The sequence below is a fragment of the Canis lupus genome, chromosome 19, assembly GCF_003254725.2.
Source record: "Canis lupus dingo isolate Sandy chromosome 19, ASM325472v2, whole genome shotgun sequence".
Lineage (NCBI taxonomy): Eukaryota > Metazoa > Chordata > Mammalia > Carnivora > Canidae > Canis > Canis lupus.
The window spans coordinates 7,530,434-7,674,612 of NC_064261.1; the positions used below are offsets into that span (position 1 = coordinate 7,530,434).

General features: G+C 33.9%; 1 long non-coding RNA gene across 4 annotated transcripts; it reads right to left on the reverse strand.

Annotated features, from left to right (window-relative positions):
* Window positions 1–9,121: 9,121 nt before the first annotated feature.
* LOC112642803 (uncharacterized) lies at window positions 9,122–98,386 on the reverse strand. Of its 4 annotated transcripts, XR_007403968.1 has the most exons (9): window positions 98,307–98,386; window positions 97,429–97,601; window positions 95,194–95,256; window positions 90,873–91,008; window positions 75,937–76,026; window positions 42,131–42,164; window positions 38,535–38,775; window positions 20,466–20,631; window positions 9,122–10,921 (listed from the first exon to the last, which is right to left on the reverse strand). It is a non-coding gene; the product is annotated as an uncharacterized LOC112642803 (long non-coding RNA). The 4 variants fall into 4 exon arrangements; XR_007403969.1 differs by lacking the exons at window positions 90,873–91,008; window positions 98,307–98,386 and having other exon boundaries at window positions 97,429–98,264; XR_003125464.3 differs by lacking the exons at window positions 75,937–76,026; window positions 90,873–91,008; window positions 98,307–98,386 and having other exon boundaries at window positions 97,429–98,262.
* Between the last annotated feature and the right edge of the window lie 45,793 nt (window positions 98,387–144,179).

Here is a 144,179-nt window from a genome sequence, read left to right on the forward strand (position 1 = left end):
CTCCTTTTATTACAGTGACCCATTAACACACTTTGTAGACCACACTTGAGATAACACGAAAATAGAGGACCATCTTATGTGAAGCAGTGAACACACAGCAATCAATACTTGCAATTTTATACCTGTTTTTCCAGCCTTCACAGTCAAAATTCTCTATCTGGAAACAAGGTCTGTCATCAAGCAGGGTACATGAAAATTATTTGTATTACTGTTCTCATCATTACATTTACATTCCATATAGACTTCTCCTGGCTTCAACAAATTAATGTAAGCTAACATAGCTATCCCTAAATTTCTTCACCCTCCATAGTAGACGCCATTAGTATCCTTCCATAGCCTCTTGACAATGGGAATTTCCCTAAGGGCTGCCCAAATTCCAACTGCCAGCCCCTTTTCACCTGTGGGCCTTTCATGTCCTCCAAGGCACTCTCTGCCCGCAAATGCTGACAGAAGTACAGGCTGCAAGTGTGGGGGGATCAGTTTCCTTCGGGAACTGCCTTCAACTAACTACAGACACAAGTTGGTAGAAAATCCTTATTCTATTCCTCATTTTGAGAAGCCTTGGACCTGCTTTAAATTGTTTCTGGAATTCCCCAGCAGCCTTGAGCTCCATTTGTTCACAGTGATATCTGCTGGCACCCTTTATTAAGGCTCTTCCCTTTCCTCTTTCATTTCCCCAGGCTCCCACCAGACCTCAGGAAGCACCTCTCAAATAATCCATTTACACTGTATTATTTCTCTCAATGTCTTCTGGGAGAACTAATATTATGATACCCACCCATTCACAAAAAAAAACCACTGAGTTAATTCTATCAGTGAGTCATTTAAGCTGTTTTCTTTCTTTTTTCCCCTCTAGTTGAAAAACTTAATTTTCATGGTTCTTCACAATCTTGTTTTATGTACTGGATTTATAATCTAGTTCAGTTCATTTGTCAGGAAACAAATGACAGTTCCACATTGGATTTAGATTATTTTATTTTATTATTATTTTTAAAAGATTTTATTGAGAGAGAATGGGAGAGTGCAAGTGGGGGGCGGGTGAGGACAGAGGTAGACTCCCTGCTAGGCAGGAAGCCCCATGTGGGGGCTCGATCCCAGGACCCCAGGATTATGAACTGAGCTGAAGGCAGAGGCTTAACCAACTGAGCCACCCAGGCCCCCAGTTAGTTGTATTTTAGACACTCAGAAGGTAGGGTCACTAGACAGGTCTGAAAAAAGAGACTTCATAGACTTCATAGACAGGACTTGAGCAGGTTTTGAGGATCTATGGACACATATGCATAGGCATGCATTTGGGAGCTATTAGACAATTTGGAGTGCAGTGGGAAGAATGGCTGGTAGATTGGAAAAGCATGGAAAACACATTGCAAGAGCTGTAAACAACAGATCTAGGAATAAAGGAACCTTTATGCAATAGAGCATCACTGATGCATCTAACAATAAAGGAATCACATATTTTAGGTGTTGCTTCAGTCTCAGTACATAACTGTAGTAGCGAGAGATGGCATTGGCATGAGTAAGAAAAGAAGTTGGACTAAAAGGTTATTTCTTGGGATGCCTGGTGGCTCAGTGGTTGAGCATTTGGCTCAGGGTGTGATCCCACGTTTGGGTATCGAGTCCCACATCGGGCTCCTCTGGGGAGCTTGCTTCTCCCTCTACGTATGTCTTTGCCTCTCTCTGTGTGTCTCTTTTGAGTAAATAAATAAATATTTAAAAAATAAAATAAAAGGTTATTTCTTGTTAAAACCGTAGATGCAGAATCATCTTTCTATGTTTTTGGAACTTCTGTGCATCATGTCCTTTGGCTGGGGTACATAGTAGAAGGAATTCACTGCATTGGAAAAAAGAGATTAGGGAGACTGGAAAGATAAGCAAAATTGTCTTCAGGCATCACAGCGTTAAGTTCGGCACCAACCAGAGAGCCGAGCGTATAGTCATCACTTATCATCACCTATGAACAGAGTCCATGGAAGCCCCTGCAAGTTGTTTTCACCCAGGTTTAAAAACAAGGTGTAAGGTTTCAGCTGTGAAGACGGTTTGGTATCTCAGGTTGGAATTAGCAAAACAGAGCATAATTCCAGGAGATCAGATATGTGAGAAAGGTAACCACCCAGGAACTCAGGCAGAGGAAAGCTGACATGAACTAGAAGCAGAGACATAAAGTGGTAGTAAGGGGTCAATTATAGAAGGGCAAGATATTTACTTACTCACTTTAACCAAAAGAAAAAAAAACAGAGCCACAAAGGAAACTTAGACATGAAGTCCAGGATGGAAGTCCAGGATGAAATTATAATTTAGATCGATATACATGTGATTTTAAAGAGAATATGTATATGCAGCTAAATATTTTATTTATTCAATAGAAAGATCTATACAGCTGTATACCCACTTCAGGGAGAGTATTAGGGTTTAAAGGTGAGATAAATATAAAAATATATCATTGCATTATTATGATTAGTACATAGTTAAGTGGTAGTAGGAAAGTGATATGATGTGTTGGGTGATTTAAAGCTCATGCAAGAGAGAGACTGCTTGGATTTAAATATTAGCTTTGCCAGTAGAGAAAGTTACTTCAGTTCTCTAAGCCTCACATATATATTCCATAGCTACAGCTATTAATAGCACATGCCAAATGGAGTTTGGGGGATTTAAATAAAACAATATATGCACAGTCTTAGCGCAAAGCCTAATATCAATGCCCACCAGCCAATGATGACATGGAATCACCTATAGTGAAAGAAAATTAGATTTATTAGCTTACTGTAGCAGGAGAGAAGGCACACCATGGAGACCCAGGAGGCATCTCAGGAGGGAGGATTTAGAAGACATCATTAGAGAGTTTTGGTCTAGAAGACTAAACAAGTGAGGATTTGTCCTGGATTTTTGCTCTCAGGGATAGGGTCAATTTCATTTTTGTGCATCTTAACAAATTTTAGGGTGCAAGAGGAACAAAGCACACCTAGGTTTAGCATGGGTAACCCTATGCTTAGGTAAAGAAATACTGGTGATACATGTTAGTCAAGACAGGGGCATGACTGGTTATTTTTCTGATTGTATTATACCCTTCTCTTTGTGTTCAGACATGATTCCTGAGTCGTTTTGCTTTTGTCTTATCCCACCATAGCCACAGAATGATTCTACCCATTATTCTGAATTTTTTGTCAAAATTCTTTATGTTCAGAATCATAGGAAGTAGGGTTTTTATTTTTATTTTTTAGATTTTATTTATTTATTCAGGAGAGAGAGAGAGAGAGAGGCAGAAGCAGGCTCCTCACAGAGGAGGGAGCCCAATGCAGAACTGGATCCCAGGACCCCGGGTTCATGACCCAAGCTGAAGGCAGAAGCTCAACTGACTGAGCCACCCAGGCGTCATATAAGGGGGGTTTAAAAATGGTTGCCAATGTTCCATCTCTCCTGGTATTTGTCCCCTTGGGTAATTCCCTTCCCTTGACATGAGCTGGACCCTTAACATGCTTCAAATGAACATAACATGGTAAAAATGATAGGATACCACTTTTCAGGTTAGGTTATAAAGCTTATAATTTCCATGTTGCTAGCACCCTTTCTCTTGCTGGCATTCTCTTGCTCTTTCTCTTGACTTTGGGCTTTTTCACTTTATGGAAGCAAGGTACAATGTTGGAGAGGCTCACATGGCAAGGAACTGAGGGATGCCCCTGGCCAAGAGCCAGTCAGGAATTGAAGATCTCAGTCCAGGAGCCCACAGTGAAAAGAATCTTCCCCACAACCACATGAGTGAGCATGGAAGTATGTCCTTCTGCAGTAGACCCTGAGATGACTACATCTTTGGCCAACACTTTGCCTCCTATAAGAGACTCTGAATCAGAGGATCAGATAATCTGCCCTTGGATTCCTGGTCCACTACAACCATGAGGTAAAAAAAAAGGTGTTTCTAAGTTTTTTTTTTTTTTAAATTTTTGTTTATTTATGATAGTCACAGAGAGAGAGAGGCAGAGACACAGGCAGAGGGAGAAAGCAGGCTCCATGCACCAGGAGCCTGATGTGGGATTCGATCCCTGGGTCTCCAGGATCACGCGCTGGGCCAAAGGCAGGCGCCAAACCGCTGCGCCACCCAGGGATCCCTGTTTCTAAGTTTTGAAGTATGTTAGTTATTATGTCAGGAAGAGTTAATTTAGCAGTCCTGGACAGCTTAAACTTGTCACATTGTCAAGAAAGTCCTATCTATCTTTTGGACTGGCCCTTGGCCAGCACCTGAGACATTAACTCTGGGATATTCTTACCTAATCCATGTTTCTGTATGCCTGAGGCAGTAAGCCACATGGTACCAGTTGATCATATAGTTTATATTAACACAATGATTTTTTAAAAAATATTTTATTTATTTTTTTTCATGCAAGACACAGAGAGAGGCAGAGACATAGGCAGAGGGAGAAGCAGGCTCCCTAATGGATCCTCATGTGGGATTCCATGGGTCATCTGGGATTCCATCCGGGATTCCATCCCAGACCCTGAGATCATGCCCTGAGCCAAAGGTGCTCAAGTGCTGAGCCACCCACGAGTCCATACTGACACCATGATTTAGAGTGAACATCCAGTTTTGCTCTTGTGGGTCTGGAGTCTAGGTAGCTAGCTCCTAGCTACTTGGAGGTCATTCATACAAATGCTGCATGTTTTTGCTGATTTTAATCTGTATTCTTTTATCATACTCGTATTACAACTTTTCTGAGTCCTGGCAGACATAGCGATTCATTGAGTCAGATTGTAATCTTGGACCCTCAACACAGTTCCAGAGCAAGTCTAGCTGTCTGCTACCAAAAAAAAAAAAAAAAAAAAAAAAAAAAGAGAGAGAGAGAGAGAGAGAAGGACAAGGAGAAAAGAAAGAAAACAAAGGAAAAACAAGAGTATGTAGTAAATGCATGGTTAATCTTAGCTTAGTAATTTTTGGCAGGCCCAGAAAAATAATCTACCTTAAGATCCTGAACCAGAACCTCCCCTTCCTGTCTGTGGCTAAGATAGGCTTAAATGACCTTCTTTTCCTAGCTTTTCTTTCTTCTTTTTATGAGTGAGATATAAATACTGATTTTCAAGCATGGGTACTACTGTTTTCGTTACTTTAGTACTTTTTAATAATTATAGAATATTTTAATACCTGTATCATTTTCACCCTGCCAATGAAATTTCTGACTACAAAGTAAATCATTACGGCAAAGTCTGTTTATTAATCCAGCTCTTTACAGTAATGTCTTTATTCTCAAAATAATTTGCTGCTTGCCAATTAAATTCTATTTTTTTATTAATGAGAATATCATAGTGACATAGATATGTTACAAAACCACTCTTTTTTTCTTCTTGAATATGTATTTACAAAATAAATCTGAAATTGAAGTTTTGAGCTTGCCTTTTGAAAGCATATTTGATCATTGTTGTATGTGTTCGTTTGAATTGATAAATAATTGCATTTTAAAGATGTATTCATATATATTTCACTATCCCTGCTCCATTATTAAATAAGGTCATCTTAGGACTTGATTTTACCAGTACTATCCTGGCATATGGACTGAAAGACTTTAAAATATTATATACTAAAAATAACAGATGTTCCAAGTGTTTTCTTTAGTGGGTTTAAAGTACTTAAAAACCTCTTTAACACACTCTCTTTTACTGAATCTGTTGAAACATCTATTTAATTTTCATATGATAACTATTAAAATTCATTCTGCATTATCAGCATAAGTGAACAAACATTATGTTTGTGAAGACAATTATCTCTTTTGAAAATAATGTTAAATTTTAAAGAATTGTACATTTTTCACGGAAAGAGACATAAGACATAACTAGTATTAAAATATTTTTGAAACTTAGACTATACCAAGCAAGAAACTAAATTGAGATTATTTTCTCTTGTACATGATGTTAATTTGGCTTTCTTTTGCTTTTAAAGATTTTACTCTAAAATTTTAATTTAATTTCATGTGCTCTGCTGTCATTCTCTTTTCCTGATTCTTAAAAATTTATGTGAAATTTATACCAATATATGGCAATTTTCTTTTCTTTTTTTAAGATTTTGTTTATTTGAGAGAGAAAAAGAGACAGGGAGAGCACAAGCAAGAGGGGTGGAGCAGAGGGTGAGGGAGAAGCAGACTACTTGCTGAGTCTAATGTGGGGCTCGATCCCAGGGATCATGACCTGAGCAGAAGGCACACACTTAACCAGAAGCCCCTATGGCAGTTTTATTTTCTGAAATATTCCAAACTCAAAAACATTGTTTGAAGCACAGTGCAGTTAACATGGACATTACTACATATGATATTTAAAATAATTAAATAATTAATAAAATGCATTGGAGATTGCAGTAAATGATAAACATGACAATATAATTATACAAGGAAACTATGTCTCTAATTCTGAACTTTATAGTATTGATATATTTATATTTTAACTGGAAGGAAAAATGCAATAGCATAGTGTATCCAAATATTAATGGTCAATAAAAAGTCATCAGCAAGGGTACTATTTACTTTCATGGTAAACAAAATAAAAAATTACATTTCAGAAAGAGAAATGCACACACAAACTATAGAAATGATCCCTGAAAGTATATGTATGTTGGCAAATTGAAATCCAATTTAAAAAAATAAAATTAAATTAAAACAAAACAAAAACAAAAACCAAGAAATGCACACACACACATGCACATTTGTGGACACAAATCTATTCCATATATAAATAAATATAGAGACAATAAATATGCATATAAATAAATATATTTATTTAAAGATTAGACATAGGGCAGCCTGGGTGGCTCAGTGTTTTAGCACTGCCTTTGGCCCAGGGCATGATCCTGGAGTCCCAGGATCGAGTCCCATGTTGGGCTCCCTGTGTGGAGCCTGCTTCTCCCTCTGCCTGTGTCTGTGTCTCTGCCTCTCTCTCTTTCTCTCTCTCTCTTTCTCTCTGTGTCTTGTGGATAAATAAATAAAATATTAAAAAAAAGATTAGAGATATATAAAAATGAATATTAAAATTCTTGAGTCTGCCACATGGGATATAGAGGTCATATGATAGATTTATTAGGTCAGCTCCCTTTCCACCTAACTGCGTAGCTTCTTCAGTAGTAAATCTAGTTCTAAGAGGAAGGCACTGTTTTTCTTTCCATTTTGCAGTTCTGGTGGTCAATAAGACTTGTTACATCAGTACTGAAGAGAAGGCAGGCAACCTACTAATTTCATAAATGTAATTATACATTTGCCCAAACCAGATTAGCCAGACAGTAATGTGATAGCAAGATTCACTTCTACATGGATTATTTATGAACCTTGTTCAAGATTATATGGTCATGGATAGAACTTTGCATTACTGGAAGAGACGGTGTAGTTACCATAGTGACTAAAGTGCTCAGGTGTGGGTTATAAGATATAACAACTACAGGTAATCTGGTATCTCAGAGATGCAGGGGAGTGTGGAACTTAAAATATATTGGGTGCAAATGAAATATATAGTCTTCCTGACAGCTCCTATAATTGAAGTCTGAAATCCCCAATGTATAATATAGCTATTTTTTCTTTTCAATTTAAGTATGCCTAGTTTTTAAAAAATATATAAAATATACTTATTAATAAGCTACGTTCAGGTTGAAATAGCCTTTAATAATTCCTTCCTGTCTCTGAGAGATATGCACTCTAATATCTTTAAAAAGAAGTTAAAGTTTAAATAATTTATTTTATCACATATTTAGTTTCAAGCTGCCATGGAAACTGCCTGAAGATTTTCTAAATAAACTATATAACATATAGCCTATATATTTGACCTTCATCTCCATTTGTCCCTTACACACTTAAAAAACAAACAAATGAGATATCGTATTAAATAAAAGGGAATGATTACTACCAAAAAATCCTTATGAAAAAACAGATTAATACTATCAAAGATGAAGGATTTCTAGAAGCCAGGTCCATTTCAGCTATTTTATACAGATATGAATGATGTACTAGTTAAGTAAATTTTCTCAACCCTTGGCATAGCTGGTCTTATAAAATGTCAGAAATAATCAAAGAGGTATGATCTTGAGTTCACTTGTTAAAGAATCAAAATCTGAATATGAAGGAGGAAAACTTTGGCAACATATTTGAAAGTCAAACTCTCTTTTGTGTTCCTAACTGAAAATAATTTCAGGCACCTATTATCCTAAGACACATGTAGCCATTTTATTTTATTTTTTTTATTTTATTTTTTTACATGTAGCCATTTTAGATAAGATTTAATTTTCTTTCCAAATTATTTTTATTTTTCATTAATAAAATTTAATGAGTATGGGAAAATGTTGGTTGCTATGATTATATTACCTAAACTGTATAGTTCATAAATCATTTCTCTACAGCATTGTATAAGTGATAACATAGCATAAGTGCTAAACATAATGTGTTTCTATGTCTAAAATATACTCATATATATTAAATTTTTAAAATGTCATAATGCTAATATTTTGACTCCTAAAGTATTATTTGAATAACATAATTTTGTTTTATGAATATAATCTGTCCTCTTTAAGTAATATCCTTTGGAAATATCATTTTATATCACCATCAGAAGAGAATGTTAATTTTTTTCTTTTAAACCTGATACTTTTTATACCAGAACCAAAAAAAAAAAAAAAAAAAAAATCTGTTCTGTGCTTCTGCAAATTAAAGTCTCCTGCAATGCAAACAATGTTTTATTAATAATCTTCTCTTAATCCAGTACAAATATTATTTCATAGTACTATTTTATGAAATATGACTATTTTAATTTTGTGAACTGAGTTTTATAAATAAGGCAATTAAACACAATTCACTAGCAATATTTCATTATTGTTAATGATAGTGGAAGGTCTAGAACAATTCTGCTTATGTCAGGCACTGTGTTAGGTGCTCCATGGTAGAGAAATGAGCAAAGCAAAGTCTCTGCCCTCAGAGAACTTTCTATGGTCATTATTAGAAGAAGTCTTAAAGTTAAAAGTAACAATTTTAGTAATATTGTTAATAGATGTCCTCTTATTTAATGTCTATTCAGGAGGACACACCAAGCTAAGTATTTAAGGAAATATTTAATACGGCAGCCTCACTGGGTAGTTATTTTAGACACAGTGTATGAAATATGGAGCATTAGGGTAAAACCAGATATTGAGATAGTATATTATTCATTGATGATGAAAAGCCAAACTTATTTATTTCAAGGTTTTACTCTTCTGCTCATAGCTTGTATATCATCGGGCAAGTTGTATCATTACCACTACTTTTGAATAACAAATGATACATTATTTTTACCTCAATAATAAACATATGACTATGTTTACATTTTATCCAGTTTATTTAAAATATTTGACATGTCTTGTCTTATGATGTTACTGATATATCAGTCTATTTTACTCAGGAAACAGAAGTCATTCTATGTAATACTATAATCCAAGTTATTATAGGATTTAGGGGCTTACACCAGAAAGGGCAAGAAAAGCCAAAGAAGTACTCACAAAAGAACAAACCAAAACCAAAATAAACAAACAAAAACAAAACAAAAGAGGGAGGACCTCATGCTGAAGCTCCAAAGAGCCCATGAGGAAGCATCTGTGCATATCAGGTCCACTCAAACATCGAGCAACATCACCTGCAGAGAATCCTAACTTCTCTTCTCCATTGAAATCCAGGGTGAGGCTGCCATTTTACAAACCAATAACTAAATGGAAAAGGAGATTAGGGCAAATAGAATTTTTGGCATCTGTGAGCTAATGCAAAGGAGGTTTTGAATGTGGTGGCAGTGACACTGCAAGTTAACAAGTTAACAACAATTAAGACACCTACATCCCCAGTGCTCCGCCATGGGACTGGTATTCCTTTGTTACACGAGTAGAAGCTGAGACCCAAAGACATTACATGACTTGCCTAAGAATGCCAGATATTAAGTAGCAGAGTAGGATTTGAGGTCAGGGCTCCCTGACTGTAACACTTGTGTTTTATTTTAGCTGCTAGGCATACAATTTCATGGAGGTCCTGTATCTAAGATATAGCATGAAAAAAAAAAAAAGAATATTAAAAAAGACCTTCAACTGTTTTTTCACTTAAATTTCAAGAAGTCACCAAATTGGTATTGAACACATGAAATAATCATTGTACATTAAATTTTTTTTTTTTTTTTTTTTTTTTAATGGTGGGCAATTGAAAGTTAAGAGTGCTCCAAATTTCAGGTAATTCGAGTTTGTACCAAAGGACGGTTGTCACTAGAAAAGAAAATTTAACACTCTATAGTTTAAAACTGAGTTTGTCCAGCTATATTAACGTCTGAAGAAAGAACTCAAGGTGTCAATGTAATACTTACAATTTAAATGACAGTGAGAGGTGAGTGACCTTTAATAATTACATATAACCTACTCTAGTTCATTCACGGAAATAATACGCTTCAGATGCACGTAGACATTGGGAGTAAAATTCTTAGAACCCCCTGAAACGGTCTTTAGATTTTTCAAAATCACAAAAGGAAAAGGTACCCGGTTGTTTTATTCTGTTATGTTCCATCTTCAAGATGTATAGCCACTTTGTATGCAGAAAACCTTTTCAGGAGGAAGTTGTTGGAGAGGTAGTCAGTATGTAAATTCACTAATTAGATTACTGCAAATACCAATAACACATCCTGCTGTCGCTTCTTTAAGAAGACAGAGTAGTTTCCACAATGTATTCACTATAATGTAAACTAAATATTTGCCTGACTGCAGAACAGAATCACTATTATGGCAATCGGTAATAATGCGGATCCTGACGGTGCAGGCCTTCTGCATCGCCACTTATCTTCTAAATGAGTCAGGAACTCAGGGATGCCCTCAACTTGTCCATACGTAGGAGACGCGGTGCTTGGGTGGAAGAACCGAGATTTGAACAGAGCAAAGACTTCTTTAAAATGCCAGTTTGGGCTGAAATATCTGCAACAAAAATTTTAAAAAGAGCCATTGCAATTGCTTTTCTGCATTCAGAACCCCCTTAGGAGACATTCACATGCCTAAGATCTGAATCATGCAAAAGTTTTTTAAATCCCTGCATAGTCCATCTATTAGCGGGCAAAATAAAAGGATTTTCTCTCACTTTAGCTTTTACTAGCAGGTTTCTAGAACACAGCTTTCACTTAATTAGCATTTTTAAATGACATATCTGTAAAATATTATTACTGAGATAAAAAGAACATTCTATTAGGAAGAATAAAGGATATTAATAGTGGACATTATTTTGGGGTATTTGGGGGTAAGTCACAAAACTTTCTGAGCCTCAGATTTCTCATTTCTATGATAAGGAGGATGGGATGCTTTCTAATGGCCATACAATTCTATTTTCCCTTGATAGATAGTATAGATCTTATAGTTCTTGCCATTTTAGCAAACCATCATTGACTATCACATGCAAAGTGAGCTCCTAGTTTTACCTCTGCTCAAAAAAGGATTTCCTTTCAGGTTTAGGCTCTTAAATTGTTGACAGTTATATTTACCTCAGCATTTCTGGCAAAATCCTCACGCTCCATTTTTTTCCTTTCCCTTTGGCAATACCCCAGACCTTTCGAATCTTCAAATGCTAGATGTGTTTAGGATTTTTTTAATTTAATAAATTTATTTTTTATTGGTGTTCAATTTGTCAACATACAGAATAACACCCAGTGCTCATCCCGCCAAGTGCCCCCCCTCAGTGTCCGCCACCCAGTCACCCCCACCCCCCGCCCACCTCCCCTTCCACCACCCCTAGTTCGTTTCCCAGAGTTAGGAGTCTTTCATGTTTTGGCAAACATTATATGGTCTCATTCATTTGGGGAATATAAAAAGTAGTGAAAGGGAATAAAGGGGAAAGGAGAAAAAATAAGTGGGAAATATCAGAAAGGGAGACAGAACATGTGTTCAGGATTTGAAAGATCATTTAGCTCCATGTTTTTGTTTTGTTTTGTTTTGTTTTTCAGAAACGCTGTTGGCATCTGATGGGGATCATTCTTTAAGCACACTTGTGCCCTCCTCACTATGGTGCATTTAGTGTCCCCAGGGCCCTGGTTCTAGATTCCAGTGGTACACGTCCCTGCCCCATCATTCCATCTCCACTATTTCTCACCTTGGAACAATTCAGTTAGCCTATATTAATTGTCACATGAGAATATGATGTCATAGGAGCTTGGGTTTTCTACCTAAATCAAAGACAAGTGTGACTAGATTCTTGAACCTGAAGCAAGGGTATTTTTTTTTTCTTTTTGAAATCACAAATCAGAATCTTTTCCAAAAATAACATTTCTTTGTAGCTGTAGTTTAATCTTTTATTTTTTCTTCCTAAAATTATAATTGGGACAAATATTTTATCTTAGTTTTTTTTTATTTTTATTTTTCAAACTTTTATTTAAATTCCAATTAGTTAACAACATAATACTAGTTTTAGGTGTAGAATTGGGTAATTCAACATTTCCATACAATACATCTTGGGTTCTTTCAAAAGCAAGGATTGTTTTTGCTTTCTTCTTCCTTACCCATTTCTTTCGATGACTCTCCAGGATTGGAGATTTATATTTACTTTAACTACCATTTTATTTAAAAGTCCATTAATATTTCATGGAAACTTGAGTTTATTCTATTTTCTTCAGTAACTTTACTCTCCGATGCATCTGTGTCTATTTTGAGGTTATGTATCTTGCTTTTGTCTTCTTTGCCAACTTCTTCAATATGTTCTCTTGGAAGGCTTTTTAAGATATTCTTTTCTTGCACTAGTGTGTGTGGGGTTTTTTTTTTTTTGTTTGTTTGTTTGTTTAATTATCTGTATTCTCCACCAAGGCACACCTTGGATGTCTATGTAAACAGAGCATGAAGGCTTGCTCTACTTGTTTTTGTCCTTTGCAATTCTATTCTTGAAATACAGACACCTTAAGCTATAAAATAATACTCCATTCAACCAAAGTTTCCTAATTGGAGTGATAGGCCAATATATAACAAAAATATATTTTTCTGGAATCACCTTCTATGTCCTTTGGCCAAACACAGGAATCTCTTAATTTGTATGTAACTATGATTTGGAATAATTTTTGTTGTAGACATTATTGTCATGTTTTTATCTTACCTTTCCACATTTTTCCTCAACAAAATGATGTCATGAAAATTATTTCCCCCAATTAGAGTGTTGGAAGTAGTCTCGAAGTCTGTGTGGGTGTACAACCCCAGGCAAATCAGAGGTGCTCTGGCTCTTCCTGCCACTGTCAGTTAGCAGCTGTGTAATTTAAATGAATCCCCAGCCAAAAAAAAAAAAAAAAAAACAACAACAACAACAACAACAAAAAAAAACAAAAAAACAAAACAAAACAAAAAACAGAAAAAAAGTTTATGGAACCACCAAACTAGTGTAAGACAAACAAGTGGTAATTGCCTTAAAATGTCTCAAAGGAGAATTCCATAGGAAGTATTGGAAGCCCCCTGAGTGCTCTAGTATTATCTTAAAAGTGAATTATAACAATGTTTAAGCTTCTCTGCGACTTGATTTCTGTACCTGAAAAGCTCACATTTACTTGCCTAGTTTCCTTTGTTTCATCAGGTAATTGATTTGAGTACATTTTAGAAATAAGGATTAACATTTGGGGTGCCTGAGTGCTCAGTCAGTTAAGTATCCTACTCCTGATTTCTGCTCAGTTCATGATCTCAAGGTTCTGAGATCAAGCCCCTCACAGGGCTCCATGCTCAATGGAGAGGGGTGGGGGGTGAGGGGTGGGAGGGACCTACTTGAGATTCTCTCTCTTCCTCTCTTTCCCCTCCCTCCTCACACTCTATCACTCTCTGTCTCTGTCTCTTTCAAATAAATAAATCTTAAAAAAAAAAAAAAAGACTTAACATCTGAGACATTTTATAGGTAAGTTTCTCAGAATTTGGTTTTATGGGCTTTTGACTTGTCTTTTTGAAAGATTATAACAAGTCATCCTGGCAAGAGAGATTAACCACAGTAGAACGGGACATTGTGTTTCTTGTTATATGCACTTATCTATCATTTCCCTGTTTGAGTATATTTACATAAGTATTGGATTTATATGTGACAGATAGTTTTAACTTCTTGTGTCATTTTGATGAAAAATATTTTGGAGGAATCAGGCTCCTTATGTGTTTTGTAATTTTCAAGGATTGCAAAATCTACATAAATAGCATAGAATTTTTAAAGAGTAGAATAAAAATTCATTACAATTATATTGGTTCATCTAGCAGTCACTGGAACTAAACACTATAGCAGATGTAGAGCTATGTAAAGCAGTATTTGCCTTCAAACATCAATGACTATTGGGATGAAAAGGATAAAAAAAAATGTCAAGAAAACCTACAATTGACCCTTGAACCACACAGGCTTGAACTGCATGGGTCTACTTATATGTAGATTTTTTTTTTAAGATTTTTTTTTATTTATTCATGAGAGACACACAGAGAAAGAGACAGAGACATAGCCAAAGAGAGAAGCAGGCTCCATGCAGGGAGCCCGATGTGGGACTTGATCCCCAGACTCCAGGATCACGCCCTGGGCTGAAGGCGGGCATTAAACCGCTGAGCCATCCAGGGATCCCCTATATGCAGATTTTTAAAAAATGAATACAGTACTGTATTGTAAGTGTATATTCTCCTCTTTTTGATTTTAATCAACTTTCCCTTTTTTAGCCTACTTGATTATAAGAATGCAGTATATATTTAACTTACAAAATACGTGTTAATTGACTATGTTTTTGGTAAGGCTTCCAGTCTATAGTTGGATATTAGTAGTTACATTTTTAGGGAGTCAAAGTTATTCGTGAATTTTCAACTTGGCAGAAGGAAGGAGTAGTGGCCCTAACTTCCATGTTGTTCAAGGATCAACTATACGATAACTGCTATGAGGATTCAAAAGAGCATTCACACAATGTGAAAAATCAGAAAATGCCCATGTAGAATAATGAATTTGGAGTTCTTGTTAACCATGAAGATAATCTGTTATTTCATAGACAAATGTTTCTAAGTAATTTAACATGGTTGCTGCTATGCCAAAGTCAGGTGATTTTTCGCATATTAAGTACTGAATTTTCACATATTTTGCTATGTGGCACACTTCCTTATTTTGAGATTATCAAAAATGTCTTTTTTCATAAGTTTCTTAAAAGTATTTTTTCATCTTGCTTTGAGATAATAAATGCCACTACAAATAGAGATGTTATCTGCATACTGTAACATTAATCAGCTTCACAGCTGGAGACAGTGAATTTCCCTAAATATAATTTGTCTGTGTAGTACAACATGCTTTATACTGTGAGGTCAGAGAGTGAGTTCAATCAATTACAAAACAGATTAGAACCATTGTGTGTGTTTGTGTGGGAAAAACGGAGAAAGAAATAGGGGAGGATCTAGAAATTAACTAAATAGTAGCACAATCATAATTGATTTTATTTTTCCTCGACTCCCTTTGAATCTTACATGGACATTCAAATTAAATAATGCTAACAGAAAACTACTATAGACCCATCCACAACCTTTTTCTATTTTTAAAAATTATACTTGAAGGCCCTGAAACAGATTTTTTAAAGCAATTCCCTTATTCTTTCATAAAAGTGCTTAAAAGTTCACTCTTTTCAATATTTAAGTTTAGTCTTAAATTTGACTGCTTATGCAAATCTTATCTGTTTCCCAAAGAGACTAGAGTGGTTGCTTTCTCTTCGAATTTTGTACATTCTCATTTCTATCACTCATCACACTTTATGGTTGATCATTGTTACTCATTTACTTTTTTCCCTGAGACAAAAGGGCTTTTTTTTTTCTTTTTAATTTTGCTCACTTTTGAATTTCTCTTGCCTCACACAGTGTTGGAAACTACAGAAGCATAATAATGTATTAAATGGATGAGTGAATTCTAATTCGTTGAACTCAATTGGTTTATCTTTGAACAACTTGCAAATTACTCCTCTGGTTATATTTTAAACCTCCCATGTTAACCTAATTTCCCCTACCTCCTGTCTCTCTCTCTCTTTCTCTCTCTCTCTCCTCCTCCTCTCTTATTCTTTCTCAGTTTCTCTGTATCTTGTTTCATGTGGATACTTAATCATCTATTAAACAAATAAACAAATATATATTAATGTCTACAGTATGTTGGGTCATGTGATATAGCAGTAGCAAAAAAAAAAAATGCTTCCTATTCTGATTCAGAATAGAATCTATCACATTTCAAGATAAAAGAATTTTACATTTTTGGTTTTTTTGTTTAGTTGTGGTGACAAAATATCAACCCAGTTATTAGGTATTTTTTCTGTATTTTACATTGTTTTGAAATCAATATATCATTGGGGAATCATGCAAGAAAATAAAAACTAGTATAGCATAACAAACCTGGTGGTTTTCCACCAGCCAACCTAGTCAGCAGACCCATTCTTTTTCTTTTTTTTTTTAATAGTTTTATTTAAATTCAATTTGCCAACATACAGTATAACACCCAGTGCTCATCCCATCAAGTGCCCTGCTCAGTGCCCGTCACCGGTCACTCCATCCCCCCACCCACCTCCCCTTCTGCAACCCTTTGTTTCCCAGTTAGGAGTCTCTCATGGTTTGTCTTCCTCTCTAATTTTTCCCCACTCAGTTTCCCTCCTTTCCCTTATAGTCCCTTTCACTATATCTTATTTTCCATATGGGAGTGAAACTATATGATGATTGTCTTTCTCCAATTGACTTATTTCACTCAGCATAATAAATACTCTCCAGTTCCATCCATGCCCAAGCAAATGGTGGGTATTCATCCTTTCTGATGGCTGAGTAATAGTCCTTTGTGTATATAGACTACATCTTCTTTATTGATTAATTTGTTGAAGCACATTGAGGCTCCTTCCACAGTTCAGCTATCGTGGACATTGCTGCTATGAACATTGGGGGTGTAGGTGTCCCATCATTTCACTACATCTATATCTTTGGGGTAAATCCCCAGTAGTGCAATTGCTGGGTTGTAGGGTAGCACTATTTTTAACTTCTTGAGGACCCTCCACACAGTTTTCCAGAGTGGCTCCACCAGTTCACATTCCCACCAACAGTGCAGGAGGGTTCCCCTTTCTCCACATCCTCTCCAACATTTATTGTTTCCTGTCTTGTTAATTTTAGCTATTCTCACTGGTGTGAGGTGGTATCTCATTGTGGTTTTGATTTGTATTTCCCTGATGGCAGTGATGCGGAACATTTTCTCATGTGCTTGTTGGCCATGTCTATGTCTTCTTTGGAGAAATGTCTGTTCATGTCTTCTGCCCATTTCATGACTGGATTTTTGTTTCTTGGGTATTGACTTTAATAAGTTCTTTAAAGATCTTGGATACTAGCCCTTTATCTGATATGTCATTTGCAAATATCTTCTCCCATTCTGTAGACTGTCTTTTAGTTTTGTTGACCATTTCCTTCACTGTGCAGAAGCTTTTTATCTTGATGAAGTCCCAATAGTTCATTTTTGCTTTTGTTTCCTTTGCCTTCATAGTATCTTGCAAGAAGTTGCTGTGGCCAAGTTCAAAAAGGGTATTGCTTGTGTTCTCCTCTAGGATTTTGATGGATTCTTGTCTCATATATAGATCTTTCAACTATTTTGAGTTTATTTTTGTGTGTGGTGTAAGAGAATGGTATAGTCTCATTATTCTACATGTGGCTGAACAATTTTCTCAACACCATTTGTTGAAGAGACTTTCTTCATATTCATTGGATATTCTTTCCAACTTTGTCAAAGATTAGTTGTCCATAGAGTTGAAGGCCCATTTCTGGGTTCTCTCTTCTGTCCCCTTAATCTATGTGTCAGTTTTTTTTGCCAGTACCATACTGTCTTGATGATTAGAACTTTGTGATATAGCTTGAAGTCTGGCATTGTGGTGGTTTTCTTTGGTTTCCTTTTTCAACATTCCTCTGGCTATTCAGGGTCTTTTCTGGTTCCATACATATCTTAAGATTATTTGTTCCAACCCTGTGAAGATAGCCCATGGTATTTTGATAGGGATTGCATTGAATATGTAAATTGTCCTGGGCAGCATAGACATTTTCACAATATTTACTCTTCCAATCCATGAACATTGAAAAACATTCAATACTTTACGTCTTCCTCAATTTCTTTCATAAGTGTTCTATCTTATGGTTATGGGTGCAATTGTAAAGGAGATTGATTCCTTAATTTCTCTTTCTTCAGTGTCATTGTTAGTGTATAGAAATGGCATTGATTTTTGTGCATTGATTTTGTATCCTGCCACATTGCTGAATTGCTGTATGAGTTCTACCAACCTTGGAGTGGAGTCTTTCGGGTTTTCTATGAAAAGTATCATGTCATCTGTGAAGAGGGAGGGTTTGACTTCCTCTTTGCCAATTTGAATGCCTTTTATTTATTTTTGTTGTCTGATTGCTGAGGCTAGGACTTCTCGTACTATGTTGAATAGCAGTGGTGAGAGTGGACATCCCTGTCGTGTTCCTGATATTAGGGGAAAGGCTCTCAGTATTTCCCCATTGAGAATGGTATTTGCTGTGGGCTTTTCATAGATGACTTTTAGATATTGAGAAATGTTCCCTCTATCCCTACACTCTGAATACTTTTGATCAGGAATGAATGCTGTATTTTGTCACATGCTTTCCCTGCATTTATTGAGAGGACCATACGGTTCTTGTCTTTTATTGATGTGATCTATCACGTTGATTGTTTTACAAATATCAAACCAGCCTTGCATCCTGGGGATAAATCCCTAGGTGGTGAATAATTATCTTAATGTACTATTGGATCCTATTGTTTAGTATCTTGGTGAGAATTTTTGCATCCATGTTCATTAGGGTTATTGGTTTGTAATTCTCCTTTTTGGTGGAGTCTTTGTCTGGTTTTGGGATCAAGGTAACAGCAGACCCATTCTATATATCCTTGGACACACTTTGTGACCTCTAAAAGGATTGCTTTTGCCATGTAGAAATCCACATAATATGTAATAATGGTGTAATGAGGTAACTTACATAAAATATTTAGTACTGGCTTCCACATCCTAACTGGTCAATCTTTTTTTAAAGATTTTATTTATTTATTCATGAGAGACACAGAGAGAGGCAGAGACATAGGCAGGGGGAGAAGCAGGCTCCATGTAGAGATCCCGATGTGGGACTGGATCTGGGGTCCCCAAGGATCATGCCCTGGACTGAAAGCAGATGCTCAACCACTGAGCCACCCAGGCATCCCATAACTGGCCAATCTTTACAAAGTTTTGCTACTGTAAAAACTGTTATCACACAGAAAACTGCATCTATTCAACTGAGATCTATTTTTTCATTGGTCTGGAATTATGTTTTCTAAGATCATCTATTTGGATTACACAATCTTTAAAGACATTTCCTCAATTTTATTAAAATATTAGAAATATATTTATCATATCTAAAGTACCTTTATGAATTTTTAGGTCGTTTTATTTGTTTATGTAACTTGAATAAGGCTACACATACAAAAACTAATATACCCTGTTTATGTTTGTGCCAAATGACTATAAATAGACTCAAACTTGCCTATATGTATATTCTATATATTTGAGTATTTGAGTTACTTGAATCTATGAATGAACAGGCTAAGATACTCAATGTTATGGAACATCATTAATATAGTCTCAAAAGATTTCACGTTGCTTTTCTTGTTTACTACAAGGTGAATCATTCTGTGCATTCTTATTATACAGCCTATATTTTCAAAGTTGAATATATTGACATATTGTGATTATTAATATTTTAATTTTAATCTCTCATTTGCTCCAGTAATAGCTCTCAAGAACCATTGAAAATCTGCAAAACACAGGAGGTAAGGTAAATGCTCTTGGATTTTTTCTTTTTTTGGAGGGACATTGAGGATACGGGGTCATTCATTTATTGAATTGCACATGTGACCCTAAAAACAGCCAGAAAGGATCAGTATACACAAAAAAGCATGGTTTCACATAAAAACATTAACATAAGTAGAAACTGATAATTCAGTTTTTAGAACTAAACAACTACAAGAGTTATTTTATCATGCATAAGAAAATAAAGACTACAAATATTGCACACATCTCTTCGAAGTTTTTATAGAAAATTTCCTATAAGATTTAAATTCTAGCAAGGACTTTGGCATCTGTTTTGGGTCCCTGTTATTTCCAGTTACTTTAAATGATTCTGAAACAAAACGAAAAAACTAAATTTTCAAAATGCATGGCCTTAGATGATATTTACTTGGCCTTTAGCAGTGAGATATCAGCCTAATGAGGTAGCAGCAAATGTTTGGCATGTGTAGAACCAATCTGTTTCTCAAACATTGTTAGTCTTGTCTGTTTCAATAAATGCCCATGTGAATGGAAATATTTTACTTCCACTATAGGTACAGAGGTAGGTAATTGTTGCTCAACATGGCCATTATTTAGTATGAATGAAAGTCACTTGTTTCCCAAATGAGAGAATCAAGATGAAAATAGGATTACAGATAATGCCCTGGCACCCTAATATTTTGACTTACCTTGTTCCTAGGCTATTTTTGTCCAATTCCAGGCTGAAACAGGAAGTCACAACATAGTCACCTTCTTAAATATCCACTTAGTATGTATCAACAACTGGGGCACATTGTGTATCTGTTAGACTCTGGCATGAAGGAAGGTGCCTTGTTATAGAGTGTTCTCAATTTCCTGCATAACCGTAGAAAAGAACAGGTCATAATAAATCTACTGTAGTTGTCTAATCTGTTAACTAGATTGGAAGGGACATAGCAATGTCAATGTTCTTATACTGCCCATGAATAACAATAATAAAAATTACAAAACAAGATATTATACTTCCTAGTTATTTATATGAGTACATTTTTCTAGATTCAGCCTTCATATTTAATACTCTGGTTTTTTAGGTCTTTTCATCACTATTTTTATGTCATTATAATAGAAGCTGATATAATGCCTACAAATTTATGAAGATTTAAAATGAACTGCTATCGTAGCCACAAAACAGACATATCTGCTCTCACAAGAGTATACTTTTGGCATATATTAAATTTATTACAAAGTTTTCAAACCATTTCTCCCTGCATATAATAAATTTTAAAAAGCAATTTAGAAATTACTCATAGAAAAGTGAATTGCCTAGCAATCCCATGAGTTAAAATTATGTCCTTGAGAAATCATTTAAAATAAAACAGACTTCATTAAATGAGGAAAATAAATCCCTCTATTAACATAGCACCCAAACTCTAACAATACAAGTAATAAACCGCTAGAGGCCTCGAATCATAAGATTCTAACCAAGGTTAATTTATTTAATATTTTGAACACTGAGAGATTGTAGTCTAGAAGAAAGAATACATTAAGTCACTATGTTATCAAAATATCATGGGAAAAATAACAACTTTAAGTTTTTAGTATCCTTCTGCTAAAGCCCCCTTGAGTTGGCAATAGATGACTAAGTTGAAAAGAATATTTGATCTAGAAGTTTGGAAATCTTTGGGGGTGTAATGATTAAATCTCTATAGCCTTCTTCTTAAATATAGAGAGTAGCCATTCACCCAAAGGTTTTAGAAAAATAAATAAATAAATAAGAAATTTAAAAAAGCAAAAAATATTTTTCCCAGCAAAGTAATTCCCCTATTGCTCTTTGAAAAGCATATAATGAACACTAAATAATTTATTTCCAAATGCAAAAATATCTTCAGAAAAATTCATATTAATCTAACTTTCATTCACTTCAAGTCAACAAATGTTTATGGGATGATATTTATAATATGCAAAATTCTATGCTTTACATTCCTACGGGATTTATAAAGATAAGCTAGATATATTCTTGTTTTGAGGCAGTAAATATAGGAAGGAAATTGAATTACAAGGGAGTGAGATACATCTTTGCAGAGCCTTGAAGAGTCATGATGACATGAGCAAGCAAAAATAAATGGGAGATATTTCAGATAGAAGGTAGCACTAGAAATAAGAAAAGATGGAGGTTACTGAATATGTAAAACTGATATAAACTTAAAACCTGTTAACTTCTCATAGAAGATGACTACTTCCTCATGTATAGACATACTGTCTTTAAAGCAATGCAAATATTTAACAGACTAGGTGTCAGGCACTTGGGTGTGTGTGTTGCACATAAGAAAATAGTGCCCCTTCCCTTTTATTAATAAAATAAGTAACAAAATTAGAAATAAATTCTGTCCTTTGGTGACTAGAATAGTTCTCTTCTCACTGCACTACATGATCCTTTATATTACTTTTGGATCATATTCAATGAGCCCTTCTCCTTAAGCAAAATACAAGCTTAAGAAGCTAAACATTGTGGAATTAGAAGAAACTCCAGACCTCAATTAACTGATGTGAGACTACTCAGTTAACAAATAGCTAAAACACTACTGCCCAGTTAGGTTTCAGCTATATCTAGTCATATTAAATAAACATGGAATAAAGGAAAAGGCAAACAGAAGTCAAAGTACAAGGTCCTGAGAGAAAATCATTAACAATGATGAGGAAGACTTTTAGCATGTGGGTTCACACTAAGTCATAAGCCTTAAATGTGGTAAGGAAACTGTAATTTGGATTTTCAAATACATATCCTATTAAATTATTTTTGTGACATGGTCTGAAAAGACCCTCAGTTAACATAAATTAGAAGAAACAAAATAAATTATCAATTAAATTTATTTTGTAAATTGTTTCAGTAATTTGATTCAACAAGTTTCACCACTCAAGAATATTTATTGATGATACACAAAACTAGAAAATTAGCAAACAATTCAATAAGAGTAGATCTCAATGAGCCAAAATATCACCAAAAAAAAAAAAAAAAAAGAATTTTTTGGAAGTAAACTTTAAATGTTTTTTCATTATTAGTCTATATTTCAAAATTTACTCCCTTTTGCTATTCATATTTTTATGTACATCTCCAGTTGATAAATAATCCCTTCCTAAATATCTCTTTTTCTTAGAGGAAACTTTTATTTTTGCTTTTGTATTTTGTCAGGTTTTTAGTAATTTAAGAATTCAGCAAATAGTAACATTTTAGCTCTTCTTTCACATTAGCAAGTAAGGAGTTTGACAAAGAGAACCAGTACCTTAGATAGTCTGTTCAATTTTTTGTCTATATGGGTCTGATTTTGCAGGTACCCAATACCAACCTCTGGTCAGTGATTTGCTAAAACAAACTCACAAAACTCAGAAAAAACATTGTATCATGGCTGCAGTGTGTTGCAGTGACAGCATGTAGGCAATATATCAGAGGGTCCAGGAGAGAGACACCAGGTGTAAGCTTCCAGGTGTCCTCTCCTAGTGGATGGTATAGACAGGCAGGGCTTATTTCTCTCAGCCACCGTGTATGACAACATACATAGAGTATTGCCAACCAATGAGTTAGATGTGGTTTTTATGGAGGTTCCGTGATCTATAGCTGGCTGTGTGGCTTGCCTTTATTCTCCAGCCGTAACAGAGAGCAAGCTGATAGTCATGGCCCATGCTTGTCACAAGTCACATTATTATCAAGAACTATCCTTTTTTTGCCCAAATCTCTGTGGCAAACAAGGATGCTCTTGCTGGACAGGATAGTCTAGGGACTTAGATGTCACCTCTTTAGAATCAGGCAAAGGATAAACCTTTATTTTTAATTTTTTAAAATTATTTATTTACTCATGAGAGGCACAGAGAGGGAGGTGGAGACACAGGCAGAGGGAGAAGCAGGTTCCCTGCTGGGAGCCCAATGTGGGACTCGATTCGGGATCCTGGGATCATGCCCTGAACCAAAGGCAAATGCTCAACCGCTGAGCCACACAGGCATTCCAGAATAAACCTTTAATGTACAGAGTGGGCATACTTAGACTTGCTGAGTTAATCATTTCCTACACAATGGGATTAACTTTTTGTTTAAAAAAATTAAAACACTCCTCCTTTAGATATTGGAAACACCAAAAGTTGGGGGCAGATAAAAAGATAGTGAAAACAGAAAAGATATTGTTGATAGCAAAGCCAGCTTAGTTTTAGACAGTGTTCTACACCAAATGTCATTATTTTGTACCTCTCATTGATTCCTCAGAACACAGTCATCCGGCTTCTCTTTTCACCACACTCAAGAAATCTCCCTCATCACCCGTAAGGACATATACAACAACTCAGGATCAAAAGTCCATTTAATTTTTCAGTCTTTGACTTTAATGAACTGAGGATCACAAATCATGCTATATTTTATTTGCATTTTTGACTGTTTAAAAATATGTGCACAAAGATCCACAGTATTTACAAGTGTACAATGAGAAATACTACTCCTGAGAATATTTTCAAACTTACAAAATAATCGCTGTTTGCAGATCCTGTATGTCCATCCAGAAATTGTCTACATACACACGTGCACACACACACAACTCCGTTTGTCTCCATTATTTATTCCAAGTGAAAAATAAAATATATGAACCAATCTGTTCCTTTTACTTAGCATCTAACTGTGAGATATTTGCAATGAAATATAAAGATAAAACTTCTGGATTTGTACAACTTCAGAGACTATTGATATATGACTATGGTATATTTTAGGATATTTAGGTTGTCGTAGTTTTGTTCTTTTAATATTTCTCAAGCTACTATGATAAAAAAAGACTCGTTTTTTTCTTCATAGTCTTTGAATTTGCATGTATTTATTTATGTTTATCAACCATCCACTTTTCTTGTTTTTATATTCTTATTGTAGCAGAATCATTAGAACTGTAGTCTGTCACATTTGCTGTAATCATGTATTTCCTTTGTTTTGTTTTTATTTTTACTGCTTTTTTGGTATAGTTTCTCTACCAAAAAAATTCCATAGTGAAATTTTGTCTTTTCTTTTATAGTTTTTGGGTTTTGATAGCAGTTTAGAAAGAATTTCCAAACAAGATTATGAATAGTATCTTTTTGCATTTTTCATGCATATTTTAGTCCGTACCATTTCTTTTTTTTTTTTTTTTTAGGATTTTATTTATTTATTCATGAGAGACACAGAGAGAGGCAGAGACACAGGCAGAGGGAGAAGCAGGCTTCCTGTGCAGAGCCTGATGAGGAACTCGATCCCAGGACCCCAGGATCAGGACCTGAGGCAAAGGCAGGCGCTCAAACCGTTGAGCCACCCAGGTGCCCCTGGTCTGTAGCACTTCTATGTTTTGCAATCTATATTAACATTCACTTTCTGGCTTAATATATTTTGAATTTTTATAACTTTTTCATATCACTTGAGAATATAATGTAGTCTCTGTTTTCAGGGGCCAGAATTTAATAGTAGCTATTTACCCCAACTTATTTAGGTCCTCAGACTATGACCTAATTTCCCGTTGTTTACTTGCTTTGTATATTTTTAGAAATAAGTTAAAATTCTAACATCATTATGAGTTTCTGTTAATTTCTCCAATATAACTTCTGTAGGGTTTGATAAATTTTGATTTTATTATGTACTGCAAGTTTTTCTTTTAAAAATAATTTCAATATGAAATTCTCTCTTTCATTTTGTTTAAAATTTTGCCTTGGTTTCAAACTTCTTTATTTTTATTTGCATTGTTTGGTATGCCATCTTTTTCTAAGACTACGCATATCACTTTCAACCATATTAATAATATGCTTTAATTTAGCTCTTATTCTATGCTTTGGATGTTTCTTTAATTTTTATCTTTTACTATAGCTTCCACTACTGTCGTGAATGTGTGAATGAACATGTATTTGTGGGGTTTTTCTTGCTGAATATTTAAAATTTTGACATTTTTATTTTGACAGATGTTAACATCTACACTTTTAAGTAATATTATTACACTTCTGTTAGTGAATTTATCAGCATTAAAGAGCAGCACAATGTTGATTTTTCTCATTCTAATCATTGATTGCTAATCCTGAAAGAATATGAAATCAGCATACCTAATTTATCACTTTGCCTCTCACTATTCTAATTTTCTTTTCTGTAATATCATTTTTTATAACTCCTTTTTAAAATTCCATAACCATAATTGGCATAACTGTTTAGAGAAAGACTTGAGGGTGCTATGTATACTGATTTCTCTCATTCTGCAGATAAACCTTTAGGCTTGTCTAGATTGTCTTAATCCTTGTTTTCCTTTTTTGAGTATTCTTAAGACATATTTTCACAATCTCCTCACTCTAGTTGGACATCTAAGATCAGCTTTATTCTCCCTAGGCAGTAAAGAATTAACTTGGAAAGTCAGAGTTGTCCACAACCCATACATTCCAAAGAAAAATTGGTCCTTGTCTGGGAAGTAACCTCTAAAAGTCCTTGGAATATCCTGTCTGAGTGTTTGTTTCTCTGAGGGCCTTGGGCCAGGATGCACACACTAGGCTAAGAATGTGGTTTATAATGGGGGCCTCAGGCCATGCAGCATCAGCTTGACTTCTACAGGGATAGGAGTCTGAAAGTCAGCCATGCTAATATGAGTGACCTCCCAACAAAAGACCTGGACACCAAGGCCCATGTGATCTTTGCTTGTTGGCCATACTCCATATGTGTTGCCGTATGTCCGTATATATGAACTATTACTGGGTAAAGTAACTTTTGTCTGCAAAACTTCACTGGGAGGAGGAAACTGGAAGTTTTGCTTGGTATCTCCTAGACTCTGACCTAGGAGTTTCTTTCCTTAGCTGATTGTATTTTTTTATTTCTGTTTTTTTTTTTTTTTTTAAGATTTTATTTATTTATTCATGAGAGACCCAGAGAAGGCAGAGACACAGGCAGAGGGAGGAGACTCCTCACAGGGAGCCTGATGTGGGACTTGATCCCCCATCCTGGGATCACGCCCTGAGCCAACTCACCTTCTGAGCCACCCAGGTGTTCCTCCTTTGCTGAATTTAACTTGTATTATTTCATTGTAATAAAACATAACTGTAAGTAAAACAGCTTTTATAGATCCCTGAGTCCTACTAGTGAGCCATTGAATCCAAGGGTCCTAGGACCCACCCCCAACAGTACCCCTGTTACACTTACCTTGACCTTTTTTGGCTTTTGGGGCATGAAGAGCAAGAGGGGTGTTTTTTTCATTTCAGGAAATTGTTAATTTCATTATTTGCTTTCAAATGTGATTCTGTTTCAACTTTTCTCTTTTTCTTTGAAGAATGCAAATTGTGGTTGTATTGGCTTTGAGTTATCTGTCACCGATATATATTTTCTCTAGTAATTTGTAACTTTTGATTTAATTTTTTCCTCCCCTTGTTTTTTATGCCTAGCTTCCATGTCCTTGACTGTTTAAAGCTGGTGCCTATTTTCCTTTTCTGCTGCACCTACATGAGGATCATTTCTATGATTATTTTATTTTTGCTTCCATTATTTTCTGAACTCTTCTACCATCCTTTTCATACTACCTTTGTATATTTTCTTTGCATGTTTATTTTAAACAAATAATATTTTATTTAATTTGATTGATTTCTTATAGCATTTACCCACAAATCTGTGAGATGGCTTTTCTAATATGTAATTTTTTGGTGTATATCTTATATCCTCCTACCCCCTTTCCCTCTGAATGTTTCTTTTTCCTCTTGTCTTTTAATATCTTTTCAAAGATCCTATACTGGTTCCTTTGTGATTTTTTTTTGTTCACTTTTGAAATGTAGGGTTACTTTTTTGAGCTGGCTGTTTGCTGAAGGGTGGTTTAAGTGCGGGACCAGACTAAAGACCTGGGTCAGTAGGCCACATGGACTTCGGCCCATTTTCTCTGAAATCTTCCTCATGAATACTCTCTCTCAGAATAATTCTCTGCTCTGGTGTAGAAGGAAATAAGTAGAAAATGCCCTAAAGCCTTGAATGTTCCTGTCCCCTGCAGTGATTTAACATTTACTTCTGGTGATCTGACCAAGACTATCCTTAGCAGTGAATTCCGTTTCTTTTTCTTTCTCCCTTGTCCTGTTGAAAAGTTAGCTACATATTACAGAGAAGCAAATCTATATGTTTTCTTTCTTAGCCTTCTCTCCCATCTTATACTTTTTAAATTGTCTGAAAGTAATTGTTTAAATCAGTTGAAACTAAGAGTGGACTGAAGCGATTGTGCTTTGCTTGTTTTTAACTAGAGTTTAGAAGTCATTTTTCAATATACCTCCCATTTCTTTTCTAGTCACCTTGCCACAGCGTCAGATACTATTCTGGGATGATCTGTAAGCTCTCTCAGGCTCAGCAATAAATTTGGGATTTGTCTCTCAAGATGTATGTTGCTCACTGACCAAAGTCCTTTTAGTAGTGTTCATCTCCTACATTCTTTCTGAGAGTTTCCAAAGATGTTTGATGTAAATGAGAGTTAACTAGCCCACAAATTCACTACCATGTTAAAATAAAATATAAGCAGATCTCAGAATGAACATTGTCTCATGCATAAAAAGCCAACAAACATTTATTAGACAATAATAGAAACATTTTTGGAATAGAAAGCATCTCATTTGAAATATTCTAGGAGTTTGGCAAAACCCAACTTGACAACTTCATATGAAAAGTCCAGATAAGCAGAGAATAGTATTCTGGAGGCAAGACTCTGTTATCCTTAAGATTACCATCAGGGAAATAGAAATTCTTCAAAATCAATTTCTGGAGAGAAGTATGTGTAGGGATCAAGCTTCTGGCTTGCCTAGATTCTTAAGGAAATGGTGAGTATTCAAAAAAAAAAAAATTCAACTTTTCCAAGCTTAGTGAATTTAAAATTGAGAACCTGTTTCTAATGCATCATGTTATTTAACAAATCAGTGCTTTCACTAATAAAAACTCATTTGTACTTCAAATTCTCTAACGAGGAAATACTCAACCATTGATCTAGTTGTACGAAGTAGGAACAGCCGGTACTACCTTGAATAATAGCCTTTCTGAAATGATAACAGCTAATCACTCCTGTAGGATGTTTTTCTGATTGCCCCTACATAGATTTGAAGCTTAAAATAACTGGTATATACTTACTAACATACTGTCTATGTTACTATGCTGAAATCTTGAAATCTTTAAAAATAGATTACAGACAAGAAAAAAAAAAAGTCCAATTTACTTTGGGAGAAACTGGCTCATTTCCCAAGATCAGCTTTCCAGCACACAAAGTACCATATTGTCATTACTTGTGGTAGTTCTTTTTTTTTTTCATACATTATATATTTAAATGATCATTAACTGTATCGTGGAAAAAAATTTGGGATTTGAATTCTTAATTTTAACATATTCAGGCAGATTTCCCATCAACCCCTCATTCTTCAATCAAGTATTCATATATTCATTTTTGTGAGTTTTGCTTCCTTTTATCCCTTTCAGTGATTTTCCTCCCCTGCTCAATTTTTTTCATTCGTTTTAATTATTTTTTTTTAGTTTGTTATCATTTCAGGAGTTATAGAAAATATGCAAGAATAATTACCCAACCCAAAAGCAAGTGTTCAGTTCCTCAGACTTTTTTTTTTATCTTGCATGAATCCCAAATTCTGTCAGTGTCAGAACACATGGCTATTAATTTGTAAAATGCCCCTCACTTGAGCTTGGCTGGTGTTTCCTGGTGACTAAGTACAGGTTAGACCATTTGGCAGGAACATTACAGGATATATTTTACATCTTTCAATGTGCATCATATCAGGGGACACGTAATGTTCATTTTTCCTTTGATCTGTCATCTATAAGCTGGAGACTCAGGAAAGCCAGTGGTGTAGTTTTGGTCTGAGTCTTAGAGCCTGAAACCCAGGAGAAGTTGCAGTTTCAATTCTAGTCCAAGTTCAGGAGCCTGAGAACCAGGAAGCCAGTGGTGTGAGTTCCAGACCCAGGACAAAAGTAGACTGATGTCCCAGCTCTAAGCAATCAGGCAAAGAACATGAATTTTCTCTAACCCTGCCTTTTGTTCTACTCATACCCTCAATGGATTAGATCAGACCCAATAGCACTGGAGAACACAATCTGTGATACACAGTCTACTGATTCAAATGCTAATCTCATCTCAAACATCCCCACAAAAACATAGAGAATTAATGTTTAGCCAAATATCTGGGCATCTCATGGTCCAGCCAAGCGGACACATAAAATTAACTGTTACAAATACTATTCATCACTTGCAAGCCCAGAAAGCTGGGATATTTACTGGATTACTCTTCAGTACTCACCTACTTCCCTCTACTCCCTTCACACTAAAAATTCACTGAGAGATATAATTAGTACTTCTCTTATGACTCTCAAATATAGCTTCTCTTTCTCATTATTTCATCAACAGTCTTAGGTACAAACCTGGTAATTTTACAATACAGTACTGTAGAGATTTTCTAACTGATCTTTAGGGCCCTGTCCTTTTTCAATCGCTCACATGTAGCTCCAGTGTCAGGATCCCATAATATAAGATCTGTGACAGCAACGGCCTCTTTTATACACCATGGTTCTAAAACAGCTTTTAGTACATAGGATGTCTTCTATAAATATCAAGTGAAGAAAATAATAGAGTGAAATTTGAAAATGTAATTTCCAATCCCAAATTATCCCAAGACTTCTAAAAGACTTACAAACGTTCTTCAAGCACGTTAGCCTAGCAAACAAAACACACATCATTTCAAATTCATCATCTATGACCATTTAATGTCCTCTATTGCTCTGGTGATACAAAATGATTGTTTTTCCCTTAACCTGTCAATCTATTTTATAACAACACTGTTTCATAAATGCTGTTAATTTGATTCTTTTTTGAACTAACTATAAACTTACTTATATTTCAAAAATGCAGATCAATTCTTGCTTGATTGCAATGCACCCTCTGTTGTCACGTAGATTTTTTGGCTTGTGTGTCTGTGTGTGTGTGTGTGTGTGTGTGTGTGTGTGTGTGAGTGCGTGTGTGCTCCAGTAACAGACTTCATCGCAGCACTTAGTTCACTGAACTGTAATTATTGTCCTATTTTTCTGCCTTTTTTTTGGATATGGACCATTTATTATTTATATTTCCATCTCCTGTTTATAACTGAGTACCTGTTACAGGTAGACAATCAATATATATTTGTTGAAAAAGTGAATGCCAAACCTTAATGTCAAATCTTTCATCCTTTATTTACTTTCTTTAGTATTGTAGTTCTACTCACAAATTCTTAAAAACTCAGTTTTCTTCTCCTCCAGGAGGAAAGGTCTATTTTCCTTCTTGGAATTAAATAATCACTCTTTGCTCATATTCTTCTTAATGTTTGTCAGTATTAGAACACTTAAATCAATCTGGTTTGTCATATAAATGACTATTTGTTTTTTTTTTTGTCTCCCCAAGTGAACTATAAATCTAATAATAACAAAATCCACCCGTTAGTTCTCTCTCATTAGATACACTAAATAATTATATTAACAATAGTTCTTTAAGGAAAAAGCAGTATTACATTGAGCAATAGTCAGGTTTTATTGCAGAAACAAACCATTAGAGCCAATCAAAGAACTAAGCTCTATAGGGGAAAGATCTTTATGAAGAATAAAAATAACATTATATTGTGTACCAAGGTATAGATTTGGCTGCTTTGTACAGAATGCTATGTAGACATATCTTGATTGAACATAATCTTTTTGATCAGACCATAAAGACATCTCTTATTTCTTTTACATATACTTTTCTTTTTTGAGAATTTTTAGTTAAGTACAAATTATGAAAGATTGTTATTATTGCTTATAAAATTTCTTCTCACATTTTAATAGTGATTCACACTTTATAAATCATGTTTGCATACATTATCTTATGTTAATATTTAATATTCTTCTGTAAAGTAGGAATTATCATCTCTAAATTATAGGAAAGGAAATTGAGATTCAGGAAATTCAAGCACTTTTCTAAGCTCTGTTATATCTTCATTACCACAGAAATGTGTAATTGTATAATCATGGTAATATAGACCGGGGGGGGAGTAATGATTTGGGATCTAAGTTATTATTATATTTTTTAATTTTTAGGGCAGCTATTAGGGAAGCTTATCCTGGTGCATAAGCTAACTATAGGTGCTGTGAGTCTGAAGCATGTCTAAAAAATATCTAATAGAAGTAAAGTAATACAAATTTCAAACATCAAAAGAGTTTCTATTTATCATCAATGAAAATAATATAAAAAAAATAGAAAGATGACATGGGGCTGGTTATTTAAGCCATACTTAGCAAAGGGAAAAAAAAAAGAGTAGAGAGGAGGCAAATCAAGAAATAGATTCTTAACTATAGAGAACAAACTAATGGTTACTGGAGGGGAAGCAGATGGGGGATATGTTAAATAGGTGATGGGGAGGGACACCTGGGTGGCTCAGTAGTTGAGCATTTGCCTTTGGCTCAGGGCGTGATCCTGGATTCCCGGGATAAAGTACCACATTGGGCTCCTTGCATGGACCTGCTTTTCCTCCCTCTGCTTGAGTCTTTCTCTCTCTCTCTCTGTGTCTCTCATGAATGAATAAATAAAATCATTAAATAAATAAATAAATACATAGGTGATGGGGATTAAGGAGTGAATTTGTGATGAGCACTGGGTATGTATGGAAGTGTTGAATCACCATACTGTACACCTGAAACTAATATTGCACTGTATGTTAACTACCTGGAATTTAAATAAAAGCCCTTTAAAAAGAGAGAGATGTCAAGTGGATGAAGTATAAAATGCATATTCCTGAGATTTCCATTATGGTATTTGGTTCTGTAATTTAGAGCATTAAGCAAAAATCAGCAGATTCCCATGCTTTGTGTGTGCCCAGGGTTAGAAGATGGTAAGTTCTAAAACCAAAGCAGTTCTCCCATCCCTGGACCCAAATTAAGATATGGTCAGTTGACATAACAGTGTTCTCAGAGCAGGAGTCAGGACAAGAAATTTAGGTGACAATGTTAACTTATTGCCTCATGTGAGAGTTTCTCCAGTATAATTTGGAAAAAAGGCTAGTGTTAGTAAGCCTGGCAATGAAAAATATCATGTTCTCATGACCCCCCTACATATCCATTTTCTCATTCGGCCAGATTTGAGTCCGTAACCTCTTCTATTAGATAAATGATACAGTATTTCAGTTCATTAGCTATATTTAATAAGGCATTCTATTTGTGCACACTATCTCTCAAGTTCTTCATTCAATAACATATCACAAATTATATATAAAACTCTTCATTCTCATTGAATGAAGTTCAAGGCTCTCATTGTTATATGACTGATTAATGACAGTGATATTCTACATCTTATTCCTATTTCTAAACCAACAGATATGCTAAAGGTCTTATTTTTTATCAGACTTTCTATAGCACTATCATGAAAGAAAGAAAGAAAGAAAGAAAGAAAGAAAGAAAGAAAGAAAGAAAGAAAGAAAAAGAGAAAAAGGGAGGGAGAAAGAGAATGAGGAAGGAAATCAAGTTGAGAACTCATCTTAACCCACATTTTTTTATCCTCATTTTCAAGTCCTCACTCTGATGCCATTGGAAGGAATATAAGCACTACAACAAAGAAAAAGCAGTGATTTTTCCATTTATTCCATCCACCCACATAAACATGTTGCAAAAACACATATACATAATTCAGGTAGATTCATAACTCCTACTCTGTCTCTTCCTCACCAGCCAATCTGTATTTAATAATGGATTACTAATTATTTTATATAAATTGTAATGTGAAAATAATTGTATGAAAATCAAGGTACACTGGTGATAAAATGGTTTATCTTAGGATATGCTCAAAATGATGGTTATAAATGTTCAAAAATACTGTTATGTAGTGTTGAAGGGATTAGTCAAGTTTCCTACCGAAATGTTTCCTATAGACATCCTGACTAAAAGTTTCGTTCAGTTCTTAAGCCAATAAAAAGTCTCTTGAGAACAACATATGCTTAAAACATTATATAGATAGGGTATCTTCTGTGACTGAATTATGCATATGCATAAATTGGTTTAGAATATATAAAAATCTTGGGATGGGACTCTAACCATAGCAAAGACCTTAGTTATATCAGTTTTAATTTTTGTATTGTTAATTTCTAAATTTCTAAGCATTTCTGCAAAAGTTCTAAACATGAGTCACATTTCTAAAAATATATTTTCAGGTTTGCTGTCATTTTCTTCCAGTAACTAAAATAAAGTTTGGACTCTTTGGATAATTTAGAAAATATAATGAAACAGTAATCTAATGACCAGTAAAGTTCAGTAAATGTTCTGATGCATCTCTTTACTACCAGTAAAAAACAAATAGTAAGCTAATTTCATTACAGTTAATTTTTGGTATGAATAAAATATTAATTTAATGATAAGCTGTAATATAATAATACATAAAAGGAAAATACAGTTGAATTTATTTGTTTCTTTCTGCATAAGGAATGCTTCTCAGTTGCCCCAAAGCTTAAAATATTTTTTGATTGCAGAGGTTATTTTTTAAAATGATCTAAAAAGTTTCAAAACAAGGGGCGCCTGGGTGGCTCAGTCCATTAAGGATCTGACTCTTGATTTCAGTGAAGATCATGATCTCAGAGTCCTGGGATCAAGCCCCATGGAGGGCCCCTCCCTTAAAGTCTGCTGGAGATCCTCTCTGTCTCTGCCCCTCCCCACCCCATGCTCTCACTCTCTCTAAAATAAATGAATAAATCTTTTTAAAAAATAAAAAATAGAAAGTTTCAAAATCAAATTTTGAGGAGTAAAATATGATCTAAGTAAAAATTAGTAAAACAAATAGTTGAAAATATTATATAGAATCCTAAAAGTATATTAAGATTAGTTCCATTAGTTAATATGAAGTTTCTATATTGATTAATATGACACTGTTTTTTCAAAATATATTTAATTAAATCGAAGTGACATATTTTTCTTAAAAAAACTGTATCCTTCATATTGCCATTCTTAAGTCATTCATACGTTTACCTCTCCAGTTGAATGCTTTTTAAAAATATGCAGCTCATTATATGAAGGAAGTTGACTTCATAATCACTTTCATAATAAAAACAGCAACACTTCCAAACACCAATCTGTCACTACAGTTCTGTTCAGTGTCTTTTGAGTATTCTGAGAGGAAATGAGAGCTCAAGGATCTAAAAACTTCCAACAGAATCCCTGAACATAACATCATGATATTCTTCCAACATCATCATGATATTCTTGTCTTTTTTTTTTTTAAAGATTTTATTTATGTACTCATGAGAGACACAGAGAGAGAAGAAGAGACAGTCAGAGGGAGAAGCAGGAGCCCGATGCCAGACAGGATCCCAGGACCCTGGGATCATGACCTGAGCCACAGGCAGACACTCAACTATTGAGCCACCCAAATGAAATAGTTGGCAAAAGTACATGACAAATACAAAATATAGTTACTTAATGCCTTGTGAGGTACAGGGTCCTAATATATGGTCAATAGGCTAGTTTAATTGGAAAGTATTTGGAGAAAAAAAATAATGTTTTGAAGGTAAACTGGATATCAGTTGATTCATGGGAGACACAACAGCATTTCCATGAGGACACTTAAATATGGGGTAATAAATATACGAACATTCTAAAATATTAATATTAAGCTGAATAAATAAGTAGCCCCCACTGACTTACCCTGACTCCTACCTAAGTATATACCTGAGCTGAGCCTTCCCAGCTGAGTTATTATCTGAATATTCCAGACATTCTGAGGGCACCTCAGATCATATAGAAAAAGTGGTCATTATTTGAGTTTGTTTCTTTCAGATCACTCTCAAGATTGGAGAGCCCTTAATATCGGCTTCTGGAAATAGAGCATGGAAAGAAGTTTGAGGTACCAACAGCTAATCCCCTTGCTATTTTATCTTCTCCAAAATATTGCCATCTGTCAGTTGCCTAGTGAAAAGCAAACTAATTTACACCTCTCTCAAATTTCTTCAATATCAACAAGTTCCCTTTCCACACAACTGCTGGGACTGTGCCTTAGTTATAGAAACACTGAGTCTCTGAAAAGCAATCAGAAGAATTCAGTTACTTTTAGTGTCTGTAGAAATTAGAGACCAGAAAAATGAGAAGAGTACAAAGGAAATAAAAATAATATGATGTATTTTCCCTTGTATTGTGTCTGCTCATGAAAGTGGTTTAAATTACTCGAATGTGTCACCAGTTAAACATAACTCATAAGAATATCTATTGATAGTAATATTAGAAATCTACAGAAGTTATTTCATTCACAATGAAGCAAAGCCACTTGATTATATTTTATTTCATTATGGTGGGTTGATGCTAGCTTTGCGTGCAAGACTTGTTGTACGTGAACCTATTTTAGCAAAAGAACTTCTAAAACCAGTCAACATGTTACTGTTTAATAAACATCATTGTTTAATAAGTTCAGGAGTGCATTTTTACGTAAAAAATACATATATTGAGTTAATGTTTTACCTGATATGTCATAGATTTACTGCAAACATAGCTAAAGAACTTTTAATACCATCAAAATGAAAAATAAATTTTGTATATTAATTTGAAATAGGCCAATATAATTTGTGATGGATAAATATTAAAAGTTTACAGTATCAAAAATTAAGTAAAGTTGTTTAATAAATATATTTCCCCATTTTATTCATTCATTGAAAGAAATAAAATGACATGTTGCTAGTTAGTAATAAACATGGAAGTAAAATCATTGTTCCTATACTTTACTACCCAAGAACTCATTAACTCACTTATAAGGCTTATTATTTCTGAATTTGTTTACCAGATAGGTTGATTGACTTGCTCAAGGTTTGATGATTCTTTCATTTTATTGGTAGGAGATGACTGAACCTCACTCACCTGGTATAAAGTATTTTACCAAAGTATTAGAAAACTCAGTAGAGGAATTAAAAATCAGTTAGTGGCAGCTGCATATGTCAATTGGCATTCATGGTTGTGCAGACTGATATGTAACTTTTGGTAGGCATTAAGTTTCTTTAAGGATACTTAATTTTGTGGAAATCTCCAAATTACACAATAACTTTTGCTAATGTTCAATGAACCATAGGTATGTACATAAATATACATAAATAATATTTAGACATATTATATGAGCATGTATTTATAGACAAAAATCATATGCAGTGTCAAAAATTATACAGACATGGGAAGACTCCTGATTTTTGAATCTACCAGACATAGTTGTGATGTTATGTCGCTCTTGAGCAGAAAATAATGAAAAATATATAATGCCAACAGTATTAAAGTAACTTTCTCCGCATGAAGATTTGTAGAGGTCTGTGCTTGCAAAACACCAGCAGAGATATCCAGTCAGACCATAGAAAGCTTTGCCTTGCTCCTTCTTTAATCTTAGGAGAGGTGAAACCAACTAGATTTATAAAGATAAGTCATACCAACTGGAAGAATGATCCTCTTTCTCTTCCTGATGGTTTACTTTCATAAGAAAGTCAAAATAGTAAGTGGAAAATTTCTGTTTATAATTGACCAAATCCATGACCTTTTCCCTGTTTGAAAAACTCTTTTCTTAGAAATTCTAAACCCACTCAGCATAAGGGATCAGAGATAAGAAGTAAAAATTCTTCAAATGGATTTTTAGATATAATAGTGCTAGGGGAGAGCCCCACTTCCTATCTTTTGATCCTATGTCTGTGAATTCAGTACACAGGGAGGACAATAGCATTTACTGGCCATGGTTTTAACAATATGCCAAATCTTGCAGAAAAAAAAAAAGCCTAAATCTCAAAGGTATGTCCTCCAAGCAGGTATAATAACTCACCTGTTAGCTGGCCATCTTCTCATATAATCAAATCAGTTACTTCCCAATGATGGGACTCATGGCAAAGATAGTAAATTCTTTGTGTGGGAACCAATTATTACAATTCCTTTGCTATAAAATATATCCTGTTTGAAAGTTGAGAAATCTAACCTAAGTTGAAGATGCTTGTAAAATTAATTTGTATAGTAAATTATTCAAGAGGATAAAGGGCAGGCAGGGTAAGGGGCAAGTAAGCCAAGCAGTGTTGTCTCAGCTGAAACATAGCTTCAGGTTGATCACACTGAGAGGATTTGAAGTAAAAACATAAGCACAGAGGTTGTTTTGTCTTGAGACAAGGAAATAGTCCATTATACCCCATATCAATCTAACACTGGTTGCTGAGTTCAATGCTGCAGAGAAAGGTATAGCTCTAAGTTATTTGCAACCAATATTAATATCTGTAGGGTATGTGTGCATGTCTTAGTAAAGCCTTGTCTCATTGGGCATGGAAATAGCAGCACACCATAGTCAATGTCGTGTGGGACAGTGTAGCACTGGATATAGAACAGTGAAGTCCAATCATGTTAACCCCGAATGGCATTATGGGCAATCCACATCTGAAATATTTACTTTCCCTATGAGGATAAAGGGCTGAGCCTCCATGATGAAAAAAATGTAATGTAATTAGCCAGTCACCATTATCTCTGACTGGAAACCCAGGAATTTCTACTATGTCACAGAGTCATTATGTCAGTAATAACACCCAGATCATGGTGAAAAGAAGACCATACTGTTTTGTCTCCTGGCACAGAGACTTTGTTCAACAGCCAACTATTGAAAGCTTCTTCTACTATAGAAACCTTCTGATTTGACATTTCATGTGATACACAGATGTGTTCACTCTCTTCCAAGAACTATCCCTACATTTCTTTAGATTTCCTTGGACCAATTTGCCAGTATTAGTCTATGTAAAACTTTCCAAATTTTGCCCACCTGTTAGCCACTGTCCAAGAGTCCATGCAGATCCATATATTAGACCATTTTTTTCTTTTTATGAGAAATGGACAACCAAACTTGTCTCATCTTCTGACCTTTGGAAAGTGAGTTTTTATAAAGTAGAAGATCCTCGTGACTGGAGATTATTCAGGTCTATCCATAAACAGAATTGCAACTTACACTCTTTAAGGAGTTTGTCAGAAGGAGGTTACCATCAATCTTGGGTTTAGGAAGAGGCCTAACAAGAGAAGATACCATAGGATTGTGAATCATAAGCTTGAATAATTTACTTCTGTCTTCTCATCATGCTCAGGACTAGTCTGTATAAACCTCTTCTATTTAATATTACTACTAGATATATCAATTTTATGGGAAATTGGGGCAGCCTGGGTGGCTCAGTGGTTTAGTGCCGCCTTCAGCCCAGACCCTGATCTTGGAGTTCCAGGATCGAGTCCCATGTCAGGCTCCCTTCATGGAGCCTGCTTCTCCCTCTCCCTGTGTCTCTGCCTCTCTCCCTGTCTGTGCCTCTCATGAATAAATAAATAAAATCTTTAAAAAATTGGAAATTGGCTTAATCAAGGAAGAGACAGGATTGTGAAACAGTAATATACAACAAGCTTTGTTGGGTAACACTTAAGCAAGGTTGCATGAGAGAGGAAGTCCCTCCCAGCAAGATATTTTCCATGAAGTTGCATGAGGCTCTTTCCTACAAGAGAAATAGAAGCTATTGTGGGGAGAAACAAAATCAGAGAAGGGGCTAATTTGCTTAGCAGCAAGGTAGGAATTCTCTGGGTTATACAGTTCCATTAAAGCAGCAGAATTTTGAAGTCTTTTATAGCTATAGGGTTTGGCTTATTTATGGTTAGCAAATGTTGGATGCAGTTTACAGGGTATGAAAAGTAGTTCCAATCTAAATGACTAAATAGATGTCTAACTGCAATATACTTAAATAAATTAACTGTAAAGAATCTGAGTTTGGTGTTGGTAGGTTTGGGGCAATATGACTAAATACTTAGGATTGGGATTATTAGATCATAAGTGTCTAACTTTTAGGAAATGGTTAAAGTGCTTTCCAAAGTGGTATCATTTTACATTTCCACTAGCAGTGTGTGAGAGTTCCACTTCCTCCACATCCTCACCAACACTGGATATTAATATTACTAGGGGTTTTAATCTTAGCCATTTAAAAAGATTTGATTTATGAATATTTTCCCTTAGTGACTTTTCTTTTCATTCCTGTATAGTTCTTTTTGAGAATGAATGGTTTGAAATTTTCTTAAGTCTAATTCATCATTTTAAAAATTGAGTTGATTTTTGGGCACCTGGGTGGCTTAGTCAGTTAAGTGTCTAACTCTTGAATTTGGCCCAGGTCATTGTCTTGGGGTCATGAGATAGAGCCCCATGTCAGCTCCATGCTCAGCTCAGTCTGCTTGTCCCTATCTTTCCCCTATCATGACTTTTTTGGGCATTCTCTCTCTCTCTCTCTCTCTCTCTCTCTCTCCCTCTCCCTCTCCCTCTCTCCCTCTCTTTCTCTCTTTTAAAATAAATAAATTAAAAATCTTCAAAATTGAGCTGATATTGCTTTTGATATCATAGCTAAGAAATATTTGTTTATGTTTAATCATGTTTTCTTCTAAGTTTAAAGTGGCTTTATAATTAGGTCTATGATTCATTTTAGTTACTTTTTATATATGTCATGAGGTATGGCTATAAATATTTTAAAATTACTTGTGGTAGCAAATAATTATATTTTGTGAATATAATAAAAATTAGTCTTTTGTTTTCATTTGTAATTTTTTATCATTCTTTAAATAGTTCTATATACCTATAGTAAACATAAGTATTTATTCAGCCAAATATCTTTCTCTAGAGGATAAAATGTTAAGTGGGAGGCAACATCAAATATTTAATTATACATTATGATTGAAGATGGAAAAGAAAAGTCCATGCAATCATGGATAGGGAAAGCAGCAGGATCTGAACTGATGGGGAGTGATGGCTGTTGTGTGTGCAAGCCATGATATCTTTCATCTTTGAAAAGAGGTCTGAAAGTTAAGGAGGACTTCTCCCCACTTACCTCTGCATCTGCTTGTGTGTGTGTGTGCATGTGTGTGTGTGTGTGTGTGTGTGTTGTAGGGCACCATTTATCAGGAAGTACAACATTCATTTCCACCATATTGAAAATCCCTAGAGTGGGAGAAAACAGGGAAAGTTAAATGTACTCAGAAAAACTTGCTGGAATGTGGAATGCCCCAATGCCATGAAAGATTAGCATTGCAATGTGGGATTTTTATTATTTGGAGCCCTTTATGTGAACTACCAAAGGTTTTCAAGCAACCTTTCGAGAGAGAAATTTTTATGTTATATTGTAAATGATTACCTTAGATGCGATGTGAACAGAGTATGGAGGGAACAGTAGAGCATGTAAGGAAATAAATTAGTACACTAATAAATGCAGGATATTAAAATTGCATGGATATTTATGATGTGCGTTAGGCAGAACTTGGTAAGAAATTGGAAGAGTTAAGGAAAAGGGAAACATCAAAGATGATTTAGTGTTTTCTAGCTTACAAAATTGTAATTTATTTAAGTAAATAATGGTAGAAGTAGCTTAGCAAAGTTTGTCTTTTAAAACATAATTTTGTAAAAACATTGATTTTGTTGTGTTTATGTGATAGCACATAAATTATGTGTTCATTGTGCCTGAGTGGCCCTGTCGGTTAAGCATCCAACTGATTCTGGCTCAGGTCATGATCTCAGGGTGCTAAGCTCAAGCCCTACATCTGGCTCTGTGCCAGCTTGAGATGCCCTCTTCTCCCTCTGCCCCACCCCTCGGGTGTGTTCTCTCTGTCTCTCCCAAATAAACTTAAAAATCTTTAAAAAAGAAAAAAAATCCTGGTAACAGTGCCTAAATTTTACTAAAGCATACATCACATAAACTCTCTGGAAATGTGTAATTTTAAGCATCCATTTCCACGATAGAGAGAGAGAGAGAATTTAAATAGAATTAATTAGTTCTATTCCTCTTTGTTTTACTTAGGGTTAAATAAAATAAAATCAGAAGGTTGCTAATTCAGGTTATTTCTGAAAAAGAAAGAATGAACACTTACCATTTAAGATTTACTAAAAAGTCATGCTCATTTTAAGGTTGTTGATTTTAATATTTAAAAGTTTGGAATAAGTATAATGATTTTTATATTTAATCTATTAGAAATTATGTCACCCATTATGTCAGTAACACTGCCCACCAGTTTTGGGGAACAGTCCTTAAGTAATAGATCTACAATGAAAAGCAACTTGAGAGGACATACCAAGACAGCAAGATTAATTGGTGTTGCATTTTTAAATTTTAAATTTTTAAGAACTTTATTTTTTTAGTATATATGCATTTATTATATATATTATATATTTTATATATATGCATTTATTTATGTATTTGAGAGAGAGAGAGTGAAAGCAGAGGTAGGGACAGATGGAGAGCAAGAGAGAATCAAGCAGGCTCCCTGCTGAGCCTGGACCCCCCCCTACATGGGACCTTGATCTCAGGACCCTGAGATCATGTCCTGAGCCAAAACCAAAAGCTGGATACTTACCCGACTGAGCCACTCAGGCACCCCTGTTACTGCACTAAAAAAAAAAATAAAGTAATAGTTAATAGACATGTTTAGAAGATTCATACAGGAGAAATTTTCTACTGAATAACTGATATTCATAATGCCTTTTTTATTTTTACTGGATTGTATTAGAGATAGGTCTCTAAAGTTAAATGTTTATGGCTATTCAACCTGTGTAAAGAAATTTCTTATTTTTTTTGTCTAAAGAAATTTCTAATAGAAATTTAACTTACACTCTTCATTTAAATTGCATTTGTACAAGATGATCCAATAAAATGTCACATTGTACTTGGTGACACTGATTTCATTTCAAGGATATCCTTTTGCTGGTTATGAATATAATGCATCTTTACAGGATAAATTTTTAACTTTCAGAGAAGAAAATAAGTAGCACTCATATGTCTACAGAGATTGCTACAGCACTAAGTTTGGGACAATTTTAAAACTTGTAGGAATGACTCTTGAAAGTTGCTTTCAGTTTGGTTTACTATTAAACTAGTCAATAAGTTGTGAAAAGGAATTAGTTAAGATCCCAGATAAAAGAAGGTGGCCTTAGCTCCCAATGTTTCTGATTTTTCAACTTCACGAATATGGGACTAAAATGCAGTAGATTTAGCAATACATTTAGAGTGAATCTACCAGGCAGAGATACCGAAATCCTCAGCTTCAGTGCCTTGAATTTAATTTTAGTCTTAGAAGAAAGTCAAGCCAAAATCAGTTAAAGGATATTAATTTATGTTATAATTATGTGGTTTTCTGGGGCACCTGGTTGGCTCACATGGTTAAGCACCTGACTCTTGATTTTGGCTCAGATCATGATTTCAGGGCCCTGGGATCCAGTTTCACACCATGTTATGTGCTCAGTGGGGAGTCTGCTTCAGGGTTCTCTCTCTCCCTCTTCCTCCCCCACTTTTTCTCAATCTCTCTCTCAAATAAATAAATAAATCTTTAAAAAAAAACCCACAGTTACATGGATTTTCCATTCTGTTTCTTACTATATTATCAGGTTCATTAGGTGTTTTGGTATATATTATCATTTATAATAAGAAACATAAATTTAGTTTCCTCTCATTCCTGGAACAGTGCTTCTAAAACTTTGGAATTTCCAGGAATGAGAGCTAGAGAAATTAGGTATCTTTTGTTATGTTAACTAAAACTTTTAGAAAGTTTCTGAGGAGTAAGGTGATTGCCAGTGGAACCAACCTTAGGATTAGAGGGTTGAAATTCTCAGTTCCAACTCCTGACTTCTAGAGAGGGGAGGAAAGTGCTGGAGATTGAATCAATCACCAATGGCAAATTATTTAATCAATCATGCCTATGCCATGAAGTATCCACAAAAAAACAAAAGGAATGTGTTTAGAGAGCTTCCAGGTTGGTGAAACAGAATGCTTCCACATGCCAGTACGCCAGGTCCAAACTCACAGGGACAGAAGCTCCTTGGTTCAAGACCTTGCTGTACATATCTTTCATCTAACTTTTGGTTTGTATCCTTTGAACCTCCTTTGTAAAAAAAAAACAAAAAACAAAAAAACAACCATCTAATGAGTAAACCTGTTTCCTCGGTCATGTGAGCCTTCCAGCAAATTAAAATAACCCAAGAACTGCCTTATGGAAACCTCTGATTTATACCCAGTCTATGAGAAGCACAGATAACAACCTGGGCTTGTGCCTGGCATCCGAAGAGTGGGGCAGTGTTGTGGGACTGAACACTTAACCTGTGGAGTCTACTAGTATTTCTGGGTAGATAGTACCAGAACTAAATTAAATTGTAGGACACACAACGGCTATCAGAGAATTGCTTTGTGTTGAGACAAACTCCACATGTTGGAATTGGTTGCTGAATCATATGTAATAAGCTTGTCTACAGCCTGCCACACTCAGAAGGGTCTATCATTTATGGATTTTCCAATATTTATACATGGTGTAGTGTATAATACATATTACTTATCTTTATGCAAAAATACATAATAATAAATATTCAATTGTATTCAATATTATGATATATATAACAATATATATTCAATCATATATATGCATCTGTATCAATATGTTTTATCTATATATCTATCATCATTAAAGTCTTTCTCTACACTTTGTTTGGGTTATACAGCCCAAATAACTCATCTACTATAGAATCAGAAAGGAAAGGCTGCAAATACTTGGAAACACTTCCAATTCATTAGTGTAAGTATAAGGGAAAAGAGTCATAGTTATAAAAGTGGCATTTAGGTGAGCTACCTCAATCCTAGACAAAAGAGAGAGAGAATGGAGCAAAGAGAGGGAAAGAGAAAGGAAAAGTGTGAGAGAGAATGGAAATCATCTAGTGGGACAAAACTCAAGCTACATGAAGAGTAAGTGCCATCTGCAAACTATGAGAAGCTAAATGTGAGCCCCGCTCTCTTACTTTTGCTGCTTGGCAAAGACCAACAGCTGGCAGGAGCTAACGTGGTTCCTGTCAGGCAGGACACACCTATGCCTTCAGACTATTAGTTTCCTTCTGAACCTCATAACACTCTTAGTATAACAGGTCGCTGTGTCCTTGGAACGATGTTACTATCATGATGCAAAAGCTCCCTCATCTAAAGATGAGATGGAGAAACAGCACCAAATATCTTACTATTTTTTAAAACTATACTATCAGTCCTGTTTATATAATGGTATTTTTATCTCTATTTCCACATATTTTAATTTGATTGAAGTTTCCCTACATCCAGATTTATTTTTCTTTTTCCATGGGATACTGTACTGGAACGTGTTTCTGCCTTGATTATTCTTTGAATACTTCAGTTTCACTGCTGGCATAGCAGAGTACAAGGTGGGAGCCCTTCTCCTGTGTCTCCCTGGCCCACCTCCCCATCAAGCCACAGACACCATGTTGTACTGGAAACAAAAAAAAAAGCCTTTGTGGCCTAAAGTCATCCTACTTCTGCTTACTCTGTTATTTTCACTTAACTTGTTTCCAGTTTTGTTGTTATTATAAATTAGGATGCAATTAACATGCTTTACTTTCATCTTCATGCAAAGATCTCATTATTTGAGGGATATATTTATAGATGTAAATTTATTGGGTAAAAAGCACTTTTTAAAATTATTAATAAATATCCCTATGTTATAAAAATGTTTCTTGTATTCATCCTTTCACAACACATGTACTTATGATACCTGCAACCTATTTTTTAGTTAAAAATTGGTATGAGGGCACCTGGGGGCTCAATCAGTTGAGCATCTGACTCAGTTTTGGCTCAGGTTATGATTTCAGGGTCATAATATTAAACCCTGAGTCAGACTCCAAACTCAGCACAAAATCGGTTTCAGATTCTCTCTTTTCTTCTGTCTCTTCCCCCCAATCTCACTGTCTCTCTAAAAGAGAAAATATTAAAAAAAAATTGCGTGCCCCATATATTGTCCATTAGTAAGATTTGACATATACCCATGAACTTTTTTCACTTTGTCTTCTGGAGAATCATTTCTTTGCAAGTGTTCTGTAGTTGTGATGTGGGTTTTTAGAACTTTGTAAATTTAAAATTTCTGCTTCAGTTTGGCATTTACTTTAAATTTTATGTGCATCAATTTAAAATATTACCTCGTCAAATTGCTAACTTTTTTATGTTATATAATGTCATGTCAATATAATTAAAGTACACATCTACCTTGTCAATATAATTAAAATACACATCTACCTTGATTTTTAAATTTAAATTTTATTTTTCCTCTCAAATTCTTTAGCTCATTTAGAAGGGACTTTGCTTTATTATTTGTGCTAGATATGTCTCCCAATATTATTTATTTAATAAGCTACCCCTTTCTCATTAATTCAAATCAATTTTATCTTTTAATAAACCTTTATATACATTGAATTTCTTATATTTTTATTCTACATAATCTGTTTTGTCAGTCATGACAGTGACTATGTCACTAATATAAGCTAAATGGTAGTTTTATGTAGTGCAAAGTCTCTCAACTATTCAAATAATTCACCTTCATATTACTTTTTAATTTTAAAATTCATATGTGTGTATATGAATGTATATATTTATTTTACCATTTATATTCATATATTATATACACATAAATTTACATAGAGTATAAATTTAGAATGGCTACATCAAAATCTTTTTCCAAAATTATAGATTGTAAAACACATTGCATTAATATTTCAAAATGATTTGAGAATTTGGTATTTTGCCATATTAAGTCTTGCCTATAAAAATTACTGATGTTAAAAAAAAAATTACTGATGTTTTTCCATGGATAGATATCTTGACTTGAAAGCTTTAAGTTCCAAACTCTATCCCCACACAGAGTTGTGTATATTTCTTCTTATGTTCTTTACAGGATAGCACATTACCTGGGGAGATTCAGAGAGCACTACTCCATAAAGCAAATAAATATTAACCCTAAAATCCTTGCAATTAAAACAAACAAATCAATAATAGAAGGACAGTGTCATTATAGGAACTTCCGCGATTAAAGTGTTATGGTTAGTAGTCAAAGGCAGTATCTAATGAAAAAGGAAGTTAAACCCCTACAGGACTTAAGCATCAACTAAAGGCACAACTTGGTAGCTAAAAAATAAGTATGCAGAATCTGAGACTAGTCCTTAATTTTTAAAATTATGTCTCATCCCATTTAGTTCTTCAAAATTTTTTTTGCCATCCTGTATATTTCTTATTCAAATAAAATATTTGAGCCAATTTATACACACAAAATCAAAGTGGATAATACAAAATTAATTTAAGTAAAAGAAGTATCTAATAGACCAAAAGAGTAAAAAAAAAAGTGAAATATACTAGGAAGTGAATATTAAACAAATATGTGCAGTGATTTCACCAAATGTATTATAGAAATGTTTTTGCAAAACTTCAGATGTGGTATCATATTTTTTATTTCAATTTTGATCAAATTAAATTGCTTTAAATTTAAAATCCTGACATACATGGTCAAAGATATAGTACTTTTAGGAAATCTAAATCAAGTTCAAATGCTTAACACATCAAGGGGAAAACTCTGCTATATCTCATTTAGGAATTGTCTATATAAACATAACATCTAAAAACCGCAATATCTCATACTGTAACTCAGCATGTATGATTTTAATAAATGGTTTTGTTATTAAATGCAACACTTTTTTTGAAAAAATATATTTTATTTCTATTATTAAATATCCATATGGTCTTCTTTACAATTGCAATCTACTGCTGAAAATTGTGCCCACAAATTTTCACAAAAGCCAAATTATTAGACTTGTTTTTAAAATTAAAGTTTTAAGAAAAAGAAAGGGACATGAAAAGACATAGTTATGTGAAAAAAAGATTCTTTAATGATGGAAGAAATTATTTCATAGCTCTACATGTTCCTCTGTATTTCATTTCTTTCTTTAGATTTTTGTATCACTATGTTTGCTAAATAGCGATACTAAATTACTAAATTACACCTCATCTGCTTAGAGATAGATATTTGTAAATCTTGATACAGATTTCTTCCTTTCCTCCCCAATTCCACTTTATCCCACAAAATCATTAAACTTTTCGTTGTTATCTATACTGATAAATGGGGCAAACTACCATGAGACAATTGCAATTGAAAATGTGTCTCTGAGAAAAGACAGATACAGGGCACTTACCTATTTTTTCCTTAGACGATTCTTACACTCTTGTTTATTTTTAAATTATTTATTAATTGATAACATTGCCATGGGTCATCTGTAATATTAACTTACAATACCAGTATTGTAGCATGCATATATGTGTAAATATGTGTATAATGAGTGAAAAAAGAAGCCATTGTACCAAAATAGAGAAAACACAAAGACTCCCTTGCTTAACAAATGATACAAAAGCACTTTTCTTCAAGTTAGCTCCACAGTGGAAATGAACAACTCAATCAGAGTCAAAGTGTTAAAAGAATTGTAGTGTAATGCTCAAATCTCATATATAATTACAAGCGAACAAAAATTAATAATTAACCAAAAATTAATGTAAGAATGATCAACCAAAATCTGTTTCAATTTCTATAAAATTATCAGGTACCAAATTCATTAAATTGCTTATGCTCCTGTTTCATTCACCATTGAACATTAGCCTTATTCAAACTTCTGAAAACCTCCTAATTACATATCAAAGAGGTAGGTGAATATGAAGATTCAAAGAGGTAGGTGAATATGAAGATTCTTAAAAGCATTTGTGATGTTTTGGTGACATCAAAATATAAATATTATTGCAAATAGCTTTTCCTCTCCAGAGACATAGAACACTCTTTAGGTGGTGTTTTTTTTTTTGTTTGTTTGTTTGTTTTTTTAGATTTTGTTCATTTATTTGAGAGCATGAGAGAAGGAAAGATCTCAAGCAGGGGGGAGAGGTAAAGAGAGAAGCCGACTCCCTGTTGAGCATGCAGCCTGATGTGGGACTTTATCCCACAATCCTGGGATCATGACCAGAGCCTTAGACAGATGCTTAACCTACTGAGCCACCCAGGTACCCCATCAGTTTATTTTTAAAGTTTTTATTTAAATTCTAGTTAGTTAACATATAGTGTAATATTGGTTTTAGGAGTAGAATTTAGTGATTCATCACTCACATATAACACCTAGTGCTCATCCCAATAAGTGCCCTCCTTAATACTCATCACCCACTTACCCTATCTACTGCCCACTGCCCTCCAGCAACCCTCAATTTGTTTTCTAGAATTTAGCATTTCGTATTGTTTGCCTTCCTCTCTATTTTCATCTTATTTTTTCTTCCCTTCTCCTATGTTCATCTGTTGTGTTTCTTAAATTTCACATATGAGTGAAATCATATGGTGTCTGTTTTTATCTAACTGCCTTTATTTTGCTTAGCACAACACTCTCATCATTGAGAGTGGCACATCCAATGTGGAACACATCCACATCATTGAGAATGGCAAGATTTCATTCTTTTTAATGGTTGAGTAATATTCTATTGCATACATATACCACTTCTTCTTTATCCATTTATCAATTTATGCACATTTGAGCTCTTTCCATAATTTGGCTATTGTTGATAATGCTGCTATAAACACTGGGGTGCATGTGTACCTTAGAATCTATATTTTCGTATCCTTCAGGTGAATACCTAGTTATGCAATTATTCAGTTTTTGTTATGATACGTTTACCCAATCTAGTCCTTCACCAGTGTACAGAGTAATTAACACATTTGTCATTAAAAGATGTTTCATTGGGCAGCTCAGAAGGAGCCATTGGGTGGCTCAGAGGTTTAGTGCCACCTTCAACCCAGGGCCTGATCCTGGAGACCTGGGATCTAGTCCCACGTCAGGCTGCCTGCATGGAGCCTGCTTCTCTCTCTGCCTGTGTCTCTGCCTCTCTCTCTCTCTCTGTCTCTCATGAATAAATAACTAAAATCATAAATAATAAATAAATAAATACATAAATAAATAAATAAAATGTTTCATTGAAATATTGAGTAGATGTGTTATTTTCATAAAATTTGTGGGCATCTATGCTAGTGCTAGCTAAGTTTTCCAAGTGTATATTAATTACAAGGCACAAAAGAAATAAAATTGCAAAATTTTGTAAAGCTGAGCAAGAAAGGCAAAAATCAAGGAATTATATAAAAGATGAGTTGGTAAGGATAATATTTGTAAACTCAATGCTTTGGGGAAAGTAGACATTAAGTTACTTGCTCATTAAATTGAATAAGTTTCCACTACAGATGTCTTTTTTTCTTACATTTTTTCCATAAACTGTTCAGATTATGCAAGATAAAAAATTTCAGTGAAGAAATTTGTTGTTTCCTTTTTAAGATTTTATTAGTATTCAAATACTTTTCCAATTTGTTAAGAATAAGAATATTCTTATCCATAGGAAGATGTGTGCTGAGACCTTATTGTCAAAAAAATTAAATCAGCTACTCTAACTTCTGATAAACAACATAACTAAATGAAGCAGAATATAATAATGCTAAAAAGAACAAGAACAAAAAGAGAAGCATGTTGACACAATAGGTTGAAATTTGTTTTCTTCCTTAAATCTATATATTTGAGTAGCCATTATATTGATTTTATTATGTGTGAATTCCAATTTTAGTGATGCCTAGGCAAAGAATACACCAATTAATAAAACAAAGAACACACCAATAAAAGAAAAAGTCAATTTCCACTGTGAGTTTTATACTCACTGAACAATTATCCCAATAGTCTGCCAACTTTGTTGTAAAATGGATAAGTTATTTCTTCTTGCCCTTGTCCCTCCTGGGCAGCTCTGTCCTATATAGATACACCCATCTGTGCAAAACCCACATCCTTCTGATTAATGTGCTGCTACACTTTTAAGATTGGGAACTGTATATTTAGTTCTTGCTCTTGGAAGTTGTTGGAAAGTGTCACGTTTATAGAAGAAAATGATAGTTTAAGTTCTCAGAACTTCCTTTCTCCAAAAAATACCTTTTCCTCAGAAAGAGGAATTTTATCTGTTATTTATGTGAAGGACAACTATTGATAGGATCTTGTGTGTGTTGACTATATGTTTTCAATGAATGAATATTCATCACAAAGATATGCATTTTAAACTCATAAATTAGTTTACGTTAATATGGATCGTGTTTAAACTTTATGAGAGTAGAGATTCCATATATTTTCCATAGTCTTTTCTGGTTTCCATTGTATCCTGTATTAAAATATCTTTCCTAAATAATTTACTGACTCAATTGTTCCTAAGGCCTATTTTTGTCATTTGTTTTACACTTAGTCCTGAGCTAGATGTTGCAAAACACATGACAAATATGCCATTTTCTAGCTTCAAGGAATTTATTCCACTAGAATAGTCAACATAATTATTCATTGGAATCGATTAAACATTTTCCTTGTTTTTTTTTTCCTTTGAACTAATTATGAGTCAACAAAAATGTATTAACTCCTACAGAATACTAGAAACTCTGCTAGTTGGCAAAGATTGAAGACATAAGATATTTTCCTCCTTGCAAGCAAAATTTTTTCTTTGCTAAGTTTTAAAATCATACATTTTTATTATATACTAAAAAATTAGAGATAACTAATTTGAAGCATTTATATATACTTAAAAGGCAGTTTCATACATTAGTATTCTTTTATTCAGTGATAAATATGAGTATACATGAAATAAATATAAATGCAAAATAAACACAGGAAAATTTATCAACACATTTCTCTTCCCTTCAGTTATTTTATGTTTTCTATATCTTAATGGGTCCTATATTTTTTTATGTGAAGGTGAAATGTAAATATAAGATTGTATTAATAAAATAGTCATATTTACATTATGGATATGCTTATATGTATTTCTATTAACACTTGAGATGCTAATTTTCTTTGGTAAATGCACTGATAAGAAAGATAATTGTGAAAATAAGTACCAGGCAGCTCTGTAGATGAGAGAGGTTGTTTATGGGTTAAAATAAATAATTCTACCTATTAAATATGACTTGTGCAGTTTGCTGCTTGATCTCATCCCTAATTGAAGTAACAAATTAGTGTTTTCCATATCCATATGGAGAGATAACAAAAATTTTAATTCATTACTTCTTAATATGCAAGTTTGTTTCAATATTTTCCTGTCTTCTAATTTACAAAATAATAGTGATAGTAATATTAGCCTGAAAGAAATGTATCCACATAAAATTCAAAGAACTTGGGGGGTAACTGAAGATAAGTTATTAGCTGCAGAATTACTGACATCTTGTTTTTATTACTTTAAAACATGTATCTTTATTCATCTCTTACAAACAGACATAAGAGCATGCATTATTTTTTCTCCAGTCTTTATTGATATTATAGATGAAACACAGTATAATAAACTAACCAGGAAACAAGTTGTCTATTTTACTGAAACTTTGCAAATGATATGTTTTCTTTTGTTGTTTGATAAAAAAATTAATGATGATCTATTTTTATGAATTATGTAGCTTTAGTTTCATCACAAGCAAGTTCTTCAACCTTATATCAAATCAGCTAAAATTTAATGGTAGACTTTGAGTAGGAATTGTTATATATCTGTAACAGTTAAAATGATGATGTATATATTATCTGATTTTTGGACTCTTAAGCAACTTCTTGGGCAACTCTCTTTCACTCATATTTGGAATAAGAGTTAATATTTAAAAAGATAATATAACAGAATTCAGGAAGGAAAGGTAATTTTAATAGAAGGTGTAACATTTACTGTTCTAAGTAAAGATTACAAATGTCAAACATGACAGTGTCATATCACAAAGAAAAATATAACAAACACACAAAAGATAATTTGCATGTTAAAATTCAGAATTTAATGTATCAATAACTTTGTAAAGGGAAGAGAGAAGGCAAACTATGTTAATTCTTAGAGAGGACAGAAAGAAAACAATGCAATTAAAATAGTCTTACATCTGAATTTAATAAACAATTCAAAAATATAGTTCTAAGTTCTTGCTTAATTTTGACATTATATGAATCAATTAAATGTACCTTAAAAATTATATTTACAGAGCACCTGGATGGCTCATTTGGTTAAGCATCTGCCTTCATCTCAGGTCATAATTCCAGGGTCCTGGGATCAAGTCCTGCACCAGGCTCCCCACAGAGCAGGGAGCCTGACTCTCCTTTTGCAGCTCTCTCTCTCATGAATAAATAAAATCTTTAAAATATTATATTTACATAATTTATATAGTAATAGAAAGAAATTAAGAAATACCAAAATTCCTTTGCATATGATATACCCTTACAAAAATGAAGTTGCATTTATATATGTGTGTATAAATATATATATACTTATGAACATACATTTATATAATCAAAAATTTTTACAAGTTTTCTTTTTAGCTCAGATTTATTGAGGAATAATTTACATACTACAAAACTCATCCTTTTTAGTAAGTATTTCTATTTCTTTTTAAGGGAATCTTAAGTCTAACAATCTCCAACTGAGCCATTTTGGCTGATTTTTATTTTTTGATAAAGCCATATAATGTGTAATCAGGACCACAGTCAAGATCTAGAACAATTCTATTGTCCCACCAAATTTTTCATGCCTTTAGTAATCAATCCTTACAATCCATCCACTCCAGCTACGGAGGAACACTGATCTCTTTATGTTCTTTTGTTTTTACAAGATTTTCTTTCATGCTGACTTTATTATGAATTTTTGAGGTGTGTAACAATATTCCATATTAAATCAAAGTATTAAAATGCTCTTTAACAATATAAAAGTGGGATCCCTGGGTGGCGCAGCGGTTTGGCGCCTGCCTTTGACCCGGGGCGCGATCCTGGAGACCCGGAATCGAATCCCACGTCAGGCTTCCTGCATGGAGCCTGCTCCTCCCTCTACCTGTGTTTCTGCCTCTCTGTCTCTCTCTGTATGACTATCATGAATAAATAAATAAAATCTTAAAAAAAAAAATAAAAGTAATTTTTGCCTCAGATTCTTGTTTTACACTCACAGAGTATATGCGTGTATTTCCTATGGCCAATTAGAGTAGTAAACTGATATGTATCTAAAAATAACATTTTAGCAATTCCTTCTGTAATTCATGATCAAAAGCTTGAAAGTTCTCTCTTTTACAGATTAGAGATTTGCCTTTTCATGTTAACCATTTAAATATTATTTGCTCATAAATTTTCATTATTATTCTAAAAATAGCTTTCTTATTTTACTGTAGTTCTTCTTCTGTCACTGAATTCCCTGAGAATTTCCCAGTGCATTTTTATCTTATAATTTAATCGTAATTATTTTTGAAATATTATATATAATAATATTACTAATTTTCTGTTTGTTTCCTGAAAGATATCCTTTCATAGTTTGAAGTTACAATAGTATTTTATTTCAATATCAATAAAGTTGAAATATAGAATTAAACTGTTCAACAGTGTAGAAAATCAGATGCCTTCCAAATCTGATGGTTATGAAGTTGAAAATCTTCAATTTAAAAATGATAAAACAGAGGCCCAGAGAAGATGTTATTCTTGGAGAGCATAGATATAATTAACAAAGCATGTATGGTGGATTCATAATTTACATTTCTACATAAATTTACATAGATTGGAGACATAAGTAGAGTTTGTGTTAGGACACCCATGATCTAATACTTGCTTTACCACTAACTATGTGAACTTCTTTCCAGACCCTTTGTGTGTTTTTTTTTCCCCCATATACAACAAATGGGTATCCCAATGGTCCCTCCTATTGCTAAAATATTTACTTTTTAAAAATCCCTTAAAATTTATTATATTAAAAAAGTCACAAATGTTCTACAAAATTATCTGTATTTCTGATGCAGAAAACTAAATATTAACAGAATAAACTAAATATGCAGTTCACTTAGTCTAATTTACATATCCTTAATTTATTCATTAAAAACTCAGTAATATAAACAATACAATAATTATTCAACAAATATATAATAGTCATTCTCTTTAGGTTTCAAATGAGATTCCACTGGACACCCTAATTATGAATTTAATCCCCATGATACAATGCTTCTTGTTAGCCATTACTGTAATATTCATTACAGTTGATTTTATGATAGATTTTTGTTAATAATTTAGTTTGTCCTGCTTCAAAGATATTTCTCATGCTGGAAATTCCAGTGAACAATTATTTTAAGTAACATTTTTAAATATTGATGACAGACACTTATAAACAACTTCTATCTATTTACTTATTTAATGACATACACAGTAAACTTCACACACACATAAAAAAGTCAATGTAGCTTACAACGTATAAAAATCACAGTGAAAATATTAATTATGACATGTAAAATCCACTTCAAAACACTGCTATTGTTATTCTCCTTATGAAAAGTATAAAAATATGTTTTCCTATTAAATGAAAGATCATGAGAATTTAATATGCACAGAGGAGGATTAATAGGAAATTTTGGAAGAGAATTTTGATTAGTTATTAATTAGACTGTAACTAAGGCTAAATTATATAAATACCCAATTTGATTTATTCATTGAATAAAACAAATTGTTTCTTAGAACTTGTATATATATTTTATTTAAAAAGAGACTGTATGAGTGGATGTTAAGGATAGTCAATCAACAATATACTAGAAGAATAAAACCACTTTTAAAAAAGAAATATTTCAAGCTATAATAGGACTGACTTGTCTAAGTATGTGTTGGTCTGTGTGAAAATAAAAGGGAGGTTAAATTCAGATCTAGAGGATCAACTTTCCATTTTGTAAGAAGCCTGTGGAATTCATCTGATCATGTATCCGCCTGGGATGTCAAAGAAATATGAGAAATGGCATTTTAGCTCTATTCTTAGATAAAACACAAAAATTCAAAGAAGTAGAAATATACATTTTGATAGTGTTACAGAAACTGCATTTCCCAAAAGTATTGTTTGGCATCATTTTGAACACACAAAAAACTCTGATTTGGTCTGTTTACCACAATGAATCCTTAAGTTTTTCCTTTAGTTACTCTTATTTTTGGAAAAATAACAATGTCTGCATTTAAATTTGTGCAACACATCTCATAAGGCTATATTAAATGGGGTTATATATAATCACTTTTCACAATAACATGAATTCACAAATAAATTCATTTTAATTACAGTTGAGTAAATTAAATTTTGATTCTTAAAATACAAAACCTGATATTTTTGCTATTTTTAATAATACATTTTTGAAAATAGCTTTTATATAAAACTTGAGGGAAAATGTTGATATATCTGAACTTGTACACCAGAAAAATTATATATGACTAATATCTATATGTTTCATTAATTCCTAGGTGTCCCTTCTGATTTTCCAGAATATAGACATTCCTTCAAAGGAAAATAGTTTATAGGCAATTTCCAAATTACCGGTGGTTGTTTTAAAACTATCATATAATTTTTAAAAAATTATTTATTTGACAGAGAAAGAGAGAGAGCACAAGCAGGGAGAGTGGTAGGCCGAAGGAGAGGGAGCAGCAGACTCCTGACTGAGCAGAGAGCCCTATGCAGGTCTAGATCCCAAGACTCTGAGATCCCACTGAGCCACCGGGGTGCTCCTTAAACTATCATTTTAAAATCAGTTACTATTGATGACAATTGACATCTCCATGAAAACAATCAATGTCTTAAATTTTAGGTTTTTTGAAGTACGATTGCTTCTATGCCCAGGCAGTTGAATGTATCGAAAGTAACACAGTAAAATGCTAGGAGGTTCCCCTTAAGTTCCTGCTTACTAGCCTCAAGCAAGTCATTAATGCCTCACTGCAATTCTCCTACACTTCCTTTGTCCAAATCTCCCAAATGACTGTTGCACATTCCACTCTCTCCTCCAACTGACAATCCATTCTCACCTCCAGCTGACAAAGTCATCTAAGGATTTCCATAGATTTCCACTATCATAACATCCAACTGCCAAGATCATTTGCATTGGGCACATTCATAAGCCACAATTCATTTTTTTTTTAAATGTGAATGCTATTTAGTAGAACAAAACACCAGCAGAAAATGCTGTTAAAGATATACCCTGGAGTTACAAAATTGGCAGTCTTGCCTATCAATTTATGTGCCCAGAGACTCTAATCATTACTCATAATATATTAATCTTGCTCTTCCCTAAATCCAATCCCATCACTTCTTACATATAAATAAATAAATAAATAAATAAATAAATAAATAAATAAATAAATAAATAAATGAAATTTCCTTTCTCTCTCCTATGTCACAAGTTTTTATGCTCTGCCAAGATTTGTCCAAGTCTTCCGTGGAAAAAGAGCCACAGTTTTCCATGATCATCCTCTCCCCTGTCATGTACAACTCCATTTCTCAAATCTTTTTTTTTTTTAGAAAATTCCTAAAAAGATCCTTTCTACATGTTGTGTCTAATTTTATCAACCTTTTCAGTAGAATTCACCCTCTACCCCTCAACTCAAAACCATTTCTATCAACCTACACACTGCCAAATAAAATGGTAACTTGCCAGTCTTTATCTTACCTTACCTATGACAGAATTTAACAGAAATAAATAATTTCTCCTTCTTGAAATATATTACTTGGATCCAGGTCACCACTTCTTACCAGTTTGCCTACCACTCATTGAGTATTCCTTCTAGGTCTCCTTTCCTGATTTTTTCACTGCTCTTTCGTTTTTCCATGTTGAATGGCTGTAGAGTGTGGTTCTTGAAACTCTCCTCATTTATACCCACATTCTTTCATTTTATGATGTTATACAAATTATTGCCTTTAAATGCCATCTATAAATATGTACCTGAGTACCACATTTGTGTCTTCAGCCCAGAGTCCTACACTGTATTTCGAAGTACATACACAACTCCATACTTAAGAGAATTATGGTCCAACATTTTGTATTTTGTTTCCAAACAAGAGCAAAAAAATCTATACTCCTAATTTTATCACTCATAAAAATACAAATATTCCTTATTAAAAAAACTCTGAAAGACATGTCAAATATATTCTGAATTTGTAAAGATTATTTCAAATTTATAGCTATTATCATGTTTAACATATGTATTTCTACTATGAGACATCTCAAATTTAAAATGTCATGAACTCATGCTCTGAATTCTGCTATCTCTGCAGTCTATCATCCCAGGCAAGTCTATCCTTCTAGATGCCGAGGACAGTATCTTTGGCAAGATGCCTAATTCATCTATTTTCTCAAGACACTATAAATTCTGTTAGTTTTACCTTCAAAATACATACAGAAACTAATTACTTTTCACTATTTCTACTCAATTATATTTATTTTGACCTCTTTAAGAAGCTAATATCTCTCTCTAGAAGTATTGCATCAGCACCCTAACTTGTCACCCTGAATCCACACTGTCTCTTTCTCAAGCCTACAACCACAGTGATCATGTCACTCCTCTGCCTTAAAGTCCTTTATTTATTTTTTATATGACATAGAGTGAATGGTCAAAGTCCTTAAAATAGCAGAGGTATACAAGAACTGACTTTTAGTTAGAAAATGGCATGTATACAGTGTCATTCAATATATTTTAAAATGTAAACATAAATCTTTTTTTTAAGATTTTATTTATTTATTCATGAGAGACAGAGAGAGAGAGAGAGAGAGTGAGAAAGAGAGAGGTAGAGACAGAGGCAGAGGGAGAAGCAAGCTCCATGCAGGAGCCCAATGTGAGTCTCAACCCCGGGACTCTAGGATCATACCTTAGGCCAAAGGCAGACGCTCAACCACTGAGCCACCCGGGTTCCCTAAACATAAATCTTAACATAGGACAAAAGTGTAAAACAAACAAAATCTAATAATAAGAGTATAAGTACAAAATACAATATAAAGCAATATCATTTACAGCCTTAAACTAAAATTCCTTATTATAGACACTTAAAATGAGTAGTAATATGGTTTAGCTGATAGTTCCAGTGATCAAGTTCCCAGGATGTAGCTCAGCTTTTACGAAAAATTCTCTATTCTCTCAGGCTGCCTTACAACTGGGTTTTCATACATTACATTTCAATAACTCAAAGAAACCAACAAAACTGGTGCCATTTAACAAATGAAGTGCTAACACAAAAATTTTAAATTATATTCAAAGAAAATATATCATAACCAAAAAAAAGCGTTGTCTCATTAATGCAAGTATGTTTGTAGGTGACATAATATGGCCTCAAGCCAAATATCTAAGTAGATGTAACAAAGACTTTTTTGTTGTTGTTGTTTTTGTAACAAATACTTTTTAAAAATAAAAATTATACATTCCCCCATAATACTGAAAAGATTAAAAGGAATCTTTAACAAAGTTAAAAATTATTTCAAACCAATAGCCATTATTGCATTTTACAGAAGCAGTTAAAAATGGTAAGTTGACTTAAAAACATTCATAATGTGTAAAAAACCATGGAATGATGCTTATCTATAATGATGTAAATATGATAAAAATTCAATGGACTCACAGAGTATAAACATAAGTTAAAACTATAACAGCATATTCATTAAAAGGAACGAATGAATGAATAAACTAGAAAGAAGTGTACCACATGGTTATCTGCTGTTAGCATTTGATGATGGGAAAAGGGTAATTTTTATAACAATTTTTTATTACTTTCAGTCTATTCACTGGGATTATACTTTCTTTATATTTATAATATTAATAATAAGGAAATACTCAAAAATAATGGATAACAAAACTATGCATGTCCTCAAAGATAGTTTTGCCCAAACATTCTGTGATCTTATTCTTTGTCATGTACAATGAGTTTCTTCTTCCTGGATATACACAGCTAAAGAGATGTAAAATCTTACTTGAAACATACTTTATTGTTTTTAGACATAAGAAAGTGATTCATAACTCAAATTTTTTTTATTTTTTATTTTTTTAAAAGATTTTATTTATGTGTGAGAGAGAGAGAGGGTGAGAGTGAGAGCAAGCATGAACAGAGGGGAGGGGCAGAGGGAGAAGCAGAAGCAGACTCCCATTGAGCAGGGAGCCCGTTGTGGGACTCGATTCCAGGACCCTGGGATCTTGACCTGAACTGAAGGCAGGTGCTTCACCCGCTGAGCCACCCAGGCGCCCCACAACTCAAATTTTTTTAAATAATACTATGAAATATAAAACTAATGGATCTTTAGGATAAAAGAAATCTAATGGATAAAACCAATGCCAATTTTACTAAAGAACACAGTGGGAATACAATAGACATTAAACAAATTTAAATTAAACTATATTATTCAACTGTACTATGGAGATTCCATTGCTTTGTGTATTTTTATATATTATGGGACTAAATAATGAAAAATTATTCAAAATGAAATCAGACTGAGTTACAACACAGGAGCAATGAATTCTATCCAGAAAACCATTATATGTAATTTATTATTATATTTTACAAGGATTTAGAAGAATACCTTAAAACAGATATTTAGGTTTTTAAATATAGGTTTCTATAAACAAGACTTTGGAATATATATTTCAAAGTTTTACATATAGAAAATACTTCTATGCTAAGAAAAAAGTTTTTTTTTTTTTTTTTTTTTTTTTTTTTTTTTTAAGAAAAAACCTTTTAAAACTTCTTATGCTTACAGGCAATTTACTGATTGCATCAGGCTCTGTCCCTAGAGTAGAGAATAATTAACTCATCCTTACACTTTTTTCTCTAATTTTTTAAAATTAATAACATTTAGAGTAATTTTATCTTGTATAAAATGTACTTTAAATATACCTTTTGAAAATGGTTTTGAAGTTTTTTTTTTTTTTTTCCTTAAAAGTTTAAACTTTATTTAACAGAGACACAATCTGCCTCAAAGGCTCATAGGTCCATAATGCCATAGTTTTGTATGGATTCAATACTTTGTTTTCACCTTGGAAAAACTCCCTGGGTGGATGTATATCTAGGATTCAAAGTCCTGATAACCTTCAATAGTGTGAATGATGTCTCAAGGTTCACAAGTTGTAAAATGTGGAAATAGAATCAACAGTGAAATAACATAGATAAAAATTCATTAGAAGAGACTTTTGAAGGTAGTTTAAAGTATATAGAAATGATAACTCAGATAAAGAACAGAAATAAGATAAATAGACTCAGAACAACCAGATTTATTTTTATAGGTACAATTTTCTAAAAATATAAAATGATATTTGAGTTATCATCTACATGTCCACTACATGGCAAATTGCTATTCATCATGCAAAGGTGTTTTTTTTTTTTTTCCATTTGTTCGGTTTTGTTTTTTTTTTTTTTTTTAGTGATTGTGGCTGAAGTCTTTAACCCCATTGCAGTTTATTATATATGTAAACTTCCATGTTTGCTTCTGATAAATGGGAATATAGGTTTACTGTTACCTCCTGGAATAACTCTCTTCTTGCCTTAAAATAAATAAACTGTCATTTACCAAGTATTTTTTGGAAAACCTACCTTCATCACACTATTACCTGTGTGTAAATGCAGAGCATAAAAAGATATAATTACTAGAAGATTAAATCACCATCCATTTACATTTTTGTTCTCTGTTCCTCTCCTCATATCCAGTGCCACCTCCATAATCTCTTACACAGAATACAGAAATATTTGTTCAATTCTTCAACTTGACTTAAAACGTATTTCCCTTTGAATCATTCTCTTTTTTAAAAAGTCAAGTAATAATCTTTCATTCTTTTAAACACTTCAACATTATCTTAATGCATAATGCACCCTTCAGGTCATGGAGTAGTGTGCTGGGAAAAGTTTAACTACTGGCACTCTGTGAGGAAAAAAAAGTTCTGGTGTATAGCATTTCTTAACTTTCAGTATTAAAATAATCCCAAAATATCTGATTTCAGGCAGCCAACAGTGACATAAGTGAACTTGGGCTAGTAAAGAGATGTTACCCAAGAACACATGAAGCCAAACTCAGGCCACTACTGAATCCAATATTCTATTTTACGTCTGTTTGGTTCTTCTATCCCACCCCTTATTCACTGCCACCTAAAATCTACAGAATCCATGACACTTAGAAGGCTTCTAATGTAATAAGGCTTGCTCTGCCTTTGTTTCTTTTCTCATAAAACTCCCCATGCCAACAACGGCTCCTCCCAATAATTTTCTCTCTCTCTCTCTCTCTCTCTCTCTCTCTCTCTCACACACACACACACACACACACACACACACGTATATCCACTTTGGTGCACACACCATTCATTAAACATTAAATAAATACCTATTGAATCTCTCCTAAAAAAAAGTTTTTGCTATTTTGTATTAGATGTAGATAAGTCTACCAAAATTCCACATTGTGAAAACGAAAAATACCATGAGATTCTTAAAAAGTGGTCTATAAGACAGGGAGGATTTCATCAAATCGAGAAGTCAAATGAATCATGAGGAGCAATTCTGTTACTTATCCAACCACTATTAGTACTATAAATTATATAAACTAAATGCATACTGATTAAATTGGGCTCTTAAAATTTTGATAATTACATGTCACAATTTTAAATTTGTAAGTTTTTTTTTTTTAGTGCTACTAAAGATGTGTTGACTATTTTACATCTAAGGTAATTTAGCTATAGTTGGTTGATGTATTTAGTAATAGTTAATACATTTTTTTTAATTTTTATTTATTTATGATAGTCACAGAGAGAGAGAGAGAGAGGCAGAGACATAGGCAGAGGGAGAAGCAGGCTCCATGCACCGGGAGCCTGATGTGGGATTCGATCCCAGGTCTCCAGGATCGCGCCCTGGGCCAAAGGCAGGCGCCAAACCGCTGCGCCACCCAGGGATCCCCTAGTTAATACATTTTTAAAAATGTGTATGTATAGTGCAATTATAGATCAATATCCAGAAAGCATAGAGATGTAGGTATTTTTTCCGGACACTGTGATTGACTGCTTGATATTAGAAACACATTATTTTCTCCATCTGTAAAATGGAAATACTATCCTTTGTCTTTTGAAACAAACACATGGAGGGATAAAATAATAAATAAAAAAAACCAAAAGATACTATTAGATTTAGGTTCAATAATGGCACCCAAACAATGTTGATAACTCTGTAGTTTAAATAAATGTGATTTTTAAAAAAATCTGATAACTGTTTGACAATACTGGTTAGTGCAATGTAGAGGTATAATTGATAATCTACTTTTGCATTAGATATTGTCATTTGTTATAATCAGTGAAACTTAATAAAAGTATAGGAGATCTCATTATTTTGGTTGACATACAGTATATTTGCTGAATTTCTTTCAGACAATATTTGCAGAAGTTGATGATGTTCTTGAAGTCATTTTGTGATAGTTGATGCTTTGCATTGCAGGACTGCAAAATTAAGTGTGCTATTATTTTCCCCCCCTCAGACATAAACCTACTGAGGTAATTCAATCTTTTCTATGATACATTGAAAGTTTGGCATGGGAGTTAGCCCCCCATATCAGATGACACTGCTGGGGGTTTTACCACTTGACCTTCATGTCATGTTTCTATGGTCTCTATGAGAAGATTTAGAAATGAGATATTTTATTAATTATTACATTTTCAAATAAAGCCCCAAGATCACAATAATATAATCTAAACCTTTGCTTAACGGAGTGTTGCTAACTATTCTGATATAGATTTTCAGAGATAAACAGAAAATGGTTGATATTTTTCTCTATCTCATGTCTAGTAACTACAGAATTAAGGAGGTTAGAAGATAAATTTGGTCCTGGTTCTGCAAGTGCTACCTGTATAATTGCAATAATGATAGTGATCACCATCATCATCATAATCAAGATCTAAAGGTACAATTAAGTTATCTGGAAAATAAGATTATAAATAAAAACATTCATTCCCTGTCCTCATATTTTAACATAAAAAGTAAATACTCGGGAAACCCTGGGTGGCTCAGCGGTTTAGCATCTGCCTGCATGGAGTCTGCTTTTCCCTCTGCCTATGTCTCTGCCTCTCCCCCTCTCTCTCTCTCTCTGTCTCTCATGAATAAATATATAAAATATTTAAAAGGCAAATACTCAATGGTCATTAATAAATATTCAACATTTTATTTTCTTTTTAATTTATTTTTATTGGTGTTCAATTTGCCAACATATAGAATAATACCCAGTGCTCATCCCATCAAGTGCCCCCCTCAGAGCCCGTCACCCAATCACCCCCACCCCCTGCCCACCTCCCCTTCCACCACCCCTTGTTCGTTTCCCAGAGTTAGGAGTCTCTCATGTTCTGTCTCCCTTTCTGATATTTCCCACTCATTTCTTTCTCCTTTCCCCTTTATTCCCTGTCACTATTTTTATATGCCCCAAATGAATGAGACCATATAATGTTTGTCCTTCTCTAATTGACTTATTTCACTCAGCATAATACCCTCCAGTTCCATCCACGTTGAAGCAAATGGTGGGTATTTGTCATTTCTAATGGCTGAGTAATATTCCATTGTATACATAGACCACATCTTCTTTATCCATTCATCTTTCGATAGACACCGAGGCTCCTTCCACAGTTTGGCTATTGTGGACATAGCTGCTATAAACATCGGGTGCAGGTGTCCCGGCATCTCAGTGCATCTGTATCTTTGGGGTAAATCCCCAGCAGTGCAATTGCTGGGTCGTAGGGCAGGTCTATTTTTAACTCTTTGAGGAACCTCCACACAGTTTTCCAGAGTGGCTGCACCAGTTCCCATTCCCACCAACAGGGCAAGAGGGTTCCCCTTGCTCCACATCCTCTCCAACATTTGTTGTTTCCTGCCTTGTTAATTCCCCATTCTCACTGGTGTGGGTTGGTATCTCATTGTGGTTTTGACTTAAGATTTGTGTGGAATCAGAAAAGACCCCGAATAGCCAGGGGAATTTTAAAAAAGAAAACCATAGCTGGAGGCATCACAATGCCAGATTTCAGGTTGTACTACAAAGCTGTGGTCATCAAGACAGTGTGGTACTGGCACAAACACAGACACATAGACCTATGGAACAGAATAGAGGATTCAGAAGTGGGCCCTCAACTCTATGGTCAACTAATATTTGACAAAGGAGGAAAGACTATCCACTGGAAAAAAGACAGTCTCTTCAATAAATGGTGCTGGGAAAATTGGACATCCACATGCAGAAGAATGAAACTAGACCATTCTCTTACACCAGACACAAGATAAACTCAAAATGGATGAAAGATCTTAATGTGAGACAAGATTCCATCAAAATCCTAGAGAAGAACACAGGCAACACCCTTTTTGAGCTTGACCACAGTAACTTCTTGCAAGATACATCCATGAAGGCAAGAGAAACAAAATCAAAAATGAACTATTGGGACTTCATCAAGATAAGAAGCTTTTGCACAGCAAAGGATACAGTCAACAAAACTCAAAGACTACCTACAGAATGGGAGAAGATATTTGCTAATGACGTATCAGATAAAGGGCTAGTTTCCAAGATCTATAAAGAACTTCTTAAACTCAACGTCAAAGAAACAAACAATCCAATCATGAAATGGGCAAAAGACATGAACAGAAATCTCACAGAGGAAGACATAGACATGGCCAACATGCATATGAGAAAATGCTCTGCATCACTTGCCATCAGGGAAATATTCAACATTTTAAAGTAAGCAAATCCAATAATTAAGAAACACAGTGTTTTGATGATCAGATTGTAAATGCATATATATTCATATGTTAGTTGTAATAAGTTTCACAAAATATACGAGACAGTTATGTATGTTTGTTAATATTTCTGAAAACAATACCATACAAAAGTTTTAGAAATTATATATATTTAGCCAAATAGTGCTCTCGTTGAATGTATTTAAAGGTAATAATTATAGATATACATAGACATATAATAGCAAGATTTATTCAATGCAGTTCTATACAAATATTGAAGAACAATAAATCACTTAAATGTCAAAGATGAGAAATTAGATGAACAAATTAGTCTTTGATTCATTCATCAGATCTACAAATATTCCATATTTTCCCCCATGAAGAAAGAAATACTGTGTATTCTTCTGGGATATAGGAATAAAGAAGATAGACATCAGTCATCCCCTGTCTTCTTCGTGTTTTCAAGTTATCTTGGGAGAATACATTATACCAAAATTACAGTAAAGAAAGGGTCCACTCTAAGGGAAATAAAAAAATGTATAGACATAGAACAGGGGAATTCAATCTATTTTATGAATCAGTAAATGTTTCACTGAATTAGTACAGCACAGGTCCTAGAGATTTTAGTCTGATGATGGAGGAGGAATAGGGAAGAGCAAGCTGAACATAAGAAAGAGCAAGTTTGAAGGCAATAGGCAAGATGATCACTTTGGTGGGAAAGACATAAAAATAAGCATGGCTCAAAAGAATTTCTCAAAAAATTTATTAAACAGTTCTATTTCTAGATAAGAGACAAGGGAAATAAAATACACACTGGAAAAAAACATTATAAGGAACCTGAGGGAAATGTGCTCATGGATTTATTCCTGCATATTCTATATATTTATAACATTTCTTGATATTTATTGCAGTCTTGTGAATAAGCTCACTAATGCTTGGGGTCAAATATTCAACACAATGTAATATTAGCCATTTTCCATGAATTTAAACTGTTAAGGAATTGAAGTCACTCAGCTATTTTATAAACCCCCTAATTTTTTTTGCGTATAAAACATGTACTGATAATTGTGAGGATTAAATGAGTCATATAAAAAATACTTGAACCAGTGTTTGGCACATTGTAAGGACTGTACACAATTAGCTTGTTAAAAAGCTATGACTGAATGGCATACAGCAATAAGCTTTCCATTTAACACAGAAATCGTGAATATTTGGAACTATAATATGGTGGAATTACAGACTTTTTTTGGAATAGTATCATATGAAAAAATGCTTTTTGCTCTTATTTTGTGTGGTTTCAAGATAGCCCTATCTTCATTCATGATTGTAGATTTTGTCTGAAAACAAACGTGGGAATTGTGACATCCCATATCCATGGGATTTTTTTAAATAAGAATCAAATTATATTTTCCCTCATGTAAATTTTTGCTTGATTATACTTTTATAATAAAAAGAAATATTTGAGAGTTTTTTTTTTAATTCTCATGTTCAAAGTCTACAGAAAATAATGCAGATAGCAACTTGGGAAATGTGAAAACTGGTAACAGAAAGGAAATAGTGAAAATAGTGAAAAGACAAAATAAGAATCTGTGCTTTGGGGGTGGGGGTGGGGGAGAGGGCATGGATGGGCAGAGGGAAAGGGAGATGGGGAATCTTAAGTGGGTTCCTCCCCAGGGCAGAGCCTGAGTGGGGTTTGATCTCACAACTAAGATCATGACCTGAGCAGAAATCCAAGTCAGGCACTTAGCTGACTGAGACTCTCAGGTGCCCCGGTGTAATATTTTTATCCAAAATCATTCAATTTTCTATAAATTTCTATAACTGCATAATCTAAATATTACAAGGAAGCTTCTATTGAGACTTAGGAGGAGCAGTGTAGGAGGAAGAGTGTTTCATATGGAGAAAGTTCCTACTCAGAACCAACCTCTACTAGCAGTGATCACTGTCTGTTGAGAACCTTAGATCTTATACTCAAACTCTTTTTGTGGTGGGAAAAACTCCCGCCATCCATTTGAACAAGGAGCATTCTTGTCACAGTGACAGTGAACTTCCTGAGGCCCTGCAGCTTGTTTATGCTGCACAGCTCTAGATGTGTTATGGTAAAATGCTGTGCTATGCTTTGAGTTCTAAATATTATCTGAGTTGTAGAGCATTGTCAACAATTAGTATAGATAGGTTGCTATTTTTTTAAGAGACCTCATGTAATAGTCATCATGAGTGTTACTGGTAAAATTGTGTCCCCCAGTCCCCTCCCTACAAAAAATATGTTGGAATTCTAAACCAAAGTACCTCAGAATGTGACCTTATTTGGAAATAGGGCCATTCTGATGTACGTCAACTAAGTCAACTAAGTCAGGATGTGCTCATTTGGAATAGAGTGTACCCTTAATCCAAAGAATGGTGTCTTTATAAAAAAGATGGTCAAAACACAGATATTTAAACACACACACACAGACATACAGGGAGCATTCTATGTGATGACAAAACAAAACAGAGTATTCAGCTGTAAGCCAAGAAATGCCAAAGATTGAGAGCCACCACCAGATGGAAGAGGCAAAGGATGATTGCCTTTGCAAGGCAAAAGGTTTCAGAGGAAGTGTGGCCTGACCAACACCTCATTTCAGTCCTTGAGCTTTCAGAACTAAGACAATAAATCCTGTTGCTTTAAACAGTTTGTTGTATGTGTTACAGCAGGCTGAGGAAACTAATATCACAATCTAAAGAATTTTTCAGCTAGGGTCATTGAGCTAAAGATACATCAGTATCTCTGTATATGCAAACATTCCTTTATGTGTGGCACAATTATTTATCCATTCTATTTCTCCTTTCCTAAATATCAATGTATTCTGTTGGGAACCACTTCATAGTCTGATATTAAGTTACTTTAGCTTGATTCTGTTATAAATTTGACCTTAATTAGCCTTCTTAAAATGCATTGGATTTCAAGGATAGCTTCCTTGAAAATGATGCTATAGTGCTAGTCAAGTGATAAAGTAATATCACTTCATAAAGCTATTTATAGAAATGATCTTTGAATAGTAAAAGCTTCCAATCACTTAGAACTTACATAAACATTATAATAAAAATGTCATTTATCTTGACTTATAAAAAAGACATTCTTAAAGATAGAATAGCCTTTTGAATAGTGTTCATAGATAATATTATGATAAAGACACAATGCAAAAAATAACTTAAAGTGACGTTTAAAAAAATCAAAGGAGCTTAATTTCATCATATTCTAAATACATTTTTTTAAAATGGATAGAGTATCCCTACCATAAGTCTTGCTGATGCCACAAACAAATTTAGAATATATGTAGACATATTTATTTTATATTTATATGAATTTTTCAGTACCGATTTTCTGTGTGTTGAAAATTTGACACACTATAATTCAGAAGGTCCCAATTTTAAAAGAATCTTTTATTAAAAAGTCATCTAAGGCACTACTTAGAAGAATAATTGAAAGTGCTTGAGATTAAATTGTTCTGTTTGCCCACAGTCGACAAGGTACAGGTTGCAGAGCTAATAATGGGTTTTTATTGAACAAATATATGTCAACTTTCTGTTGGAAGGGTCATCCTATAAAGCTGTAATTACTACTCATATTTTTTAAGTAGAGCTAGAGTTAGGAAACGGGTTTAAATAAATGGAGGTACATATAACAAATATAAATCTTACTCAGTATATGAATATTTGGCTGCTGTTTTACTTAGTGTAATTTAAATCAAAATGAGAATAGCTTGACTCAGCAATTGCACTACTAGGTTTTTACCTGAAGGACAAAAAATACTGATTTAAAAGGGCACATGCACTCTGATATTTATAGCAGCATCATCAACAATAGTCAAATTATGGAAAGAGCCCAAATATCCATTGACTGATGAATGGATAAAGAAGAGGTAGGAAGTATATACAATGGAATATTACTCAACCATAAAAAATACTGAAATCTTGCATTTGCAATGACGTGAATGGAGCTAGAGAGTATTATGCTAAGTGATTTCACTCCTACGCAGAATTTAAGAAACAAAACAGATAAGCATAAGGGAAGGGAGAAAAAGCAGAGAGGGAAGCACACAGTAAGACATTCTTAGTCGTAGAAAATAAACTGAAGGTTGCTATAAGGGAGGTGGTTTGAGGATGGGCTAAAATGGTGATGGGTATAAAGAAGGACACTTAAAAAAAAAAGAAGAAGGACACTTATTGCATTACATAGTGGGTGTTATACATAGTGATAAATCACTAAATTTTATTCCTGAAATCAATATTACACTATACTTTAACTAACTAGAATTTAAATAAAAATTTGAAAAAAATGATTTAATTTGATAGAGTATAATAGATCTTGCTATCAAATGCAAATATCTTTTGGTTTAATATCATACAATTTTATGGGCAAAAAATAATGAAACACTAAAAATAAAAACTTTGATATTGAACATTTGCAAAATGATTTTTTTTTGCAAAATGATTTCTTAAGACACAGACATACGTATTTGCTTCTTGCAAAGATCAAAGTAACACTACGTATGCTGACCACTGAAAAATTGACAAATAGATATCTTTTAAAAGTTGAATTACCCATAAATTCAACTCACAGAGATAAGACTGTTAAGCTAATTACAGTATTTCTTGACAAGGTCCTATGTTATTAAATATTTTTCAACTAAATATTCATGACTCGTTGTATAGGTGACCCAAAATTTAGACTCAAGAATTATATCTATTTTAGATGCTTACTTTGTTGTCAATGTCTTATTGCCACAAATAATTCCACTATGAACACAGATGTTCAAAGTCTTTGGGTGCCCCAGGGTTAATTTCTAAAAGTGAAATTAAAGGTCAAAGAACAGAAAAATATTGCCAAATAACCTTTAAGAAAATAATGATCTGAATTTCTATTCAATAATATCCTATTAAAAGTAAAAGTGCATGTTAGAAAAAGAAACAGAAAAAATTAAGTAATCATTCATGTTTTTACTACCTTAAGATATCTGGTTTATCTTGTATTTCTGAATGCAAATTTTAATATAAACTTTATATGCAGTTAAAATATAGTTTATAAACAATTGTGAATCCTATATTTTTTATATTTTACTTTTTGTTGATGTGTATGCAATTTGCCGTGTTGCCAAAAAGTCTTCACATTTATTATGAGTACTTAATAGTCCATAAAGCAGGTATGTCTTTTCTCTAAAGAAAGAACGAAGTCATTTCCGATTTTCCATTATTATAATCTTTCTCCTTTGTATGTATACATTTTTAAAAATACATTTCCTGATATTAAATTCCACTGAATGAGATACTGCCTAATGAAGGAACAATTTAAATGATTTTCAGTGGGGGTGGTGGTTGTCGTGGAAATGCCAAAGTGTCATTCAAATTTCAGTACCAATAAGACTAAATTCTTGTTTCAGTTTTTAAATAGTCTCCCATTAGTTCCAGAATTTATTTAGCATAGGATTTTAAGTATCCAAGACCTTGGAGTGGATTGTCTAGTTTAAATACCAGCTCCTTCCATTTTATAGCTGCTTAATATTAGAAAAATCCCTCAACTTTTGGGTTCTTTCTCTAAAATGTCTAATACTCTTCATTTCAAAGTGGTTTTGGTGTTAACTGAAGTAATGTATTTAAAGTAGTTACTACAATTGAAGTTTGCACATAGAGATAAAATACACCCTATTACTGGTAAGTGCTGTTATTATATTTTTCTAAGTATAAATTGGTGACAATTTATGCTTTTAATGGCCATTAAGAGAATCAAAATGATTTTATTAATTCTCAATTCCATATACCCAGCCAGATGGAGAGCAAAATTCAGAGATGGCCTTGCCAGAGTGGAGGAGAAAGTAAAGCTTGCTCTTTATAGTAGCACACTCTTTTCCACTATCCTATATCTGTCCTGGAGTGCCCTTTATGCAGTTCCCTGGTTGTCTTCTGCTTTACCCCTTCTAAAATTTCCTTTCCTGTACTTCAACCCTGCTGGGGTCAATTCTGGTATGTTCCTTAGATTATACCAGTTACTAGATTTCTTTCCATAGAGGATGTAGAATGTATTAATTATTGAGTTGGACTGATGTGCCTTTGTTGAGTATAACAAAATGAAATGCCATCATAGCATCCTAGACTGGAAGGGATGATTTCTGTATCAATATGTCTTAAAAAATTCATTTCAGTTTACTATAAATGCATATCCACTGTAAAATGCAAATAATGCATTAAAATAAAAAAAGGAAAACTTTCTTGTCCTGGCCCTATTTACATTTCCATTCCAGAATACTGATATATACCTACAGTTAGAATATTGAATCTGCATGTGTTGGTTCCTGTGAGATCTGATTACTTCACTCCCTGGATACAGAAACATTGCTCTTGAACAACACAGTAACCTTAGAAATATCGTATTAGCAATATACTTGACCTCTGATACACTTAAGTATATTAGGCTGATGTTAATGACAATTTCTTGTTTTAAAATTCTTGCTAAAATGCAAACATCACTGAGTGAATTATATTTTTGAAGTGATTGTCAATTATAATCAATGTCATATTAATATGATGTTGGACACTATGTGATTAAAAACCATAGAGGCTTTCCCAATCTAATTAGATGCCTGACATACCTCTAAATAAAGCCAGGCCATAAAGTTAGAGCTCTTGAAGAGTGGCACAAATAAGTTGAAAGGCAGACAAACAGATACATAGATAAGATTTGGGTAGAGGGATCCCTGGGTGGAGCAGCGGTTTGGCGCCTGCCTTTGGCCCAGGGCGCGATCCTGGAGACCCGGGATCGAATCCCACGTCGGGCTCCCGGTGCATGGAGCCTGCTTCTCCCCCTGCCTGTGTCTCTGCCTCATTCTCTCTCTCTCTCTGTGACTATCACAAATAAATAAAAATTAAAAAAAAAAAGATTTGGGTAGAAAAATTAAGGGATCAATGTTGATGTTTTAATGATAATCACTTTTTCTCCTTTAAATCATCTTATTTTAGCAGAGCCTTTGACATATCGCACCTGTAGTTTATAGTAATTTATTGTTCTGTGTTTACAACTAAGAGACAAGTTACTTTTAAATCCTCTGATTTTACTTTCTCTTGACTCTTCAGAAAGGTATGATAAGCAACTTCTAACTATACTAAGAAAAAATTCCTAATACAAAAACCATACTTAATCGCATATATAAGAAGATGAAAAAAATAGTAGTTACTACTGCATGAAGGTGGGCTTGCCCTAGAAATTCAAGACAAAGTCATGTATCGGTTAGTTATGCATGAATGATGCTCCTCAGGAGAAAGCATCACTTCAAATGGCTTAGTTGTAGTTGTATGTAAAATAGAGCAGAAGCAAAATATGTTTATAATATAAATTTCTGTGAGTTCTGTCTTTCTGATAAATGGTGTGCTGATACTATCACAGGCCATGAGCATTAGAAGGCACAGAATTTACAAGACTATCTCTTCCAATTTTCAAAAGTAGATACAGGGACTTAGAAAAACTTTTTAGTGTATTGCAATTTTACCTGTAGTATCAAGTTGCCCGTTGTCAGAATATAGAATTCTAAAACTAATATTGGATTAATTTGATTTTTCTAGATTACTAGTAACCCTATCATTTTCTGAGTAATTGTAATTTAATCAAAGGAACTTAAAATATGCATTTACATTTGATTATAGCATAATTTCAAATCAATATTATGTGGCCCAGAATTGAACCATGCTTTCCAGAAAGAGTAATTAATGCTTTCTTTACTCCCTAAGTAATGTCTTCCTTGCATTTCTTCCTGGGAGAAGACAGAGTCAGCATAGTGTGTCTGATGTTAGGTTATTGTTTATATCTTCATTTTAGTAAAATATTCCTGAAAATGATAAATTTGGAGGCTGTAAATATAGTGGTTCACTTATCCTTTCAAGATACATAATTTTTACAGTTTCTTATTTAATATTTTTTTTCACTTACATAGGATGCTTTCTCTTTAAAAGAAATAAATGGCAGGATCAAGGCCTCACTTGTTTGCTTTATGATAGCATTTAACAATGTTTAACAAGACAACATCCTTGTAAGTAGAATATGAAACATTGTTTATAGAATTATTCAATATTGAAACAAAACAAATACATATTAGAAAATGTGGAGTGATTTTATTTCATAGTAATATCAAAAATAAGCTTTATTTCATATACCACTTTTGTAACTACCTTTGAAAATATGAATGAGGACAATCGGCTCTCTTGGCTTTATGTTTGTCAAATGTTATTAATAGCATGTACTTTAATTTCAATTGCTAAATATTGAAGACTTTATAATCTAATATTTTTGCATAAATAATAGCTTGTTATTTGTTGGATGTAGAACAATGAAAAAACTGTAATTCAATATAAAGCATTTTACTATTACATGTCATGCACATGATAAAAAGGCTCAGATATTGGCACAGGGAGAGTTAAGTATTAGTAAAACACAATCTCTTCTTACATATAAAAATATTAATCAAATAATAAACAAATACTGGTATACTTAGACCCTGAAAAATATGAATGCCCTAACAGAGGAGTGTTTCTGGCTAGGAGAAATCTGGAAAGTCTCCTTGGAAGTCATGATATTTGAGCTAAATGACTGATTTTTTGTTACTTTACTTTTATCCAGGGGGTACTCTAAGAATTATAATTTTTTTAATATTCATGTAACTGAGGTTAGTTTTCATGATAATATAGGTAGAGATCAAACACCAGCACACATACTGATAGCCCTTGGAACATAACATTATATTAAATGTTTTAAGCAACCTGAAGGACGGATGTAGCCTTGAAACCAGTGACTCTTACCAGAACCGTAAAATTTCCTTTTCCATAATTTTTCTACACCATTTTCCTGACTTATTGGTAGGCTAACCTCATCTAATCTTCTATTAGGACCCTTTCTAATATCTTCACATTAGAAACTTGCTTTCTGACCATTAGAAAGAACTCATCATTGGATTTAATAGTTGTCTTCAGCAATACAGCTTCTCTACCATAAACAAATAAAACAAACAAAAAAACCCATACATCTCACATTCTGCTTTTTTTTTTTTTTTCTAAACCCTGGCATCCTTTCAGTTCCTCTCTGAGAACTTTTATTGTTAACTATGTCTCTTGCCACAGTTGTTTGTGCACCTTGCTTCTGTATATAATTAAGTCTTATGCTCCAACTGTAGATAAATCTGAAAATTTGATTTTCATTGTATTAATTGAACACGTGTAAATAAAATTCAACTTATTTTGGTAATTCAAATTGGTAAGTTATGCCAATAGTTAACTGTTGTTTATTAAGTAATTATAACCTATGAAAGTTAATCTTATTTTATACAAATGCAGTGCATTTAAATATGTCCAGGAATTCTATGGATATGTAAAAGGTTATAAAGTACCCGAAGAGAAAAACGGAATCATCTTAAGGTATGTTACGTTACTTTCAGATACTACTTAACTCACATATAAAAAGTACTGACAAGAAAAAAAAGCATTTTACATGCCCTATTTCACATATGTACTTAATTCAAAAGAGCAGGTGTCTGTGTGCGTGTGACATTATATAGGATAAGTTACTTATTGAAATGCATTATATGAAAAAGATAAAAGTTCATTATCATATACACCTCAGGTTGTTGCTATTGTGACATTTAAGCATATGGCTAAATATACTAAGTTATAATATTTTACATTTTTAAAAATTTTAAAAGATTTTATATATTTATTCATGAGAGACACAGAGAGAGGCAGAGACACAGGCAGAGGGAGAAGCAGGCTCTGACGCGGAACTTGATCCCAAGACTCCGGGATCATGACCTGAGCCAAAGGCAGGTGCTCAACTGCTCAGCCACTCATGTATCCCTAATATTTTACATTTTTAAATAAACCATTTGGAAACATGCACAATTTGTATTTTATTCTATTAATCAGGATACAACATTTTAAAGGCACATCTTACTAAAAGATATTTACAAATATACTGCTTCATTTCTTAACTCCAATACTTGCATTGGTTATGTAGGTATGCTTTCTTACTTGAGCTAAAATTCAAAAGTAAAATGGAGGGCCCTGAAAAAAGCTAAAAATAGAACTACCCTGCAACCCAGCAATTCCACTACTGGATAAACCCAAAGAGTACAACAACACTCATTCAAAAGGGATACATGCACCATGATGTTTATAGCAGCATTATTTACAATAGCCAAGATATGGAGGAAGTCCATATGTCCATTGATTGGTGAATGCTAAAGATATATATATATATATATATATATATATATATATATAGGAATATAAATCAGCCATAAAAAAAGAATGAAATCACATTTTTAAGTAGGCCAACTAAATATTAATTCACATCTTGTGCCTTTTTCCTACAGCCTAATTTTTAAAAAAATATTTTATATATTCATGACACACACACACACACACATACACACACAGGCAGAGGGAGAAGTAGGCCCCATGCAGGGAGCCCAATGTAGGACTCAATCCCGGGATTCCAGGATCATGCCCTGGGGTGAAGGCAGGTGTTAAACTGCTGAGCCACCTAGGGATCCTCCAGCCTATTTTTTTATAGTCACTAGCAATAAGAGAATCTTGAATTAGTCCTTAATGCTCCAAAATTTCTCCATATTCTTTAACTGCTCACTTTACACTACACTGAGAAAATAAAAGGCATCAAAATGGAACCCCTTCGATCCACAGATCCACCTACATCCACACATTTTCATATCCACCCTTATTATTTTTTAATTATTTTTATTCTTTATTAAATTTAATCAGATTATTAAAAAATTATTTTACCTTTTTATGCCATTATATCCTCTTAGATTTCTTCTTACCTATCCCCAAGCAATATTTGATTATCAGTGCCTATTTAACACTGTAGACATCCTATAAAACATGAATTAAAAACACAAAAAAGTAAAATAAACCAATGACAAGTAAGTATTCTGAGAATTTCTGAATCTAATTTTACAGTCCATTTTCAACACAGTCAGAAAAATAGGCAAATATTTTTATTAAACTATTAATACATCCTGAAAACTTTCTATATGTTGATTAAAAACAAAAGGGATAACACAACAGGCCCCAAATGGATTCCCTTATGCTAAGCCCCACATCACCAAACTGACACATAATTTACAGTTTCATTTTCCCAAGAAATTGAATCTTAAGCCACCCAGTCAAGAATCTCCTGATCAGTATTAATTTAGTTAAGTAATCTACTTGATAGACCCTTGTCAATACCTAAAAGAAAATAGCTTTGTAATAACCCACTTTTTGTCAATATAACTTCCTTGTTTCTACTTTCTTCTACTTATTAAAGTTGTTCATTTTGTACAGCTCTTTGGAGTTCCTTTTTATCTGCTAGATTGGATGCTGTTCTGATTCAAAATTATTTTTGCTCAAAATAGCCCTATATTCTATAATTCTTATGCCTCAGTTTATCTTTTAGCAGTATCTGGTTAATTTTTGGATATGATCCCAAAAGTAACCTCACAGCAAAATATAGACTAGATTCAACCAAACAACTGATCACCATAGTCCATTCAAGTTGGCACATCAAATTAGTCATCACAGCCATTGACAGATTTCCTCTTCCATCCTTTATGTATCTCTTTTTTGTTGGTTTTATTGCTATTTTTTCTCTTTAATTATTATCAATTTGTTCCTACTACTTCATCTCTTTACTCTAATAGTTATCTCCAGAAAAATCTTCTACTTACAATATTTCAAGTATTACCATGCATACGGCTCATACATTTGTTTTTCCAAATATAATTAATCCTTTAAATTCCATATGAACATATATATATATAACCAAATATTGAAAATGTATATGTAGATGTTCCACAAATCCTCATGTGATAGTTATGAATTATGTAAAATCGTATTATTTTGGGGGCATCTGGGTGGCTCTGTCAGTTTAGTGTCTGACTCTTGATTTTGGCATAGGTCATGCTCTCAGGATCATGGAATTGAACCCTGAATTGGGCTCCCTGCTCAGCATGGAGTCTGCTTGAGATTTTCCATCTCCAATTCCCTCGGTCTCTCTTACTGATTATGTGCCCACTCTCTCTCTCTCTCTGTTTCTCTCTCTTTTTTTTTTTTTTTCTGTTTCTCTCAATAAATGAAATCTTTTAAAAAAAAAAAAACCCTATTGTTTTTAAGCAATGTCCTGTTTTTACCGGTTCTAGTAACTGAAAAGATAAATTTGAAAATGTTATTATTTTCATAAAATCTTTCAATTATTTTCTAGTATCTATAGGGTAATAATCAATTAGTGATTAGACACTCTTTACTTCTTGTCCTCTATTTTCAGTTACATCTCTAGAGCTTTCTATAAGGAGCTTCAACCTCATAATTTGCTATGTGATTCCCATGCTACTTGCTGTGTTACTTATTCAAAAATATTATTGAACAGATACCAAGTACTAGTCATTTTGTGGTTCCCCTACCATCCTATTAATGGGTTTAGTCACAAATATAATACACAACCTGTGCTAAAAAAAGAAACAAAGACCAACTAAGGATCAGTGAATTCTAAAATCTATAATATTTAGAAATCTTTAGAAACATATTTATGTTAGATAACATGTAGTGCTTAACAGTGAAGAAATTGGGGATCCCTGGATGGCCCAGTGGTTTATTGCCTGACCTCAGCAATAGGAGGAAGGATCCTGGAGTCCCAGGATCAAGTCTCACATCGGGCTTCCTGCATGGAGCTTGCTTCTCCCTCTGCCTGTGTCTCTGCTTCTTTCTCTCTATCTCTCATGAATAAATAAATAAAATCTTAAAAGAAAAAACAGTGAAGAAACCATGACTAAAGTCTGTTTTTTGTTTGTTTATTTGTTTGTTTGGTATGGAATATTGGTCTGAGAAATGCCAGTCAGAGATTTAGTGAGGCAGAAAGTAGCAAAATGTTTAGCTTACATGTCACACAAACTAATAGCTTTATGTTCCTTTCTGATCATAAAATAAATTGTACTCTGAGTTCATCTGCATGGGATCCCACCCATTGAGTTAATTAGGATTAACTAATTCTCAAAGATCAGAGGCCACAAGTTAGATGACTAAAATACATTTTAAGCAGTGTTTGTGTTGGAAAATCTTCACCATGTAGGTAAAGATTTTCAAATCAATTAACTGAGCAGAGAAATATTATAGAGTAAAAAAACAAACAAACAAGAGAGAAAGCTAATATATACTAACTTTAAGAAGGATATCCTTGAAAATATAAGATTATCCTATAAAATACTAGTTTGTCAGTCATTAACTGATTGGAATGCTTTAGAATATTTCTTGCTCAAACTATAGTTAAGAAAATATGTCTAGATTTATCTTGATTGTTGGTTTTTATTTTTGCATATGGAGAATACTTCCCAAATATTTTTAATGTTGAACTTAATTTAATTATTTTCCATTTGATAATAACACACTGATGGGGTGAAAGGAATGGCTCTTCTAAAATTAAACTGAATCAGCATGTTTACGGATTTTTTGTGTGTGCAGTAAAAACCTTTGATATATTATGTTTCTCTTATATACTCTTTTGCTCCACTAATTTTAATCTTCATTTGATAATAGAAAGTAGATTTTAAAAATGAAGAATATCTTAATTCTCATAAATAAAAGACTTGAATTAGAATTACATAATACGATCCAAGATGGCAGAGGAGTAGGAGACCTTAGTTTCATCTGGTCCCAAGAATTCAGCTACATAGCTATCAAATCATTATGAACACTTGCAAACTCAAACTAAGATTTAAGAAAAAAAATAGCTGCAACTCTACAAATGGAAAAGCGACCACTTTCTGCAAGAATGACAGGACAGAAAACACCTTGAAAAAGAGAACAAGCAGTTCTGACTGCCAGGGACCTAATCAGCATGAACAGAAGTAAGATGTGGGAACTAGAGTTTAGAATAAGGATTATAATAATATGATCTGGGCTTGGGAAAAGCATAGAAGACACTAGAGAATCCCTTTCTGGAGAAATAAAATAACTAAAATCTAATGATGTCAAAATAAAAAAGGCTATTAATGAGTTGCAATAAAAAATGGAAGGCTCTAACTGCAAAGATAATGAAGCAAAAGAGAGAATTAGAGATATAGAGAAAAAATGATGGAGAATAAGAGGCTGAGAAAAAGAGAGGTAAACAACTACTATAACACAACGGGAGAATTTGAGAGATAAGTGATACTGTAAAGCAAATAATAATAATAATAATAATAATAATAAGGATCCCAGAAGAAGAGGAAAGAGATAGGGGAGCAAAAAATATATTTGAGCAAATTACCTAGAGAATTTCCCTAAACTGGGAAAGGAATTAGGCATCCAAGTCCAGGAGGCACAGAGAACCCCACTCAAAATCAGTAAAAATAGGTCAACACCCTGACATATAATAAGGAAACTTGCAAATCTCAGAGACAAAGAGAAAATTCTGATGGCAGCTCAGAACAAGAGGTCCATACCTAAAAGGATAGAAATATTAGACTGGCAGTGGACCTATCCAGAGAGACCTGGCAGGCCAGGAAGGGCTGGCATGATATATTCAGGGTGTTAAATGAGAAAAAAATGCAGCCAAGAAAATTATATTCAGCTAAGATGTCATTCAAAATAGGAGAGATAAGGGCAGCCCGGTTGGCTCAGAGGTTTAGCGCCGCCTTCAGCCCAGGGCCTGATCCTGGAGATCCGGGATCAAGTCCCACATCAGGCTCCTTGCATGGAGCCTGCTTCTCCCTCTGCCTGTGTCTCTGCCTCTATCTCTCTCTCTCTGTCTCTCTCTGTCTCTCATGAATAAATAAATGAAATCTTTAAAAAAATAGGAGAGATAAAAAGCTTCCAGGACAAACAGAAATTTAAAAAAAATGTGATGATTAAAATGGCCCTACAAGAAATATTAAAAGGGATCCTTTAAATGAAGACAAAGCCCAACAGTAACATAGACCAGACAGGAACAGAGAAAGTATACAGAAACAATGACTTTATAGGTAATACAATGGCATTAAATTCATCTTTCAATAGTTACTCTGAGTAAATGGGTTAAATGCCCCAGTTAAAAGACACAGGTTATCAGATTAGATAAAAACACAAGACCCATCAATATGCTGTCTGCAAGAGTGTGATTTTAGACCCAAAGACATCTCCAGATTTAAAGTGAGGGAATGGGAAACCATTTATCATGCTAATGGACATCAAAAGAAAGCTGGGTGGCAAACCTTATATCCAACAAATTAGATTTTAAACCAAAGGCTGTAATAAGAGATGGGTTTGGAGGATACTATATCATAATTAAAGGGTCTATCCAACAAGATTTAACAATTATATTGCCCCTAACATGGGATATTTATGCCCCTAACATGTAAGCAGCCAATTAATAACAAAATTAAAGAAACACATTGATAATAATACAATAATGGTAGGGGACTTTAACACCCCACTCACAGCAATGGACAGATTATCTAAGCAGACTCATCAAAAAGAAAAGAGAAAGGACCCAAATAAATAAAATAATGAATGTTAGAGGAAAGATCACAACCAATATCAAAGAAATTCAAAAAATTCTGAGAACATATGAGCATCTTTATGCCAACAAATTGGGCAATCTGGAAGAAATGGATGCATTCCTTGAGATGTATAAACTACCAAAACTGAAACAGGAATAAATAGAAAACTTGAACAGACCAGTAGCCAGCAAAGAAATTGAAGCACTAATCCAAAATCTCCCAACAAACCAGAGTCCATGGCCAGATAACTTCCCAGGGGAAGTCTACCGAATATCTAAAGAAGAATTAATAACTATTCTCCTGAAGCTTTTTTGAGAAATAGAAATGGAAGGAAAACTTCCAAACTCTTTCTATGAGGCCAGCATTCATTCTCTTGATCCCAAAACCAGATAAAGACCCCATAAAAAAGAATTACAGACCAATAACCCTGATGAACATGGAAGTCAAAATTCTTTTTTTTTTTAGATTTTATTTATTTATTCATGACAGACACAGAGAGAGTGAGAGAGGTAGAGACACAGGCAGAGGGAGAAGCAGGCTCCATGCAGGAAGCCCGATGTGGAACTCAATTCTGGGACCCCAGGAGCACACGCTGGGCCAGGGGGGCTGCCCTGGGTGTCAAAATTCTTATCGAGATACTAACCCATAGGATCCAATAGTACATTAAATGGATTATTCACCATGACCAAGTGGGATTATTCCTGAGCTGCAAGGGTAATTCAACATCTGCAAATCAACCATTGTTATACACTACATTAATAAAAGAAAGGACAAGAACCTTATGATCCTCTCAATAGATCAATAGATGCAGAAGAAAGTATTTAACAAAGTACAGCATCCTTTCTTGATTTTTAATATAATTATATATATATATATATATATATATATATATATATATTCCTTCTCACAGTGTAGGGAGAGTGGAACATCAATATCATAAAATCCATCTATGAAAACTCCACAGTGAATATCATTCTCAATGGGGAAAACAGAGATTTTCACCTAAAGTCATGAACATGACAAGGATGTTGTTCAACATAGTACCAGAAGTCCTAGTCTCAGCAATCAGATAACAAAAATAAATAAAAGACATCTGATTCATCAGAAGAAATCAAACTCTCTCTCTCTTTGCAGATAACATGATACTCTGTGGAAAATCCAAAAGACTCCACCTCAAATTGTTAGAACTCATACAGGAATTCAGCAAAGTGGCAGGATATGGAATGTACAGAAAACAGTTGCATTTCTTTTTTTTTTTAACATTTTATTTATTTATTCATGAGCGACAGAGAGAGAGAGAGAGAAGCAGAGACATAGGCCGAGGGAGAAGTAGGCTCCATGCAGGGAGCTGATATGGAACTCAATCCCGGGTCTCCAGGATCACGCCCTGGCTGAAGGTAGCGCTAAACTACTGAGCCACTCGGGCTGCCCAACAGTTACATTTCTATACATTAACAATAATACAGAAGAAAGAGGAATTAAGGAATCAATCACATTTACAATTGCACCCCAAACCATATGATTCTTAGGAATAAACCAAACCAAAGAGGCAAAGAATCTGTACTCAGAAAATTGTAGAACACTCATTAAAGAAATTGAGGAAGACACACACACACACACACACACACACACACACACACACAAATGGAAAAACATTCCATGCTCATGGACTGAAGAACAAATATTGTTAAAATGTCTATGCTACCTAGAGAAATCTATGCATTTAATTCAATCTTTATCAAAATACCATCAACCTTTTTTTTCTCACAGAGCTGGAACAAATAATCCTAAAATTTGCATGGAACCACAGAAGACTCTGAATAGCCAAATGTTGAAAAAGAAAACCAAAACTGGAGGCATCACATATCCAGACTTCAAGGTGTACTACAAAGCTGTGATCATCAAGACAGTATGGTACTGGCACAAAAACAGAATCATAGGTCAATGGGACAAAATAGACAACCCAGAAATGGACCCTCAACTCTATGGTCAACTAATCTTCAACAAAGCAGAAAATAATATCCAATGGAAAAAGAAGTCTCTTTAACAAATGATGGTGGGAAAATTGAAGGGCACATGCAGAAGACTAACATTAGATCATTTCCTTATATCATACACAAAAATAGTCTCAAAATGCGTGAAAGATCTAAATAGGAATCCATCAAAGTCCTAGAGGAAAACACAGGCAGCGACCTTTGTGATCTCAGCCACACCAACATCTTATTAGACACATCTCCAAAGGCAAGGGAAATAAAGGCAAAAATGAACCATCGAAGCTACATCATGATGAAAAAAAAAAAAAAACTTTTTCACAGCAAAGGTAACAGTCATTTTGGAAAGAAAAAAGTATGTGCAAATATGAAATAATAAAAAAAAATTAATCTTGGCCTAAAAATAATTACAATTATAATCATGACTATAAGAGCAGCCAACTAAAAATCCTAATACATAGATGAACAGTGGTCTCATGAATAAGAAAATAATGGGATATTTCACCCACTAATAAACGTGTAACTTTGGTTTTTAGTAATTTTGCCAGAAATTTCTCAATGTAAAGTCCATCCAATTAATATTAGAATAAAAGTTATTGCTATTACAAGATTTTTTTTAGATATCATTAAGGTCAATTGCCACAGTGAACTATGTAGCACAGAATTTATGCTAACTACTTGGATTCTGTGATTTAGATTTTTGGCAATATGTTTAGAACATATAATTTTTAAAATATTTTCATTCAATGATATCTCATTAAATGTTCAAATTTAGGTCCTAATCTTTCTAGCAGCATGTCAAGCTACTCAAGGTCTTGTTGCTATACACCCTAATACCTTCATCCCACTTTTAGGAAGGAGGGAAGATGATAGGAATGTGTTTAGGAAATAATGTTTGGCCATAACTGGAAGGAACATAGTTCCTCTATTGGGATCTTTCTCACACGTCTCCTCTATGGCTCTATTAAGATTCTTTTGCAAACTGTCTCATTGTCTTCCATATCTGTGTTGTAATATGAGCTCTGGTCATTCCTCCTTGTTTTAAGGACCTATATGAGAAAAGGGCATAGTAGAAAGAAATACACAGTTATGGACACTAAGCCAAATGAGCATTATTAATACATATGGTGGTGGTCAGCAGATCTAGAACTTGCATAAGGTTTAAAGGAGTACAATATAGGGTGTTCCTCTGAGTGTATTTAATATATCATGTGACCCCGTATAATACATGTATTGTATTGAAATTATCTCAATTCTGGCAAATCAGATAAAAAGGTAACACAATATTATGCTTTCCCCCCTCAAAATCTAAACATTTTGCCATATAAAATCATACTAAATTTTAGCCATGAAGCCATTAATTATATTTGTCAATTTGCATGTCCTTGTGGCAACTGAGTTTGTCTTATTATGACTTACCTACTTGAGTTGAAAGGAAAAAACAACCCTAAATTTGAATAATTCATCCAAATAATTTATACTTATGAATTCAGACTCAAACTTAGTAGGCAAAGAGTGACATTATTAATGCATATATCTTCCTTGTTAAGCATCTGTTCTTATCTTGGATACAGAGCTATTCAGTGACTAATTTAAATTGGTTGAAATATTTATATGATGCACATTTTTAACTATGCTTCCCCTCCTCTAATTTGTAAATACAATGAAATAGCTGCCAAGTATATCCCCAGTCTGTAATTGACTAGCACAAAGAGGACAACCTTATGATTGTCTTTTGGAAAAAATATGAACATTTTTATAGCACAAATAAATGGTATAATATAATCATTGGGAATTGCTCGCTGCAGAAGTAATATTATTTCTCTTAAAGATGATTTTATGTCTTTCTTCTCCAAAATGGTATGAGATAGAAAAGAGAATGAGCAGGGTAGGTAGATTTATTTGCTTTATGGTTGAGCTAGCTTGATGTATTTTCAGTGACACTGGACAGTAAATGAGAAATCTAGATACTTTTATTTCAAAACATCGTGTGTTTTTTAATTTTTTTTTTCCTCCTGGGAATATTTGCAAGTGTTCTATATTGATTATATCTTCCTAGAGAGTGTTAAGACAGATTCAAGGACTTAGTTTTTATTTTTTATGATAGAATCTACTTGATGCTCAAATCTCTTTTTGGAATGAAGTAGTTTATAATCTAACTGAATTTTTTTTTAAGCATTAATATTATAATAGGTCTCGATGTTGAGGATTCCTTTAAAATCTTGTGTTTTCTCACCTTTTAAAAATGGTAGTACTTTCTATTAGAAAAATTAATAAAGTTCTCTTTAGGCTTGTTACAGAAAGGTCAAAGTCTTTCCCTTAGTAATTCAGTAACAACACATATATATATATATATATTTTTTAAAAAAGCATCATGCTGTATCCTAGAAAACATCTCTTAACCTTGTCTGATCTTGGGCAACCCTCTTAGAGCAGGCACAATGCAATTCTTTACACTTTTGCTCTGGGCCCAGAAGCACTTTTTATGCTACTTCAGTTGTGATTTCTCTATCCCTTCTCCATTTATTCCCCCCATCTCCTTTAAAACAATCATTTTATCAGTCATGTGCCCACCAGGCCTCCCTTATATTTGTATTGTCTTATTTTCTGCCATTTCTATTGGTTTTGCACCCTAAATGTCATGTTCTTGTTCTTGAACTGATTTTTAAATTCATGCACACCTCAAATGACACTTTTTATGGAGACTTGTTCTTTGCTTTAATTGTTTTACTCCTTAAAAGATGGCCACACATTGTTGTTGTTGTTTGTTTTTTTACATTTTAATCATAATTCCTTGCAATGTGCTTCTGAATTCACTATGCTTATAACACTACACTGTTTTAGATTGTATGCATCTCATAAATCCCTCATTTTCCTTCACTTCTCCACAGTATTGAAAAGTGAAAAAATCGGGGCAACCCTAGTGGCCCAGTGGTTTAGCTCTGCCTTTGGCCCAGGGTGTGATCCTGGAGACCTGGGATCGAGTCTCATGTTGGGCTCCCTGCATGGAGCCTGCTTCTCCCTCTGCCTGTGTCTCTGCCTCTTGCTCTCTCTCTCTCTGTGTGTGTCTCTCATGAATAAATAAATAAAATCTTCTTTTAAAAAGTGAAAAAAATCAATTATATCTTCAATTTTTCTTCTTTTGTTTTGGACATCTTTAAAAATAGACACTTCTAGATTACAGATAATCCTCAGTCCTTAGCTACTGTCCTCCCACCCATCCTCCCTCTGTTCTTTTCCTTTTAACTCTATAGTTTCTCCATAAAATCCCATTATTTTTATGGGTTATTTTACTTATATGAGGATAATTCTCACATCTACATGTCCAGAGCTTACTTATTATCCAGTTTCTAGTCTTAAAACATCTACTAAACATGTAGTTAGATGTCCTGCCATAATCTCTTCTAGCAAAACTGTCTCTACTATTGGTCACCATGAAGAAATACTTAGAACACTGCCTTAGAGATTGTTATTTGTATTTTGTGTAAAGTAGCAGTAGGGAGGATGTGACATTCTTTTGTAGATACCTCTAAGCTATTAGTCACACCTTGCTGGGATAGTGATCAATATTTGGTAGTCATCAGATTGTATGAATTTTTGAAGGTCTGAAGGTATACGGGATGGCTAGATTGAAGACTATGGTCAACTTATTACTACTTTCTTAGATTGGGACTTTGTTTCTTATTCAATATACTGTTTCTGATACAAAGTTCATGAAAATAATTTACATATTATTGCATAGTATATAATATTAGTCATTACTTTTGTGATTTTATTGTTTATATATTTTATATTAACTTTATTTTCCTTTTTTCATAGTATTATTTTCCTTTCACAGATTTACAACCCATTTCTTCATCCCACCTTCCTAGCCTCTATTAATAACTGGTCTTCTACTGTCTCCAAAATTTTGCCTTTTCCATAGTGTCTTATAGTTGGAATCATGTGGTATATAGCTTTCTCAAATTAGCATCTTTTACTTAGTAATATGCACTTGTTTCTTCCATGTCTTTTTATGGTTTGACAACTAAGTTATTTTATCTTATTTTTTTAAAGATTTTATTTATTTATTCATGAGAGACACACAGAGAGAGGCAGAGACATAGGCAGAGGGAGAAGCAGACTCTGTGTGGGGAGCCTGATGTTGGACTTGATCCCAGGACCCTGGGATCATGACCCGGGCCAAAGGCAGATGCTAAACCACTGAGCCACCCACATGCCCCACAACTAAGTTCTTTTTAATGTTAAATAATATTTAATAATATAAATTAAATAGTACCATTTATTTATCCATTCATCTACTGAAGGATACCTCGATTACGTCCAAGCTTTGACATTATGGATAAAACATGCATATCCATCTGCAGGTTTTTCTGTGGATGTAAATTTTCAATTATTTGGGGTAAATACCAATAATGCACTTGATCATACAATAAGAGTATGTCTGATTTTTGTGGAAACTTTCAAATTGTCTTTCTAACTGGGTGTAACATTTTCCATCACTACCAGCAAAGAATGAAAGACTGTTCCTTCCCATTCTTTCCAGTCTTCTGGTTTGTCAATGTAATGGGTTTGGGCATTCTCATAGGTTAGTAGTGGTACTTCATTGTTGTTTTAATTTGCATTTCTTGGGTGACATATGGTGAATATTTTATCATATGCTTACTTGTTTTCTGTATATCTTCTTTGGTGGTTTGTTCAGATCTCTTGTACATTTTTTTTAACTTGGTTGTTTATTTTCTTATTAACTTTTAAATATTCTCCATATATTTTAGATAACAGTTGTTTATCGGAAATGTCTCTTGCATATATTTTTTACCAATTAGTGGAAGTCTTCTCATTCTTTCCACATTGACTTCAGCAGAGCAGAGTTTTTTGTTTTTTGTTTTGTTTTTTTAGAGCAGAGGTTTTTAATTTTAATGAAGTCTAGCTTATCAATTACTTCTCTCAGGGATTGGTTTCTTGGTATTGTATTTTAAAAGTCATCACTATACCCATGGTAATCTAGTTTTTTTCCTATGTTATCCTCTAGGAGTTTTATAGTTTCACATTTTATATTTAGTACTATGGTCCATTTTTAAAATATTTTATTTATTTATTTATGAGATATGCAGAGAGAGAGACAGAGGCATAGGCAGAGGGAAATGCAGATTCCTTATGGGGAACCTGATGTGGTACTCCGGACCCCAGGATCATGCCCTGGAGCTGAAGGCAGGCGCTCAACCACTGAACCACTCACGTGCCCTTCTATAGCCCATTTTAGACAAATTTTGTAAAGAATGCAAGGTTTTTGTTTGCTTGTTTTTAAAATGTTCAATATTCTATTATTCTAACACCATTAATTGAAAATACTATATTTTCTTCATTGCATTATCTTTGTTCCTTTGTCAAAGTTCCATACTGTGTTGGTTCTTCTGGGTCTTTTCTCTTTCCATATAAACTTTAGGATCAGTTTGTTGATATCCACAAGATAGTTCCCTGTGATTTTAGTTGAGATTGCATTGATCATTTGGACAACTGACATCTTGACAATGTTGGCTTTCTCTTTCTGAACATGGAATGTGTTTTTATTTATTCAGTTCTTTGATTTATTTCATCAATTTTGTAATTTTCCTCATATAGATCTTATAAATATATATATGTATATATATTATTTTAGTGTTTGGAGATTTTTTTGGGTATCAATATAAATGGTGTTGTGTTTCTAATTTCAAATTTCATAGGTTTATTTTTAGATTCTGTACTTTTTTACTTCTAGGATATCCATAGGGTTCCTTTTTAACTGGAATCCAATAATATAATTTATTTTAAAGGTGTCTGAAAACTCTTTTATCTAAACTTTTTTATAAGATTTTATTTATTTATTCATGAGAGACACAGGGTGGGGGAGAGAGAGAGAGAGAAAGGGGAAGACACAGGCAGAGGGAGAAGCAGGCTCCATGCAGGGAGCCCGATCCCAGGTCTCCAGGATCATGCCCTGGGCCAAAGGTGGCACTAAACTCCTGAGCCACAGGGCTGTCCAATCTAAACTTTTAAAAATTTGTTTTAATATGTGTAGATCTCCAGATCTTTAGTCAATTGTCCTCATCTTCTATGATATCTTATTATATTTAAAAATTGTATATATTGTATATGAAAAATTTGAGCCTACGGATGATAGTAATTTGCTGCATGTAGAGTGCAATTTTGTCTTTCATAAGTTGTTGGAGGTAGAAGCAATGTAAGATAATCTTAATCCAGTTTTGATTATGGAGATGATTTTAAAATGTGTCAGTTATGGAAAAAAACGCTGGACTACTTCTATTTTACCCTTGCTTAAAAAATGTAGCATATTCTTTCCCTAGAGTCAATTTTTTATCACTAGCTTCCATCTGAGTTTCAATTTTTCTCCTCAGTTTGTGGGCCTATCAGTAACATTTTCAAAGTCACCAGACATTAAAAGGATAAGAATGGTCCAACTTGCCACATAATTCTTCATGCTTTGTTATCTCTTCAATTTGTTTGTGTAGATTATCTTAAAGACATTTTATTCATCTCTTATAGTTCTGTTTTTTGAGAAGTTTGATATGAATTAACTAGAATGCCATTATTGTCAGTAGAAATATGTAATTATTTATTTACCATACACAAAAATAAATTCAAAATGAATGAAAGACCTAAATATAAGACAGGAAAAAACAGGCAGCAGCCCCTTTGACCTCACGCTCAGCAACTTCTTAATAGACAAGTCTCTGGAAGCAAGAAAAACAAAAGCAAAAATGAAGTATTGGGATCTCATCAAGATAAAAAGCTTCTGTACAGTGAAGGAAATGATCAACACAAGTAAAAGGCAACTGATGGAATGGGAAAAGATATTTGTAAATGTCATGTCTGGTAAAGGGCTAGTATCCAAATTCTATAAATAACGTGTCAAAATCAACACCCCAAAAGTAAGTAATCCATTTAAGAAATAGGCAGGGACATCAATAGACATTTCTTCAAAGAAGACATACAAATAGCTAAGAGACACAATGAAAAAATGCTCAACATCACTCCTCATCAGGAAAATACAAATCAAAACCACAGTGAGATACCGCCTCACACCTGTCAGAATGGCTAAAATTAACAACTCCGGACACAACAGATGTTGGTGAGTATGCAGAGAAATAGGAACCCTGTTACATTGTTGGTAGGAATGCAAACTGGAGCAGCCACTCTGGAAAATATTATGGAAGTTCCTCAAAAAGTTAAAAATAGAACTACTTAAGACCCGGCAATTTCACTACTAAGTATTTATCCAAAGGATACAAAAATGTTGATTCACAGGGGCACATGCACTGCAATATTCATAGCAATTATGGAAATTTAATTATTGTTGATAGCTAAATTGAAATATGTCTGTCAATGTCCAATATCATCAGACATTGATCAGAAGAGGTGGTGTATACACACACACACAGAGTAAACTAACTCAGCCATCAAAAAAGAATGAAATCTTGCCATTTGCAACAATGTGCATGGAACTGGAGTGTATTACACAAAGTGAAATAAGTCAGGGAAAGACAAATACCATAAGATTTCAGTCACATATAGAATTTAAGAAACAGATGAACATCGGGGAAGGGAAAGAAAAATAAAATAATATAAAAACAGAGAGGAGGCAAAACATAAGGGACTCATAACTAACAAACTGAGAATTACTGGAGGAGAGGTATGTAGGGGGATGGGCTAAATAGGTGATAGGCATTAAGGAGGGTATTTGTTCGGAGATCACTGTGTGTTATATGTAAGTGATGAATCACTAAACTCTCTAGAAACCAATAGTACAGATATGTTAACTAACTTGAATTTAAATAAATAAATAAATAAACTGTTTTGATCTCTTCAAGTGAAAGTTAAAATAGAGATGAGTTTGAGGTAAAAAAATCAAATCAAAAGTAACCATTCTACAGTATTAGTAAGGATATTGAGGTAAAAGGAAATATGTAAAATATATCAAACTCAAAACAGATTTAGGATATAAATTCTAATAGATTAAACAATAGGTTTTATTTCTGTTTAATAAGTCACAACACATATGTTAGTAGAAGAATAAAGCACCTGAATTAACTAAAACAACTTGATTACAAATAGATGTTTGCATAGATAATATCCAAATTATTTATTCTCTATCACAGCACACTGGAACTAAACAAAAGGATTAGATATCTATCCATTCAGAAAAGACAGCCTTATAACTTATTTAAAATATACTTACACGTCTGTGAATGCTGGCTGGGTATTTGCTGTATTTATTTTCACACTATGATTTTTCAGCCAAGTAGAAGTTTATATAAGAGTAATGTCTAATTATTAATTATTGATAGAATTTTGCAATCTTATTTGTTCATTCACTATAAAATATGCAAAAGAAATTTTAAGTATTAAGTTTAAGGTATTATTGAAATATCTCCACATATACATTTTTAATATGTAAGTTTCAAATTAAATAAAAATTAAGGGACATCAGGTTGTGATGGCATATTAGACTTCCCTTTAAAATGTCTTTTTTTTAAAAATAGATACCATGTTGAAATCAAATTTTCAAGAGATTATCCAAATGGATGCAACCTCAGTGTCCACTGAAAAACAAAACCTCAATCGAACTGGAGAGTGGAAATGAACTCTACTTTAGTTTGGCAGTAGTGAAGTATTGGTGACGTTGGAGCATGCGGCTCATCCCTGAAATCCAATTACTAAGGTGAAATTAAGTCTTCTCTCTCACATGAAAAAGTAAAAGAAACATCTCCTCATTAACTAGATGTCTGGGAATTATGACTTTGTAAAGTGGGAAAAAAAGAGACACAAGGACATACTGTGGTAGATAAGAACCAAGCCACACCTACCACTGGCTATGTAACTGAAGTGATAAGCTAATATTGCTGAAAGGAAGGAATCAGAAAACATCATTATAACATGTGTGTCTGGACTGGGTGTGAGGGTAAGCAAATGGAGTCAAATTAACAATATATCTACTAATATGGGCAACCTGGGTGGCTCAGCAGTTTAGCGCCACCTTCAACCCAGGGCGTGATCCTGGAGACCTGGGATCGAGTCCCACATCCGGCTCCCTGCATGGAGCCTGCTTCTCCCTCTGCCTGTGTCTCTGCCTCTCTCTCTCTCATGAATAAATAAATAAATAAATCTAAAATAACAAAACAAAACAAATCTACTAATATGATATCACATGATAATACGATTTATTATCATCTCATAATATCATAAATAAATAAATATGATAATATGAGAAAGTAATAAAACTAATTGATGTTTCAAGTCATATACATATGTAAATTTTACACATACACACATAGCAGAGACTAGAATATCCCTATCTATAGTGCTAAATATGATAGGGAACATGTACATTTTTAGGCAAATGTCTGCTATTGCAATTGATATTACTAAACATTGCAAAAGAAAAAAGAAACAAATATATGACTGAATACTTGGAATACAACTCATAGTAGAAACTGACCATGGATGATCCAAATGGCAGAGTTATAAGACAAATAATTTAAAATACCTCTAATTAATATGTTCAATAAAACCAAGAAAAGTTGGACAAAATAGAGAATGAGATGGATAAGGTCCAACAAGGATTAGATTGGAAAAATAATCAAGTTTATTATAGAAATGAAAACAAATATGTTATCTAAAATAAGAATTTGATGTGTTTAACAGTAGATTTCATATAGCACAAGATTGCCAAGTTGGCCAGGAAGACAAAATAAAAGCAGAGTAGAAAAAATAATTTTTAAAAATGTAGAACAGAGCATAAGAAACAAAGGAAATGCCAAGCAGTCAAGCGGTCTCTAAGCAAGAGTGACTGCTTAACTGCTAGGTTGTTTTGTCACAATTCCATAGATTTGGCCACAGAGGAAACAGTGAGCCCACGTGTATTTATATAGTTTATTAGTTCGATGGATAGCATAGGCAAGATCAGCATATTATGAGCACCTCTTGTACCCTGTTTCATAAAATGATCAAAGTGGGGAAGCCAGATGACAGATGGCACAGAGGATAGATTCTAACCTTCAGGGAAGTAACTTCATAGTCTCCACTTACACTCAAATAAGTCAATCAGAGAAGGACAAACATTATATGGTCTCATTCATTGGGGGAATATAAAAAATAGTGAAAGGGAACAAAGGGAAAGGAGAGAAAATGAGTGGGAAATATCAGAGAGGGAGACAGAACACGAGAGACTCCTAACTCTGGGAAACGAACAAGGGGTGGTGGAAAGGGAAGTGGGCGGGGGTTTGGGGTGACTGGGTGAAGGGCCCTGAGGGGGGCACTTGATGAGATGAACACTGGGTGTTATGCTATATGTTGGCAAGTTGAACTCCAATAAAAAGAAATTTAAAAAAAAAAAAGGGTACAAAATTAAAAAAAACAATACCTCCCTGGAACCATGAGAGCAGATGGTTAACTGCCGTGTGGCAGCCTCCTACAAATTAAGGAACCTTCTGAAAATCAATCAACAGTTGAGAAATAGCCTTGTGGTAGCTCCTCATTAGACTTCCAGGTGAATGATCACATGGTATTCTGTCCAAACATAGGTCAGACTGTGCTTGAGCTTTCCTTTTGTGTTTAGTGTGGGCATGAAGAGTTGTCAGGAGTCCATGATGAAGATATTCCCATTTGGTACACAGGGAAAGTTCTTACATATCTGCAAATGGAGCTCCAGAGAGAGAGGACAGGCATAATAAGGAGGAAGAAGCAATACTGCAAGCACAATTAATGAAAGTTCCCCAAACTGGTGAGTCATCAGTCAGTGACTAAAGACATTCTATGAATCCCAAAGAAGAAAAGGCACGTAGGAAGCACAACCAGGCTTATTATAGTTAAATGGATGTAGACCAAATAGGAAGAGAAAATATTAAAAGCAGCTAGAGGAAGATACACGTTTCCTTTAGAAAGCCCTAGCAATACTGGCTGCAAGCTTTATAAAACAATGCCAGCCAGAAGACAACTGACCGCCTTACTATTAGAAGACAGTGACTGCCAATGTAGAATTCTATACCAGATAGAAAGGAGGTTTAAATTTTTAATACAATAAATATGCAAAAAATATAAAATAAACATACAGAATAGTTGCACTAAAATATTTTATTTGAAACCCAATGGGCATTTTTCAGGCAGAAGAGATGATACCACAAAGGAACTCAGAAATACAAGAAGGGACACAAAGCGATGAAAGGGTAATACATGGGCCATGATGTTGACTACATTACATCACACATTATGTTGATGATGATGTAATATATTTAGAATCAAAATGCATGATGACAATAATACAACAGGCTATGCAAAGTTCTAGTATGTTTAGGAACACAGCTAAGTTGTACTTATACTACTGTCGTATGTCAAAATCCCATAATAAACAGCATAGCCACGTAAATAATAGAAACTATGTGTAATTAAGATAGTATTAAGGAAAGATGGAATAGTGAAAATGAGTAGGTAACTATAAGTCAGAACCATAAGAAAGAAAATGAAAGATTTGGCATAACTTTAATAAAAATGTCCATTCTAAATGCTGGAAATAAATTAATAGATATTGAAATAAAAATGAGGCTCAGTCGACAGCATAAATCCTTTCGTGGACAGTGTAAAACATTTTCAAAATGGAAAATAGACTCAAAAACACTATATTGAGAAATAATGAGTAAATAAGTGAAAGAGGTAATAAAATGATTTGGTCAAACATACAGCAGGTGTGAAATACTGAAATGAAAGATTTGGCGCAGGAATGGTATTTGATTACCTAATATTTTAGAACCATTCAAAACTGAAAAAAGTACGTATCCCTAGGTTAAAAAAATTCTGTGTTTATATAAATGTACATGCGTGTGCCTATTGTGTTAAGAAGTGTAAATAAATATGAAAATTTTGTGGTCATGTAATGATTGAAACTTCACCATATGAATTATAAAGTAAAACAAAATATAGTATCTATTACAGAGAAAAAAAGACATATTGCTTAAAATAAATGAATGGTTTCATAAAGGTAAAAAAATAGAAATAAAATAATAAGGCATATTGAAAATGGAGAAGATAAAATAACATCATATTATTTACCACAAGAAAACAAAATGTTGCCATTTATTGTCATAAGATCCCATTGACTATAATTTCACAGATATTATGTATATAAAAGCATATTAGAATCAATTTGTTATTCAAAATGTATGTAGTATGTTTATAGCAAGCATTTGTAGGCTTATAGTCATGAAATAATATAAAAATATGTACTTGAATTATGTCTGTAAAACTGGAGATTTTTGGTCTTTCCTAATAGATGGAGGGGAAAAAAAGCTTGAAATCTCTCTGGTAGACATATCAGAGAGAAAATTTAATTTTTTTTGTCATTTTTGTTAGATGCAAGTAAAACAAAGTATTAGTAGTTGACATCTTATTCCTTGACTTTTTCTGTATATTATAAATAGGTCACAATAAAAACACTAAATGCATGATATATCTATAGAGTTTAAGATTTTTCCTATTTATTGTAAATAGATGATCAATTTACTCACAGAATTTAAACGTATCATATTAAGTATGCACACCGAATGCTTGATATTCCAATTTCAGAAAGACTAAAATACAAAAAAAATATATATTCAAAGTCTTAGAAATACAATAGTTCACTAACTTGCCTACATTTGCACTAGTCCCAGTGGATAAGTGCTTTTTTGCTGAAGAGGAATTAAAGAATAATCTACTGCTTTTCACGTGAAGGTGTTTTCCATAGTCTGCTCCCTGAGGATTATTTGTTTGTTTTACTGTTATGCCAGTGATCTCTGCAGGAATAATCTCTATCTTATGTCCCAATAATAGCTTATATTTGTAAAATGTAATCAACATCCTACTTCCTCATTTTGTTGTATGAATCAAAAAGCTTAGCCTTCTTAATTCTATTCTGGAATTTGTTTATCTAAGCAAAGAAAAAAAAATCAATCATTGAACAACCCCTTGTAGTCACCTATGGTTTTATGGGTAAACATTATTAACTAAGAAATGATTCCACAAGTGAACTAAAAGACAGGGGGAGTCCTTGACCTGTGAAACACAGCTATGGGATTCCTGGGATAATGTATTCCACTGGTAGCAGCCCCAGGTAAATTCAAGAGACTAATTCGGTTCCTCTTCAAATTGCATTCAATCAATGACTCAGTCCATTTGGAAAATCAATATCCACAACTATCATCTTTGAAGAACCACATTATTCAGCAAAACCTAATTATCATAAATACTTGCTCTATTACAACAGCTCTTCACTATTGTGTTAAAATTATAAAATAAGATTGTCCTGATATTTTTAGTGAGTGAATCTGTAACAGCAACAGGAAATTAGCTTGCTGTACTATGCTATTACTTTTCGTATTGTGATTCTTCTTCTAGTCTGGAGATTTGATTTTTCAAAATTAATCTGGAGCTGTACTAATCATTAACTCTGTTAACTTTCTGAAATTCATAAAACAGTGATGGGAAGGTATGAAAATCTTCTCACGGATCTTGAAAAATACTGAGAAACAGCTACAAATTAAAAACTAATTTAAAAGAAAATTGCATACCCAGCTATTTATAAGATAAATACTTACAACATCGAATGGAATAAACCTGCATGAAAGAACAGAATAAACTAGAAAACAGAACTTGCATCAAATAAAAAGAATTGATTGCTAGTGTAAATATCCTCCACATATATTTTTAGCTGCCAACACTTCAACAGACTGCCTGATATTGCTGACTCTAGTAACTATGCCCAGGGTGAATCAAAGGAGCTCTGGATTCTCTGAAGCACATTGGAGTTATTGTCTGACAATGACTTGGCTTCAATATAGTCAGTGTGGTATTACATTGATTCTGAACTGAAAAAACTTTCTACCGATGCCCTGGAGATTGCTAGTGATAGAACACACCCTGACTGGAGAATTCAAAATGTTTTACATAAAAAATATAATAAAGAAATGACGTAGTATCTGAGGAAGGACATGGATCACAAGAGAATTTGCATTACTGCTGTCGCTGCTTTTTAATTTGATATTTATTTACCTTCTATGACATATTAGTATGCTGATGGGAATGATCCCAAAGCACAGAAATAATTTGATCCAGAGGAGAAAGGCAATATGCAGTAAAAGATTGACCTTGGCCAAGGAAAGGTTTGGCCCTTTGCCTCCAGCTCCTGGAAGGGAATCCTGGTAGCCTATAGAATGTCCTCCTCAACAGGACTGTTTTGCTTACTTGGTGACCTTGGGCCGTGCCGGGTAATCTATTCTAGTATTGTGATTTATAGTCAAAGCTTGGGCCACATGATATTAGTATAACCTATGTAGGGACTGGAGAGTAAGATCAGGTATGTGAGCAAATGGTCATATTTACATATTTAAAAAATATTTTCTTAATATATAATTCTTTACTTCTAAATATTTATCACAATTTTTGTAATAAAATTTAGCACAATGTTCTCGGCAAAATAAACCGAATGATTGCACATTGTCCATTTTGAAAAAAAAAAGAATAAAATATTTAAGGATAAAAAAAGAGCTGAATTTTTAAACTCAACATTGCCTCTCACGTCTTTCATCTTAATTAACTCTGCATTTATTGAAATAATCAAATTCTTTGGTGGAAAAAATCTTCTTCCATGTATGATACATATTGGGGCCATATTTTATGGCTATAGTGATATTCAAGCCTTTAAAAACATTGAAATTATATACGAGATATAATCAAAGAAAATCATCAATGAATCTTTGGGGTACCTGGGGGGCTCAGTTGGTTGAACGTCTGCCATAGGCTTAGGTCATGATCCCGGGGTTCTGGGATGGAGTTCCACATCAGGTTTCCTGCTCAGTGGGGTGTCTGATTCCTCCTTTCTCTCTGCCTCTCCTCTCATTCCTGCTATTTCTCTCTCTCAAATAAAATAAATAAAAATCTAAAAAAATAAAATAAAATCATCAATGAATCTTAGATATAATATCCATACTCAAAACGTTTTACATATAGTGATTTTGAAAACGTTTCTGCATCCTCCCTTATACACGTTGTTAAGAAGAGCCACTGGACAATCTTTTACGAGTCTACGTTGCTTCTCTGTGGGTGGAGTAACTACATTCCAACACTTGGCTACGCATCCTGTTTTTATGGTAGTTAATGCAGTTAGCATGTGGTGATAATTAAAATGCAAAAGTAAGCAGATGATATCTGCGCTGAGTCCCAGTCATGAAGATAATGAAAGATTAAGAAAAAAATTTACTATGCCTACTTGAATTATCTCCAGTTTAAGCCCAGTTTTATTTTTGGGTCTTGGGCTATACAGATTAAAAACAATAAGAACATTTAAAAAATATGTTCTAATTATTTCTTCCCATTCACTGAATTCTTCATATAAAAATATTTCCCTAAGTCAACCAATTCCAGTTTCTGTGTTTTTCTAAAGAAAGGAAATACCCTATAAACAAAGAGACACGTGTGTTACAGAGGATATAGTTTTTTGTTGTTGTTTCTTGTTTTTAAATCCTGTCTCTTTATCAAAGCTGTGTGCTCTAGGATAAGTCATGGGATATTTCTGGTCTTCCCCACGTTCTTTGGGAATTGGGAACGTTAGCACCTCACAATGTTGTAGGGAGGATCTGGTTACCTAACATCAGTCCATTCATTTAACAGGTGGTGTTCTGAGTGCCCGCTGCGTGCTGTTAGATTCTGGGTGAATGAGACACATTCCCTGACATCATAGAGCAAACATTCTATTTGGAAAACATATTAAATAAATGATTGCCTAGCCCCTGTGGTTAGAAGCTTTATAAAGCTGCAATATGTTAAAGCTGCTTTAATATTAATTAAAGACAGAATTGAAAATAAGTGAGGCTTCTTATGCTGTGGAATTATCTCTGGCTTGGATTTTGTAACTGGTAGACCCTTCCTTTCCTTTTTTCACATAAAATAATATATAAGCTTTAAAAAAAAAAAACAGTTTTTATCTCATAGTGTCATACTAAGTGTTACCAGTGAGATACTTAGATTCAAATAAACTGGAGGTAGTATGTAAAAACATGTTTAATGTGTTGTCTAACTTGGAAAAATTATCTTCCCAAAGTACTGAAGCTTTCTTATTCATCAGATGAGAGGGTTAATTTAGGTCCAAAGCTGAATAATCAGTTGTCATAGATAGGATAGTAGTGAGATATATACTGAGAGATTATACAATGTGTAGATCAAACTTGTTTAATCTCCACGGAGGGGAGATGGGTGGAGAATGGGCTAAAAGGGGGATGGTCATTAAGGAGGGCACTTGCGATGAACACTGAGTATTATATGTAAGTGGTGAATCACAAATTCTACTCTTAAAATAATATTACACTATATGTTAACTAATTAGAATTTAAATAAAGCTTTGAAAAGAAAAGAAATAACAAATTTAATTAAAAATAGTTAAAAACCAAAATCAGTGAGTTCTATATACTTAGAACCAATAATTTAAAATTAAATTTTTAATAATTTAATAATTTAAAATTTTAATAATTTAAATTTAATTTTTTTAAATTTTTCCTTTGGAATGTGTATGACTCATGGAAATAAAAACAAAAAAAATGAATAAAGGAAACAGCTAAAAAAAACCCTCTTCTCACCCCCGAAAAATCTGTAAACTGTTTATGAATCAATAAATGACACTGATAGATGGAGTATAGAAACTGTAGGAAACTTATGGAGAATGAGTGAATCCTGATTCCTTCATGTTGTTTTGAAGTGGAGTCAGATTTGAACAAAACATATAAGCTGGTCAGGGGTCGGCACACAATTTTGTAAAGAAGCTGTAAATAGGCTTTGAGTGTCATCCAAGCTCTCTTGTAAATAAATACTCAACAGTTCAGCCCTTGTAGTGAAGAAGTGGCCAAAGACAATAAGTAAAAGAATGGGTCTGGCTGTGCTCTTACAAACTTTGTTTATAAAAAAAAAAAAAAAAGAAAGAAAGAAAAGAAAAGAAAAAAAAAAAAAGCATCTGACCTTTGGGTCACAGTTTCCTGAACTCTGATACAGGTGATGTAGATCTTAACAGATCGAAAATAATTTTAATTTTGGATATTAGTTTTTATATTTTTAAAAATACCAGTTAGTTTAACTCTGTTTTAATTTAGGACCTGCCACGATATAAATATTATTGTAGTATAGATTTTAGAAGAGCCCAAAATCCAGCATATCTTTTTCAGTCTTAAATCATCTAAATTTTACATTTATAGTTTTAGAATACTAGGCGACGGTCTTTTTTTTTTCTTTTTTACAGTTTTACTGATATACAATTGACACGTACTGCATTAGTTTTAGGTACAACATGATGATTTCTTATATGTGTATATTGTGAAGTAATCACCTCAATAAGTCTAGTCAACATTCATTGCCTCATATTACTTCACATAATTGCATTTTTTCTTGTGATGAAAACTTTTAAGTTCTACTTTCTTATCAGTTTTCAAAGATTGGATGCAGCACTGTTAACTATAGTCATCATTCTGTGTATTATGTCCCCATAAGATAATTCTCTTACAGCTGGAAGTTTGTATCTTTTGACCACATATACCACATATATGTGAAACTGTACAGTATTTCTTTCTTGGTCTGACCTAGTTCACTTAACATAATACCCTTTACATCCAACCATATTCTCAAATATAGTAAGATTTCATTCTTTTTCATAGCTGACCAATATTCTATTGTATATACATATAATATTCTATTGTATAGACATATAATATTCTATTGTATATACATATAATACATATACATATAATATTGAATATACATATAAATAAATCCATTTATCCTTCAGTGAACACTTAGGTTGTTTCCATCCTCGGCTATTGTTAACAATGCTGCAGTAAAAATGGAGGTGAGGTACAGATATCTCTTTGACACTGAGATTTTCCTTTTTTTAGTATATATGACAGTAGTCTTAACTATTTGTTGTTAGTTAATCATTTTACATAATATTTTGGAAAGATTTTATTTTTTCCCTGATTTAATGAATAGATTCTTTTGTGCCCTTTTTCCTTAAAGACATCAAAGGTTAAAACTTAGGTCAGTTAGTTTTTTTATAAAATCATGTTTGGATCCCAGTCACAGCCTCAGATATATGGCCATTTACCTTCATTTATTAAAGTTGACAGGATATTGACAACTTAGAAGGAATAGTGGTCCTCAGTTTTTCTTTGACATATCATCATTGATCAAATTAGCAAAAATATTATCACAGAGAGAAGTTTGGATGAGGTCAGGTTGACATTACTAAATATATATTTGTAAGTTCAATCTAAAAATATAAGTTTGAGAAAATAAAACATGTTTTAGAATGAAATAGAGAAAATAATTTTAATAAGCAAAAGTAGCATTATAGCACAGAATGGAGGAACGGTGGGCAATGTGTATTAATGAAGCTTAAACAGAGCGACATGGGGAGACAGGAGATGAAAGTTGTCATGGAAGGTCAAGGAACTTAGATTTTATCCTAAAACTAAATTTTAAGGAAAGTGATACAATCTGATTTACATTATGCATAGATCTTCTAGGCAGGCCATTGAAGTGTGAATTTTAATTGAATAAGTCTGGAGATAGGGAGAAGAGCAAGAAGTACAAAAAAGGGACTCAGAGGAAAGATAATGCAGATCTGAACTTGGATAATAAAAAAAAAAGAAAGAGTGAATTGAAAGATACAGATCAATAATGAGGACAGAACACACAAACCACACATGGACAGTGGGAAGTTGTAATAAAGAAGGACATCCTGGATCCTAAATCTAGACTAGAAGATATAGAACAAATCATTATCCATGAATGTATTCTTAAATAGTAGAAATAATAATAGAAAATGTGTTAATAAGTGTGTAATTACATGAAATAATTGAAAAGAGTCCTTGATATTAGGGGCACCCAAGTCACTCAGGGGTTGAGTGTCTGCCTCTGGCTCAGGGCATGATCCCGGGGTCCTGGAATCAAGTCCTGCCTCAGGCTCCCCACGGGGAACCTGCTTCTCCCTCTGCCTATGTCTCTGCCTCTCTCTCAGTGTGTCTCATGAATAAATAAATAATTAATTATTTAAAAGCATATTTGATATTAGCTGCATCAGTTAAGTTGGGTTATATGGCTACATTTATCATCATTTCAGTATGATTTCAATAACTATTCAGTATCCCTACAAGTAAATATTCTAGCTTCATTTTAACTATCCACCTATAGCTGTAGACTGAATTTTTAGTAACACAAATTATGTTATGGTGATTTTTCATGTATGTAAACTTTCAAATTATTTTCATTATTTCTCTAGGGAAAAGGTACAATTGTGGCATTGTTACCACAGCCATATAAATATTTTAAAGTTTTTACTTCTGTGTAAAACTTGCTTCCCATTTCTATTTGTACCAGCAATATATCACAATGTCCATTTCTCCTCACTGTTCCTTATAACTGGAGAAAGACAAGGATTTCTTGTTGAAAAACTTAAATGGCATTCATTTTTAAGTATTATTTTGTATTTCATGATGGAAAACATAAGCACATTTACTTAAAGATTCTAATTCTGTGAATTATTAATACATTTTCTTTAATATTTCCTTGTTAGATGCTATTATTTTTATGCCGGTAAGAGTTCTTTCAATTCATAATACTTAACATGCTTGTCCTATTTGTCATCTGTTTTCGTTCTCCTTATGGTATCTTTTTTAAAATGGGATTTTTTAATAGCAATAATCTTCCATTACTAGATTTTTGGAATAAAGAGAGAAAGTATTGCTATTGATATATTATCAATTTGCCGACAGAGACTAACTGTTGAATTGATCAACTTTTAGAGACAGAAGAAAGACTCTTTGAGTGAAGAAAGCAGAAAAAGCTAATAGAATATTGAGAGTGGGTATTTAGAAATAAAAATATTATGAACAAAAGGAAGGAATAAAAAAAAAACGTCAGCCACAATGAAACCCATTAAAAGTGGTTAATGAGTACAGTATGTAAAAAGGATCAAAGTATGAAGAGAGCCAACTCGAGGGAGCAGTTTACACAGGAAGACCATATTATAGAGGTCTTGAGAGTAAATTCAAAGAGGTCATGCTTATTAGATGAATGAAATAAGAAACCCATGCAAATTTTTGACAGAGAAATTACTTGAAAATTATATGTTTATATAAATTTAAGTATAGAGAGACTGGAGACAAGTAAACAGATTAAATAATTAACTATATTTGATATGTGGACGGTCATAATCTTCTTTTACATATTCTGATACTAACTCTAACTGGGTCATATTTTTAGGACCTAAGAGCTTCAAATATACCGTTAAAAGGAACACAGTCATTTGTGAAATACAGCTTTTTTATTCATAGTTTAAGACATGTGGAGAAGATATTTTAACAAATTAGTAAACCCACCTCTTAGTTTTCACTCTTACAGACAGATGGGTAGGCAGGAACACACTGTTGGTCTGAAGTTGTTGGGTGAGTTAATCTAAATATATAATGCAGAAAGGATGACATTCTGCTAGGCACAACTAACAGATCATTTTAATGTCAACTAAGAATGCACAGAATATAGTTCTGCTTTCACAATATGGTTAAAGAACTAACAAGATGGATTGTCTTCTTTGGGGAAAGTGCACAAATAACGCTTTGACATAATAGCATTCACGGAAAACCCACAGCAGTTTCACGTTAATGATATTTTACAATTCATTATTAGTATCAAAAGAAATATGCAAAATGGTATGATACTCTCTGGTTCTTAGTAGCCGAAATTAAAGGCATTTCCTTTTACAAGAAGTACTTAGTTAAAGCTAGAAGGAACAGTCACCTGTAGAGGAAAAAATTATTCTTTTTACCAACAACGTATTTGATTGAATTTTCTCATTGACATTAAAGTAATATATTGTTACACATATAGCTTCTAAATGTGTATACAATTATGAAAACTCTCCACTGACAACACATTTGCTTGAAATTTCTAACATACAACTACTACATGGGTACCCAAATATCGTTTATATACATGCAATTATAAAATATGATCAATTAAGTGCGATGTAATGAAACCACATAAAATCTAGTAGATTCGACAAAGGTTTTCAGTGATCATGAACACTAAATTTCACTTGTAGCTTTTTTATTGAGGTGTAAGTGACATAACATCATATTAGTTTCAGGTGTACAAAATAATGATTTGATGATATATGTATGTGTTGTGACATGATCACCCCAATAAGTTTAGTTAACATTCATCACTGACTATAGTTGTAGTTTTTTTTTCTTGTGATGAGAATTTTAGCAACTTTGAAATATACAATATAGTGTCATTAACTACAGTCATCATACTGTATACATTAAAACCCCAGGATTTAGTTATTTTATAAGTTTGTATATGTGTGTATATTTTATATGTATGTATATTACACTATTTATGTAAACTGTAGAAGTAGTGACCAAAAGAAAGAAAAAATGGTCAAAGACCTGGAGAATGTACAAATTGGAAACAATTTCAGAAAAGTCAAGATCTGACTCTATTATTATTACTGCTTCCTGCGTAAAGTAACCAAACTCCCTATAACTGGACATCAAGCCTCTTGTCTTCTGCAATGCACATATCACTAACAGATCGATGCCATTATTAAAAAACATAAACACATACCATTATGACATCTAACAAAATTAGCAATAACTTCTTAATATCTTATGTTTTCAGTTTTCCCTATTTGTCTCAAAAATGTCCTTTTGAGTATTATCAGTTATAGGAAAAATATTGTATGTTTCCTGATTAGATTCACTGAGGAAGAGAAAACATCATGCTTGAGGATTTCTTCAAAAAATGCATAATGTAAATATAACAAAGAGATAGTAGTCAAACCCAAGTTGAGGGACAGTCTACAAAATAACAGGCCTTTATTCTTTAAAAGTCTACGTCATGAAAAACAAAGACTGAAATACTATTCCAGATTAAGGAAAACTTCAGAGATACGACTACATGTTATCCTGGATTGGATTCTGGACCAAGAAAAAATATTTTTTTTTTTTTTTTTTTGCTGTAAAAGATCTAGTGGGACAAATGGTACACTTCTAATAAGGTCTGTAGCTAATGTTAATTGGTGTTAATTTCCATATTTTGATAATTGTACTGTGGTTAAATATAAGAATATCCTTGTCTTTAGTTAATACACGGTGAAAATTAGGGGTAAAGAAAAAAAAAGTTCGTATCTTTTGACCACCTTCATTCATTTCCCTCAATTATTCTCCTACTCTAGCAATTCCTACTCTACTCAACTTTAGTTGAGTTCCATATCTCTGGTTCTCCGTATTTGAGTTCGGTTTTTGTTGTTGTTATTTGATTCCACATGTAAGAGAGATTATGTCTTTCTCTGACTTCATTTAGCATAATCCCTTCAAGATCCATCCATGTGGGGCACCTGGGTGACTTGATGGTTGAGTGTCTGCCTTTGGCTTGTGTCATGATCCTGGGATCTTGTGATGGAGCTCCACATCAGATTCCTGCAGGAGCCTTCTTCTCCCTCTGCCTATGTCTCTGCCTCTTTCTGTGTCTCTCATGAATAAATAAAAGACATCTTATAAAAAAAATCCATCCATGTTCTTTGTGTTTAAGAATTTGGGTTTTATGTTTGTCTATTTTTTTCATTTGCTTATTTGTCTTGTTCTTAAATTCTACATTTTATTGAAATCATATTTCAATCACACATCTTCAATCATTTGTCTTTTCTGACTCATTTCACTTAGTATATATCTTGTAGGTCCATCCATGCTGTTGCAAATGGCAAGCTCTTATTTTTTTTATGACTAATATTTGTGTGTGTGTGTGTGTGTTGTGTGTGTCTGTCTCTGTGTGTGTGTGTGTGTGTGTGTGAAATTTATTCATTCATCTATGGATGGACACTGGGTTGCTTCTGTATCATGGATATTGTAAATAAGGTTGCACTAAACATAGAAGTGCAGGTGACTTTTTTGAGTTAATGTTTTCATTTTCTTCAGATAAATACCCAGAATTGATGAATCACATGATAGTTCTACTTTTAGTTTTTTGAGGAACTTACATAGTACTGTCTATAGTGGCTGCCCCAATGTACATTCCTACCAAGGGAATGGTTTCCTTTTCTCCAAATTTTCTCTAACACATACTATCTCTTGTCTTTTTGATAATAGCCATTCAAAAAAACTGAAGTAATATATCATTGTGGTTTCAATTTGCATTTCCCTGATGATTAGTGATGATGAGCACCTTTCCATCACCTGTTGGCCATTTGTATGTGTTATTTGGAAAATATCTGTATAGATCCTCTGATCATTTTTAAATCAGATTCTTTTAGTTTGTTATCAAGTTGTGGGAGTTCTTTATGTATTTTGTATATTAACTCCTTACCAGATATATGATTTGCAAATGTCTTCATCCATTTAACTATTTGCCTTTTCATTTTGTTGATAGTTTCCTTTTCTGTGCAGAAGTATTTTTAGTTCAATGTAGTCTCAGTAGTTTATATTTGCTTTTAGTTGTCAAATCTAAAAATCATTTCCAAGATTGATGTCAAGGACTTGCCTTCTATGTTTTCTTCTAGAAATCTTACAGTTTCAGGTCTTATATTCAAGTCATTAATACATTTTGAGTTTAACATTTGGAGCTTTCGATGACCTCTAATGTTTGCTAATCCAGCAGTAAGATGATTGACTTTTTAAGCCACTGAACAAGCATATAATTTTTTTTCCACAGGAAGTGGTTTATTGCTTTTAGAACAAAATAAGATGCTATTAAAACTTTTGTTAAGTGAAGAGACACTGTTAGAACATGAAAACTTTTCTAAAACAATATTTTTGTCTGCTGATGGATGTAGCATATAATTACTTTTTTCTTTATCTACTAGAAAATTTCAATTAAAGAATTCAAAAGTTCTTAACTCAAGGAAAATCTTCATTACACACCCCATAGTATGTAAGATGATATCTCTCATTTCCAATCCTTCCCTCTTCTCCAGACTGCCATCCCATTTTTCTTCTAAGGATTATCTGACATTTTTACGATCTTTACTGTATATATTTTCCTCACAATATACCATTTGGGCTTTCTTAATGAAACAAGTATTTATTCTTCCCTGTTATGTTTTACATTTAATATTGTTTAAATATTTAATATTTATAATTATTAAACACCTTCCATATAAATCTGTTTGCGAAAGTATACATATTTTGAAATAAAGTTTTATTAAGCAATTTTCTCCCCAAATCAATAGCCTGTTACCCTGAAAAAACAATCTATTCCCCACTGACAGATTTAAATTTGTTGCTCAAGGGCAACACTCTAAGAACAGCGGTCATTTTAGCACAAACATATTATGGTTTGTCTCACTTTTAACTAGATGCCCAAACCAATAAGGTCCTTTCCTGAGTGGTGCTGCCATATTGTCAAATAGGTTCTAACTTGGTAAAATCTGAAGTGAAAAATATTCTTTGTAACTTGTCATGTAGATCAAGATCAGAAAATGTTTTGCAGGTGTTCAATGTTTGGCATTAGCAGGAGCATCTTCTTGATTCACCATAACACTTTCAATAGCCTATAATCCTTAAAGGCGTTTTGACTTGAAGAAAATAAGTAATATATTTTTTCACCTATAGCATAATATTTATTTCAACAATAAATTAGGTTTTCCTTCAAACATTAGGAACAATCTATATGGCATTTCAGTACTTATGTTCAATTTTTACATTTCTTTTTGAATTATTATGGTAGAGTTTTGCTGTCCAGGTGTTTGTTTTCTATCGCTTTTTCATATCACATATCAAGCAGTCTGGAACTGGCTATGTGTAGTTATCTTCCCATGCGTAATACAGTAGTTTAGAAAATCAAAATACTATAATCAGAGAGATATTTGAAATATACAACTATACCTGTATCTGTGTGTGGGGAAAAATACCTATATCTGTATAGGATGTTTATATATGTATCTCTGATCTCTCTCTTTCTCTCTCTCTCTATATATGTATGCACAATTATACATATACTTATATAATCCTATATACATTATTATACATACTTCATTGACAAAGAAATTATCTTTATAGCATTCAAATCACATTTGGGGCATTCTTTAAAAAATCATTTGTTGACAGAGAGATTCAGACAGAGGAAATAGAAATAACTGAACATAATATAATATGACTATATTGCCATTATGCAGATTGTTCCAGAGCACATAATAATGCTTTATTTGTACCATGCTGTAATTGGCACTTATGCATTCCTTTCTCTGAGAGCCCATTAGAAATGCAATTATGCCAAAACATGATGATATATTTCAGCACATGGAATTGAACCTCTGCCTTTGGCAACAGTCCCACGAGGTAAACACAAGCTCTGTGAGCAAAATATTTAACAAAGAATAAAAGAAAACGTAAAAGCTCATTGTACTATTGTAGTGTATAGTATTTGCTTTACACCTAGGATCATTTTTTTTTTTTTAAGTTTGAGGGGAGCACAAGCTGATACTCTTCCCTAGAAAGTGATCAGTCAGTAACTGATAAGATCATATTAGCAGCAGGGGCAGGCTTGTGATATTAACCAGTTTGTGATCTTATCTGCTCCAGATAATTATTTTGCAGTGGAAAGCAAGCAGCAAGCAATAACATCAGCTGCTGCTCATGGTAGGAAAAGGCATTATCATCAGCCATTCTCCTTGTGTTGTTTCAGTGTCAGAGTCAATCCGGATGCTATGTATTTTGAAACTCTCCATAATACTAGGTGATTCATTTATCTAGTAAGAATTCTCTAAGTCACAACCAAAATGATTACAAATGTGAAAAATAAGCATTTGAAAAAAGTCTTAGTGATTTTGGGTTCTATAATCAGAGGTTGATAAAAGTCAATCATATGATTGAAATACTATAGAATTTTTTTAAAAGATTTTGTTTATTCATGACAGGCAGAGAAAGAGAGAGAGACGCAGAGACACAGGCAGAGGGAGAAGCAGGCTCCATGTGGGGAACCTGATGTGGGTCTTGATCCAAGGTCTCCAGGATCACACCCTGGGCCGAAGGCAGGTGCTAAACCAGCGAGCCACCCAGGGATCCCGAAATATGATAGAATTTTTGTCTATGTTATAGGATATTTACCATGATTCTTTAAACTTAAAATATGTTAAAAATTTATAAAGTGGTTTTCTTTATATATTTTAAGGAAAGAACAGGGGCTATTTCCTTCTTTTAATATGAAGATACTGAAAATCAGAAAGGTGGTAGATTGCTGGAGGGAGACGTGGCTAAACTAGAACCCACATAAAGGATGAGATCCACCTAACCAAACTATACATACAAGCAGCTTACATTGGAAATACACAGTTTGGACATTTTCATGTTATATGTTAATAAGTAAGGAGGAGATTGAGGGATGTAGAAAGAATCAAAGAATTCTAGGCTATGTGAGACTGTACAAAAGATTATTATGTTCTGTGAGAAGAGTCTGTGATACAAAAGATGATTTAATATGTTTTGTGCTAAATATAGTACTTCTCCCCAATTGCCAAAGACAGAACCTAAAGCTTTAGTATTTTTTAAAATATTTATTTATTTATTCATGAGAGACACAAATTGAGAGAAAGAGAGGCAGAGACGTACGCAGAGGGAGAAGCAGGCTCCTTGCAGGGAGCCCGATGTGGGACTTGATCCCAGATCCTGGGATCACACCCTGAGCTGAAGGCAGATGCTGAACCACTGAGCCACCCAGGTGACCTAGGTACAGGGAAGCCTTTTCTGACTATGCGTTAGGTCACATTGTAGCAGGCATCCTCATTGAAGACCTTGCTTCAAGAGGAGATGAGTTATGCTTCAAGGAACACAATGTATTTCACTCTGGCGGGTGTGGCTTACATAAAGCACAGGATCATAAGTATAAAAAAAATAGATTTCAAAAATTCCTGTTGGCTTGCTGGAAAACAGGTTGAAAACAAATCTTGTGTTTATAGTAAATGGAAATAAAAGTAAATTTAGACATTTGAACTGATCTTTTTATAGCTAATTTATAATGAATTAATACTCATAGGAAGAAAATTACTATTACAAAAATATAATTACTTTCAATTAAAACAATACAAAATTTTAAGTGTTGCTTTTGGACAATTCTGTTATACTACGTATAATTCTTCCTCAACATTACCCTCCCCCTTTTCTTTCTTAAATAGAAACAGGCTATTTGCATTAATTTTAATGGTTCAACTGCTTGATTTCTCCCTGCATGAAATTGCATGCTTCAGTACCTCATACCTGCTGATATAATAATTCATATAATCTCAAGAGGTGTCATGAAGGGGCTTAAAGTAGAAGTAAAAACATATGAACTAAAATTAATGATGATTTCCCACCACTTCCTGATGAATAGGGCAACAAGTTCATCCATTTCAGCACAGAGGGTCTGCCTTTTTCTGGTGCCATTGGCCATAGGAGTGTCATTACAGACTCCTTGGGCACTGTTGGGCAGTACTGAGTAGAAAAACGCCAAGTTCATTCATTAAGGAATAGAAGGCCATACTATCAATAAAATAATAATGCATTGGCTTGTAGTAAACAATGGTATCCAAATATATTGGAATAATTCATGCTGCATTAAAAATACACAGTTTATGGGCAGCTCAGGTGGCTCAGGGGTTTAGCGCCACCTTCATCCCAGGGCCTGATCCTGGAGACCCGGGATTGAGTCCCACATGGAGGTCCCTGCTTGGAGCCTGCTTCGCCCTCTGCCTCTGTCTCTGCCTCTCTCTCTCTGTCTCTCTCTCATGAAAAAATAAAATCTTAAAAAAATACGCAGTTTATGGGGAAAATTATGTTGATTGCTTAGGAAAATGACTAAACATGTCAGACAAAGCATACCAACTTACATGGAAATCTAAAATTTTAGTGCATTTTTAAATATTCAGGGATTTGGAAAAAATATATTGCTTTTGTTTCTCTTCACTGAACCTTTCCCCACCAAAACTTCCCACCTAACAATATGTAAAGTGACTTTTTCCCCCCGTAATTTCAAAACAAGTGGCTTTCTTGAATGTCATAAGGACAGTGCTGCCTACATGTCTGAGATGCTTCTTACTGTTTAAGGAGCTGTGCTAAAAGACTGCCAAGTAACATCTCCTGAATTGGGTGTTCCATTCCATTGACTTAGGGGAAGGTGCATAGGTAATAAGATCCACCCTCACATTGCCATTACTGCTATTTTTTTTTCTATAATTTCAACAACAACAATACCAGCAATAGAAAGAGACTGTGGAACATTCACTGTTGAACTCACTTCCACTAGCTACTTCATGACATTTAAAGAACACATACTCGTTGACACAACGTTCCCTGTACTTATTTTCAGAATATTTGAATTTTTTGAAGTGGATGGTTGTCAAATTTGTGAAGACTTAAATCACTTGAAAAATTGAAAAGCAAGAAAAGTCATTATTTAAACTCCAGAGAAGTACTTCAGCTGACCCAGGATTGGGCATTATGCCATCAGGACAGATGGATGAGAGTGTCACCTCCCCAAATGACATGTCAGGATCTAAAAAAGACCACTTCACTAGTGTCCTGTTATGATATGATATCCATACGGGGCCCAAACATGCCACAGACTATTATCAACCTATCAAATTGACTTTGAAATATTAAATAGTCTTTGAGGCTATGCAAATGAAAGGATAATCATATCTTTGATTAGCTAGCATAGCAGATAACACGAAATAGTATACTAAAAAGCCCATACCTTTCTTTTTATTTTAAATCTCTAGAAACCCCCATTTTGACAGATTCCCCATTTTCAATTATTTTGTAAGTTGAATAGTTAGTATATATTCCAAAATGTCATACTGGCAAAATCTTTAGGGCTTTAAACAAGAAATGTCTACCTGCCAGCTTTCTCATTAAGTGGACTCAATGTGGGATTAAGGATGTTATTTTTTCACTTTTGATAGGAGCACAATTCAACTGGCTACATTATTGCAATTCACATTATCTTTTCCTTTATCACATGTAAATGTATTCATGATGCATTTTTGTGGAGTGAAAAAGAAAAAAAAAAGTAGAATGACATGTAATTGTCAGTGTAATAAAATGGATCTCCTTAGCCAATTAATATTTTCTTTTGTTTCACATTTCAAATATAATTTTAGTTGGCATCTTATGTCTAAGCATATATATCTCACTACTGAATTATGACAAGGTCCGCGATTGAACTAACTCAGAAACCTATCATAAGTCCTTATCAAGTCAATTTCTATGTGTTCATTTTTTATGGTTGTAATTTGTTGAACTCTCATGGGTCTTGCACATTTTCAAAGCTGGTAGATGGCAATTAAACTTAGTTTCAAGCTCAAGCATAGGAATTAGTTTTAAATCACTAAATCAACCCTTACTTCCACCCTGGGATCTATTCAGGGAACTTCACAGGTTCAACATGCTCATCAACCAAGAGCAGTTAGATTGTACCAGCTTCCCACATCTTTATTTGCCTGTCCAATGTCAGTGCAGCCCTCAGATCACATAAGTTTGTGAAAAACCGATTTGCGGCAACGCTTGTGTACACACTAAGAATCCTGGTAATTGGCAATACCTCTATAAATATTTCTTTATTTCTATTTTTTTCTGTTCTTTTTGTCTATAAAGGCATCATTTGAAATAGCATTTTTCTAAAAATTTTGTTTTTATTTTGCTTTAATAATTACTTTCCACATTATAATCAATTGATATAAAGCATATTATTGTGATAAATTTCTCTATTTTCCCATATTCATTTATTCACTCATTCATTTATTCATTCATTCATTCATTCATTCAACAGTTTTATTTAGTTCGTAGTAAGTGAGGCATGCTATTACATACTTGAAATGCATCCATCAGTGAACAGAAGAGACCTTTACCTTAAATAGCTTACATTCCAACAGTGAAAGAAAACAATAAACACACATAAAAATTAGTAACATAAAGAATTTTGATTTGAAAAGTGTGTTCTAAAAAGGGGAATTAATATAATAGCATTATTTATTAAAAGGCAGTATAGGTGTCAATGAGAATACCATTTTAGCAAATAACTCAATCATCATTATTATTTTATCTCTTTATATCTCCCTGAAACCTTTTAGGATTGGTCAAATCAATGCCTTTCTTTGCATGAACAAATCATTACAGATAGATGACAGATGATAGATAGATAGATGGTAGATAGATAGACAGGTAGATACATCTTTTTACCTATTTAATTTTCATTTCTTTTTCATGATTAATTCCCATTTCATATGTAATGAAATTTCCACAATTTCCATATGTGGAAATACTTATTTCCTTAAATTTTATAGTCATTTATATATTATTTTTGTCAAATATGTTTTGCCCATCATTCTTTTGAGTTGATCTTTTCTCGCTGTTTTATCAGAACATTAGTCACTTGTATACATTGCAAAATTTTTTCCAGTATGTGTTTTTCAAATTCAGTTTTTCCAGTAATATTATTGCTATGCAAATATAATTTTACTTTTTAGTATTTATATTTTAGTATTTAGTATTTATATATCGGGGTTTATAGTTTTGTCCCTAGCTGAATATAGCCATCCACATATTGATGCTTTTTTCTAATAATTTGTTTTTATATTTATCGAGCTTCTGCTGAACAGGGAGCCTGCTTCTCCCTCTCCCCCTGCTCATGCTCTCTCTCCTTCGCTCTCTCTCTCTCTCGCTCTTTCCCCCATGCTCTCTCCCTCAAAGAAGTATATAATATTTAAAAAAAAAAATCGGGGTGCAGGTGTCCCGGCGTTTCATTGCATTTGTATCTTTGGGGTAAATCCCCAACAGTGCAATTGCTGGGTCGTAGGGCAGGTCTATTTTTAACCACCTGCACCCCGATGTTTATAGCAGCAATGGCCACGATAGCCAAACTGTGGAAGGAGCCTCGGTGTCCAACGAAAGATGAATGGATAAAGAAGATGTGGTCTATGTATACAATGGAATATTACTCAGCCATTAGAAACGACAAATACCCACCATTTGCTTCAACGTGGATGGAACTGGAGGGTATTATGCTGAGTGAAGTAAGTCAGTCGGAGAAGGACAAACATTATATGTTCTCATTCATTTGGGGAATATAAATAATAGTGAAAGGGAAAATAAGGGAAGGGAGAAGAAATGGGTGGGAAATATCAGAAAGGGAGACAGAACGTAAAGACTCCTAACTCTGGGAAACGAACTAGGGGTGGTGGAAGGGGAGGAGGGCGGGGGGTGGGAGTGAATGGGTGACGGGCACTGGGGGTTATTCTGTATGTTAGTAAATCGAACACCAATAAAAAATAAATTAAAAAAAAATCACCAGTGAAGCCATCTGGTCCTGAGGTTTTCTATGTAGATATTGAATCAGTAAGGAAGCTGATTCAATCTCCTTATGTGTTTTGGCTCTGGTCAATTTTTCTATTTCTTCATGATTGCATGTTTTAGGAATTTATCCCACTTATTCCAGGTCTTCCAATTTATTGGTATATAATGATACCATGTTCATGGTATTCCCTTTTTATCTTTTATATTTCTGTAATGTCAAAAGCAATGTCTTTAATTTCATTTTTAATCTTATTTATTTGAGTCTTCTCTTTATTGTTGTTGTTAATCTAAGGGTTTATTTTGTTTATCACTTAAAAAATCAGCTCTTAGTTTTATTGATCTCTTTTGTTGTTTTTCTATTCCCTAATTTGTTGATTTCTGTTCAATTTTTACTATGTTCTTCCTTCTGCTAACTTTGGGCTTAGTTTATTCTTTTTCCAGTTCCTTGAGTTGTAAATTTAGATTGCTTATTTGTTATTTTTTTCTTTATAGGCATTTATCACTATAAATATCCCTCTTAAAACTGCTTTTCCTTACCACATAATTTTTATATGTTGAATTTTCAATTTCATTTTCTTTTTTTGTTGTTGTCTTTTTTGTTTTTGTTTTGCTTTGTTTTGTTTTTTCAATTTCATTTTCATTTTCTTAAAGATATTTTTTTGGTTTCTCTTTTTATTTCTTCTATCATTGTTTGTTAAGTTAATTTGCATAACTGGTTTGGAGACTCGTTTTTGGGGCCTGCCTGGTGCTGGGCCAGGCCAGGAACCTGGGTTCCCAGGGGTCCATAGAAGGGCCCAGTGCAATGGCAGCTGGCCAACTCTGGATTAGGCTGTGATCCTGGGTTCACAGGAGCTTGCTAGGTGCCTGGTCTGCCTGGTGCTAGAGCTTCTGGTGCTGAGGTCTGCAGTGAAGTAGGTTGCTAAACGTGGAGTGGGTATTTCTCTCCATGCTGGGTATCCTGGGCTTGGGGAAGAAGTGAGTGATAGGCATAATGTTAATCTAGATTTCTTACATTCTTCAATGCAGCTTTCTTCTTTCTGCACTTCACTCAAAAGCTGTAATTCCTCACTTGGAATCCTCTTCTATGAAGGTATTTTGTGCATGGACAGTTACTGAAATTGATATTTCTGGGAGAGGACAGACACTAGAAATTCCTATATTTCCATCTTCCTGGTGTCATTCTATGGCTTGTTTTATTTTTCAGTTGACTGAAACCAGTGGTCCAGCAGTTTTCTCAAGATGGAAAACAAAATTTTCTAAAAGTTTTACAATGTCTGAAAATGTTTGTCTTATGCTTTTTTATATGTAAATGATGGTCTTACTCTTTTTAAATTATTTGATCACTGTCTCTTTCCCAAAAGGCTTTATAGTCACTATTTATTTTCTTCTCGTTCTGAATTGCAGAAGTAATATCTGAAGTCAGTCAGCATTTTTTTGTCCTTCTCTCCTTCCTTCCATCCTTTTATTTTTGTGTGTGTGTTAAGGAGATGATTTTATTTCCTATATTCTCAAGGGATTTATTCTTGATCTTACAAATCTGGCACAGTTTTGGTTGGTATCCAGTGAATCTCACTTGGAATAGTATGTAATACATTGTGCTATAAAATGATGTCTTCTATTATTTTTGTAAAAATTTCTTGAATTCTTTTTCTGTAACCACTTTATCTGTTTCTCTTCCTCAGTGATCCTAATTATGGATGTATTGGGAATGTGGATATACGGGGTATGATTTTTAAAAGATATTTATTTATTTATTTATTCATGAGAGACACAGAGAGAGAGAGAGGCAGAGACACAGGCAGAGAGAAAGCAGGCTCCATGCAGGGAGCCTGATGTGGGACTTGATCCCACGACCCCAGGGTCATGCCCTGAGCCGAAGGCAGGTACTCAACCGCTGAACCACCCAGGGATCTGATATATGGGGTATAATTAATGATCATTCACATCTGTGAAATGTCTCTCTGAACAACTTTTTTTTTTTTTTATTTCTCATTTAGTTTGCTCACTTTCACTTGAGCTGATGTTCATTGTCATTAACTCTGTTTGGAGCAGAGATTGTTCTTTTTTGAAATCTTAAAAAGAAATATTTACGCAAAATTTTTTAAAGATTTTATTTATTCATGAGAGACACACAGAGAGAGGCAGAGACAGAGGCAGAGGAAGAAGCAGGCTCCATGCAGGGAGCCCCATGTGGGATTTGATCCCAAGACACTGGAATCATGCCCTGGGCTGAAGGCAGACACTCAACCACTGAGTCCCCTCCCAGGTGTCCCTCTGAAAAATTTTACAGTCTGTCTTCTCTTCTGAATTTTTCTAGTTTATCTTTTATATTCTTAGAATTTTTAAAAAATTTCTCCCTTAAGAATTTTATATATTATATATTTTAATTATGTATGTTATTTTTAAAAGAAATCTGAACATAAATTTCAGCTAATGTATGACAAAGAAACTTCACATGTGTATTAAGCTCTGTTCTGTCTTATTGATCATATCTAACCCCTCAGGACTTTATATGTCTGATGTTGTGTGTCCCTTTCTATGAATACTCATATTAAATAGGAATAATTCTTCCTGAACCAACCAAGTACCTCCAGGACTTTGCTCTAATCTGGGTGGACATCTTCTTGATTCACAGCCAATCTTTAAATGATAGGGGTAGAGATGCTCTGTGAGTATTTGTGTGTGTGTGTGTGTGTGTGTGTGTGAGAGAGAGAGAGAGAGAGAGAGACAGAGACAGAGAGAGAACTGAAATTATTAGAGAGACAAAGAGGCATAGAGAGAATTGAAATTATTAGATCAGCAATTGCATGGATGCTTATATGGTTAAAAGCCTAAGAAAGAGATGCATTCAGCTACTATACTATTGAACTGATGGATCAAGTCATTCTAACAAAAAGAGAATTGCTCAAGTTGCTTCTGAAAATACAAGATGTATTTATAGAAGAAATAATATAATGTATTATATTAGGAGAGAGTTCTATTGGATAGAGCTCTATATTTTTAAAGTTGCAGAGTTATACACCATAATAGAATGATGTCAGAGTATATCATTAGGGTTTAAAGATTGTATTTATTTTATTATGATCTATTTACATAAAGTTTATGTCATTTGGAATACTTTTAATTAATCAAATTTAGCATTGATATGAATAGAGTTTAGATTTTAAAGTCTTCTTAGATCTAAATTCTTATGTTTGTTAAATTTAGAAATAAAAATCCATCCATATATAATCAAGACTCATTTTTATACAATTATTCAGATATTTTATTATGATTGGATATAATTTTATTACCTTCCATGGATGTTCTGATATATTACCTCCCATGGTTGTTCTATTTAAAAATTTATTTATTTATTTTTATTGGAGTTCAATTTGCCAACATATAGCATAACACCCAGTGCTCATCCCATCAAGTGCCCCCCTCAGTGCCCGTCACCCAGTCACCCCCACCTCCCACCCACCTCCCTTTCTACCACCCCTTGTTTGTTTCCCAGAGTTAGGAGTCTTTCATGTTTTGTCTCCCTTTCTGATATTTCCCACTCATTTTTTCTTCTTTCCCCTTTATTTCCTTCCACTATTTTTTATATTCCCCAAATGAATGAGACCATATAATGTTTGTCCTTCTCCAATTGACTTATTTCACTCAGCATAGAACCCTCCAGTTCCATCCATGTCTAAACAAATGGTGGGTATCTGTCCTTTCTAGTGGCTGAGTAATATTCCATTGTATACATAAACCACATCTTCTTTATCCATTCATCTTTTGATGGACACCAAAGCTCCTTCCACAGTTTGGCTATTGTGGACATTGCTGGTATAAATATTGGGGTGCAGATGTCCTGGCGTTTCACTGCATCTGTATCTTTCCCATCACTGTTCTGATAAAAGATATTTATTGTCAAATTCATAATAGTTGTTACATTTTTATTAATGAATGGTTTGGCAAAGGAGTCAGTATAAATTCAAAGTAAGTTAAAATCTTTGCTCTTAGTTGAATTTACAAAAGCCACCTTATATCAAACATATAACTTAAAAATATAAGGAGAGATATCCATTTTCAAGACACAATAGTATACACACAGATCCCTACTAGCTTCGGGTAACCTACTTCAATGGTGACATTGTTGTCTTTGTTATTTAAACTTTTTTTTTAAAGACTTCATTTATTTATTTGAGAGAGAGAGAGCACAATGTGTGCAAGTAATGGGGAGAGGCAGAGGGAAAGGGAGAAGCAGACTCCCTCCTGAGCTGAGAACCAGAGGACTCAATTCCAAGACCATGAAATCATACCTGAGCCTAAGGCAGATGCTCAACCAACTGAGCCACCTGGGCTCAGTTGTTTTTAACTTAATTTTTATTTTTATTCTAATGAAAAAGAGTATATGAAAGTATTCACCAACCTCTAGAGAAGCATATTAACTGTCAAACCTGGTAGGTTTTTCATAGGAACACAATTATTTTCTGCTTGTAGATCTTAATGTTTATTTTTTTAATCTAGAAAAATAATATCAAATGATGTTCTGCTAATTTCATTATAATAATAAACTTGAGAATTGATGCCTAGACTTGATGTTTAATTTTGTCTTAAAATAAATCTGATAAATTTATCTTTGGTCAGGAAGATTACAGGAATTAGTTTCACTGGTTTCCCCCTGCCTGCCTGGATATTTAATCATAGAAACTAAAATATTATTTACTGTATTTACACTTAAATATTTTAAAACTTAACATAAAATTAAGTGGACACAAAGTCTTTTAAAATTTTGTTGTGGATTTCGGTCCTTTCTCTTCAATGATCTAAATGTTTTCAGAAATCTAAAATGTCAGAGTTCCCTGCCCTGAAACTCAATGATAAAATTTCTGACAAACTGAACAGTCTGGAATCAAAGTTTTTACTTTAGTCATTGTAATTTTATAATGTTTTATAATTTAGATTGCATTTTATTAGGAAATGATCACAAATAAGATCAGCCAATATATTTTTTTTAAGTCAATGTCCAACTTCTATATTCACCCTCAGCAATCTGGGCACTACGATAGGAGAAAAGGAAACAGAGGTATCACTTTTGTTGGGACTGGGACAATACCAATTACTGATTTTTCTTTATCTATTATATAACACTCAATAAATATTGAATATATGGCATACAGAAAGATTTTCATCTTTCTTTCAATGGTTACACCATAAAAATGAGTTAAAATGATAGTGTGGATTTTATAAAAGATATTGACAACACTTTGAGCCTTAACAAAAGATAAAAATTTCAATATTGTATATTTGCATATGTCTTTTTAATTTTGTGCTCTGAGCATTTTAAAAACATATTTTCACACTATTTTCCTCTGACAACTATTCAAATAGTTTAACCCCTGCTAAAGAAAATTTATATAAAGGAAAAATATTCTGGAAAAAACTGAATTCCCAACTTCTGTGCTTATGTGATTATATTATATTCAATGTAATATGAATATTAAAGATATAGAAAGTGTGAGGAGTAGATAAAATAAATATTAGAAATAACAGAGTTGTTTGAATTAAAGTTGAATATTTGACATTCTGTACTAGAGTATTAATATATAAATGATCAATATAGATGTAATTAAACTTCATTTATATAGCAGTTTCACAGATTTGGAAGAAATAAAATATAAATCAAAGATCAAAGTTGTTGCAATGTTTTATATAAAGTGATTAAATTAAGTACCAACAATATTAGGGTGAATTGTGTGTTGGTTAAATATGAAGGTATGAACAGGATCTAAAGGATAGCTCTTCAATCAGGAAATTAAAACTTCCTGGTTTGATGAATGATGTTTGCAATATGAGATGATAACGAAATGCTAAAGCAGAAACTTCAAAACTCATGAGAATCATTGCATATGAAACAACATTGAAATACTATTCCTTCTGTATTCCTATCTTAATGTGACTTCATTAACAAAATCCGATGCAATTCTCATAATGAATAATAAATGGGGTAAACAGAGGGATAAATGAATATGATGAAAAACAAGACTTCTTAGAGCAAGTTGAGACTCCTATTTCATTTGCATCCAGTTGAGTTAAACTAGCACACACTGGGCCCATGCATGTGCTATTTACTTTCCTGGGTACTAAATATTCAAAATAAAATATCGACTTTTGTGTCCAGGAACACTAGACATGAGATTCAGGCAACATAGACTGAGCAGACAAAAAATAAATTTTTAAATGGTTAAGCTTCTTGAATTTTTGCAAGAATTGTTTCCAAAGAGTTAAATGTGCCTTAACCTCATACATATTTGAGATAATTGACAGTAATGATATCTAATTAGAACTTATCTACTACCACACCTTTATGTTTTGACAGTCAAAGGCAATCTTTTTTTTCCTATAGTCTAATAAAAATATTAAAAGTGGCATGCATGAATAATTTTCCAGACAGAGAAGAGAGACAAAAATTACATTATTTTGCTCACTTACCTATCAGAGCATATGAAAATTATATCTTGGAAGAAAGTGACTCTCCAAGTCTAGACTCTAGAAATAATAGAGTGAGATTATTGATCCAGACTCTTTTCAGGTAAAAGTAAAATTATGGCATGGAAAAAAAAAATCCATCTGGTTATCAAGTTGATTATCCAAGAGTCCCCTAGAAAAAATGAGAATAAGATTTTGTACGTTAATAATATATATGGAATGCTCTTAAAAAGGGGGTTGGGAGTAGCCCCGGTGGCTCAGCTTTTTAGCACTGCTTTTGGCCCAGGGCCTGATCCTGGAGACCCGGGATCAAGTCCCATGTCCGGCTCCCTTGCATGGAGCCTGCTTCTCCCTCTGCCTGTGTCTCTGCCTGTCTCTCTCTCTCTCTCTGTCTCTCTGTGTGTGTGTGTCTCATGAAAAAATAAATAAAATCTTTTAAAAAGGGGGGTTGGGAATAATAAATACTGAATTAATTCTACTTCTTATTAATAATCATTTACATTACTAAATACCTAGGTTGTATTGATTTTTTTTTTCACTCCAATATTTTATTTTGCAGTGTCAGAGGAGTTCATTTAGAATTTTACATAACATCAGAATTTCTTCTTCAGGAGCTGAAACCAAAGTTTTTCATTACTTTAAATATTATAAAATAACACAAAGTTAGTACATCCGAAGTTAAAATATTCCAACAGAATTTTTGCAGAGTAATTGACATACAATAAATTGCATAAATCACGCAAGTTTTGACATATATGCATACCTGTGACACCATTACTACAAAACCATACTGAATATACTATTGCCCCCCAAAACCTCCTCTTGCCCCTTATATTATTTCCCTTCCTCCCTCTTCCTATCCTCTTCAGATCTGCAGGCATCCACTCATCTCCTTTTATATCCACTTAGATTATTTTGCACATTCTAAAATTTTATATAGATAGGATTATACAGTATCCATTCTTGTTTGAAGAGTATGACTTTTTCCCTCAGTAAAATTGTTTTAAGACTTCATTTATCTTGTAGCAGGTACTCATTTTTATATTGGGCAATATGCCAACGCATGGATGTTTATCCATTTGCTTCTCCATTGCATTGTAATGAACATTTAGATTGTGTTAATACAAATAAAGCTTCAATGAATATTCATGCAAAAGTATAGGCATATGCTTGCATGTCCCATAGGTATATAGTGAGGGGGAGGATGGCCGGATCATAAAGTATGTAGAAGTATTATTAATATTAAAGAAATTGCCAAACCATTTTCCTGAGTGTCTCAGTGAATGAGAATTCTAATTTCTTTCTATCCTCACCACCTTTTGGTCTGCTTGGACTTTTAAATTTTAGCATTCTGACACACATGTAGTGATATATCATTTACTTTTCTTTAATAAACAGCGTATTTAAATATTTTTCATGGGCTTATTTACCCTGTATTTATCTTTTTGGTGAAGTGTGTGTTCAAATATTCTGCTCATTCTAAACTGGCTTTTTCTTTTTATTACTGATTTTGAAAGTTCTTTATATAACCTGGATAAAAGTTATTTATCATATGTGTGATTTGCAAATATTTTTCCAAATTTGTGGATTGTCCTTTCTTTTTTCCTAACAGTGTCTCTGAGGAGCAGATTTTTAATTTGATGAAGTCCCAATTTTTCAGTTTTGTTTTGATGGAGCATATTTTTGTTGCCATATCTGAGAAATCATTGTCTAATACATGGCAATATGGATTTTCTTCTAGAATTTTTATAGGTTTTAAGGTTTACATTTACATCTCTGGTTCATTTTGACTTATTTTTTGTATGTGGTGTGAGGCACAGGTCTAAGTAAATTTTTCGTGTATGAATATTCAAGTATTCTAACACTTTTTTTTTCTAACACTGTTTTTATAAAGTGTACCATTCTTCACTGAATTTCTTTTGTGACTATATCACCATACCATATTTTGTTCTATTTCTCTATTTATTTGAATTTGTACCAATACCACATATTTTTACTATTATTACTTTATAATACCTTATTAAAAAAAAGGAGTGTTGTTCCTACTAGTTCTTTGTCAAAGCTGTTTTGAGTATTATAGGATTTTTGATTTCCATATAGATTTTAAAATTAATTTTTTGATTTTTGCAAAGTACCTGTGGGGAATTTGGTTAAAATTCCTTCAGATCTTTATATCAATTTGAACAAAATTGTCCCCTACCAATATCAAGTCTTTTGACTCATAAACAAGTTATGTTTTTTATTTATTTAGATCTTCTTTATCATACTAGTGTTTTATGACTTCCAATGCACACATCTTTTATATCTTTGTTAGATTTATCCTTAAGTATGTCATGTGTTTGATACTATTGAATATGATATGATTTTAAATGCAATTTCTGATTTATATATTACTATTACATAAAAATGCAATTGATTTTTGCATAAAGATACTGGTTTCTTCACTCACTTGTTAGTAGTACTGTTCAGTTCATTTATTAGTTTCAGTAGGTTTCACAGATTACATTGAATAGATGATTGTGCTATTTGCAAATAAAGATACAGAAGATCATCAGAAAAAAACTTTTTTCCTTTAGAATTTGGATTCTTTAATTTATTTTTATAGTATTATATTAACTAAAATTTCCAGTTCAATGATGGGTGCATTTATTGAGAGGGTTGTGTGATTTTTTTTTATTTTTTAAATTTGATATAGTGAATTAATTTACTTTACATGTGTCAAATCAACTTGGAAAAACCATACTGGTAATTGTGTGTTATTATTTTTTATTGAAAGATTCAATTTGCTAAAATTCTACTGAGAATTTTTACAGTTTTTTGCGATGTAACTTTTATTTCCTTCAGTGTCATAATCTACTTTTGGCATCATGATATTCCTGGCCTTATACAATGAGTTGAGACATTTTCCATCCTGCTCAATTTCCTGGAAGAGTTTGTGTAGAATTGATATTTTCCTCTTTAAATGTTGAATTGAGTTCATCAGTGAGGTCATGTAGGTCTAGAGATTTCCTTGTGGGGAAGTGTTTTAGCCTTTAAACATAAACTGTTCCTCACTGAGCCCTCGTTTGTCCCAGATTTCTAACCCTCAAGTCTCAACCCAGTGATCTTTAGAGGATAATTCTCCAGTTCAGAAAATGTTGAAACATGGACATCATTTCTGAGGAGCTGAAACAATCAGAATAAAGAATCTTAGCAGTAATAACAGTCACTATGACACAGATAAAAAATGTCTGGGAGAATATATAAAAAAGAAGTACAGAAAGACCAGCAAGAGCCTGAGACTGTGGAAAATACACAGCAAAAACCTTTTCTTTTAGTATCACCCTCAAGGTTTCCAAATCCAGTCAAATGTCCAAAATTAATGTGCAGTGAGGGTGAACAGAGATCCATGTGACCAGCTGGTGGCAGGTCTAAGATTTCAGTTTCCATGATTGGCATATAGTACATTCTAAGAGGAAAGAGATGCAAATAAGGAACAGCCAAGGGAAGACAAGCATTAGATAAGGTCCACAGGTTAATTCCTATCACCACACACACACACACACACACACACACACACACACACACACACATTTAACATTTGTTAGAAGCTTAAAATCTCTCAAATTCTACTAAACATAAAGGCAACATCCAAAATGTATATTTCTCTGTGATGCCAGGAGTAGTATGTGCAAGTAACCTCATGATGAGAAACTTCTGTAAACTGTTTATATTAATAAGCTGTAGCTGTAGCTTCTGGGAAACCAGCACTGACTAACGGAAATAATGGCCAAGCTGACGCCAATGATATTTCCTTTTTCTTCTGTGTTTTATTTGTCTCCTTTCTTCTCTGGATGACATAAATTTTCAACGTTCAGAGGCTAATAATGTCAATATTCGGGTCTTCACTGTATTATGTATCGGGCTATAGAAATACAATAAAGATAGAAAATTTGTTTCTACTTTTTAAATACTTGGATATCAGGGTTAATGTTTGAGAAAGTTTACAACATGAAAGTAGTTTATAGAAAGACAGAGATAAAAAGAAAAGGAAAGGGGCACCTGGGTGGCTCAGTGGTTCAGTGTCTGCCTTTGGCTTGGGTCGTGATCCCAGAGCCCTGGGATCAAGTCCTGCATCAGGCTCCTCGCAGGGAGGCTGCTTCTCCCTCTGCCTGTTTCTCTGACTCTGTGTGTGTGTGTTTCTCGTGAATTATTAAATAAAATCTTAAAAAAAAAGGAAAGAAAGACCAAAAGAGAGATGGATGTGGACATAAGTCCATTGTTTATTTTAACATGTTAACATTGTCCATCAGAGAAACTAGGTCAAGTAACTGTCATTGTCCTACCAGCCTTTCTTGAGTGGATATTTATAATGACAACAGTAACTGCTGGCACTTACTGAGTGTTTATTAATGACTATTCAGAGTATTTTCTCCACGGGAAGTATGTCCACCCTCATTAAATAGCTCTTATACATGCATGGTATTACGATAGCTCTTTCAGGTATGTATTTTTACTATTCTTATTTTAACATGAGAGAACGACGATACAGTGAACTTCAGTAAATCTTTAGGATCATAAACTGGTCAGTTGTGGGTTTATTATTTCAATCTATTTGTTTTGTACCTTGAGCTTGCACTAGGTTATACTCTGGAAATGTATTTCTCTGTGCTTATATCTTGGCAAAATATTGGTTTAAATTCTATCTGCTTCAGATAATATGAGAAAAGTAGGATATGTATTTTCCCCTAACTAATAACTAGAAAATAAAGTTCAAACCACTCTGAAAAAGCATTAAATTAATATATGGTTGAGTGAACCGTTTCTTATATCCCTTACTGCCTCTCTCATACACTCAAATACTTCACTCAAGGTTTTCAAATTCAGATCAGCTATAGTAATATGGGCCCAATTCCTTATTAAATACTTTCATTGTTTATTTTACAAATATCAGAAAAAATATATAGTTTTGAATAAAAGTATTCAAAGCAACAAGAGGGTAGCTTTATAAAGATGAAAGATGTAATTCACCATGCATAGATAATTATAACTTTATTTCTAAAAACTTTACTAGAGACATCATACAGAACCAATAGAATCCAAGAAATCCATCCAGATTTATAAAGAGATCAAATGAATATTTTCATTAGTATAATCCTTTTCATCTTTGCAAAGGCGAACTGCACTTTGCAAAGTACAGAATCAATATTCACATATTTTATAAAGCATTCATAGGTGGAATTATGTATTAATCATTCTCCAATAATTTAATATCAAAAATGCTCTATTTTTAAAAGACCTATTATGTGTTTTCCCCCCGTAGAGTTCATTTAGTTACTCCACCCTTTTCTCCATACCAACAAAGTGATATACAAAATGTACAAGGAGAATTTTGTATTATTTAATCAAAACTGGTTCATGCTACATAAGTTTTTCTCTTAACAATATATTTTTGAAATTATTGTATGTAATCATGTTTTTATTATTCTAATTATTTTATTGCCTTAATACTTGTGTATTGTTTGTATGGCCACAACTTATTCTCAAACTCAAATATGTTGGGCATTCATGTTGTCAACAATGTTTTGGTACTATAAGCAAATCTATAGTAAATATTACTGACCATAAAGTTTTTGAAGTAGAATTTCTATTTCCAGCTACCAAATTCTCAGAACTCGAAGTGTTATGTTCAAGAGCATGGGCATTTAAATTGTAATAGATATTGACAGACTGATTTCCAAAAAAGGCTGAAAATATTTCACATTTCTACCATTCAATATGTTAGAGTACAACCTCTCCCTCAGCATCAGGCATAATCATCTCCCTCCTCTCTTTATTTTATAGTATCAGGTGTTAGAGTCACATTATTTTTCATTTCTTAATATCTCTAGAATAAAAGTAGAACTTACAATCAATGGTATGCTAAATTTCTATTTTCCAATTGTTTAATATATTTTAAGATTTCATTTATTTATTCATGAGACACACACACAGAGGCAGAGACAGAGGGAGAAGCAGGCTCCATGCAGGGAACCTCATATGGGACTTGATCCTGGGACTGCGAGATCATGCCCCGAACTAAATAAAGGCAGATGCTCAACTGCTGAGCCACGCAGGCATCTCTATTTTTTTCATAATGATATATTAAATAATGGTTAGTCTTAGAGTCCATGAAATACAATATCAACTCATTCAATGGGTATAAAATGAATTTAAAAAAATCGTGATATGAAAACACTGTGTGATAGTTTAACTGGCAATTTAATTTTGTCTTTTGGTAACATATAAAAAAATACAAGTGTCTTATAAACAATGGCATCTTAAATTCAATGAATTAAACAATATTCCATGATGTTGTACCATATACCCAATAGCTACAATACATGGGGTCAGGAGGAAAGGTAAAAATAAAAAATGGCCCCTCTCACCATCACTCCCAATAACCCACATGCATGATAATGAATTATTCATTCCATCCCAAAAACTGGATTAAGGTTTCTAGCTCATTAGGAAGAAGGAGAAGTTATTTCTGCCAGGGAACACAGTAAGTAGCCCACTGAATGTGGAGCTGCCACTCCCCACTGGTCACTTTGGATTCTTTGGCATATGGGCCAGAGGGCAAAAGAAGGAGTGAATTTCCTGGAAATGGTAATAGATCCTGATTTTGACAAGAAGCTGTAACCGACACTATACAATTGCAACAGTAAGGAAAGTACCTAGAATCTAGGGGATTCACTGGGCACTTGGTGGTGTGTGTATGTCCAGGGGTAATAGAAAACAAAGCTACTAAGACTCAGATACCTGCAGCAGGATATGGGTGTCACTGACTGAGTCTGTTTGCACTGTTAAACACACACACACACACACACACACACGCACACACGCACACACACACAGACTGGTTGGCTTATAAACAACAGAAATGTAATTCTCACAATTCTAAAAATTGTGAGAAGTCCAAGATCAGGGCACCAGCAGACCTGGTTTCTGGTGAGATCTTACCTTCTGATTCATAGATAACATCTTTTCACAGTGACTTCACATGGTAGAAGAATCAGGGGAGCTCTCTAGCGTACCTTTTGTAGGGGCACAATTCCATTCATGAAGATTCAGTCTTCATGACTTAATCACCTCCTCAAGAAGGCCTACTTCCAAGTATGCCCTCATTGGCCATTAGGTTTCAACTTATGAATTTTGAGGGGACACAAACATTCAGACCATAGCAGTCCTCTTATCATAGAAGCATCGCTGAATGACCAAAATGTTGCCCAGATGTAAGAGAAATCAAAATAGGTTATGGGGAAGGCAGATGATGAGACATATTTTTAGCTATAAGAGCAATTACACTAAATAACAGGACTGTAGCTTGTTTCTTAAAGATACCACCTTGAAGTGGACTCTGTGACAGATTATACTTTCTGTCTCCAAGAAGAATTATGGAGTCTTCATCCATAATAAATCCCCTCTTGTAATACTGGAGATGGTAATAATGAAGGTACAAGGAACTGTGATGGGTGTAGTGGACTGCACCAGATATCTCTGATTAATTACTTGAAACCCCTTGTCCTTTCCTTTTTTAATTGTATCTGTTGTCTGGGCTCCCTTATCTTCATTTTTCTGATCTGATTAGAAGTAGGATCTACAATTATCAGGATCTAGTAATACAATAACAGAGCCCATCTCCAGTATAAATTCAGGGTCGTGAATTTAAACAGCAGATTTAATATTTGAACCCATATTACTCTGATTACAATTTCTAAGTTCTTAAATATCACTGCATTTTATCTCTAGGTCTAAAAAAATTATAAAATAATTCATTGAAAATTAAAGAAAAAGAGTTGACCTTTGAACAACAGAAGGATTAGGGCACTCACTCCCACATAGTGGAAAATCCACATAGAACTTTTGACCTCACAAAACTTAACTATTAGTAGCCTACTGTTGACTAGAAGTCTTATCAATAACACAAAGGAGTCCACACCCAACCACTCCATTGACACCCTGGGTGACCATCAGCTTTCCCAGGTTTGGGGCCCAAGGATACTAGCAGAGAGGGACCACACATACTCTGGGGGCAGCAGGTGCAGACATGTGCCCCAGTAGCCTTCCATTCAGTCCTTGGAGACTTCAAGTAGCCCTTGAAGGCCACCCAAGGTGTTCCGTTGTAAATGAATGCCTTGTGGCTTTTGCAGTCAACTCTTTTTTTTTTTTTAAGTCTATGTATAACTGGATTGGCACAGCTTAAACCTGTATTATACAAAGGTCAACTGTACACATAATTAGAGAAATTAATTGTTTCTTATTATAGAAAAGATTTTGCTGCAAAATATAATTTGTTTTCAATTGAAAGAGGAGAAATTCTTTTGGAATGTGTAATTGTCAATTTATTTGGAAGATAAAAAGGCATATGCAAGGCATTTTTTGAGATAGAAATATAATAGTGTGGGGTTTTATTACCAAATATTAAAACTCTAATAACATAAACTATGTATGATAGGTGCAACAAAGGCAAAGGAATTAAATGAATAGAACACTAAATTTAGAAATAGAACATAATACATGAATTGATTTTCTTAATTTGCTGTTTCAAGAGTACCTGTTAGGGTATCTACTTGGGTAACTATAAAATTGTGTTTAATGTAGATATACATTGTGAGGGAGATGAATATGTCATATTCATTCACTGCTTGTGTAAGGATGAATAAAAATACAAAAGAGTGAAAAACTTTTATCATAATAGACAATAATTAGTGCGTAACAATTACGACTTTTCCATCCACAAAATACTTAGTAAGAAAAAACTCTCTTTTGTTTGTTTACATAGTAGGAGAGCAGTACTGTGTTAAATTTTAGAGGCTAGGGATGCCTGGATGGCTCAGTGGTTGAGTGTCGGCCTTGAGCTCATGGCGTGATCCCAGGGTCCTGGAATCAAGTCCCATATCGGGATGCCCATAAGGAGCCTGCCTATGCCTCCCTCTGCCTATGTCTCTGCCTCTCTCTCCGTGTCTCTCAAGAATTATATATATATATATATATATATAAAATTTAGAGGCAAAATATTTTGGCCCTACTATTTTTATAGAAGCCAACATATTTTTTCTCTCTTGTCTTCTGTCTCTTCCTTAATTCTTCCCCACCCCCTCTCTTTTCTTTTATTACCTTCACCCACCCTCCCTTCTTTTTTCTTTTTTCTTTCTTTTTCTTTCTTTCTTTCTTTCTTTCTTTCTTTCTTTCTTTCTTTCTTCTTTCTTTCTTTCTTTCTTTTTCTTTCTTTCTTCTTTCTTTCTTTCTTTCTTTCTTTCTTTCTTTCTTTCTTTTCTTTATTTCTTTCTTTCCCTTCCTTCCTTCCTTCCTTCCTTCCTTCCTTCCTTCCTTCCTTCCTTCCTTCCTTCTTTCTTTTCTTTCTTTCTTTCTTTCTTTCTTTCTTTCTTTCTTTCTTTCTTCTTTTTCTTTCTTTCTTTCTTTTCTTTTTCTCTTTTTCTCTCCTCTCTTCTTTCTTTCACATAAATAATTATGATTTCCCATGATTGTTATTTAATTTTCTCCATATAAAACAATTTAATAAGAGTACTTTTTTTACATGTTCAAGGGGCTCACGTCCTTACTAAGAAACAGACCTTCATTTTCAGGCCTAGGGGATCTCATGCTTTACTAAACAGACACTTTTACTTTTCTTCCTTTCTTTTTATTACTAACCACAAATCATTATAAAGAACAAGGGCACTCTTTTTCCAAAGCACCTGCATTTAATTGTACGTTATTGCATGTCCTGCAGGAAGACAAGAGCAGCTGTACTGATACAAGAAGAAAAAAAAGAGATAGGGAATATGCTCACTTGGAGAATGATTTACATTGTTCAGAGGGGAAAAAAAAACAAAATTAAATAGAAGCTCTGAAGCTAAATAATATAGGTGCTTCAGTTTTGCCAAGATTTTATTTTTACCACCTCTTCCTTTGACTCCATCATGTTAACACTCTGAAATAAAAGCATTATAATCTGAAAGTCAATATCCTGAAAAGTATCTATTAAAACCTCACCTTACAGAAAAAAATACTGTAGTTGACTGAGCTTCAGTCTCTTGTTTGTTATTAGTGGAAAGATTTCCCACACAGCCTTGGCTGTTTTTCAAAGTCTACATTTAAATGCATATAATTCAATAAGAGAAGGCACTATGTCTTGTAGGAGTGGTTTACTTACAAGGTAAAATTTAACTTAAATCAAGGCAGTAAATATTTCTTCTTCATCTTGCTGTCTATATAAAGTTTTAATTGGTTACTTGTGAAAGGTTATAAAAATCCAGTCATGCAAAAGGATAAGAAAAGTATGCACACTTTGAATTTCATAATAACTGCTTTCAATCTTTACAAGAGTGTTTTATGGAACAGAAACTATAACTAGAAAGTTGCAAAGACCTCTGCAAAAAATACCTTTCTCTCACTTTTTATTTAATGTTCTCTCAGATTATGCAACTATAGGGCAGGGAAAGATAGTACAACTGGATATGGAGTCTGGACTTAAACATGTTATACCAGGATTTTTTTTTTAAATCCATTGCAGTTATATAGCAGCATAATCTATATTTACAGCATGGAGCCTGGGAATTAGGAGTTACACTTGACTCCTCTGCTGTATTATTCTTTTTCTTATAATTCTGCATATTGCCATTCTGGAAAAAAAAATTTTATCAATTAAATTCATACTAGAAAATGACATAAAATGTCTAAAATACAAAACTTATTTTGTAGTTTTGACTGTAGTTATGAGCCGGAGATTGCAGCTCATAATACTTAAAACTTAGGTGTTATGAAATGTCATCAGGATATAAAGAGGAGTCAGGGTGAGTGAGCCTGCCTCTGATCATTTAAGCACTGGCGAGTCAGAGAGAGTTCTGTCTTTATCTTTTGTGGCACTTTGAGGACAGGCTCCTGGGCCACCCTGCAAAAGGTGCTAGGAGCTGGTATCCTTTCAATTCAGTGTCACAATATGACAATCTCCAACCTTCTCAGGAGAGGAAGAAATTAGAGCACTGTATTAATAATGGATGTCATGGATATTAAGGAAACACAGTGGAATGAATGAGAATGGAATGGAATGAATACTTTAAAGTGATACAACTGAAAGCAAGTTGCTGAACATTCACTAAATATTTCTCAGCTGTAGTTACTATTTGCTCCCCTTTTCCATGATGCCTATGCTCTGTATGCTACAAAACCAACTATTGTTTTGAAAATTCACTTTACATATGGTAGTTACTCAGTTAAGAAGTTCTCATGAATTCTCCAGATAGCATTTCTATAAAACCTGTATATATCTAATATATGCTATATATGATTTTAGTTCCTCTCTTCTCTTATTGTTATTATTATTCTTGATTTTGCTTTGCTCAGGTTTAAGTTCTTTATGAAGTATATATTTTCTTCCCCCCCTTAATGTGTGTTGGTACATGCATGATATGTATGTAATGAATATTTAAAACCATTTATTTTAGGTAAGCTTCTGAATGAAGACTTTTTTTTTTAATTTTTTTTATTTATTTATGATACTCACACAGAGAGAGAGAGAGGCAGAGACACAGGCAGAGGGAGAAGCAGGCTCCATGCACCGGGAGCCTGACGTGGGATTCGATCCCGGGTCTCCAGGATCGCGCCCTGGGCCAAAGGCAGGCGCCAAACCGCTGCGCCACCCAGGGATCCCTGAAGACGTTTTTTTAAAAAACATTTAATCAATGCTCTTTGGTTTATTTATTATTAGATGTATTTCTTCATTAAATTTTCTGTATCTAAAATTAATTCAATATTTATGGAAATTTTATCAATGCTAGTCACTATGTAACCATAATGTAAATTCAGAAAAAAAAATATTTATTGAAAGTGTAATTATTTAAGTGTATATATATTTCCATCGATTCGATTTCTTAAGAGCCTGATACGTAAATTTCAAGAAAAAAAACTCAAAAGAAAATAAGAAAATAGGAAGCATAAGTTAAATCTTTGACAAAGAGAAGAAAAATACAAAATCAGTTTTATTGATGCCAGAACTGATTCTGTTTTCCATAGGAAATAAAATTATTTTGTAAGGAAAACAAAATCAAAGTGGGGTTGATTCAAAATGAAAGTGGTTTCAGGGTTTTTTGCTTTGTTTTGTTTTATTTGTTGGTGGTAGTGTTTTTGTCATTGAAATTATCTCTGAGTTAGGGGATTTAGAGTTCTAATAAGAGAAGTAGTGAAGTTGGGAACCAGATTGCCTAGGTTTTTTTTTTTTTAATAAATTTATTTTTTATTGGTGTTCAATTTGTCAACATACAGAATAACACCAAGTGCTCATCCCATCAAGTGCCCCCCTCAGTGCCTGTCACCCAGTCACCCCCACCCCCCGCCCATCTCCCCTTCCACCACCCCTAGTTCGTTTCCCAGAGTTAGGAGTCTTTATGTTTCTGATATTTCCCACACGTTTGAATGAGACCATATAATGTTTGTCCTTCTCCAATTGACTGACTTCCCTCAGCATAATACCCTCCAGTTCCAACCACATCAAAGCAAATGGTGGGTATTTGTGGTTTCTAATGGCTGAGGAATATTCCATTGTATACATAAACCACATCTTCTTTAACCACTCATCTTTCGATGGACACCGAGGCTCCTTCCACAGTTTGGCTATTGTGGACATTGCTGCTAGAAACATCGGGGTGCAGGTGTCCCGGAGTTTCACTGCATCTGTATCTTTGGGGTAAATCCCCAGCAGTGCAATAGCTGGGTCGTAGGGCAGGTCTATTTTGAACTCTTTGAGGAACCTCCACACAGTTTCCCAGAGTGGCTGCACCAGTACACATTCCCACCAACAGTGCAAGAGGGTTCCCTTTTCTCCGCATCCTCTCCAACATTTGTGGTTTCCTGCCTTGTTAATGTTCCCCATTCTCACTGGTGTGAGGTGGTATCTCATTGTGGTTTTGATTTGTATTTCCCTGATGGCCAGTGATGCAGAGCATTTTCTCATGTGCGTGTTGGCCATGTCTATGTCTTCCTCTGTGAGATTTCTCTTCATGTCTTTTGCCCATTTCATGATTGGATTGTTTGTTTCCTTGGTGTTGAGTTTCATACGTTCTTTATAGATCTTGGAAACTAGCCCTTTATCTGATATGTCATTTGCAAATATCTTCTCCCATTCTGTAGGTTGTCTTTGAGTTTTGTTGACTGTATCCTTTGCTGTGCAAAAGCTTCTTATCTTGATGAAGTCCCAATAGTTCATTTTTGCTTTTGTTTCTTTTGCCTTCGTGGATGTATCTTGCAAGAAGTTACTGTGGCCGAGTTCAAAAAGGTTGTTGCCTGTATTCTCTTCTAGGATTTTGACGGAATCTTGTCTCACATTTAGATCTTTCATCCATTTTGAGTTTATCTTTGTGTCTGGTGCAAGAGAGTGGTCTAGTTTCATTCTTCTGCATGTGGATGTCCAATTTTCCTAGCACCATTTATTGAAGAGATTGCTTAGGTTTTGAAACAGGTCTTTGCCACTTACTAGATATGAGGCTTTATAGCAAGCACTTAACTAGTAAGATTAATTTGTGAATGACCTGAATTTATATGTGTGTTGTGTTTAGGACAGTGACTGGCACATGTATTCTCACTAAAATTATTATTATTGCCTTGTCATTTATTCCTTGCCAGAGCGCTGAACTTATTGAGAAATTAGACAAAGCTATAAGGTTTATCTGAAACCAGAGGGTCTTTCTTTGTTGGAGAATAAGCTGATGGAGAATGCTGCTCATATCTGATGTTTTCCAAAAACTGAATCTGGGAATGAGACAGACTTCTCACCATTTCATAGCCAGTCACACATTAGGAGAGTAATCTCTGCTATAGTGACAGTGTTTATTGCTGAAAAATTAAGGCATGAAGGGATAGAGAGGAACAGAAGAGTAGAGAGCTACTAAAAGACAGGGAAAATGAAGAAGCTATGCTCCAGATTCCTTTTTTTTTTTTTTCCTCTAGATTCTGTTGTCTGTTTCCAATGTCCCAAATCATCAAAATCATTCCAGCAATCTTACAGCCCTGGCAAGTAAAGGTGATAAAAGGAAAGGAGTTTTGCAATAAAGGACTTCTCTCTACAATAATGGTAATTTCCAGGGAAGGAAATAAACCTTGCTCTCTGCTCAAAAAATTACAAGTTAGAATAATTAAAAATTTTAAAAAGGATCAGTAAATCCACTACATGACAAATGGTCTAACAATTACCTTGAGGGCCAGACTTCAGATAGAACCTAATTCCAGACAGGTCTTTGGGTTCTTTTCATTGTTTTCCTGGAAGATTGAAAAAAAAATTTGTTTGGGAAGTATATTGTTTAGTACATTTAAGGAGTCAAATAATTTCCTCCACATACATACATTTGTCATTTAACCAACATTTATTGCCTTTGATGCAGAAACTGTCAAAACAAATTGTGTGGTGTGGAAGACTTTCTAGTAGGTCTAAGATTAAGAACAGATACAGGTAACAAGTAGGTGCATAGATGTAAGCTAGATATAGATGTAGACATAGGATAAGGTGTAGCTTTGTCAATGTCTATTTGCATGTAAATTCATTCATTTAATTTTAGAGTGAAGCAATTATTAAACTAAAATGTTTTAAGATATGGAATTCTGGAAAACCGTTGCTGGGAAATATTCTTTCCACTTATGTGGGAAAAAACAATTATAATCTAAGTTTGGAGAGACTGTTGAAGATGACTAATTGTTAGACGCACAGACGCTTGGCTTAACTGATATTACTATCAAAACAATACAAGATAAATTCATATGATTCATAATAAAGATTACCATCAGTCTTTAAGAAAAATATTTGCTGGCAATTTTTATTTTAGCTCTTTTATTCCAACACAATCGACATTCTTATAATATTTTAAGTTAGCCTAATTCTATTTAGTCTAAAAGTGATGAGAGCTTGTCATGAAACTGAAATATTATTCTATTAATGGGTTTATTTTCAACAGACAGTTTCGTGAAAGTGCAATTTCAATTTTCCATTCAAAGGGAATTTTAATTGGTTTCTTGCCATTCTCTAAACATTTATGGAATTCTATTCCATTTTACTACAAAAGGAATTTCATTATAGATAAGTTCACAAGAAATAAAATCCCATCTTAACTCAGAAATAAGTACAGCTTCTTCTCAGAAAACTAAGCATACTAAATTCCTTATAATAAAGGGGAATCTGTCTAAACACAGAGCCTGCTGCTTCTTCATCTTAAGAATGCCTATTATTTAACATGCTCCCATCAAAAATTGCTGTAATGAGAAACTATATACAGCATTATTCTGGATTTTAGGTTTGCAGACACATAGATACTTCAAACATCGAGGATCTATTTTGTAAGAGCTGTAGATGATAAACAGCTATACATTAAAAATATTTCCTTACATTTTGTAAATTAGAAAAATTCTACCAAAAATACAAGTGAAAAAAGAAACCGTATATTTGTTACATTCACTAATTTTCCTTTTCTTTTTTTAACCCTAGATGATCCTTTTTATTCCTCGGATGGGTTTTTCTTCTGGAAACTGTTGTTTTCTTGTCCTTTAAAGATATTTATTTAATTATTTATTTATTTAAGAGAGAGAACAAGCAAGGGGAGCCTGACATAGGGCTCAATCCCAGGACCCTGGTTTCATGGACTGAGCTGAAGGCAGATGCTTAACTGACTGAACCACCCAGATGCCCAAAGCTGTTGTTTCTTACTTGGCAAATAAATAACATGATTGGTGCAAAATGGAGAAGAATTAGGAAGTTTAAAGCAGAAACAAGTTCATCACTCAGACTGTCTGCTTTAACTTCCATCATCCATTGTCCCCCTCGGGAATGGGAGGATGCAGGGACATATTTCGTAAAGATGAAGGCTGCAAGGTGCAGAATAATTTGCTTAGTTTAAATTTTTCACAGGAGAATTTGCAAAGCAGTATAATGAGGTGGTAAGGAGGATATATTTGACATCAGACTGAAATATGTTCAAATTCAAGCTCTGCCACATTGTATATGTAAGGACTTGTCAATTTGTCAAACCCTTCAAACCCCGAAACCTTGATTCAAAAATCAGCCTAATAACATCGACCTCAAGAGTTTTTATGAGAATCAAATCCAATTATGTGTGAAAAAACATAATGTGTAATATCCCTCACACACTAAGCAGGTAACAATATTATTCTTTGTACTGAAACAATGACCAGATATAATTACAAGTTGGAATCACAGTCAATACACCCACTGGATTGTCTTAAAGAAGGCAGACACTTAAGGGAAGGATAAATGCTAATTATAGAAATGGTCTTTTTGTTCCTTAATGCCAGAGTGTTCTTTTTGTTGGTTTGTTTGTTTTTAAATCATACACACCTTCAAGAGTTTGACAGCGGATATTCAGAGAGGAGATGTTAGCATATCAAGCAGTGGATAGCTGAGTCAATATCAGGGATGAAGCCTGAGCAGAAATGGTTATTATAATGTGACTGAAACAGTTCTCTGAAACTTTAGGAAATTTAGCTTTGACTTGTGATGGAACTCTGGGTTCCAAAATAGCTGTGTCACTGTTAATTTTCCAATACTTAAATTTCGGAGTTGTCCTTTCAGGACGCTTTTGATTGACTTTCGACTGAGAACCCCAAGGGCTTAAGGTGAGTGGAGAGAGGCCTTGGGCAGTGGAGGTGAAGCAGAGGTTTCACTGCGACAAACACATGGGCAGTGGCCACAGGAACCCACTGGCTGTGGGCCCCGACCGGTGCCTGCGTTGCTCCTCAGAGTGCGACAGGGTCCCTTTGATGCTGGCCTCTTCACTCTCAGCCCATCCCCATTCCAATCACACCTTACACATCCTTGCACATCTTTTCATGGTTCTCCGTGGGAAGCCAGTCACACTCCTTCAGGCAGAGGTGTCATGTGTTTAGATGCTAGAATTGCAGCTCTTACTTTGTAGGCAGTGGCCTTGCATAATACTTTTCTACCTTGGGTGTTCCCCCCAATACTATGGGTTTAGTCAATTATTTATTTATTTTAATTAAATAAATAGTAATGGGGCATTATTTGCAGCATAAAGAATATATCATCTTGCTAGCTGGCAGCATTAAGAATATATACTTTACTTTTTCTATTCAATATTTAACTTGGCATCAGAGTAAGTATGCTATTTTTCCTATTGTTCTGATGTGTTTAGCGTTCTTTGTTCTTTTATGTTCAAAACCTATATCATTTTTTTGTGAATATATTTCTCAAGACTTCTGCAAACAAAAAATAATAATCTGAGAGTTCTTGCCTTTCAATAGAGTAAGTCATTTTAATGAAAATGTTTAATGTGTTGGACATGGACCCGCTATTATATTTTATATATTTTATTTTCTAAGCCTCCTTGTAAATTTTTCTTTTTCTTTTTTTTCACTTTACTTTTCAGAGTTTACTGAAATTTAATGATATTTCCACTGCTAATGGAGGGTAGTGTACATGATTTACATTTTTTAGCAATTAATTTTAATTTTTAAATAACACTCTAAATATTTCTTTTTTACAAAATTGGGAATGACTAATATTTATAACTCCCCACCAGATGAGAAGCCAGATATAACCGTTATCCAAGTCGAATTATCCCATTCCACATACATTAATGATACTCATATTTTTTGAGAATTCTTATTCTCTTGTTATTTTGTTTTCTTGGTAACTAACCTTCCTTAATATTGCAACATGCCTCAAACTTTCTGCAGACTTTCATGAGGAAATAATCCAAGTTATTTTTTATCTCTATATCTGCTCCTCCTCAGATTGGTTATTTTTAACGAATATTTATCTATTTATTTATTTAGATTATTTATTTTTTAAATTTTATTTATTCATGAGAGACACAGAGGGAGAGGCAGAGACACAGGCAGAGGGAGAAGCAGGCTCCATGCAGGGAGCTCAATGTGGGACTCGATCCCAGAACCCCGGGATCACGCCCTGGGCCAAAGGCAGACACTCAACCACTGAGCCACCCAGTTGTCCTTCGGATCAGTTATTTTATGAACATTATTTTTCTGTGTATTCTTGTTTCTTTGCTTTTCCAATGACTAATGATTTTAAATGAGTAATACAGACATAAGTAAAGCATTGGCTTTCTTAATTGCAAAGCATAATATTTCTATCCAGCTTTGAAAGTCTGCTTCACATCTATCCCTCCACTGTGTGTATCACCTGGCTGTGGCCGTGTGGCTAAGTGGGCAGGGAGTATTTACACAAAGTGGTCAGTTGGAGTGGTCATAAAGAAAATAGCCCATGTGAATAAAAAAGTTAAAAAAATGAATCTGGATTTATGTATTATAATTCATTTTATCGTTAAACTTTCTCTTTTTCTTTGTATGTTTTCTGACCTTATCAATAAGATTCAAAGCAGCCTTTTCCTGTTTCTCTCTAATGCCAAAGGACACAGTAAGAAGATGCAGAGGAAAGTTGCCATTTTACTTATGGAGTTTCATGAAGGTTACTCTTGGGGCTACAGAGGGACATGATGAAAGCTTAGAAGGATCATGGATCCAAACGTTTTATGGTCAATCAGCTAATTACTCTAACTTTGGCCTCAGCCTTTCTTCTCTTCCCAGTTCTTGCCCTGTACAAAGGTCACATTTTCTGGGGATCTCTTGAAAAAAAGAGCTTTCACTGCTACACTCATCCTCCTCTGTGCCAGTCGGGTTCCCAGACTTCACCAGGGTGAATTCTAGCTCAGTTTTTGTTGTGGTGGTGGTTGTTTTTTTTGTTTTTTGGGTTTTTTTGCTTTTTTATAGAATTTTGTCGCTGTAAAGATAGGCTGTTGACAAAATGCTTTCTATTCCCATTACTTTTATTGGTTTCTCACACTTTCCTTTGGTTCTTTCAGCTAAATTGTGTTTGGGGAGGGAGGTAAGTAGAAACCTATGTTCAGGACACAATTTTGAAGCTGAAGTTAGAAATGACCTCTTGAACTTTCACTGAATCTGTCTGCTTTGTTGTTAAATAGCTGGACTGTTTGGATTACGTGCCCTGATGTAAAGAATCTTTGCATAACTTGAATAATAGGAATTGGCCATAGATGTATAATCAAAATACCCCACCATTTGTTTATTTTCATATTCCAATAAATACTTTAACTTTAAAAGAGCATTGAACACATAAAGTTCATTGGAATTAAATGATGCTTCACTCTCTTGTAACAGACTTTAGTTACCTCTATTTACTCAAATTGGCTGTACTCATAAAATGAATGGCTGGACTTACCTGGGGGGTTATTAACTTTTAGGGGACTATCACCAGGAAGTGTCTACTTTAGAAAGCAGGCATTTTCCAGAATTTCTTCTCTTTAACAGTTCTTTTACTCAGCTCCTGTTCTTCGTGAGAGTCTTTTAATTTGTTTACTTAAATGACAATACCCTGGTTAATACTTATTAAAGGATCTTGCTATTGTTTTTCAAATATCTGTCTTTCGATGTTTGATTTCTCTTCTCTGTGAGGAAAAAAAAAAACAAAAAACAAAACAAAACTGACCGGTTAAGCATCCCTGTTCAGAGTTGCAGGAACTTTGGCTACTAATTAGGAGTCAGTTATTTCTAATTATTTTTTCCTTATATAATAGGGCCAGCCAGCCTGGCCCCATATCTGAAAATTCCAGGGAATAAAACATGAATCACAGGGAATGTTTTGAAGGCATTATGGACTGAATGTGTTTGTCTTCGCAGAATTCATGTTTTCAAGCCTTGTATACCGGTATTTAGAGATGAGAGTGTTTATGAGGTAAATAAGTATGGATGAAGTCTTGAGGGCGAGACCCTTGTGATGGGATCAGGACCTTAAAAGAAGAGACATGGGAAGAGTTTGCTCTTTCTCTCTATCCTCATACACCTAGGAAAAGCCCTGTGAGCACACAGCAAGAAGGCAGCTGTCTGCAAGCCCAGAAGAAGGTTCTGGCCAGAACCTGACCAATCTAGCATGTAGATCTCAGACGTCCAGTCTCCTTCATTGTGAAAAAACAAATGTCTGTTGTTTAAGCCACACAGTCTAAGCTACTTTGTGATGGCAGCACAGAAAGACGAAGTCAGAGGTGCAAATCTACTGCCCCTCAACTCCTTGGTTGCTGCAATCAAATTCTCAGTCCTGGGGACCCAGAATCTCTGCGCCAAACTTGAGGCATGTTTATTTTTCTGAGATGCTACTATTGCTGGGCCCTTTTAAAGGATAACCCATTTGTGTCTGTTTAATTGTGGTAGCTCCTGATTCCTAATACCTTCTATGTTTCACCCACTTATATAAAAAGCCACTTTTATCATATAAAATTTGGGCCTGAAAACAACTCTAATAATTAGAAAGATTTTATCCATAGTTTTCCTTTATAGTCTAGTTTCCCATTCTTATCTTACAGAACTGATGTAACACTGTAGGCCTTCCCACCAAAGTAAAAAAAAAGAGGGATGCCTGGGTGGCTCAGTGGTTGGGCGGCTGCCTCCAGCTCAGGTCCTGGTCCCGGGATCCAGGATTGAGTCCTGCATCGGGCTCCTGAAAAGTGCTAGGCCTGTGTCTCTGCCTTTCTCTCTCTCTTTGTGTCTCTCATGAGTAAATAAATAAATCTTAAAAAAAGGTAAAAAAAGAAAGGAAAGAGGAAGGGAGAAAAGAGAGTAAGGAATGGAGGAAGGGGGGGAAGGAAACATTATTATTTGAAATAATTATAAGAATAAAAATAATTATTGAAAATAATTATAAGAAATAATTTCTTCACTGGTTCCATTTTATATCCCTAAACTTGTCAACTTTTTTTTCACACATGTTGAACTATTTTTGAATATCAAAACAATTTTGGCTCTTTTCACATTATACATTTTTACAGGTTTTCATCCAAGAATGCTAGCATCCTATAAGTGAGTGAATCATGTAGACTTTGAATCTATTTCCTTAATATTTGACTATGTAAATATAACAATAAAACCAAATTACTTTTGGGATGCCTGGGTGGCTCAGTGGTTGAGCATCTCCCTTTGGCACAGGTTGGGATCCCCATGTCCTGGGATCCAGCCCTGCATCAGGCTCCCAGCAGAGAGACAGCTTCTTCCTCTGTCTATGTCTCTCCCTCTCTCTGTGTCTCTCATGAATAAATAAAATCTTAAAAAAAAAAACCACTTTTGTTTCCTTCTGGCTTCTTATTAATAATTAGATGCAAACTTTCCAAGTACTCATAGTACATTGATGGATGGCTGCTTGCTTTGTGGGATACATTTAAAATGCTGGGGTGCGATCTCTCAAAATATAAATCAGTCATCGTGAGGATAAACATGAATATTGATTCTGTGGTGAAAATTCTCAGGAGATGGGTTTTAGAAAGCCACAGATTAAGACTATGTCTATATAGAAGTACCATCGAGCATTTATTGATCTTTGGCTAAATCAGTATATAAATGATGGTACATAAGGCTTCACTGTTGCCAGAGGACTTAAATTACATGTTGTAGGTCTAAAATCTTAAACATTCATAATAATACAAACCGATAGCTGTACATTTTGACAGAATAGAAGCCATTGTTGCTGCATATGAAATCACTGATATCTTTGTAAAATCCCAGTGCCCTGAAAAGTAGACGTAAACAAAATTGCATTGCAAGGATATAGATAATAGCAAGGAGAAAAACGAGAAGGAGGTCCTGATTTTTTTGTGGATCACAATGGGTGATATCAGATGTATGAGCTGATAAGATTTCTTTTTGTTTACCTTATTTGCCAACAGAAATAAAAAAGCTATGGAAATATTGACAGTAAAATATAAAATATTACATAAATTACATTAAAACTTTGTTACCACTTCCATTCCAGTTTTGGCTGCTTTGCCCAGCTGCCACTAAAAGTAGAAATTTTATTATAGAAAAGGTATGAACAGGGACGCTTGAGTGGCTCAGTGGTTGAGCGCCTGCCTTGGATGTGATCCTGGGGTCCTGGGATCAAGTCCCACATCAGGCTCCTTGCATGGAGCCTGCTTCTCCCTCTGCCTGTATCTCTGCCTCTCTCTGTGTGTCTCTCATGAATAAAATAAATAAAAATATTTTTAAAAAAGTATGAACAAACAAAGGAAGTATGCTAAATGAACAAACAAAATTTACTTTTTCACAAAGAAGCACTTTACATACCGGCATTTAGCTTAATTTACTTTATATAAAAGAAATGTATTTTCTCTTTTAAATATATAGTATTTTTAAGTGATGATAATGATACCATAGCAGCAAACACTTAAGGGAAGGTGTCTTCCTTTTCTTCTCTTCAGCCTATTCTCAATAGAGCTGCCACAGTGACCCTCTTAAAATGTGTATTGTAGATGATGCCTTTCCCCTACTCAAAACCTTCCCCTGACTACCTATGGCATTCAGTGGAGTCATGTTCCCAAGAGTGATTAAAGGACCAGGTATCCCCTAACCCCCTGGTATGTCTACCTTCATCTCCTATTTTTTTTTTCCTTTGTTCTCCAAACCCTCTTTGCTGATTACGAAATATGCTATTCACTTCCCTCTCTTTGAGTCTTTACACTTTTATCAAATGACTCCTCATCATTAAAGTATTCTCTGACCAAACCACATAAAATAGAATCAACCTCCCCCCGCCCCCACTCACACATATCTGGAGACAGCTGTGCCCATTCCCCTTATCCTGTGTTGTGGTTTTTGTCTTTGGGTTTATCACACAATTACTTTTTACTGAAGTGTAATTAGCACACGGTGTTGTATTAGTTTAAGTTGTACAATATAATTCGAGAGTTCTATACATTATTCAGGGCTCACCAAGATATAAGTGTACTTTTGGTATATTTTATCTATTTTGCCCACAATTTTTATGGGTTTATCCTCACCCTAGCCAGTGAAATGAAAGATCTCCAAAGGCAAGCACTTTGACTGTTTTGTTTACTGCTATATGTAGACTATAGAAAGACATCAACATTTCCCACACAAACCTACTTTAATCTTTATAATAAGTCTTTACAGGAGATATTATGAAGTACATTTTACAGAGAAGAAAGCTAAAGTTTAAATTATACCTATTTCCAAAGATTACTCACCTTTTAGCTGGGAGATCAGAGCTTTTACACATGTAGATTGATGTATTGCTTGGAGTAGTAGTTTCTCTATTCTATGTATTTCACTTTTGAGGTTGCTAGTCATTTGGTAATTCAAAGGACATTCAAATATCATCCCAATACTGAAAAAATTAAATAATATTTGCCATCTATTTCCTGTCTTAGTCACCAATCTCTGAGCCAGAAAAAAAAATAAAAAAATAAAAAATGAAAAAAAAACAAACAAACAAAAAAAAACAAAACAAAATAAACCAACTACTAGAACTAAAATTATTTATAGTTCAACCTCAAATAGTGCCATTTAGGTTTTTTGTTTGTTTTTCTATTAAGTCAGGGAGTAAGTTGTCCTACACTTTTTAATTCAGGAGATTACATGCAGTATTACTATCAGACAAAACTAATAAATAATGTGTATCTCTCAACACCATCATTCTCAAAGCCCTATCCCTTCTTTTGTTAACCAAACTTTGCTCTGATATCTCAGAAAAGGTGTGAGATGCCCCCCACACATGCTACCCAACACACAATATGTCAGTTTCCCACAGATTTCCTATATCAGATACTGCTATAACTGGATGGTCTCCTTTTTTCAGGCCTTTCCTTCTCTTTCTTAGCCATGCAAGTAAGATA